This window comes from Enoplosus armatus, chromosome 13 (assembly GCF_043641665.1).
Source record: "Enoplosus armatus isolate fEnoArm2 chromosome 13, fEnoArm2.hap1, whole genome shotgun sequence".
In the NCBI taxonomy this organism is placed as follows: Eukaryota; Metazoa; Chordata; class Actinopteri; order Centrarchiformes; family Enoplosidae; genus Enoplosus; species Enoplosus armatus.
The window spans coordinates 10,142,177-10,250,157 of NC_092192.1; the positions used below are offsets into that span (position 1 = coordinate 10,142,177).

General features: G+C 41.7%; 6 protein-coding genes across 16 annotated transcripts in view; 5 read left to right on the top strand and 1 right to left on the bottom strand.

The window, feature by feature from the left end:
• The first annotated feature begins 11,198 nt into the window (after nt 1-11,198).
• LOC139295227 (beta-2 adrenergic receptor-like) lies at nt 11,199-13,672 on the top strand. The gene is made up of 3 exons (XM_070917370.1): nt 11,199-11,358; nt 11,502-11,793; nt 12,631-13,672. Exons 1-3 carry the CDS (start codon nt 11,199-11,201, stop codon nt 13,670-13,672), a joined length of 1,494 nt encoding a protein of 497 aa, XP_070773471.1.
• Nucleotides 13,673-29,144: 15,472 nt separating this feature from the next.
• On the top strand, nt 29,145-39,019 carry ubtd2 (ubiquitin domain containing 2). Of its 2 annotated transcripts, none has more exons than XM_070917429.1 (3): nt 29,145-29,219; nt 31,696-31,932; nt 37,653-39,019. In XM_070917429.1, exons 1-3 carry the CDS (start codon nt 29,150-29,152, stop codon nt 38,141-38,143), a joined length of 798 nt encoding a protein of 265 aa, XP_070773530.1. In that variant the 5' UTR covers nt 29,145-29,149; the 3' UTR covers nt 38,144-39,019. The 2 variants fall into 2 exon arrangements, with proteins under 2 accessions (XP_070773530.1, XP_070773531.1); XM_070917430.1 differs by lacking the exon at nt 29,145-29,219 and adding an exon at nt 29,924-29,944.
• Nucleotides 39,020-41,930: 2,911 nt separating this feature from the next.
• On the top strand, nt 41,931-45,837 carry il12bb (interleukin 12B, b). Its single transcript, XM_070917872.1, has 9 exons — nt 41,931-41,987; nt 42,870-42,963; nt 43,101-43,199; nt 43,384-43,560; nt 44,530-44,635; nt 44,730-44,899; nt 45,150-45,310; nt 45,424-45,542; nt 45,664-45,837. The coding sequence occupies exons 1-9, from the start codon at nt 41,931-41,933 to the stop codon at nt 45,689-45,691; spliced, it is 1,011 nt and encodes a 336-aa protein (XP_070773973.1). The 3' UTR covers nt 45,692-45,837.
• A 1,756-nt stretch (nt 45,838-47,593) lies between these two features.
• On the bottom strand, nt 47,594-51,304 carry ublcp1 (ubiquitin-like domain containing CTD phosphatase 1). Its single transcript, XM_070917631.1, has 11 exons — nt 51,292-51,304; nt 50,669-50,954; nt 50,192-50,283; nt 49,768-49,853; nt 49,537-49,652; nt 49,079-49,177; nt 48,827-48,864; nt 48,534-48,632; nt 48,034-48,150; nt 47,750-47,877; nt 47,594-47,624 (listed from the first exon to the last, which is right to left on the bottom strand). The coding sequence occupies exons 2-11, from the start codon at nt 50,940-50,942 to the stop codon at nt 47,594-47,596; spliced, it is 1,080 nt and encodes a 359-aa protein (XP_070773732.1). The 5' UTR covers nt 50,943-50,954; nt 51,292-51,304.
• A 4,990-nt stretch (nt 51,305-56,294) lies between these two features.
• On the top strand, nt 56,295-64,853 carry LOC139295371 (RING finger protein 145-like). Its single transcript, XM_070917558.1, has 11 exons — nt 56,295-56,478; nt 60,056-60,164; nt 60,516-60,607; nt 61,605-61,840; nt 61,995-62,170; nt 62,470-62,610; nt 62,713-62,895; nt 63,133-63,280; nt 63,458-63,580; nt 63,679-63,912; nt 64,107-64,853. Exons 1-11 carry the CDS (start codon nt 56,295-56,297, stop codon nt 64,797-64,799), a joined length of 2,319 nt encoding a protein of 772 aa, XP_070773659.1. The 3' UTR covers nt 64,800-64,853.
• A 6,722-nt stretch (nt 64,854-71,575) lies between these two features.
• LOC139295718 (transcription factor COE1-A) overlaps nt 71,576-107,981 on the top strand; it is a 79,969-nt gene continuing 43,563 nt past the window's right edge. For all 10 annotated transcript variants that reach the window (XM_070917961.1, XM_070917962.1, XM_070917967.1 and 7 more), the window contains exons 1-6: nt 71,576-71,875; nt 72,667-72,823; nt 73,568-73,631; nt 74,786-74,841; nt 82,467-82,540; nt 86,797-86,865. In XM_070917961.1, the coding sequence (XP_070774062.1) occupies nt 71,745-71,875; nt 72,667-72,823; nt 73,568-73,631; nt 74,786-74,841; nt 82,467-82,540; nt 86,797-86,865 (551 nt within the window). In that variant the 5' untranslated portion in view covers nt 71,576-71,744. The remainder of the gene's footprint in view (nt 71,876-72,666; nt 72,824-73,567; nt 73,632-74,785; nt 74,842-82,466; nt 82,541-86,796; nt 86,866-107,981) is intronic.

Genomic DNA, 107,981 nt, shown 5'->3' on the forward strand with positions numbered 1-107,981 from the left:
CTTCACAGGAAATGTGGCATAATGTGGCCAGCCCTATTAATACCACTGCTGTGAGATCGACCAGTCGCCTTGACTATGGTTTTATTTGTTAACTGTAATTATAAAACGGTGTCACAGTTTAATTAACAATAAATAATGCATTAATTTGCCAAATTGGGGCAGTGGAAACAAGCTGTAAGCTCAATACTGATATATTATCACATTAGAAAATAGCTTTTTTACACATCCAGTAGTTACGGAGCAACATCATTCATTTAGAGTCATGTTTCATGTCCAAGTCCAATATTCACTCTCTTTTAGCTCTGTTTTTGGTCTCCACTGACTCAGTGAAATATGTGGCACTTTATCTGCTAAATGCTCCACTATATTCACCATCCCTAACTTTGACTGTGTCGTTTGTTGCTGGACAGGTAGTGTACAGCAGATTTTTACAGCGTTTGCTGAAACAAGGCAGGTGAGATTGCTGAAAGTGAACCAAAACAGTGAAGTTTTGGGCAAGAAAACCAAAACAGTGAGTTAAAAAACATTAAAAGTCTCTGTGGAGCTGAGGAGAACTGCAGTTCTGTGTTAGTTTGTCATTATGAGCAACTCCTTTCACATTACACATGGTTATTTGATCCATTGTTGATGTGAAATGATCAATTAGAGCAGCGTTAATATATTGATGGCTAAATACACCTTTAACCTTCTAGAAATCTACATTTAGTGAAAAACTAATTCATCGCTCCTCAGGCTTTAATTTAAATAAAGATTGCACCATCTTTTGTTGCACAGCGTGAGTGCTGACATTTTGCAAGTACTTCACAATAAGACTGGATATTACCCGTGTGTGTGTGTGTGTGTGTTTGTGAGTATGTCTTTATGTATTTATCACATTGTGGAGACACAAGTCTGTACATACAGTCACATTGAGGAGACTGTCCTCCCATTTGGAGACAAAAGTTTGGTCCTGGTTTAAGTAACAAAGGTGCTGGTACACGCGTGTGTTTGTTAGTCAGGAAATGGGACAAGGTGAAGGTGAGGTCACTGTCATTGTGAGTGTGTGTGTGTGTGTGTGTGTGCACGCACGCGCGTGTGTGTGTGTGTGTGTGTGTGTGTGAGAGAGAGAGAGAGAGAGAGTATAATCACTTATCTACCTCCACCTCCATCCAACCAATCATTAAAGGGTCATTAGTGGCTCTTTATATGTCAGGGTCCCGTTCTTTACTGTGAGATTTATTGTTGATAAATCAGAATCTGGAGGTCAAAGGTCACACTACACACCCCAAAAACTTTAGATTTATAGCTGCAGGAGATGAAAGCACGGCTGATAAATCAAAACAGATTCATGTTCTTTCTTTAAATAAAAGATAAACCACACCTGATGTCCACAGGTCTTCAATTTACGACACATTTCCTTTGACTTTGTCCCAAAATATATCACATGAAAAGACATTCCTGCACTGGTGTTTTGTAGTTTCGTGTCTCCCACGGAGCGTCATGGTAAAATCACCTCAGGGCTTTCTCTTCTCTCTTAGTGTTTGTTTTTCATTATGTCAGATGGTGATTATCATAACCATCTTTTAGCCAAGATACATGTCGTTGTGTGTTATTCCACTGTGCCGTGGGTGTCATCTTTCTCATGGAGGACATAAAATGACCTCAGTCAGCCATTTTTGACTGTGATAACAATGTGAAGACTACATTCTGCAAAGACACAGGAGACAAATAATTCAACCCAGGAAAGCTGAGAGTCGTGTTTGCAACTATTCATGTGTTGAGACACATGAGCATTATGGCTCTGAAGTTTGCTGTTAGACGCATAAACCTCAACATCTCTCTTGGCAGGCTGCTGCTTCTCTCTCACATCCTTCAAACCTGGGTGTGGATCCAGTTTTTCACAGCTTTGGTTCTCATCCAAAGTTGTCGGAGCAGCTGTGTTTGGATTCTCCGAGCCTTCAGGGTCCAGTAAAATAGCAGAGCAGTACTGTAAATGACGTCTCTCTGTCCAATTTTCAGCATAAAGTGACCTTGGTTAAATGGTACTTGACATTGTGTTTGTTAGGTGCCATCAGTTGAGTTTACAGTCAAATTAAATTCTTCCAAATTGAAGCTGCAAAGGCTAAACCAAACTATGAAAGTAAATACTATCTGAACCACGTTTTAACCAGACTTAACACCATAATGAGACACACTTCAATCTTTTAAGTAAATCAGATTTAAGGAATAGTAAAAATGTAAAAGATTTAGCTTTTTGGCAGTTTTAGAGCTGAAACAATTGGTCGATTCATCGACCGATAAAGAAGTAATTGTCAATTCATCGTTTAAGTCCAAACACCAAAACACACTTGAGAGGATTTGCTACTTTTCTCTGACTCTGACTCTAATTGTAAAGGCAAATAACTAAAAAATGAGACAATAACAACTTTTAGTTGCTAATAAGAAAAAAATATTTTACAAGCTGTGTGCAAAAAAAAGGGGGCACTACACCAATTTTACCCTCTTTTTTTTGTATGTTGCTGTATGGCAGGTCAGTTGCATAATGCCCTTTGCAGCTCTGGAGGAGCTTTGGCAAGTCTAATAAAATAACCTCTGATTATGTCATCAGGGGTATCTCAGTTTAGGCTTGGAGACAATTTTGTTAATGGAAAACCTGCATTACAAACTGGGAGCGACGAGTTATATAGACGTGAGCATTTACCGGGCAGGGAGCACCTAAGGAAAGACAAGAAATGTAGGATTGACTCATACTAGGGACAAAAAGGCAGGAAATCTCATCTCTGCTCCGACCACTCTGTTGTAATCTGTCTCTTGTGAGAGGGTACGTTCCACAGCAAAGGAACATGATGAGTGCATTTTCTCACCTGAAATCCTTGCTTACATAAAGCTACATCAGCTATAAGTTAATGATCGTTGTCTTTAAATCTATGAAGCTGCAGGCTGTCATGAAAAAACTATATGAAAATCCACAGAACGAATTAATCTTGGGGTGAAACAGTCACTTTCAAAGCTGTTGAAATGCTTAATGGTGTAATTCAAGAACACTTGAGGCGTCTGCTGATCCTGAAGAGGTAAGAACAGCTGAGGATTGTTTGCAAATGGTACTTCGAAGGGGATGACAAATGGCACAAGTTGGGGAAAAAGGGATGCGGGTAAAAGCACAGGGCGAGGGAGGAAAATGAGGGCAGATGAAAGATGAGCAGCAGAGTACGAGAGTTAGACAAGGGGGAGACAGCGAAAGAAAGGAAACAGAGAGAGAGCGATGAGAGAGGAGGCAGAGGGCGAGTTATGAACGAGAGGAGAGAGTGATGAGGGAGAGCAACGATGATGGGAGGGAGAGAAAAACGGAGAGCGGAGGGAAGGAAAGGTGCTGACTGGCAGAAAGAGTGTTTATCTTTCTGCTCACATGCCTCATTCCTGATCTGTAAGAAGTAAACCTTTCATCTCGCCTCTCTTACCTGTCAACACACACAAACACCCTCGTATGGGAACTCACCCACAGACGGTATCAGTGGTGGTAGAAAGGAAGTAAAACACTCAAAATCTTATTTACTTATAAAAGTACTATTTGCTAAATGTACTATCTATGTCCCCTTCATCATTAACTGATGGTCCCACACCAAAAAGATTATGAACAACAGCATTAATCTATAACAATGCATTGTGTTTTATAAGCTTATCATATGTTTTTTATCTGAAAAGTAGCTGGTAACTAAAGCTGTCAAATAAATATAGTGGAGTATTTTGAAAAGTAGTGGAGTAGAAGTATAAAGCATAAAATGGAATGACTCGAGGAATGTACAAGTACCCCAAAATTGTATTTAAGTACAGTACTTAGGTACTTTCCACCACTGGATAGTATATATAACTTTGCATATACGAAAGGAACACTTGCATAACTGAAAAGTGATCCAAATAAAGTAATTTTCTCTATCAAATGTACTCAAATGCATTCGTTCTGCTGAATTTTTCTCGCCACCTTGTTTGACCCGTCCAATCGTCACATCTGTCAAAACAGTTGTCTCAGCCAGGCAGAGGTGACGCTGGGGCTGTGAAAGTATATAAACATGGTATAGGAGGAGGACGGGAGAATGAAACGAGACCAAGGGACTCTGTGACCGAGCAGGAGGTGATGTATGTGATGGTTTTATCCTGCGGGAAACAATATTTTGATGGATTACTTCTAGAACCGTTCCACTCGTACTCCCTTTTATGTGCTACAGTACGACGCCTGATCCATGACTGAAGACAGCTCCTCTACATCACATCACATCCTTCAGTATTTCAGCTACATGTATACTTTTCACAGCTGTACATCTGTGTATCAGTTTAATTGACTATGATCTTATTTAGGTCAAGTTAGTCACAAAATGCTTTTCTTGTTCTGCTAATCCTGCTCATATCACGTGTATCACAGTACATGTAGCCATTGTCAGATCTTGGTACAGGAAAGGTAAGGTCTCACAGTCCAGACTAGTTAGCAGCAGGAAACAGTACAGTACAGTCTCAGTGGTCCAGATGCACATTATGTACAGGATATACCGTGCAGAGCGGGCCTCTCTTGGAAGAACAAATAAGCTACACCAAAAGCGCAGCTGAGGCGGGGAATGTGTTTTTTTTCCTTATGGACATATTAATTACTGTGGCATTATTCCGCTACATGCATTTCTTTGCACAGTATGCGTCAAATGTTTTCAACCAACGCAACGTGACAAATTGTGTAAGATAAAACAAATGTGGCTTTCCAGACAGTTCGTTCTGCTCTGTAACATGTTCTGGCGATGGCAACATCTCGTGTGTGAAAATCTGTAATGCTGCAGCTGGAAAATCCATCTTATCGTGCTGCTTATCAGTGCATTTCAGCAACTCGATACTTTTGTGAATCGTTCAACACAGTCGGCAGCGTTATAGATTGGTCCCACCACAGAGGCAGGTAATCTGTTCTTTCTGAAGAAATTTCAAAGCTGTTCCATTTTGCTGGATATTGGATTCAGTGGAACATAACAGAGAAGATTAGAGGAGGAAATCCACAAAAAAAGACCTTGAGACAGACTCAAACTGGCAAACTGGGAGTATGCATCATGCATATTGGCCTACCAAACCTCATTGTCATCTCACAGTCATTTTCCTTGACTGATGATCAAACGCTTCGCCCGGAAACATACTGTAGCTTGGCTCGTGTCATATCATCCCTTCAAGTGGAACTCATGAGGTCGTATTTTAAGTGGTTCAAGTCAAGTTTAAGTGCAATGTAAGAACACAGTTGCTAGGTGACCGACAACAAAAGACAATGTTGCCCTGTTCTCTTTTCAAGAATTTTGTATTTTTTAATTTAAAAAATAAGTCATTTTTAGTAACATGACAAGTACACAAAAAGAAAATGTAAAACCCTGTCTCCAAGAAATGACATTTCTATTCTGCTGATTTGTTGTTTGCCAGCTTTATTTTGACAGAAACATAATTGCTGTCAGGGTTATGGTCAGTGGGATTTGACACTTATATTAAAGATATACTAATAAGATGATAATAATAATCAAGACCAGGATCTTTCATAATCATGACAATGTTTATCACGCTTTAGCTGCTGTGATCAGATTTTGTATAGGACTGATATTATACGGAAAACAAATGAAAGACATTGTCAATTAATGTTTTGCAGACACATTCAGTATGAACATTTTGCTTGGACGATATACTTTCAAGTTGAGATGAAATGAAAAATTCCCTTTCAACCCTTTTAGATCACAGCCCTGGTCATATTGTGCACCTATTGAACAACATATGCAAAAAATAAATACAAAAAATCTATTTCTTTGTATTCTTATATCAAAATCCAATCATGTTTTCTTCCTGTAAAACAAAATATGACGTGTGCTTACATAAACTTGAACCGACAAGCACCCATCAATCAATCTTCAGCTTTTAGCGGTACAGAGCTAAGATTAATAAGTTAGCTAGCTAGCAACAGCATGGTACGTCGGTTATGACACGCCCACTTTTCAACAATTAAATCAAATTCCTCCCGACGTTATGTCCCGCCTTCTTATCCTGGTTCACTTGGAAATCTCGACTTTAAAAACATTTCTTTTACTATATTATGTTGATCTAGATGTAATTCGGGCAGCATTACGTTTTTATTCTCTGGTGTTCAAAACTTTCTACATATAATGAACACCACATCGGTGGGTCACTCAAATGGCCCGAGGATGTAAGGAGCGACTTTGAGACAGCAGAGCAGAGGAAAACGTTATAGACAACAATCAGCTCGGTATATGTAGAGCTATGATATCAAGGGACAGATAGTTTAGGAGTTTGAAGGTGTGGCAGGGAGAGGAGGATGTGGATAGGACAAGGACAGGAAGAGGTGCGGAGAGGAATGTGTTGGGGCTAGACAGACAGGAGGATATGTCTATACTCTCTTTTCCCATAGGAAGGCATGTTATGGTGTGAACAAGACATCTGGAGTAGAGAGAGATTAGATCATAACATGTTTGCTTGTGTTGTCATGCCACCACTTGTTGTTGTTGTTGTTGTTGTTCTACGTGGTACCAGCAATGGTTTCCTCTGCAAGCGTGAAGCCCCTTCGAATAACCTTGCACGTACACCAGCAGAGCGACTGCCCACCCACCAGAGTAATGACGGCAGATCAGCTTGGTGGTGGAAATATAATTGACTCAGGCAGTGAAAATGAATGACGGTTTTCGTATGGTCACAAAGAGCGTTATCAGTAATCAGTCCCTTTGGCCTCATAGATGTTGCTCTGGGCTCCTTGACAAACATGCCCAGAAAAGACGTCATGAAAAAGAAAGAAATAAAGAATGACATTGAGAGAAAGAGAAAAGAGAGACAGAGTGAAACTCTCACGGTGGTTGAAGTGTTTCCTGTTTCACATGGCAGAAGAAAGAACAAAGTGTCACTGGGTTGATATCAACAAAATAACAAAACTATTGCCTTGAAAACATGAAAAAAACATTTGTGGTTAATACGAATACTCACTAAAACAATTCAGCCTGACAGTAACATTTCACATCAACGGCAGGATGTACTGCATCCTGTGGAAATACACCATCTCTCCTCTAACATTACTTTCAGAAAGTTGTGCTTGTTCTCGTTTGTGAACTTATGTTCAAACTTAAACAAACATATTTGACATGATTGATGCAGAAGAATATTGGTGAGGCAGCATGGATGAATGCTTTGTTATGGGTTGTTCAGGTGCTTCAGGTAAACTGCTGGCATGCTGCTCACATCTCGGGTCAGAGTGTTGTAGCAACAGGGACAAGAATAGCTGGTTGTCAGCAGGAGGCCCAGAACTGATCCTTGTGGAACCCGTGTTGTGGTCAGATGGTTCATTGCGTTGATCTGGTGGTTCTGCATGTTGAACACATCGGCTGTATTCGAACCGCTTAGCCGCTTACTACATACTACCGACATATGCAGTATGTAGTACATGTAGTAGTACATACTTCATACTTCAAATGGTTTCTCTCAAACCATTTATTTCTTTTTAATGCTTTAATAATTCTGACACATGTTAAGGTTGAAGATGGTTGTTGTCATGTTTTAAACTGATCCACAGCAGCAGTGCAGCTACCCAGCAGCCAAAACCAGGAGTCTGTTTAATGAAGCAGCTCCCATGTGTGAATGTGAAGCAGGGTGTGAAAAAGAGCTCAGAAAACCTTCCCTGAATAAATAATGGTTAAAAAACTAGTGTTTCCCCGAGGGCACTGGGTGCTGTCGAGCTGTCAGTACACTGCAGACATGCAATATACACTAAAAGCAATTCCTTGTCCTCTGATAGGCTACTGCCCGCTGTGATGTCATGAGGGCTTGCTTATAAAAAGGGTGACGGGCTCAGCTGCTTCAAAAGGGCAAGTGTGGTTGAGGGCTGAAAGAGTGTGTTTATACTTGAGCGTGTACTGGAAAGAGAGAGCGAGGCAGAGTGTGTGTGTGCGTGTGTGTGTGTGTGTGTATGTGTGTGTGTGTCACACATAAAACTAGACTTTCATAACTCAGCAGAAGAGGAAGACACACAAAAATCTGCTGACAAACACATTATAATGATACTTTGTGTTGTGGGTTTAAAAGCGTCTGGATTATCAAATTACTGGATTGTAAAGCAGAGGACGGCGCCTGGAGGTAAGAGAAACTAACAGCAATTTTAAGCCGCACATATGCTTAATGCATACACTGTGTTCTAGTTAGTGCATGCATATATATATATATACATATATATATGTAACAAAAACACCACCTACTTGAGATGACACCATGGCTATTTTAAGAGCCAGTGTCTTCTGGTTCACACATTAGAATTATTAGAGCAGAATTATTAAAGCATTTTAGTGTTAAATTAAATGGTTAGAGATCAGCTCAATGCCATTACATATATACATATATACACATAGAGTTACTAAACCATTTCATATAGTTTTTACACACTAAAAGGCTCAGAGTTTCATTAATTTTAACAATGTGTTATGGTAGTTAAAGAATGAAGTTATAACGGAGGTCTAATAACAAAAGTGGAGCTTTTTTCCATATGATCAGAGTTGATTTTGCAAATACATTTACCGCTAGTCTGAAATATTTAAAAAGCATCCTTCTGATTCTCTTTTCTTTATTGTAACACACTAATAAGACCTCTGACCAAACCTAATTTAGCCAAAATAAGTATAAGTCAGAGTGTGTTTCTCAAATTGAGTGAATCCAAACTAGCTTTCATCTTTAACACATATAGTTTATTTTATCTGGACAGCAAAATGTTTTATGACTCAGTTGTTATTAGAGCATGTGTGCTTTTCACAAAGTGTACAAAGACATCTTTCTTCCCTGCACAGTTTGGTCTACTATCATCAGTTTATTCTACTAAACACTGCATAAGTTGGGCGTTCTGTGTGCATGTGCATTTTTGTGTTTGCAGGCGCACTTGTGCCTGTGTGTTTGTGCACGTACTACTGTGCACGTTTTTTGTGTGTTTAAGTGCTAAGTATAATTACCACCACTAAGATATCTCTGCCTAAATATTGAGATATTTATGTCTCAGTAAATCATTTGTGTTTGGTTATTGGCCTCAGAGAGCTGGTCAAGTTTCTTTGTGTGTGTGTAACTGTTTAAACAGCTCGGGCGAGGGGAAGAGCAGTGCCTCTTTCGCAAGATTGACTGTGTATAAGCGCAGGTGACCGCCTATTGATCTGATCAATGGGGGCAGTGAACAGTCACAAGGCACCATTAAAGGGTCATCAGTGAGAAGAAAATAAGTGCACCGGACATCTTACAAACATGAATAGAAGTTATATATAGCCTAATATTGGATTGTGTTCGATGTATTATCATCTCTCACTTCATTCATTACAATTGAAACACACTTCTAAGCATCAGTAATGAAAGATTGATTTTTAAAATGAGTCTGCAGGTCACTTTCCAGCAGATCCATCATTTGCTGCACACTGTGGCGCCTCTTTCTCTCTACATGTAAATGTGTTGAGTTGGACACGTTTCAGGAATGGTGACACATTTTCACACAAACTCGCTGCTGTGGACCGCAGACAGTGTGATTGACAGCACATTAATATGCGTTGTATTACTACTCTAATGCAATGACACTGTAAGGCAGCAATTTTTTCCACTTGTGAAATGATTGTCATATAAAAATAATCTTGTCATGGTCCAGCCTGGCATTTTGAAATGCATCCCAATGTTCAACACTTTGCTCATTGACCACGGGAGAACTGGGTAAACACTTGTGAATCAATGCACCTCTTTACAGCTGGCACTAACATGTGTTGTGAGTGTTTGGATTGTGTTGGAATAACGCCAACATACATATTAATCCAAGTGCACACGCACACAGAAGATCCAGTTAAGCAAACAACCTCTGCAGGTAGTCAAAGGTGCATTAAAAAACACAAACTGTTCCCTTTTAAGTGTACATAGAAGAGCAACGCAAAAATAAATACACCGCCACTTATGAAGCAAAGAGGTGGAATGCAGCTCTGACAATTAGTAGCTACTGTAGCAAGACTTATTTATTATCCTAAACCTGTGCTTACTTCACAGTACTTAAAGTAACATCCCCCGACTGTCGGAAACGACCAGAATAGTAAACAAGGATCACCAGGTGTCGGCTGTTATTTGGGCCCTTCATGCTCAGCTAAACTTCCCTGTATATATAAAAGTGAAATACATTTTACCATACCATTTCCTGTAATGACTAAAAAAACATTTTGTAATAAAAAAACGCATGTTATCGAAAGTTAACTTTGTGGCGAGACGCTTGTGATCCAGTCCAGGCAGTCAATACAATATATGTATGTATTCTTCTCACTGCAACATATGTCCAATGCATCCATAGCGATAAGTTGCATTGAGACAGTCTATGCAGTCTATGCACTGCTGCTCTTTTACAAAACACCACTTCATACACTGCTGTGGCTCATATAGCATTTCCCAAGCCCCAACACTTCCATCTTCCTATGCATACCCCTATATGCTTGCAGCGCGTGATTATGTCAGAGCCTAGAAGCCAAATATAAACTCTGTACAAACTATGTATATATATAATAACTCGTTTGGTGTGTCCTGTTGGCCCTCCTCTCTCCCTCCCCTCATTTCCAGTCACTCTGTTATCCATTGTCATAAAAAAAATGCAAAAATATCCTAAAAATACTAATATAGGATAATATAGGACGCAGTGCTGCTTTCACATATATGTTAGCAATAGGGGAGAAAAACTCAAAGGCATGCAGACCGCTGAATTTGATGAACTCATGATAACACTACCGTACAGATAACGTCTTCTGTGAAATACCACACTTTTACCACATAACTCTAAAAATAAACTCTCACCAGCTGACATCTGATCTGAAAGGCTTTTTTTTTTTATCTGAAAATACAATTTAGATGCAAGCAGAACGAATCTTGATATCTCTATTTAGATCCATATCACATATACTTTTATTTAAAGGGACACATTGCAATGTTTCAACGGTATGTTATGGACACACTTGTAGCGCAGAGGACTCATTACAAATCAACCAGTAAGACACCTCCCAGTACTAGAAAGGTGTTTTGTCTGATCACATCTAAAAGCTGTAGCTCATCCTGATTAAAACTGAGGGAGTAAAGAAAGACTCGAAGCCTGAACTGGTTCTTACACTTGAGCTCTCCTGATGTCTTTATCCATTATGAACAAATCTGTGTTGTTCTGATTGTAGATCATGGAACATGTGAGTGCTGTCTCAGCACTGGCTAACCAATCAGAGCACAGCAACACCTCCCTGGTCTCTGATTGGTCGGCGAGATCTTTGGAGTACAGTGATGCAGAGCTCGTGCTGTTGGGTGTTGTAATGGCTATTCTGGTTCTGGCCATAGTTTTTGGTAAGTTGTGAAACATTTCAATTAGCTGATGTTTCGCTCACCAGGATCAAAACTAAAATTTTATTTTGTACAACTAATTACTAACGACATTGAAATGTCTCTTTTAGTTATATTACTCTTACTGTATCTCTTCTTCTGTCCAGGTAACGTGCTGGTGATCACAGCCATCCTGCGGTTCCAGCGGCTCCAGACAGTCACCAACCTTTTCATTGCCTCGCTGGCGATTGCTGACCTCATTATGGGTTTGGTTGTGGTCCCCTTTGGCTCCAGCTACATCCTGCTGGGAGCCTGGCAGTTTGGAAACTTCATGTGTGAATTCTGGACAGCAACCGACGTGCTGTGTGTGACGGCCAGTATCGAAACCCTGTGTGTGATTGCTCTGGACCGCTACCTCGCCATCACCTCGCCACTCCGCTATCCGACACTACTCACCAGGTATGACTAGACATTCTGGTCTGGCTGTGTGGGGGATGAAGTAGAATAATTATTTAAGTTTAGAAACGTCCAGTCAAAAGTTAGTCTTACTTAATATGTAATCACACAAAATCACATAGCTTCACAATTTCAGTCCTGGGTTGGCAAATGAATTCAACCTTTAATGGGTAAATCTGTAATGAGTCACAAAAGGAGGAATACTGCCGCTGCACCACTCTCTAAATTGTTTTCCATCCACTGTCAGAGCCAAACCTGTTGTGACATCACTTTTCGGGGTGTGGCCGGTAGTGCAACATGCTGGAAAATTTGAATCCATATAGATGCGCAACAGTAACTTTCCACCCCATTTCTCAACTTGGTCCTAAAATATTGGTCCCAAATTAGCATCAATGTATTTTTCTCTGTAAAGTAGCTTTTAAGCATTTTGGAAAGGCCCTGTTTCAGTAGAAGCTCAACTCTATCAAATATACAACTGGAAACTCCGATTTTACACTTGGGGAGTACGGCTGCATATGTTAAAAAATAAGATTTATAAAGCCTTCTGTGGCTCCAGACTGAGCAGCGCAACATATGATAACTTCGAATGATGTCACTTGAGTCAGCGTCGGTTGGGGATAGAAAGATAGAAAGAAGTGAGCTTACCAGACCTCTGTAGCCCACTCCTCATCTCTGCATGAGGCCAGTGGCTCGAGGCTACATTAGCTGCTACTAGCATAAAGCCTGAGCCTCCTACTGAACTGTTGCTGGATGTGTAGCTCTCAACTCTCTGTGTTTCCACTCGCCTGTTTACAATATTCGTCTCCTGTGTGCACTCTCTTGTCTCCTGCTGCTGACCAGGGGTCGGGCCTTTGCAGTGGTCCTCGGGGTTTGGGCAGTGGCCTCCCTCATCTCCTTCCTGCCCATCCATCTGAAGTTGTGGGTGTCACAAGATAGGGAGGCTTACCGGTGCTTGGCCGACGAGCACTGCTGTGATTTCAACACCAATGCAGCGTACGCAGTGTCTTCCTCAATTGTGTCATTCTACCTGCCGCTGGTGGTAATGATTTTCCTGTACACCCGGGTCTTTCAGGAGGCTCAGAAACAGCTGGAGAAGATCAGAGGGAGGGAGAGGCACTTCTATAACTTGCATTACACGACACAGCTGACTGATCCCGATGATAGTCCTGCAATGAATAAACTCAGGGCAGGAACTAAGGTGGGAGATCCAGCAGGGGAGGACAGACTAAACATGCAGAAAACAGGAGACACTGCTAAGAAGGAAAAGTCAGGAGCGAGCAGAGCACGGACAGAAAAAGGGGAAGGAAAACACTCTGCTACAAAGCGTCTTAAGTTCTGTCTTAAGGAGCACAAGGCTGTGAAAACTCTGGGGATCATCATGGGAACCTTCACGTTGTGTTGGCTACCCTTCTTCATCCTCAACATCCTCATGACCTTCCTCAACTTGGGTGACATTAGCCTGCTCTTCAGACTCCTCAACTGGCTAGGATACTCCAACTCAGCCTTCAACCCGCTCATCTACTGCCGCAGCCCCGACTTCAGGCACGCCTTTCAGGAGATACTCTGCTTGAGGGGCAAAGGGGGGAGCTGGGGAGGGAGGAGAGGATGGGGATGGTGCAGGGAGAGAGATTGTCACACCAAGCCCCCTGGTAGGACGAATGGGAACTCAGACCTGAATGGTGTAAGGGGGCTGGACGTTCAGCAGAGGTCAGAGTGGAAGGGCAGTTTGGAGAGCTCTATTCAAGACAGCTCACTCACTCTGGCTCCTCCAACTGCTTGCTGTGAGCAGGTTTTAGAAGTAGCCCCTGGTTCCCTCGCAAACTGGCAGGCGAACAGTTCTGCTAATGGGAGCTGTAAGGAAAATCTGGCTTCTATTGCTTGACCAAATTAGAATATTAGACTTTACATTCTGTGTGCAGAGCCGTGCAGTAAACATCAGTTTGATGAAGCTCAAAATGTTTGTTTTTGGTTGGGAATGACTCAACTTTTTTGTCTTTTTTTGAGGCTGTAGCTCGTTAGCTAATTTTCCGTGAGGTGTGTTTCAGTCGATGTTACTGAGGTTTTACTTGTGATCACTGTTACTCTTTGCTGCTGCAGTTTTCCTAATAACAGTGTAAATCACAACTACAAAGGCAGCTTTACAAGTAAACCATGTTCAGCAGTTTGTGTCAGCTTTAAAAGAGGTCTGACTTAAACCTTTAAGTGTATTTTCAAGGCATCGTAACACAACGTATTGAGGCACAATAAAGCTGAATTACTGCTGCATTACTCACAACAACACAATGCAAGAGCCTATAGCCTAAAAACTAATGATAATCAGACGCCACACAGAAAAACTGCATTAGCAAACTGAAACCAAGGGTTAGGGTTACGAGATTCACCAAACTGGTACCTACATCAGGGCTGTTACTGGAAGATGTCTCAGAAAGGTGATGTTATAATGGATTGCATATGAATTACTTGCTACTGAAATAGGAGTAAATTATTTAAGGACAGTTCTGCTGTCACATGTATCACAGTAAATAAGTGAAACGTTTTTAATGACTGCTCGATAATAAAATATCATGCTCATGCATTCCAAAATGCTCCTTTATCGAATGCAGTCAAAAAGGAAAATCTAAAAGTTTATGTTGCTTTGAAGCATAGAAAAATGAGCTATTGGCCAGAAGGTTGCTGGTTCAAATTCCTGCACACTGTCAGGTTTGGAAGAGCGTGCCATAACGCACAGATATCGCAGCACTGCGTATCACCAATGGCAGAAGATTTAGACTGTACTGAACAATGTGTACTGAATGTGAATGTGTAGCCGTGTACTGATCATGAAGGGTATTTCACAGTTGGAACAGTAATGTTTAAAACAGTGTTGTGTTTTAATAATTGTGTATTCACTCATAGTAAGAAGCTGAAAAGGTTTTCAGGGCCTTAAGGTGAGTTTTAATGAGCATTTAGATATACACCTGCTGAAGGACATTTCATCAAGATATCGACCACTACGGCCAAGCCGCCACATTACTGAAGCCTCTGAAGTCCACTGGTGCCGTATGATTTGCATCACAACAAGCTAGTTATTATTTTATTATTTTCTACATAAACCCACAAGAACTGAAGCACAAGCAGGAATTTAGCACCACGTTTTCAGTGCTAATAACCTCGTCTGCCAGCAACAACAGTGCACATCCACACAAAACCTCCGTGAAGCAGAGATTAAACATTTTGTTTGCCCTGTGGCTAAAAGTCTTATTTGAAACAGAGGGTCTTGAGGCTCATTTATAATAACCTCTGCAGATTATCAACAGTCCGCCTGTTCTTCATTCCTTCCTGATAAACCTCATAGCTGGTCCAAAGTGATTTAACTGCCGTATATTTGTGTGTCAGACCCAAACTTGTGACTGTCATAACTGTTCGCTTTCTTTCATCGCGTATTTCCTGGAACTATTTTCCCTCTCTCTCCAAACATCAGCATCTACCCACTCTTTCCTTTCATCCCGTCTGCTTTAGCTCTGTTATCTCAAGAACACTGTAATCTGTCAGACAGAGCTGGGGAGATAATTTTCATGCAGTGGGATCTTTTTCCATAACATTGTCTGTTACACTCACTGTAAAAATATAGCAGTCAGATTACACATTTTAACATTTAATCACATTTAATTTTAAGTGCTTGCTTTTTACATCATTTAGAAACTTGGTTGCAGGGAAAGTGTTTGGATTGTTTTCCAAATTCAAAGTGATGATGATAAAGTAGTCCACATACAGTATATAAATATAAAACGGCCTAGAGTCAGATTACATTATACAGGAGTGGACAAATTACATTTTGAAAATAATCTCTCCAGCTTCTATATGTATAGATAATTATTTAATTTGTGTAACACCTGAACAGGGTACTGAGGATTAATAATTGGCATTGTATTGTAAATATGGTCTCACGTGTGTGTGTGTCTCTCTATCTGTATGTTTGTTTTGTGTACGTGTGATGTGATTGTTAGCTATTTGTGCATTTTAAAGCTTGAAACGTGCCAATGAATATGTGTAATTTACTGTAATGTGTATGAGACTTGGACTAACTAACAGTTGGAAAATACTGTAGTGTTTTTTTAATTTCAAATTCAATAATTTATCTGGTTCTCACAAAAAGAACAGATGCTAAGAGTTGTTTTAATGTGCGTTTGTATCATGTCTGTTAACACATGTGGACACACCGGATCACAGAGTTCAAGCAGCACTGAAACACGAGTCTACACTCAAAAGAAGAGATTTGTAGATTATATAATATATCTGTGTGTCTATCTTGGGACACTGAGATGAAATCTGAATCTTGCTTTATTGAAACTAACAGTTTTCAAATGTGTATCTTGTCAGCAGAGGAACGGATTCTATTTTCTACCTCCATCAGAGTCACGTGAATGTCATCTCATCTCTGTAAATATTTATTCATGAGCTATTGTATATTTTTGTGAGTAAAAAGGATAAGGTTTTAAATTGTGTTGTTTGAATCTCTTGCTTAGCTGTGTGTATGTTTGGTAGGTGTTTGATCACAAGAGACTGGCCGCCAGAAAGAAAGAGAAAAGAGCTCAAAATTAGTTATCTAGTATTCACAACTTGGGGGGATACAATACTCTTTCTCAGTTCCAAATTACCAGTTAATCCAAGTGTTTTTGGTGCCACTAACAGACGTCCTCATTGTGAACAACAGCAGTGCAGACACAGTTTGGATGCTCATGTAATCCTTCCTTTAAACGGTGCCAACTACTGTATTGCAAAGCTTTCATTTTAGCATCGGCACTCGCTGACAATCCATGATGGAAATAGTGATTTGTCAAGCGGCCAGTCAGGCTAAAAAAAATTAGTCTGACAGACTACGAGCTGCATGCTGTTGACCGAGCAGAGCAACCATCAAAAAATCTAACTACAAAGACTTGAGCCTTAGTTTCTCATATGACCCCAAAAGAAGAAGAAAAACAGAAGAAGAAGATACTCTATGTGCATGTGTGTGTACATGCTCGCACACCTTACCAACTTAGCTAGTAGCCAGCCTCCATACCACTAGCTGTTGTCCTGAGGTCTCTGTCTCTCTTTGGTTATCCGCTATGTTGCAAGTCACATAGTCAGAACCCTGACTGAAGTATTGAGATCAGACAAAATGGTCAGGTGAAAATTCGGTTACAGCAAGTGAAATGTAAACACTAGGGGGGGGAAATTACAAATAGGAGCTAGTACAGACACAGCCTCCCAGATGAGCAACACTGACCATTAGCCATTACTGCTTTATTTTAATGTGTTGATGGCAGCCCCCCCCCCCTTCCATAACTCTGGAAAATTTTCCTCAAAAGGCTCTCTGTCAACAAATAAAATGAGATGGGGAATGTGATTCTCCTCACACTGTAACTTTAACCCATGGGACAGAGGCTTTTTGTGCTTGTTCAGTCATCCAAGTTATTCATGAAGACTCAGCTTGTCTGTTTGCATTAAAGTGTACGTGTGTGTGTGTGTGTGTGTGTGTGTGTGTGTGTATGTGTGTGTGTGAGTCATAACGTACAGTGACAGGTGCAGGCAGTCACAGCAGCTACAGTATCAGCTGCTGTAGAGAAAATACAATCAGCTATACTGCCTCAATATACACACACACACACACCCCCCCACACACACACACACACACACACACACACACTCAGTTTCACAGTTCAACATGAAAACTCACATGTGACCTGTTTCCATGGAACAAGTTTCCAATTTAGGTATTATAAGGTTACATATACGCCTTTTTGTTGTGCCCTACTGTATATGTTAGCCCTATCTATTAGTGTCTTGGTTTTTAGTATTAAAATCGATCGTCCTCTGAATGTTTGCAAATAAAATAAAATAGTTAATTCTTTGTATCTAATCCTTTAATTTGACAGAACATATCCTCTGAATAAAGATTAATACCATAATGGACCCTTTTATTGAATCACATGGGTAATGTTCTAATGTTTTATTTGAGTTTTATAGGCTTGATTAGGCAGATTTTATCACATGGATATTAGTAGCAGTTGCCATCTTTTCTACTGTTTCACTTCACACATCTTTTCTCTGTGTGTCTATCCTTTTAGCTTGACCTTTACCCTAATTTAAGCTCACGATGTGCATTATGAAACCGATAGAGGCATGCTTTAAATGTTTTACATCCTCAAGTTTCTTCACCACATGTGAGTATCTGCCCTCACTTCCCTGTCAAACATTTGTCTGGGCGTGTCTCTGTTTTATCCTGTTACAAGGTGTTAACTGACATTATAGAGCTGACAACGGGCAATCACATATATCCTGTGTGATCACTCACCCACAGACACAAGCATTTACATGCACGGCTACAGACACATACACGCACACACACCCCTGTTGACAGGCAGATGCAGTTTAATCCCTGTAGCTCAAAACAGAGACTCTCTGAGCTGTGCATCAGGCCTTTGTACATAGTACACAGGGCTGGGGGGTATGCCCTCTAGATAAACACACACTCCCTCTCTCTCTCTCTCTCTCTCTCTCTCTCTCTCTCTCTCTCTCTCTCTCTCTCTCTCTCTCTCAAATATATGTACCTTTAAAAAGGCACAGACATGCAGTTATACCGCACATCCACAAATACATGCATGTGCATAAGTGTAAGCATGCACAGATGCTCACTCATGTAACATGTGCAAACACATGCAAGCACACATCACCACACACACTGGCTAAGCAGAATATGCAGAATATACATGCACAGATACACAATGTCCTGAATGTGTGTGCGCGTGTTACAGAGAGAGAGAGATGTGCCAAGTGTATCTTATGATCACAGAGAGTTTATAGACGGTGAGTTTGTGTTGCTGCCTGAACTGAAGCCGACCCAACATCTCCTGCCAAAAAAGCAGGAAAGACAGTGAGAACAGACAGATATTCTGTCTGTGTGTTTGTCCGTCTGTTTGTGTCACACACGTACAAACACACCACATTTCTCCAAAATCTAAAGGTGCAGTATATGATGTGGGGTTTCGCAACGCCTAAACACAGCGATCCTTCCTCCCAAATGTCGACAACCTGCACAGTATCTCTACTTGCAACAGATACATGTCTAAATATTAATTTTCTTCATTCGGTTCGTCAGTTTTGCACCTTTCAGTCAAACAGAGGAGTTGCAGATAGATGTAAACAGACAGGCCAAAGCGATTGTAAAGTACAAGCTCATGTGGCTATCTAGCACTAGAGTTTCATTGACACTAAATATAGGAGGGTACAAACATTTTTAAGGCGGCTCTCCACCTTTTTCCTCCTTTTAAAGAGTGTATGCAAGGGGGTCTATATGCATCTGTTGTGTGTGTGTGTGTGTGTGTGTGTGTGTGTGTGTGCGTGTCTGTGTGTCCGTACACGTGTGGCCCGGGTGACTGCTCTTCTACAGTGGACTCCTGTTTGCGTAGAGACATTACATAATGTTTGTCTGTCCTTGGATGTTTGGGTGGAGGCATCTGAGAGTCACTTGACACATGTGTCCTCCTTGAACTGAGGCAAAAAACCAAGAGAGGGAGAACGAAGGAAGGAGAGTGAAAGAGAGACTCAAGCAAACAGACACACACACACAAAGCATCAGAGAAATATGAACAAACAAAGTGAATTTCTAGTCAAAACTGATTGATTTACCGTTTAACCTGTAACAAATGTGTCTTTATCTTTGGGCCACAGGGTTTCTATGACATCCCTCACACTTCAAATCCATAGTTTCAGTAATAATTCAGCAATGTTTTGGTAGTTAATTTCAGCACTTCAGTTTTAACCTGAGAATGAATGAATGAAAATGTAATGAATAAACTAATAATACCGAGACACACAGACTCAAACACAGAGCATCACATTTGAAATTTGGCTTATTCATATCGTTCACCCGGCATATGGGCGGCAGGTGATTAATGTTACAGTAAAATGACCACACACGTTAGTTATGGGAACAAACACAACACTGTGTCCAACCACAACATGACTCAACACTACACTGATCAGTTCTGGTAGCTTTGGTCTATAAATAAGGCCTCTCTATCTTGCTCACACGTCATTCTGCGGTGGCACTGGCCAAGTAACTGACTGTAAATGAGACCCTTGATCCGGTTTTGGATCGCGGCCTTGATCACTCTTGCAAGGGTTTTTGTAGAAGCAGGGGAGCAAATAAATTAATTTGATACTTACCATTAGATTTTGTGAAAAAAACATACATTTTCAGCCTCAAATGGTGTTTACATGTATTTTACACTTTGGTTTTTATTCACATTTAACAAATGAGATAGAACATGTTAATGAATTCTCTTTAGAGGAGCTGGTAGGTGGATTCTTTTTTTTTTTTACCTTCGAAGGGACCCAGACTTGCCAGCCTGGCTGTAACTGCTCACCCAACCCCCAGCAAAATAAGTGAGTAAGTGTAGAACCATTCTAAGACAGACAGGATCGATGACAAACATGGAGAAGGTGAAGCATGTCAAGAGACACTTGTGCTGGGCTGCACCGTATCTTACTCAAGTTTGGTGCTTCTCCAGGTTGTTCGAGAACAAGCTGTGAAGCACTCCAGCTGTCATATACTGAACCAACACAGACAGAACCTGCAGATGCTTGCAGCTGTTCAGAAGTAGAGATGAAACCCCTTCGTACTACACAAAACCCTGACATCAACCATCAAACTAAGAGGAGCCCCACTCATCCTGCGGATGGTATTTGGGGCCTTGGTGGTGTTCTGGAAGTTGGAAGTCAAACAGTCCTCAGCTCAGGGTGTTGAGCTTCCTTGACCCTCTGTATAGATTTACTTGACAGATCCATATGTTACTGAGGCGGGCGGGCAGCTCCAACCGGCTTTACCAGCTTAGTGAGGGAATTTTAAACAAAACTTTGTGACAGTATTTTGATTACATGTTATTGTATTATGTTATTTCTTATATGTGTTTTTTTGCAGTACTGCAACGAAAATATTCCCCTTCAGCCGGTATCCAGTTCTCATAATACATCCACGGGAAAGCCACACCGGTGTTTTTAGCCAAACAAGCAGTCTTGCTCCAGGGATGCCAATGTCTGTCTGTCGGTCAATCCACCACTTTGGTCCAGACTGAAATATCTCAACAACTGCTTTGAAATTTTGTACAGACATTCATGTTCCCGAGAAGATGATAGTAGCATTTAACTCAGAAGCATCACTGTGCCTAAGAATAACATCACAGAGCTGCGTGGCTGGAGAATCATATTCTTGTCAGTTGTGTGTGTGTGTGTGTGTGTGTGTGTGTGTTAATTTGTACTTCCCTATTGATGAAACAAGACCTGGGTATTTCCTGAGTGTGCCCGTGGATCCTAACAGGTTTGTAGCTCACCGACTGAACACTTGTGGTGCTGCCAACGCTGCAACATATGGCGTCACACTAGCAGACTTGGCAGCTTTGGCAACAGGCTGCATGTGTGTACGTGTGAGTCCATGTATATACATGCATATCATTGTGTGCAAACATTCTGAGTGTGTGCATTCTTGTAGCCTGTTACTATGAATGTGTCTGTGTAACCCATGTAGCCAGAGTGTGTGTCTATGGTACGGTTCCAGGGGAGCACAGGAAGTTAAATATTCCTGATTGTCCTGCTGTCGGTCTGCAGCCCATTTGGCAAGCACTGTTGGCCGTGTGTGTCGTCCACTATCCAGCAGAGATCTGACCTGCAGGCAAAGGATGAACTTCATTCAGAGTTTAAATATGTCTAATCTAAGAATCTGTTATTTAATGTTTACAATGCATGTATGACATGACACCAGCACTGAAGGGAGGCTCTCTTTGAGAAGAAAATGAGGGCTACCATGTTGAGCAGTTTTCTCACACTGAAGACATCAACACCAAACTGTTGCTTCCATTGGACAATATTCTTGTCTAATGTCAAAACAACAGAAGTGCCTCTGGTGTTTACAAGTCAGAAGTCTGCTGTCGCCATTCTAAGAAATCCAATCACTGCACATTAACAGCATCGGATTAAATCACATCAGGCTTGATTAGATGTAATTAGATTAGGATTAGATCATCACTTAGACACCTTCTTAGCCAGGCAGACAGAGCACCACGCCGACAAAGAGAGGAGAGACTCAGCCACTTTAATTCACGTTGGCTGTCTGAGGCTGTCGTTACTCCTGTCGTTTCATTGTGACTTTTATTATCCAATCATGCCAGGACGCATTAGGAGACAACTCTGTTACAAAAATCTAATTTGACTCACACTGCTACCGAATAATCCACACAAGACATGGAGGTGTCTCAGTCTCACTTAGAGATCACATTTCTGTGTTGCCTGGAGCCAATCCAGCTGTGACGCACACAATGGCAATGTAAACATACACAGGGAGAGAAATAATGCAGATACATAAGTAAGGAGGACACATGGTATTGTTGCCTTGCATGCATCACAGGCCTTGTGTGAACCAATCTCAGAAAAGGTACAATGGAATTGAAAAGACAAGACCTCCATCTTCAGAGGTTTTGCACCAAGCTGCCAGTTGGTAACATACCTATTTAATCCTGCCCTTGTCAAACAGGAGACTCTGTTGGTTTATTTCATTACGTTGCTAATTGCCCTTAAAGCTCTGCCAAAGCCTGCTGGATTCTTCCACAATCAAACTGCATTGCTTATTACAGAGGACACTTGTGGAGACAGAGTACAAACAAGTCAGTAGAAATGTTGTGATGTTGTTCTCAAGGACGGAAAATGCAGAATGACGATTACATTTTGACCTCTGACTTTTCATGAAAAAATGTACCTAAACAAAAGATTATTTTTCACCGCTGACTACATTTGTTATAAATGCCCTATACTGTATTCACGAATGCACTGAGTGTTATCTCCACTCTAATTTCCTGGCTTTTCATTTGATAATCCAGCTACTGCAGAACAAAATTTATGAAATGTTTGAGGGCGCACAAAAGATATGCAATATTACTGTTTACGTTCCGTTTAATACTATATGAAAATATACAAGCGTCTCTCTGGTGGTGCAACGAAAAGTCAGGGGATCACCAAAGTCAGCAGACTTCATCATCTGGGGACCATGATTGTTTCATGGCAATCCATCATCTAATTGATGTGATATTACAGTCTTTGCCAAAGTGGTGGACAGACGGACACCTATACAAGCATGGCTAAAAACAGTGTATTTGTTGGTGTCACTAAAATTGAGTCCAAACTTTTATGTCAGTTTTGAACACTTTTGAGTCTTTGTTTGGCTTTTTGTTTAGGTCCCTTTTTGGTCACAAACGTTGTGGAAGAAAACAAGGATCAAACACGCATATTCACAGCCTCGGTTAGTACTTCATTCTTTAGTTCATTCCTTGAAATACTCCCCTGTCCTAAATCACAAGCCAGAATGGTGAAGTTATGTAACAAGATTGGTCTTGGACATATATGAACCACAGGTTGTGAAGATGCATGTACAGTAGTGTAATGTATTGAGTTTAAAGGTTTACATCAAGGGAGAATATAGCTGTGTGTTTAGGGCAAATGGAGCATATATATAGGAGGTGGTGTGAGACACTGGAGATAAATCTCCATATAACTTTAGAGCTTTACCATAACAAGTCAGGTCTGTGTGTGGGCTTTGCTTTGTGACACACACACACACACACACACACACACAGACACCAAGAGAGAGCGAGACAGACTCTGGAATGATAAGATATACGAAGCCACCGTACCGCAGCAGTCATGCCCAAAATTAGTAAAGAGGAGGTCAGCTCTACCATCTCCCACCATGTCCCTTTCTCTCTCTCTCTCAAAACTGAAGTCAAACACACCCCTTTTCAGCTGTAGTAATTATGGTCATTTTACAGTTTAATTACGGTTGTGTTGACGTATTAATACTCAGGTTCTCCAAACTGGATGTCTGTTATGGTCTCATGACTATGGGCTACTGTCTTTGTTGATATTAATAAGGAGTAATATATAGAGCAAGAGTCTAATAAAGCATCCATTACATTACATTACATTACACCATCTACAAAACGAATACAGTGAACCTTTGAGTTCATTTTGTGGTGCTGCAGCCTGAGTTCAAAGCGGATTCATGTTTAGATCTCTGACAGCACTTCACACAAAGAAACATTGATTACAAATCTAAAATGTCTTCTTATAAATCTCCTTTAAACAAATAACAACTGAGTTGTGTAAATACAGCTTTGATTTATCTGTGTCAGATCAGGACACTCTTTATTACACTTTGTTCCTTACAGATTTGTCCCAGTTTGGTCAAAATTTAAAGGGGAGTGTCCATGAACAGCTCATCGTCTCAGTCCATAGATTTTTAAAGGGATTCAAGTCTGGGCTTGGACTCAGGGACTTTAACGTTCTTGTTCAGAAGCCAGTCCAGCACTGAATTAGTTGGATGCTACGGTCATTGTCCTGTTAGAACATACATTTTTGGGTCTTTGTTAATCATAAGCAAGTCATGCAAGTGTCCTGCATTTGGCTTCAGTCATTGTCCCCCTGAAAGCTGTAACATTCCCCTTGTCTCTGCAGCTGAAAAGCACACCACCATGCCCTGATGCTGCTCCCATGCTTCACAGAAAGGATGGTGTCAGATGATAATTTGGGCCTTATGTACTGTAGCACTTTGTTTTGCTGAGGAGTTCAGTTTTTAACTATCTAGTCTCCTCTCAGGCCAAGGTCATTCTTGCCCAAACCAGCTTTAAACCTTGGTAGGTCTGTATTTTTTTTCATCTTCTAACAGTGCAGCCACCTGTGCTCTAGTTAAATATTGATTCATATTCATATTGATATTTCCCAAAACAAAACAACGTGTGCCAGAAAATAAAACAGAGGACTTAATGAATCTGCACAGATGCTAGGAATTAGCGAGGAATGGGCCTTGAGCACAGGAGGTGAGTTGGGATCACTCTCCACGGTTTTTCTTGTCCCTCCACACCAACATAAAATCTAGCATGTTGGGCTCGACGCTGGTGCGACCCTGTTCGCTCCACACTTTCACCAGTTTTCACAGGGGGGGATACATTTAATTTAGTATAGTTTGATCAAGGAAAAACTAGCCAATTTTCTTACTGCTTCTTCTAAGTGGTCTTTCCTGTAACCTACTTGAGAATGTGGCGTTGTGAATGTTGTTTGTGTTTGTGAAAAAGTGGATACAAAAGGACAGTTTTACATGTCCGTGTAGGCAGGAACATTCAACTTTGCAAAAAACAATAACATGTGTTTGTTATAAAACCTTTCACAAATATGGCGGAAGCACATCTGCTTACCAATAAGAGGCCAGTTTTTGTTCTCACCAGACTCTCATAGAATTTCCTCATATTTCACATACTTTGTTCCTCAAAACAATGAATTGTGTAATGTTGTCAGTGGAGCATGTTCCTGTTTTCAGACATCTGCTCAAGTATAAAATACTAAATTAAGGATTGCAGCACTGCAGGATTTAACGTTACTGTTTAATAGGTAGCACAATTACTACAGATGAACAGATGTCTAGGGTTAAATTTTTTTACAAGACCAAAAAAAAAGAAGAGGCCAAGCGATGTTCCCAGTGTTTGGAGCATCTTTTGCTAAATGCCACTTTATCCTCAGGGTCAACTTGACAACCTGGCTGTCTTGTATTTACTTGCTCATTCTGATTTCCAGTCTTCATCCTTTTCATCTTTTAATTCCCTCTTTCACTCTGTCCCGTCTCCATCTCTCTTTTTGCTATCAGGGAAGTGTGGCACAGTGGAGAATCAGTGGGGGGTGATGGTTGGCTCCGACAAAGCAGGTAATAGTAAATCAATAAAAGGACAATCAACTGTGTGCTGTCTGTCAGCCTCCTTCACACACAGCTGGATGTAAATGATCTTAAAAGTTCCAAACAGCCCAGTCTCTCTAGCCATGATCAAATACGTGTGGATAAACCCCCCGGACTGGGGGGTGGCGCTTTACACATAACAGTAAATCAATGGATCAACTAGCAGTCCTATCTTCAACACAGATGGGGCAGTTGAACATCTTCAAATGGCCAGACAGCTGGAACCGCAGCATCAGATAGATAATAGGGCAGATGCAAGGCTGCAGACATTGGGCCAGTGCAAGAGCCAGGCAGTTAAAGAATAAATCAATGACAAGCCCATTGACCTCTGTGTCAGCTGTTCTGTTCTGGCTGGATGAAAGACATGGAAGGAAGAGGCTGCTGAAGAGGAAGATGAATGGGAGAAGACAGGGTGAAGATAGTGAAAGAAGCAGCAGAGATAGAGATTAGAGAGAAATGTCAGATGAAGAGTCAGCTTCAGAAGTTTGAAAAGCACAGACTAAAGGTTTAGGCTAAAGGTTATTTTGTTTTTTATATTCTATACTTTTTTTTCCAAATGAAGCCTTGTTGTTTGTCTCCAGAGGAGACAGACAGCTGAGCAATTACAACCAGTGTGGCTACTTTCTAAGTGGCAAATTTTCTGCTCTCTTGTTTTGCAGCCCACATGCCATGTTTTCCATCAGATGCATCATATCAAATTTTTTTTTTTGCTTAAGCCAAATACATCAACAGAAATGTTGCAGTAGATGTCCAACATCAGACATGATGTCTAACAAAGAGGTGCTGATTGGGCCAGAAGCCTTAATGTACTGCACTGTAGCAGGTGTGTGTGTTTTATTCACTTTCAAAAACTGCAAGAACATAAAAATGGGTCTTTAAATACTGTTGGAGAAATTCACAAAGGAGTGTTAAAGTTATGCAATGACATGATTATCAGATTTGTGTAGAAATAATATAAAATTTGTATTCAAGTAAGCACAACTGAGGCTCATCAAGTTTATTTCTTCAATGCATCAAAGTGAAGATTGACCAGAAATACAAATTTTCACTATAATGTTTAGAACATGGATGCTCCTGACATTTTAGCCTCCATCACACACTAAAATAAAAGTCAGTCCCTCTCTCTCTCTCTCTCTCTCTCACACACACACACACACACACACACACTTGGTCTCAGCAGGGTACCTCAGTCTGCAGCTCAAACTCTCCAGCTCCATCTACTGACTGAGCCATGTAAAAGCAGAAGGCTGTACATATATTATTTTGTATTGCTGTAAACATCAGTCAATCAACGACAATGAAAATTGGTCATATTCCTGTTCATAACATACAAGGAAATCTGCAAGAATCCATGCAATCATCAATCAAGGAAAAACTGTCCATGAAATCTGAACTGCTTAGTTAGATATGGTATTTACTGTAGCAGGTTGCATGCACACAGATGGATCTGATGTTTTCAACCAGCCTGTAAGTCTAATTTGAACACAAATGTGTTTTTGTAGCTATCCAAGATATTGTCTTTAACTGCCAACTAAATTCTACTGTTGGATAAAGTCACTAGAGGTCACTATAGTTCTCAGAAATTAACTTGTCACACTTTCCATGTCTGTTTAGTCAACAGCCTATTCTTGCCTGAACAGTGTGGGTAATATTTCACAGCTTACTGTGGCGTCTAACAATGCAGCAGTGAACAAACAGCACTAAGTCTGGGATTTTAATTGGAACCATAAACCCACATGCTGCGGAGTTTTTACACGTTTACAGTTTCCTTTAACCTTTTTAGGACGTGTCCTTAACAATGTGGGTCTGAGATTCTGTAGTGTGAAAGCCTCAGTAATCTCTCAGTCCTTTGTCACTGAAAGAGCAACATTCCCAACTGAAATCACTTTCCTCAGGCGACACACATCAGCAGCTCCTGAACAAAACATCCTGATATAAAAGGTGATGTTCAATCATTTGCGTCATCAAAGTCAGAAGACTCATGCTGAATCTCCTGCTGTGACCTTAATGACGGAGTATGCAGCGACATGTCAAGTGTATCGTCAGTAACTTGTTACATCACATTACGTCATGCAGACAGTCAGAGAAGGGTTTCCAAGTAAGCTGTCTTTTGCATAAACATGACTTCTTTCAGTTTCTAGCAATGGGAAATACTTGTAATTCCAGACAGCTTTGTTGTAAAATTACCCTCCCTATCCCGTTGCTATTGTGTGTGTGTGTGTGTGTGTGTGTGTGTGTGTGTGTGTGTGTGTACATGAACGTGTGAGTGACTGTGTGTGTGCTTTCCAGTGTGTCAAATTACACCCAAGTCAAGTCTCTTTAGGACAGTCCTAAAGATAGTGACCAGGCAGGAGTGTGTTTATGTGGTGTGACATGGCAGCATTTGGATGCAGAAATAGAGTGAGTAGAAGAGAGGAGAAATAAAAAGGAGAGAATAGAATAGAACAATAACTTCATTTCACTGTTTGCTGCACAGTAAATTATATGAGTTTACTGTTGAAAATCTGATTCATCTATACAACAAATGTGTGTGTTGAAACCTAAAAATTACTGATAGTATAACAAAAAAAGCCCTGTGCAATAAAGACTAAAAGAGAATCCACAATAACTATTTTTGCATTGTAAAGTCTGATTTTTATTCGCAAAAAAGAATTAAATTAATCTAACTTGTGTTTGCTTGAATCAACAACCTACATAGTCTAACCACTAAAACTCTACTATGCATGAGACGTGTGTGTTGAAACTTAAAAACTAATAATAGTATAATTTAAAAAAAAAACCCTGTTAAATAAAGACTAAAATAGAATAGAATAGAAAACTGAAATATGAAATTCTAAAAATCTGCAAATAAATAAATCTAAACTGTGTGCTTGTTTGTATCAACAACCTACATAGTGTAACCACTGAAACCCCTGAACACCCTACTATGCAAGAGAGAATATAATAGAACAGAGTAGAGCAGAATAGATCACCCAGCCGACTGGTTAACATGGACTTCAATCACTGAGGCCAGCAGTGGCAGCAGGGGGGCCTCCTTGACATTCAAGAATACAAGGATAAGTGGTTTGATGTGTCTTCTTCGGGACAGCAAACAGCTTCTCTGGAAACAAAACATAACAACACATGTGCCAAAATCCATTATCATCAACAGAGGAGGCTAAAACAAACATATGCTGCCCCAAAGAGTATGTACAGTGCCCCTCTCCTTTGTTCTCTCTCTTCATTCATCTCTCGGTCACCTTGTAACGATGTGAGCCTCTCTGTCTGTCTGTCTGTCTGTCTGTCCTTCTTTCTTTCTTTCTTTCTTTCTTCCTCCGCCTTCCCCACAGATGATGATGAAGAAGAAGATGCCCGCTGCGCCCCGCCAATGCTGAGAGGAAGAGGGGAGGGAGGAAGGAAGGAAGGAAGGAGGAAAGGCAGGACGAGAGGAAACGAGGAGAAAGGAAAGGACGGGAGGGAAGGGGAGGGGGGAAGAGAGAAAATCGAGAGAGGGGGGCTAGTGGATGTAGCTCTAGCTGTGGGCCGGGGGGTGAGCTACCTAGCCCGGGCTGCTCTGCCGAAACATCCATGGGTGGCTGTGTCGGGAGCCACCACGACTCCTCGGGCAGCTTAAACGAGAACTCGGACGGCACTGGAGGTAACTTATAAAGCGTATCGACGTGTTTTAGTGCATACAAGCTTGGCTTTTTAGAGGGGGGCTTCCTCTAGGCTTTTTTTTTGCATGTTATCCTGGCTGGAGGTCTCCTTCCCTTCCTTTATACCCGAGCCAGACAGAGCCGGAGACAGACACGGCAGCCCTCCCGGTTATCTCCGTCCACGCAGCGGGCCTTGAAGCGAGAAATGACGCCTCGTCGCTACTTTGCAAACTGGGAAATATTTACTGTGCGACGCTGCCTCCCTTTGTTCCTTGGTGTTGACTGAGCTAGCCGGCTAAAACGTAGCCTAGTTAGCTTGCTAGCTTTTCTGCATAACAAATATGGGTCACAGACGGCAATGGTATGCAAGGAAACGCACTGGAGTGATACAGCCTGATTTGAATTGTGTCCTGACTATCTGGCTGCTTATAAGCTCCTTCTAGCTTAATGCAAGCTGCACTTATGAGTATTGCCAGGTATTTGCTTTTATTGACTGTTTTGCAAAGGCGAGGTGTTAAAGCATGTGTTAGTGCCTGAAAGTGTTGGGGGAGAACTGAAGAGGAGGTGTCAAAACTTAAAGGGTGCTTCACCCTCATGATAAAGGAAGTGTGTATTTAACAGTGTAACTGTAGACTGCGATTATTATGAACAAGGCCTGAGAGAAGTAAGCAGCAAGCTGTCCAGCGACTGAACCAGAATCAGACTACAGAAGACTGCAACAGATGAGGTTTATTATATTTATCGAGCAATAAACAGAATTGCATGCAACGCCTGGGGTTATGTGGCATGATAACCCAAGCAGTGCTATTTTAAGCATGGCTTTGTGATTAAAATATGATACTAAAAAGTTATTTTCTGGTGATACTACAACTTGCATGACTGGTTAAAACCATAAAGCAGTGTTGCATGAAATCTGGTGGGTGTAGGCTGGTACAAAACCTGGCGTAGTGTTGCCTTCATTAGTTAGTTTACAGGGGAGGTTTACTGACTGTGTGCATGGCGGAAAGAGAGATGGCTGTAACATGCATCCCTGGCTGGAAATGAACCGGGGATGTTGCATTTAGATAGACCCCCCCCCCTTTTTTTTGTAGAGATCTTTATCAAGCTGAGGTGCTGTAGAAAACTTTGAACTGTAGTTTCCTGGTTGTCTGGTCCTAGGAAGGGTCCCGCTGCCGTCCTGTGAGTTATTTTAATCACAGATTGGGAGATAGAGCTGTGTTGGGGGGAGGGGACTTAGAGATGCTGAGATATAGCCTGGTTTCCTTAATGTCTTCCTTTTTGCCCCTTCATCGTCTTGATGATTTGTTTGACTACCTCCCAGACTTCCTACCTGTCTAGATTTCACATAAACAGGTTTCAGCCAGAGATTTTATTTTTATCTGTGAGGAAGTGTGTGTGTGTGTGTGTGTGTGTGGTAACAAGGAACTATGTAGTGTTAAAACAGATGCAGACAAGCAGATGTTATTTGACACCTTGCTGGATGATGAGATACAAAGCAATTAGACTGGAACACATGTAAATATATCTGTTTTCACTAGAGCAGGTGTTATAACTAAGTTTCAAGCATCTTTTACACATACTGGCCTACATACATTTCTAAGGATTTCTGGAAATCACTGAAAGTCAGGCAAGTAGGCTAGTGTTTAATGGCAAACTAGTAAATTAGCAAAGTAAGTGTAAACAGTCTGTCTTATTTACTACAGTCAGATGAAGGGTTGGTGTTGTTGGACTGTGCCATGTGATCATCGGAGAACATGTGTACCGGCAGCAGGTGTAACTCAACACCTTGATTCGCCATCCTCCTCTGTCTCTGTGTTGCACACACACACACACACACACACACACACACACAAACACAAACACACACACACACACACACACAGATTGTCCTGTACCTGTCATCCCCTTCGGTGTTGATCCAGATGGTGTTATTCATCAGCCATTCTGCTGCAGATGGAGCACTGTTAGATGCTTTAAACCCTAACCTTTTAACTGGGTTTAGTAACATAACACTTTTAGTTCTCATCGTAAATCTGTCATCCCAGTTTAGTTGTGTATTTGATTAATCTTACAAGATGCTTTGTTTCAGATGAAGCTTAACTCTTCTTATTCCCCCTTTCTCCTTTACTCTCCATCCCTACTTCTCATTTTTTGTCCTTTGTGTATTCCCCCACCTTCTCTCTTTCTGACTCTCATCTTCCCCTCAACGTCTGTCTGCTTTCTCTTCCCAATTTGTTTCTGTTTTTTCTTTATCTTGGTTATCCCTCCCTCGCCTTCTTCCCCCCTCTCTATTGGTTTGTCTATCCCCGTTTCTCTTTCTTTCCTCACATCCTTCCTTTTACTCCACCCTCGCTCTCATTCTCTGTGTGCCTTTTTTCTGTATTTCCCCTCTGGTTCCTCTCCTTCATCTCCCCTCTCCCACCCTCCTGTCTTTCTCTATCTTTCTTTTCTCTCCATCTCCCCTGTCCTCCCTCCCAGTGGCTCTAGGGCGTAACCAGCCCCTGAAGAGAGAGCGGCCTAAATGGAAAAGTGACTACCCGATGACTGAAGGCCAGCTGCGCAGCAAGAGAGATGAGTTCTGGGATACAGCGCCAGCATTCGAGGGCCGGAAGGAGATCTGGGATGCGCTGCGAGCTGCGGCCAGCGCCTTTGAGAGTAATGACCACCTGCTGGCTCAGGCCATCCTCGATGGGGCCAGCATCACACTGCCGCATGGTAACACACATTTCCACAGTGGTAGACGTAGCATATTCCTCATAGTGTTTGTTTTACTCTCCATGAAATACCACTGGGCAGTAGGATGTCCTGAAGTAGGATATTGTAGTTGATCATTACCACCGCAAGAATTTCAACTTCCTCTTCCCTGAGTTCTCTAGAGCAACCAAAACTCAGGAACTCGGCTGTAGTAAATTTCTTTGCAGATTGAAGTTCTACTAAAGGCTGCAGATCTTGTTTTCAGTTCTAGTTTTTATGAGTAAGAACATTTATTTTGGAATTTGGATTGAAGAAAAGAAAAGAAGCATTTTTTGAGAGACCAAGCAAGGGGCTGAAACTTAAGACAAGTGAAGGCAATTATAAACAGGTTTGAGTGTTTCCCAGTAAAAAGTGACAAAACAGTCAGTATGCATATTAGAAATTAATTAACAATGCATAAGAATAATTATTTTAGTAGTTTTTGCCAAACATTTGCTGGTTCTAGCTTCTTAGACTTTCTTTGTCATACATGATAATAAATTAAATATCTTTGGGTTTTGGATTGTTGGTTGGACAGAACAAGACATCTGAAGACGTCACCATGGGCTGTGCGAAATTAAACAGGAATATTTTACTTTTTTTCTGGCCTTTTATAGACAAAACTATTAATCGACCAGGCCGTGACATACATTTCTGCCACCAGACAGCCGTCCTTAACACTGGGGGACTACTGAATATCAGCTCTCGGTTATTAATAGGCCAAAGAGTTTGAGTTGAGAAGGGAAAGGATGTAGTAAAGCTTCCCCAGGAAGTCTCTTATACATCCTTCAAATGTCATCTCATGTTGTCAAGTTTCATAAACAGGAAGTAAACTTACATGTCATACATGAGTATTCATTTCTGTTTGGGTGAGGGGTGCCTCTGTGCTATAGTCTTTGCTAACTTACACAATAATTGAGTGTTTAGTGAATATGGACCTGATTCCAAGCATTGACAAGCATTTACAGTATTGAGCCTGCAGTTCAATGGAGTTACAGATGCTGAACCTCTTAAGTGTATCTCAATGACAGCATTTTAAAGCTTAGACTTCATCAATGAATAATAAATGAAAAGGGGCGTGTCCTTGGGCTTCTGAAAGACAGATTTAATGAAGTAATCACTCACGTAAGTATACCAAAGATAGTGCATCTTCTAAAACACACTGGAGAGCCTCCATATAGAACAAATCAATAAGATTGACATGGCTCGGATTCAGGAAGCCCAACAACTCCACACAGTAATCATCAGCTGCTTGAGCTGGCTTTCTATTTGTGGATGTGCGTCATTCTCTCAATTCCTAATTCCTATAAACTTGGAGTCATATTACCTCAACTGAGGGAAAGGAAAGGTTATCCATTTCTTGTTAAATGTCGTCGTGGTGAGTTTTGGACGGTGACGTCCTTTGTTTCCGATTGTGGCATTTGTGGCATTCTTTGTTTCACCTGTCCCTCCAGACTTTCATACAAGAGTCCAGAAGTGTGTCATTCTCATTATGTCAAAACAAGCTGAGATTAATGGCTTGCTCTGATGTAAAACATATTCATGTCCATGTAAGGACCTCATACCTGTTATCCTTTACCACACTGGCACAGTATCATGGGTATTGTGTATTTGAAATAAGTACATAACATGGTAAGCAGAACCTTTCCCTGTTTGTCAGAGGCAGTTTATTTTTTAGGGGTTAGCTGGTAACCTGCACTTTTCTCATACATTTTTCATAGGTGGACTCCTCTGCAGGAAAGCAGAGGTGGGCAGAATTATTCTGTTAGTAGGCCAACAGGAACACTAAATCTCATGGTTTCAAAGATGGAAAAACAGCTCTACCTGAATACGATTTGGGCATAGCGGTTACCAACAGACAGGCTGTGCATGTTATCGTAGTCGGTGTCTTGTCCTGCTCCATTCCTTTTAGTAGTTTGTCCAGGTCAGATCAGATCCTGCTGGGCTGCAGCTGTGGATTCCCCAGGCCTGACATCACATTTCACTCATCCAGCACTCCGGTACAAAGAGCAGCCAGATCACTTAAATATTTTTACCACTCACAACTTTATGCCTTTCTATTGCTCTTTTTTTGCTTTCCTCATTCCAGTTTCAGTTGATTGTTTGACAATGCACTCTTGGCCTTGTTCCACCAACTTAACCAACAGACAAAAAAGATGTAAGCAGCTCATAGTAACTGTCAGATTAATCAGATGCCAGCTTTGCAGATCATTCAGCACTTATCAGTTACATTTAAATGTTAATACACTATAATAAGGCTATTATTAAGGGTTGGATTCCATTCTGTGTTAAAGCGTGTGGATTACAGTGGAGGAAACGTGGTCAATCTAGTGAGACAGACCTTATCTAGAAAGTCATGCCACCCATATAGGTGTGCAGCACAAGAAATCAAATAGGCCTCAACGTCTACAGTCACGCTAGCAGCTCTGTGGGGCTGCACTTAGGCACGGTGGTGCTTTGAGCTAAATGCTAACATCAGCATGCAAACATACTCACAATGACGGGGCTAACGTGCTGATGTTGGGCAGGTATAATTTTTGCCATGTTCAACATCTTAGTCAAGTGTGTTAGCATGCAGTTAGCATTAAACACAACATACTGAGCTGAGTCTGATGGGAATGCCATTAGTTATGCAGATATTTGTTTATAAACTAAAGTATTTGACAAATCATAATTTTGACTTGATGGTGCTAGAGGGAAAAGTCAAGGTATCACCCAAGTGATTACAATTCATCCTGAGGGGGACATGAATGTGTGAAATTTCCAAATGTGAGAGCCACGCTGCTAGCATAGCGAACAATGTTGGGTCACTGTGGGAGTTGTTTTTTAGAAGCAGTCAATGATCCTCCAAAATCTTTTTAAAGCTTGAATTACCTCCATTACTATACTAAAACATGTTATATATAGTGCAGACTTTGTTGTTGGCATTCAGGAAATGGAACTGCGTATTTAAGGTTTCTTAAAACTCCCACCCCATTCATAATGAAGACTTTTAACTCACTAGAGATGTATCAATTGATGCTCATTGTTCACTGTATATAATTAGATTGGAGACCAACTTGATCTGCTGTCATCAAAAGTGACTCTGAAGCTGTCGGTCAACATGTTGGCTTCCATCCAACCTGCTACAAATGAAACTGTTATGTTCACAGATTCACATCATTACATGCCTTTTATGTTTTCAGCCATAACAAATCAAACTACTTTTTGGGGGGCCATGCAAAAACAGTACTGCAGCAACATGTAAATAAATGTTTTCTTGCTTTGATCATAACATTTCATCTCTTTGGTACAAGGCTTTAATGAAATCCCACAACCAAAGCCATTAGCACCACCTGGAAACTATTAGCATTCTGCAGCTGAAGGATAAACACTACGGAGCCAAAGGGAGTAGAAAAAAAGCAAGTGAGATATACAAACATAGAGATTTGAATCCAAATCATGTTTATACATTGCCAGTGAAGCATGTCTTGTATTTATATTAGCCTTTTGTGACATTGGCTTCCACATATTTAGCTGTCTCAGCAGCAGCAGCAGCATACACATCTGCTCTGTGAATCATGTGTCCTGTGATCAGAAACCAAAGGGGCTTTTTGTTGGTGCCCCCTAGTTTTGCATGAATTAGACAGAATACCATTCGGGAATCCATCTACATAGATGGAGAACTTATTTTGATACAGCCAATCGAATCTTGCATAAAGCAGTAATGTCAGCATTCAGAGCAGACGGTCACACTGAGCCAGACAGCAGCCTGCTTCACAACACAAGAGCCACAGACTGAGCAACAACCACGTTAGCGTTCCTGCTAAAGTCTCCTTATCTAACTTACAAACATGAACACATGCAGCTGTAGGAGAAGCTGGTGAATTTGAATCCTTGGATTTATTTGCACATGTTGACATTTCAGTTATGTTGCTGACAAAGCGGAGATTTTTAATACTTTAAAGACATGCTTATCCAACACGTCACTATGTTGGTATGCCAGCAAATCATTTGGTTGCCAAAGCTGAAAGAGTTAGCCTACATATTATGAAAAGGTTTTTCACAGTAGGGAATGAAGAATGTTGAAATAACTTCTGTAGTTAATTTCCCACCAAGTGGTTTTTGGTGAGTATCATTGTCATAAGGTGCTGTGCACTTGTTATCCGCATTACTACATATTTTAGTTACAAAGTAAGTCAGCCTCTCAGTCTCTCGTTCTCACTTACACTCTGGTGGGCCGTGTCCTGAAGCGAGGCATTGCCTTAATGTTGACCACAGCAGCCGTCATCTACAGAGTAGAGAGCAACATCCTGTGGGCTTCTGCTGACTCATCTCAGTCTCTATTACCACAAAACTCATTGTCTCTCTCACATGGCTCAACTTAAGTCATAAAACAACACTGCGCTGAAGTGACCTTTTTCAACGTTTCAAAGACTGTGGAGCAGTGTTTTTGATTTTTGTGGGGAGAGTTTTCGCCCTGGTCTTTAATTATTTCATTTCCATTTTAAAAATGTCTGAAGGGCAACATCATTACCATCTTATCAAAGCTTGTGTTCAAAACACCCATTTCCGCAATAAAATAACTTCTTCAGGTATGAACAGTAGTGACATAAAACTACTGTGTACGAGGACCTGTCTGAAACCCCCTTGAGGATCATTGGGGTCTCCCCCTGTGAATACCACTGTATTAAGTTTCTGTTTGAGGTATAATATGACCTCTTCACTGCATTTCACCCCCCCCCCCAAATCTTTACTCTATGTCTGAATCACAATTGATCAGCAGTGACATAATTTATTTTAATGTAGTACTCCAAAAAACACGTCATTCCCTTTTCTACTGTTTTCACTCTCATCTTTCCTACTATGTTTTTCAATTCAGTCTGACTCTCATTTCTCCATTTCATCTTAAAATAGCGAAACGTGAATTTTAGGTCAGGTTTTGGCTTTGTCAGTTGTGAAAATGATGTGGGCCTTTTGACTCTTATTTTATGAATGCAATAATGAAACTATACAAAAGAACACATTTATTTAAATCCAATATAAAAGTGCCAAGTTGTAAAGCTCAGGCGTTTCATCATTTTTACCCAAAAATGTTACTTATCCAGACCATTCATTTGAAAGCGAGAAATGAAGGGAAAAGTTGAGGGATTGCCCAAAATGTTGACTTAAGTTGTTGATTGTATTGGAACTTCCCTGTTAATCATTTACCTAGTGTCCCAAACATATGCATGCGCACAGTTTTGTTGATATTGGTGGGTTACAGTAAGCTGTAACCTGCTGCAGATAATGGTTTATAGCTTCCAGTACGTATAGAAAGAGCTTTCCTTTTCAGTAGCTAAGGTAAGCACAGTAGATCATTACAGCAAGTTAAATGTAAATGGTAAATGGAGTGCATTTACATAGCGCGTTTCTACCTTAACGGATAAAGCACTTTACAGTTTTGCCTCTCACCCATTCTCTCACACACTCACACACCGAGTTGCCATGCCAGGCGTTCCCACCTGGGGCAACTAAGGGTTCAGTGTCTTGCTTGCTCTACCTCCACATTGTGTAGTCATGTGGTTTACATTAATGGGTTAAAATAGACTTTTTTAAATCTCTCAAAGGCAAATGTTCTGTGGCCCACCAGACTCTCAATGAAAGATTATATCATAACTGATAGAAATGATGGCCAGTGTTGACACTTATATATATAATATTTTTCTTTTCCACTCTTCCAGGAGCTCTGACCGAATGTTATGATGAACTGGGGAATCGATACCAGCTGCCAGTCTACTGCCTCTCTCCTCCCGTCAACATGATTGAAGAGCGCTCTGAAGAGCCTGACGGTTCAGATCCAGACTCCGGGGCTGCAGACCCGTCCACAGGCAGCGCCAGCGACCCCGGCTCAGGAGGGGAGTGCCAGCTTCGGCTCCGGCTCTCCACGGGTCGCGACCTCCGGTTGGCGGTCCGCTCTTCGGACACAGTGGGCATGATGAAACGCCGTCTACAAAGTCACGAGGGCGTGCCTGCCGCAACCCAACGCTGGTTTTTCTCAGGTCGGCCACTGACGGACAGGCTGCGCTTGGACCAACTCAACATCTCCAGGGACTATGTAGTGCAGGTCATCCTCAGCCAGCCGCCACCACCAGAGCCAGTATCAACACCAGGACACACACCGGAGGCCTCTGGGCCGGTGGCAGTGGAAGAGCCCACGCCGGTGGAGAATTAACTCCCCCCAAATCTTGCAGCCTGGAGGTGGGCGTACCAGCAGGCTGGAGGATAACAAGGGAGAAAAAAGAATGAACGTCTCTTCTCTTCTCTTCTCTTCTCTTCTCTTCTCTTCTCTTCGGGCTTTGTTTGGGCAGAGGTTGGCGGAGCAAAAGGACTCTTGAATTGAGAAAAGACTCTTCCTTTTGGTTTTACATGTTGAAATTTTGACCTTTTTGAAGTCTTTTTAACTGTTCCTATGGAAACCAAACAACAAAAAGAGAACTTTGTCAGATGGCTTAAAGGGTTTTCTTAGCAACACTGATGTTCAAATGTTTCTGTGTTTCAGTTTCCATTCAGTCAGCAGAAATCTGTTCATGAGGCTACAGGGTTATACATACATTATCATTACATAGTTTCAACACAAGCAGTTTAGAAAGAGAGGAATACAGATTAACAATCACAACACGTATTTAGGCAATTATTCTTAATTATATGTGAATCAAGTCAAGAACATTTCCTCACTTGGGCACTAAGTCAGTATGCTAAGAGCCGTAAAGAAAGGTTTGTATTGCTAGTTCGTAAAAAGAGGTGTCCTCCCTCTTGTCCACAGGTCTCAGTCATGGGGCGTGACTTGTTTTTGTTGCATCAAGCTGCCGCTGGATTAGATGCTTTATTTCACTCTGCTTCACAGAACAATCAGAGCAATCATTTAATAAACATTAAGTAGTCAGCGTGTGCGTGCGTGCGTGCGTGCGTGCGTGCGTGCGTGGATGTCCATATATGTTCAGGACACAACCACACTTATTCATGTGGCAAAAGGATGGAACAGAAACACAATTGCATATTTTGATTAAAAATAGAATGTTTTTAATTAAAATTGATCATTGTTTCTATGTCTCGGTCTCTGTCTCATTGTTTGCTTTCAGTATGTGCATGTTTTGATGTAGAGGTGAGACACAAATGATGGCAGTATGTTCTCTTGCAATAACATTGCGATTTACATTTTTTTATGGCTAATAATCATTGTTAAAAGTATGCAGTTTCTTTCACATTTTATTTCAGTTCTATAAAGGGACCATTATGCAACATGTAATTAATTCCACCAATAGAAACATTATTGACCTTTTTTAGGACATATTTACCTTTTCCTTCACAAATATCTGGATGTATTTAAAGTGCTTTTCTTGCAATATACTGCATCACACATTGCCAAATCACCTTTTTCATGATACTGTTGTCATATTGTGATTCATACTATAATTCCCATCCATATTGCGGGCAGGATCAAACCACAGGAGAGAGGTTATCTCTAACTAGAGCCCATTACTGAGGCAGATGTAAATATTTGAGAATTTAAAGGAATAGTTTGAAAATACACTTTCTTTCCAAGAGTTAGATTAGGAGATGGATGCCATTCTCATGTCTGTATGCTAAATATGAAGCTGTAGCCAGATAGCTTAGCTTAGCATAAAGCCTAGCTCTGTTCATAGTCCTACCAGCACCTCCAACACTCAGTAATTAACACGCTATGTCTTGTTTGTTTAGTTCATGTTGTGGAAACTAGCAGAAACTCACTGGCCTGGTAAATAAATTGCTTCAACACATAACAGTTAGTTTTAAAGGTGCTAGTAGGTGGATTTTTTAACATTTGGACAGAGCCAGGCTAGCTGTTTCCCCTTGCTTCCAGTCTTTATGCTAAGCTAAGGTAATCATAAAAAGTAGCATCAATATCCTCCTCTCACTGCAAGAAAGCAAGTAAGTGGATTTCCCAAAATGTCGAACTATTCCTCCAAAAATCTGGCGTCGATATATTGGCCTATACCAATGCCTAAACCAATATATCCATGATTGATTGGTTATTAATATCAATTTAGAAGCTCTCTTTTTTTAAACAATAGTAATTAATAGCACAGCAGTTTCCCTTTTCCTTTGATTTCCTCCCTTCTTTATTTCAACCTCCTCATTCCAGCCAGACAGAACATTGAAAATTCCTTGTAAAAACACTGTGATGCAAAGAGGCCCTAAAGATAGCAGAAGCCACCGTAAACATTGTGTTTGATAGAAGTGCCGCCAACTGGCATTCCCAGCTTGAGAACAAATAAGCAAATGTCATTCAGCCAAAGATGAAATGAGGAAGGACCTAAACTGTTTACCTACTAACAAGTAATCTGTCCATCACGTAAACTTGTGTAAACTAAGGTCTCGTGTGTTAGTAAAGAGGAAGAAGGACAGTTAATGACCCACTTTAATGCTATTGAATGTAAAAGGTCACGTGGTACATGAGTGACAGAGGGGAAGTGGATACAATATAAGGTCAGTGTGGCTTTAAATCTCCGGTCCTCGTAATAGCGCTTACAATCTGAAACGAGTTGGTTTAGTATGACAGATGTGTTTTCAGTGGTGGAAGAAGTATTCAGATCCTTAAGCAAAAGTAGCAAAAACATGTCACTACAAGTACAAGTATTACCAAAAAGATAAATTTAAAATATTACAAATAAAAGTACTTATTATGCAGAAAAATGGTCCTGACAAAAGTCGTCAGACAAATGTAGTGGAGTAAAAAGTACAATATTTCCCTCTGAAATGTAGTAGAGATGAAGTATAAAGTTGTATATAATGGAAATGGAACGTGCAGTACTTGAGTGAATGTACTTAGTTGCATTCCTCCACTGAGTATGTTAGGGGAGGTGTGTTAACAGTTTGGCACAAGTGTATGGTATCAAAGTAGGTGCAAAGAACTTCCTTTCCGAGCAACACACTATGATTCAATACAATGGTGATTTTGTTTGTAAACCACAACAACCATCAACCTTGAACAATAGTCATCTATCACCTTTTTTCATAAGCACATAGCAATGTTAAATCAAAAGAAACCTCTAACTATAATTAGGTTAGAGGTTCTTACAGGAAACGGCCTACTGGCTATCATTACAGACAGACCTACACTGGCATAGTTAAACGTTAGTGGTTGTAATTGGAGCATAATGAATAATGGAAACTCCTCAATAAATCACAATTATAGCACAGGCAACTTCCCAATGTTATTTACACATTTGGATTTTCTACATGGCCAAAGAACATTGTGTTCACAAAACTAATTCAAGGAGCCCTCCGTGTGATTTTCTTCAGTTATAAAAGCTTTTCTCTTTTATTTCATCCCAGTGACTCTATTCTCTTTTTCACTTCAATGGAGGTGTCATCACTAACTCTTTTGCTTTCTTGTTCTTGTTCCTGAGAACTCTCATGACCATTTTCTAGGGTACCTGTTTGATGGTCAGTGATACTCCACCACACACCATCCCACACCGTCATGTGCAAACACTTGAGCTTTTCCAGTTCCCTTTCCCAGAAGTTTCTGTCTCTTTTGTTGTTCCTGATTTCCTCCACAGTGGTCAGTGTGGTTATTGTACACACAATTTTACAATGGAATATGGTATATTATGAATTGTACTTTTGTCCTTTGAGCTGAAACAAAGGATGATTGAGTGTCAGATGGAATCTATGTGATGGGTGAAGAAATAACGTTGATCTGTTGTTCTTATAGTTCATTGTAATTTTCCTTTGGTGTTTCCAACTGATGGACTAGATCATGATCTTATGTCATCAAACTGTCAGGTAGTAATTTACACACATACTGATCCTTAGCTCTCTCTCCCTCACACACACACACACACACACACACACGGCAATTCCACTTCATGTTGGGGGTTTTTCAACCTTCTGCTTCTGCCATATATAAATACAGCTGCAGCATGCTGAGCCCATACAGACAAACTGAACCCACACTCACATCTCACCTCTCTTTTATGCTTATTAGATCAGCTTTCAGTTGTGAAAGATTTGGATCAAGTCCAGTTGTCAAGGTAAGATCTACGATACTCACTCATTTTCTGTTATCTCTCCTGTTTTTTTTCCTCCAGCACTTTATTCAGTAGATATGTTATTCTAACATATTAAGGTGAACACCTGTTTCTAACATTAGCCTTTTCTAAGTTGAAATTTCGTTGAAAGAAATTCACAGATTGTTGGTATGACATTCTCAATAATCCAGGTGATATCTACAAGTAGTAGTAGTGAACGCATCTGAATTTGATGATTGTCTCGCTCAGTAGAAACACATTTCCTTACAGCATCGTCAGAACTAATTTTACTCAAGTACTGAAATGTCTTAAATACACTTAAGATGTGCTGGTATTCTTTACTTCTGTAAAGGTTCCCGAGACGGGGTTGAAAGATAAATCTCAGGGGGTCGGGGGATTCTTACGAGGAGAGGAAAGCAGATAAAACATCTTTCTGCTACATAAAAATCTGCTTTCTGTTGACTGTTTTGTGGCTTTTTTGTTGTAAATTACTGGCTAATTGTACCTCTTTGGCATCCTAAAAAAGAAATTCAAAGAAAACAAAAAAATACATATTCAAGGGGTCACTACTTAAAAAGGTTGGGAACCACAGCTTGACTTTTGGGAGACTTTATACTAATCCTCGACTACATTTCAGAGGAAACCCCACCACATTTAATTTAGGATTGTGTTACTTTTCAAATTAAGACTTTACTCTTTAGAATGTAAACATTTCAGAAACTATGAAAAATACCATTGTTATAGCTGAAAAATCAGCAGAGCAGTCAGTGTTTAAGTAAATATACCGTCCTCTGTTTATGTAGCAATGCATGCCTGGTTTGAAATGAATTATACAAGTTTGGCTCCCGTCCCTGTATAATACTAATTTATTGTCCTTTTTTCCAGATGCGTGCATTGTTCCTTATGGTCCTGTATTCTGTACTGTGCTGCGCCAGCTCAGACAGCAGCCAATACAACATAGAGACTCTAATGGAAAATGGTTAGTAACATTTCCTGTCTCTGCTAAATATTCCTCTTCCTTTCCATTTGTCTCTTCACCTCACATACATTAAATGTTGATTCAAGCCAGTCTGTGTGTTTATGTGTGTGTGTGCTTCTTGTGTATGATTAAACTAGTTCTGGTCCTGAGGCATAATGGTCGGAACATCAGGAAGAATGTTGCTCTGACCTGTGGAGAAGCTTATCAAGACCAGCCGGTGATTTGGAAGAAAAACGGTAATACAACTACTACTATTGATAATACTTCTACTACCGCTAGTACTTCTAATAGTACCTGTGCCAATTTTCTAGGTACAACACAATACTAATAAAAATTTAAAAAACAAATGACATTTTTAAAAAAAAAGTAAACTTTTCATCAGTCAGAGTTGTTGTCACATTGACCCATGGCCTGTCTCAGGCGTGTCTCAGCCAGCTCTGCAGGGGAACCAGGTCAATGTCCTGGTGGAGGAGATGGATGGAGGAAACTACACTTGTCACCTCGGCCAAGGCGAAGAATACCTCAACCACACCGTGATCATGATCCAACTAGACAACTCGACACAGGTCATACTGGAAGAAAACCACCCTAACGAAGGTAAGATAAGAAAGATGGAGGGAGTGAGTGAGGAAGGAGGGAAAGAACAAAGAAGAAAGGAAGAAAAAAGACAAATAAGAGCGATAAAGATTTGTTGTGTAATTGGACCTGGCAAAAAGCATTTCACTGGAAGAGACAGGATGGATGTCACTGAATAGCAGAGATAAGAAATATGGTGGGAGAGGGAAATGAGATGGGGGATGAGACAGAGGAAGAAGGCTGTGGCCCAAAAGCTGACAGCATTCAAAAGATAAGATGAACGGCGGGGGACATGTGAAAAGAAATTGGATAAAAGGAGGACCAGAGTAATGATGGGAAGGGAAGACGCAACTCGACAGAAAGAGGGAAAAAGAAGCGAGACAACATAACGTTTGCAAGAAAGAACATTGAAAAAGGAAAGAAAGTAAGACAGCACAGTGTCTTTGTTAAATTCATGGTGATACTTTGATATAACTGCTGTAGCATAAACAAACCACACCAAGGTCAACACAATGGGCAGGCTTTATGTCACACCATTTATCATCACATTGTTACTAATTGCAAACTTGTTGCTTCTAGTCCCCTAAAAGTATTTTCTTTTCTAGATCAAAGCCTTTTCTCTTTTGCTTTACTGAAGAAATTAAACATTTTTTTTTGCCACCTTTCACAAATTGCAAGAACCTGTGAAAGCTCTGAAAGCTTTAGCACTGTTTGTACTGAAAAAATATCATATTTTCTATGGTTTTGTGCCATAAGGCTGTTGTTTCTTTTGTGCCCGATTTGATGGAACAAAATGTTAAATTTAGTGAAGAGGCTCGTATGAAGCTGGCAATCTTTTCTCCTTAATTATTGTCCTGAAATGAATTGATCGATGTTTAAATGCTGGGGCTCTGAAACACAAAAGAGAGAGATATAAATTGTTCTCAAGAGCATTAAAAACACAAAGAAAGTGAGAGACTCAGAGTGCTGACAGTGTTTCTGTTCCTCCAGGTCACATCCACTGTTCAGCACCTAACTATAAAGGCTCCTTCCACTGTTCCTGGACAAGAGCAAAGTACAGATCCAACGCTGCTGTGCTCCTGGTGAAGGCTGAGCGGTGAGGACAAAATATAGTTCACACACACTCTAGATCATGCATTCTGCATCCTGTTCTAGATCGTATCGTGCCAACCTGTTTGTCTTCGATCTAGTTATTTGGAAAAGATCCCTTGTGAGCTGGATGCTGATGGATCAGGGATTCGCTGCCAGGATGCCAACTGCCCATACAAGGAGGAGCAGCACCGCATCTCCCTCACCATTTACATACATAGCTTATCTCGTCTTGAGGTCTACACAAAGGCTTTCTACCTGAGAGAGATTGGTAAGTCATTGTATTTTGTGTCAAAAGGAGTTTACCAATATGTTCTGTGGTTTGTTTTTGAGTACTAAGGGATATGATGGGTGGGACGATAAATACTTATGGGTAGTTACGGTTATGTTCCATCTTTTCATCCATCCACTCTTATTCCCTTCTGTATTGTCTTGCCTACAATTGCAATCCTGCCACATCCTCCTCGCTGTACTGTTTCCCACCCTTCTCCACCTCATTCCTCTCTCCTCATCCAATTTAGTGAAGCCAGAAAAACTGCCTAACCTGCACGCCAGTGATGGGAAGGTGTTCAGCTGGAACTACCCTGACTCCTGGGAGAAGCCCTGCACCTTCTTTGGCCTCCAGTTCGAGGTGAAGGTGGTCAAAGACAACCATTCCTGTAACAGTGAGGAGGAAATAATGGTAAGCAATGCATGCGTGATGTAGTTACACGTAGCTGCTGTAAAATGCATTTTCTGACTTCCAGTTTAACCACATTTCTTTGTCTTTAATGTGTCGCCTCTTCTCCTGCGCAGAGAGACATCACTGATGAAACAAAGTATGAGGTCAATGTCGTACCCAAAAAGTACGTTTTCTGTGTGCGAGCTCGGGACAAGCACACCAGCGGGCCATTTGGCCACTGGAGCCAATGCAGGTGAGTATTTTACTTGGATTACCAAAGATGTAATTTGTGTGAGAGTTTAGGATTGATCCAAGTCATGCCACCTACATTGATCTGATCCATATTGTTTCACTCCAACCTCTCCTGTCTCCAGAGTGAATAAACATGGCATGATCTGCTAGATTCTTTCACTGGACTGCAGCCATAAAGGAAAGAAGAACACAAGGATGGAAGAATTTTTTTTAAAGCAATGCACAAAAAGTGGTGCTGTACTTTGGGAGTGAATGTATACCTGTACAGTATTTATTGATCACAGATTTAAGTTGTCTCCTTGGAACTACAATATAATGTTATATGATTGAATTCCATAACTCATTCCTTTGTAACTCTTATTTATAACTATCCTTGCAGAATTGTTGATGAAATGTTTAACATTTCATGACACATTTATTGATTAAATGCTGTAAAAGGTGTAAATATTCTGTTACTGCTCATTTTAAATGAAAATACAGGCAGTTTAGGTACAAAAAAAAGTTTATTGTCATATTTACAGCCAGGATGTCAGGGATGTGACGAGGACAACACAAAAAGGTAGATCTCAAGAAACCCTCTCAAGAAATGAAAAGGAGTTGAATGTCAAAAAGAGCTGTAAACCTGACAAAATCTGAAAAATCACATCCCTGTTTATATGGTAGGGAGACACCTTCCCCTTCCCCAGACACTTCCCCTTCTTCATCATCCATAACTTAAAATAAACATTGACAATAAGTGCAGACACATTAATTTCATTAATGGAGAAAAGTTACCAAAAGAAAAACTAAGTGTAAAATGCGCGTTTTGTGCTGTCAGTTTCTTGCATTCCCATCATCTTCTCCTTCATCCTCACTTTGTTCATTATCACAAATGTTCAAAAAAAAAACTCTTATCAAAACACAGGCTAATGAATGTGGCATTTAAAAGAAAACCGTATCTGAGTGTGTGCGTCCAGCAATGTAACAGAGCTGACATGTAACAATGGAAATGCACAGAAAAACTAAAAACAAATACATTTTTTGGGGCAAATATGCACACATACACCCATCCAGCCATGGAAACAAGACACGTCTGTGTCCACAGTGTGCATGTATACAGTATACATGGACGACATCCTCCAACCCACAGGCCTGTGTCCAGTGACCCCTGCATACAAGTAACAACAGATGACAGAAGTTTTCCATCAAAACATGCACGACAGTTAATTGTTTTGATGAAAGTGTTTTTGCTACGACCAGTCTCGATGTCACAGTAGCTTTGAGGATTATTGCATATGATTGCATGTCAGATTGTGTAGGTTGCAGGCATCCGTTTGATGCTCAAGGACTTGAATGTATCTTTTTCTATTTTGACCATTACGCTCTGCTAAATTTCCACTTAAATTCTTCACTACAATTTCCACAGAGGGGACCTGCAGAGGTCCTGCAGAAAAAGTTATATTCGTAAAATCGTGAATATATCCTCAGTTCTTGAACACATTTTTAGATACTTGTTATATAACTTGCTCTTACTAATTATTTCCTGTTAAATTTCACATCTAATTATTTTCAATCCCTCTTTCTCATCTCATTCTCTCATTCTAACCCTCTTTTAATCTCAATCACAGAATATACAACAGGTAACATCTCAACTTCGTACAGGGGTGGAGGACACCGCTTGTTGACCTTAACCATGGTGAAATGATATTTGTATCTGTTTTTTCTTGCTTGGTATGTACGAGTAGTTTTTTAACCGGCAAAGGTGTATTTTACGATTACCACATCGGCTGGTAGTAACCGCAATTATTATTGTAATAAATGCAAACAATATTTGGAAACAAAATGTGTGAGATTTGGGAGAGACAGAGAACATGCAAATATATAAATTGGGAAGCCCATCTCCTGCCCAGTCCTGAGCTTTTGAGTGTTGGTAGCTGCAGGGTTAGTGTAGGATCTGTCCTAAGGTTTGAAATCAAGGACTTGTAATATTCAAGTTTGTGTGAATGTGTGTGAGAACTGGATGATGGGATGGTAGCATCCAGCCCAAGTCTTTGCAGAGGATGTGGTCCCTCCTCAGTGATGCTGCTGCCTCTTAGATAGGTACCTACACACACACACACACACACACACACACACACACACACACACACATACATATTCAGCACATATAATATTGATGTACATATTTGTTTTGCACAAGGAATTTCTGTTTAGCATGTGTGTGCCTGCCTCTCCCAATGCTTGTGGTTGAGTCCACTGAAGTCATCAAGCTTGGCGATTTCTTTGAGGTACTGAGCCAGTTTATACAGCTCTCTGTCCTTCTCCCTGTTAAGATGGGCCTTCATGAAAGGCCGGATCTAACACACACAGACACACACACACACACACACACACACACACACACACACACACACACACACACAAAATAAGTTTCAGCAAAATGTGTGCAAAATGCTGACAATGACGAGGAAGAAATATAGAGGGTCAAAATAATGATGATGATGCTGGACTACCTTTAGTCCATTCTGTGGGTTCATGAGGAAGTTTCGCCCAATGTCGTCAAACATAATGGTGTTCTTCCTGTTGTAAAGTTCTCCGTACTTCCCCCATATCACACCCAGGGGCTTCACCTGGATACGTGCATGCCATGAAACACACTACATCAGTGCTCTCACCCCTCACCCCAGCCAAAAACTCCATGAAGAGACATGTTATTTCTGTATGTGTAAATAAAAAGTGATACTTTCCACTTCTTTTGTTTTATCCTGACTACACATCCAGAGATTTTGTCACAAGGCACAGCAAAAAGGCAGCATAAAATGTTGCATAAATAAAAGGCACAAACGCATGATCTAAAGCTAAACAAAAGAAAAAAAGCCCCATCATACTAAAGACAACTAAATCTAAACATAAATGCTTTCTTCTGCTGTGAAAGATTTGTTTACATCAGTAATATGTGTGACAGTGAAACAGGCCAATATTTTCATGTATGATCAGATGTGTGTGTACTGACCTCCACAACCCCTCTCTTTGGGGTATGTACTGTGATCATTGCTGCACTGTCCAACATGAATGTGATCTTGTAGTTAGGGTTGTCTGTCACTCCCAGCTCCTACACACACAGAGACACAGACACACAGACAGTAGTGTTATCTATCTAGTCTTATCACTGTTAAATTGATTAACACTGCCACCTTTTGGCAATAAAGGGTACAGTACAGTCATGTTAACAGTCCAGCGACACCAGGTGATAATTTGATTTTTGAAGACAACACAAAAACAAAACACAACAAATAGAAGACTTACTTTCATTTTGGCATCAATCCACTTCATACTTGTAGCAGCTAAGGAGAGAAAGCACATGTGTGAGACTGAAACAGAGGAAATCAAAAACAACAAATGGTCAGAAGATATATACTGAAAAAACAACTGTTGTACTGAGGGCGTCCAGTGGCCTTGTAAATAAGACACACTGTACACTGAAAGTTGTCCCACAAATAAAACAGTTGTACAGTAAATGTACAACAGAGAAAAGAGAAGAGAAGAGAGGTCACATACACCAGATGACAATGTCGTAGTCCTCGTAGGCTGATGTCAGAAACTCGTGAAGGTATGGTCTCATCAGCTCCTGACCCGTTTCTGCACACGACTTGTGATCTAAACACACATAGGATGCAAACATCAATGCCTAGTGTCATGGATTAGACTCACTACTGATAGGCTGACAAACAGTTATTGATTTCTACTTTGACAGACTAACATTGCAGAAGGAGTCAGCAAAATACAGATTTTGTGTCAATCTGTCAAAATGTTATGTTTGTTCGTAAAAGTGTCAACCTTATGAACGTCTCTCATAACGTGTGTATGCACAGATGAAGAGACGAAACAGTGGAGACACTGTATTTGTATGTAAATGTAATGTACAGTGCTTACTATTAGCATGCTATGACTTAACAAGTCAGTGGTTTCCCAGTCATATTCTTAATGAGACAAATGTTGGTGTCACTGTAACTCACCGAACAGTGTGTAGTCCACATCCAGCACCAGAAGTCTCTTGCCTTCTCTGGGTTGGTTCAGCTCCTCAACCTTATAGTCTTTCACTCTCCGGGCTATTTTAGCCAGGTTCTCCTCTCTAGAGACATACAACAACCTTTGTTTCTCAGACTCACACAGATATATTTCCCCCACGCCCTCTCACACATTTCATCTTGCGTCTATACAGCCACAGACACATAAAAATATCTAACCTGTTCTCCACTTCAATGACCTCCTCCTCAATGTCAAAATCATTGACCACGTCATCGTTTTCTGGGGGAGGGGCTAAAACCTCTTCCTTCACAAAACAAAACACATGCACAGTTAAAAGGTGTGCCAGTCAGCCAAGAGGAATCTTTGACGCAACACAGTAAATAAGGCCAATTAGGCAACACGTGAGCCCACGAAAATGACAACACTGTCGTCAACAGCTAGCAGGATCATCATCTAACCAACCACTTATTGACCAGTTGATATAACAAGTATGAAAACATGCTCTTTCAATAACTATCATGTTTGGTAAAACTGCAAATTAGCCAGTGACTCAAGCACATAGCCAGTTAACTAAGCAGCTAGTCCTTTAGTCACAGTCTGGACCAGATATATTTGGAGTCAGTTTATCACCCCACCACTTACCAGGCTCTCCTCTCTGGTACCCATCATCATGATCTTAGTGTTAGGCTTCAGCTTCAGAGAGCCCAGCTTCACCTCATCCTCTGCAGGTTTACCTGGAGAATGAGAGAGAGAAGGAAGGAGAAGAACCCCACAATAAAGAAATACATGAAATAAAAATAATTTATAGATTACAGACAGGTGGAGAAAATTGACACTCAAGCAGGTAACAGGCTGAGAAATGGACATGTTTGTACAAAAAACATCAGCTAATTATGAATGTGGATTAACATAGCCAAAGCCTGGGGACATGTAGGGGTGGATTTTGATCACGTTTATTTCATTCTGGAGAGAAGTTGCACACATATTGTTAACAATAATACAAGGCACAAAGGTAAATGAAGTCCTGATATCTCGTCCACCCGGTTTGGATATCATATGGCATTATTTACACTAGCTCCCCCAGGTATAATGCACTTGTGATCACTGATGCCCTCTCACCTTTGACCTTGAGTCCCAGTAGTTTCTGTCTCTCTGGCAGCACCCCAGTCAAGGTCTTAATGGACTGTTTCAGGTCCATCACTGTGTCCTCCTCAGACAGAGAACTGATGGAGTACTCCTGACCTCCCCACTTTATGATCACTGATACTGACATGGCACACACGGACTCTTCACACACATACACACACACGGCTGCAGCTGGAGTTACGTATGCACGCGCACAGACAAGTGCACACACTTTCAAGCAAATCTTTCCAGCTACAGTAACAAACATGCACACGTACACCTTGCAAAGAGAGGGGGGATAGGCAAAGTAACAGGAGAGGTGTCAGGATACCACATTGTAACTGGCTGTAGCTTGAGCAAAACATAGAAAGTAGCTCATAATGAAACACAGAGAACAAAACATGGCATCACTATTGTTAAGCACGTGTTGTTTTGGCTGGCTAATTCAAGACACAGCGGCAAAATACCACGTAATCAGAGCAGACACTGCCAGTCCCTGATGTTGATATTTTTAGCATGAGATGGCTAACATTGACTAGCAGCAATGTAAACACGCGAGGTAACCCGCCAACTAGCTAACATTAGCTGACCAAGCTACACAGTTTGGGTATCCTTACCTGGTACAGCAAGCTAACATATAATGTTTGGCAAACACTGTCAAATTTCGTCGGAAAGTTGAATGAATGAATGAAGTTTGCCGTTCGGTTTCATTCATCGACAGGCGCACACTCTGTTCTTCCTGGCGTCCCGGATCCTGCCGGTAGTGACGTAGGGAAAAAAAGCTTCGTTACCATAGTGACCATATCTCAATAGATTAACATAAACTCGTTTGATACTAGCAAAGGTGCTAATAACCGTCTCTGATACTAGTTTTCACTTCATCTGTAAATGTTATCTAATAAAGACAAGGCAAGACAACAAAGTAAAAGAAAACTTATTCTTTAGACCACTAAAAACAACATTAAGAGCGGAATATTTTATGCCTTAGACATTTTCTCTGATGACAAATGTGTTACATGAGAGAGTTTTTGTGTTTGCAATTTCCACCTGCACATGGATCCTGTAGCCTGTAGTTCAAAATGCGGACTTTCTATTCACTCTGACAGACTGTGCAGAGTGTTACTAATGTTTGATATGTTTTATTGTTTGGCTTTGATATATATATATATATGTTTTAAAAAAATGTTTTACAGTACATACAGTAATCCCAATTGTAAACCTGATCACATTCACAATTCATAGAGGCGAAGACTATGTAAATATCCAGGCATAGTAAAGACAATAATTCCCCTTAAAGTACATTAGATTAACAAACTAGCTTCCCTTTCCAGTATTGGTATAACAAGTGCGGGGCCAAAAGATTTAATGGGACAGGCTAGATTTGCGCATGCGCAGAACATCCTCCCCGATACTTTGGGGTAATGGCTGCTAGGTGAGATGAGCGGATCGGCCGCATCCTTTGAGTGTGAGGCGCTTCCATCAAGAGGACCGTTAACTCGGGCGGTGCCGAGTTAAAATGGTCGATATCCGACCCGAAAAGCACCCCGAAACCGTTGTACATATTGCGAACATCGTCCTTCAAATGTAAGTTCTCTTTTTTTCTTTTTAGTCTTGGCTGGACGCCATAGCTAACTAGCTCAGGATGTCTACCAGTGTGCTTGCTAGCTAGGCTACAGTTGGACTTAGTGGCTAGGGGGAAACAGTTTGTGCTAATCTTCAAATGGTTTAGGCTAACGCTATCTGCTGTTACGTGAATATGTGTGGACGCTGGTGTCTACAGTGGTGGCATTAGAAACAAGCTAACGCGTCGGGTATGTTTTTATTTCCCGTTGTGTTGAAGTGAGCTTTGGTTGTTGACAGCAGCTAACTGACAGCGATGCTAGCTGACTAGCGACGTTAGCTTGAATTGTTGGCTCTGTGCCTGCTGCTTGCTCGATGCAGCTCATCATCTCTACACAGCACGTACACCGTCATAACTATAACACCAACTTAACAAATCACACCTGGAGAAACCGAAGTCGTTTATTTGGCTTGTCTGTCCTATATTGTACTCCAACTTACAAACCAGTCTAGTTGGCAAATTGTTGCAGTCTTTTGCGGCGTAACGTAACGTTTTTTCTTCCGCCGAGACAGAGGGGTTACTAGAGTTCATGGCGTACCACAATCGTTGCAGCACTCACTCATCCATAACGTTTGTTGTGCTGGTGTTTCAGTTAAGCGAGTAATGGTATAAATACACCCATTTAGACTAAGTCCAACCACACCATGCCCTGTAGCTGTTAATGGATTACGACAGATAAAAATACAGTGGTTGACGGCCCCGTTATATAAGCACGGATTCTACGAAGTGATCTCTCTCTGACCAGTGATAGTCGTGGTGAATTCAGAGTTATGCAAGTTATCAAGGTCCTGTCCTGTGCTGCAGGGATATTAATGGATGGAAACTCTGCTATTGGCAACTTTTAAGTAAAGTGATTGGAAACTGGTCTTTATAGTGCCACATTAGAAGCCTGAGGTGGAATGATCAAACTTTCTGATGCTGTGAAACAACGCGTGTTGAGCAACTAAGAATAGTTTCAATGTTTTTTATTTTGAAAGGAGCATCCCGAGTGAGATTTTCCATAAAATATGCTTCAAACAAGACTCACTTGTGACATGGCCGTTTGCAGTACCTAAATTGCAGGTTTGTAATCAAATACCTGAAAAGATTGCAGGAGCTCCTTTGTTTGGAGTCAGAGTTCCTTCACCGTTAGCATTAAGAAAAAATGCCCCTCAGGTTTACATTTGTGGTACTGTGAATTTAAAACAAGCTCTTATGCTACTTGTCAAGAGACTGGTTAACAATGATTGGTTTATTGGATGTCCTTAAGTCTTCTAAAAGAGAACAAAGCAGGTTTGTCTTAGACAGTTTTAACATGGAAGCTGAAGCAGGCTCACTTAACCTGACAGAAAGATGTACCCAGATTCCCTTGGAGTAACTGTAGATCACCATGAGAGGTTTTTCATCACTTTCAGGGTTAAGTTAGATTAAGACACCTTGATTATATCAGGTGTGTTTGCTTTACATGAGGTTTGAATCAATCAGTTTATTGATTAGTTGTTTTGATGCTTGATTTAGGAGTAGGGGAAAGGAAATAAGATATAAATGCAATCTTAAATATAAGAATAAGCATACAATATCAAAATTATTGTGCAGTTGGAAGTGACGTGAGTTCACATACTGGTGGCACTCTTTCTTTCTTAAACTTTGATTGATAAATATGGAACATGTCACTATATGTATAGTCAGGTGTATGTAAGTCAATAACATAAATTAAAATAAATATATGCTCTTTGAGAACATGCATGTATAAAAAGCGTTGCACTTTGGTGAGATAGAAAGTTAGATAGATACTTAATTTATTCCAGGGGGTAAATCCACATGTCACAACTGCAGTACACGAATGAACCACATGGTACAAAGAATAGTGCTAAAACAAATGTCAAATGCAAGTACTAAAATAAAAGCATGCCCTTTTAAACACAGGCATACAGGTGTGCAAATTGCAGCAAGGTGTGAAAATGAATGTAATTATACGTTTTAAGTTAAAAAGATGTATTGCACTGTGCCAAGTTAAGGAAAATGTTATTGTAGTCCAGTTAGTCAAGTGAGAACCTCAGCAGCCTTCCGGTCCACCAATGTCCGTACTGCGACAATGTGTACAGTGACATGACAGAAATTTTAGCCATCAGAGATTTTCCCATACGATTTACATACCAAGGTATGTACCGCTTTAATGTCTGATTGTATTAAGCCATTGCAGCAGGGCAGTGTTGCAAATCAATGAGCAGGACAGTTTTATGGCAATATTGGATTTGCAAGATTTTTGCATCAATATAATGAAGTACCTCAGTACAGATTCTTTTTAGATATTTGATTCACAGACATCCCCATCTGTTCTGTAGATAAATGTTTTCTTAATTAAATCCATGAAAATGTACTTGTATATTAATATTGTGGTATACAATCTCACATACTGCGATATAAAATTGTACCCCACATGGCCTACCACTAAACAGTGTTGTAAAAAAGGAAATAGATATAGTACTAAATGTATGCTGTAAATATAAACAGAACAGTGTGAAAAACTGAGGAAATGCATGAATAAGCAGATTTTGCAAGTATGCCTAATTTGTCAAGCCTGACATTGAGTTGCACCTGTATTAAAACACCTGAAAGTGTTACTACATAGTTTGTTTTCATAGTTGCTTGTGCAGTGCTCATCTTAAGGCCTCTGTTGTTGGTCAGTGTGTGGAAGCAAACAGAAAGGCCTGGATTCATTTGCATGTACTCAAGTGTAGATTGATTATTGACTGATAGATTTGATGATGCAAATCATAGTTGTGGGAGAAGAAGTTCGTCACGTAGACACTTGTCATGCGAACAAGCCTTTGTTTAATGTACTGTACTGTTTATAATCTCACTTTTGGAAAAGGGACAACCTTACGGTATTCCTGTGGAATCTCTGCTGTTTTCCCAGGATTGTGTTTCCACTGCTGAATGAGCAGCAGAGAGAAACATGACGCAAATAAGTGAGGGGAGGAAGACAGTCAACAAACACGAGTTGACTGCCCCACCTGACTGATCCACCCTGCAAAACACACAAAAACACTGGGGAAGCCGCAAGGCACCACTTTGTGAATTTGTTGCAGGTTGTCGTTTCAACAGCATACTTAGAATCATAAGTTAGATTTCAGCTCTAACTTGCAAAGCCTACAAGTTGTTTGCAAAACCTCATATCTGACATGAGGGGATTAGTTTCAGCAGTTTAGATGAGTGTTCCCAGTCATGTGTAGTAATGTTGTGGACGTCTTTTCATTCTTTATAAAGCTGTTTCTCACAGTGTTGAATCAAGTATTTGATATTTGAGTGTTCTGACAATGTGAATATGGGATATTAATTTTAAAGCCTCCAATGTACTGGCTCTCTCATACTATGATAACATGTATCCATGACTTCATTGAATGTTTAAACTGTCTGCCAAATAAGTGTAATTTGTATAAGTTATAGTGTATATTTTTCAGTGATTCTGCAAGTAGATATATGCATTTGTTTAGCTTCAAGTTCAGTAGGCTCATTAAATGTTATGCGTGATGGTTATAGATAAATAGATTGTTATAAGGGTGGTCATTTAACAACAACCACCTGCAGGAAAACGTTGGCTGTTGCTGGGTAGTTTATCTATACTGCCAGCCACAACAACATTTTACTATTAAAATAGTTGGTGTGTTTTATATGCAATTCTCACAGTAGCCTGTGGATGGAAAAAACCCATTTGCTAATTGTGATTGCAAAATTATATTTTTCTTTTTTGAGTGTTTATCTCTGTGCTTCCCTCTGCACTTCCTTAATCTGTCTCTCTCTACTTTCCTATGATCTCCTTTCACTCCCTACCTCATTCCTCCTTTGCTGCTATTTGGCTTTCATCTTTTTCGTAAGTTCTTGCTCTCATTCTATGTGATTGCTTCCTATCTCCCCGGCATTCAATTTCCATCTTATTTTGTCTCTGCAGTGCACCCACTGTTAACATCCCGTCTTAGTGGTCAGTTCTGCCTGCCGATCAGAGGTTAAGCTGAGGCCATGGCAGTGAAGGACCGCGTAGAGGCGGTGCTCAATGTGGGTCTGCGTGTTCCCAGCATCATGCTGCTGGATGTCCTGTACCGCTGGGATGTCAGCTCCTTCTTCCAGAAGATCCAGCGCTCCAGCCTCTCCAACAACCCCCTGTTCCAGTACAAATACCTGGCACTCTACCTGCACTACGTAGGTCAGTGTTTGTGTCACACACACACACACACACACACACACACACACACACACATTCTGTTCATATACAATACATTCCCTCTGTGTTAACACTTCTTAGAGGATTAGTGTAAAACAAAGACATTATACAAATGCTTTGAGCTGTCTGGACTGCATAGAAGTTTACACAATTAATAATATACAGTGCATCCAGAAAGTATTCACGGCGCTTCACTTTTTCCACATTTTGTTATGTTACACCCTTATTCCAAAATGGATTAAATAAATTTTTTTCATCAAAATTCTACACACAACACCCAATAATGACAATGTGAAAAAAGTTTTTTTGAAATTTTTGCAAATTTATTAAAAATAAAAAACTAAGAAATCACATGTACATAAGTATTCACAGCCTTTGCCATGAAGCTCAAAATTGAGCTCAGGTGCATCCTGTTTCCACTGATCATCCTTGAGATGTTTCTGCAGCTTAATTGGAGTCCACCTGTGGTAAATTCAGTTGATTGGACATGATTTGGAAAGGCACACACCTGTCTATATAAGGTCCCACAGTTGACAGTGCATGTCAGAGCACAAACCAAGCATGAAGTCAAAGGAATTGTCTGTAGACCTCCGAGACAGGATTGTCTCGAGGCACAAATCTGGGGAAGGTTACAGAAAAATTTCTGCTGCTTTGAAGGTCCCAATGAGCACAGTGGCCTCCATCATCCGTAAGTGGAAGAAGTTCGGAACCACCAGGACTCTTCCTAGAGCTGGCCGGCCATCTAAACTGAGTAATCGGGGGAGAAGGGCCTTAGTCAGGGAGGTGACCAAGAACCCGATGGTCACTCTGTCAGAGCTCCAGAGTTCCTCTGTGGAGAGAGGAGAACCTTCCAGAAGGACAACCATCTCTGCAGCAATCCACCAATCAGGCCTGTATGGTAGAGTGGCCAGACGGAAGCCACTCCTTAGTAAAAGGCACATAGCAGCCCGCCTGGAGTTTGCCAAAAGGCACCTGAAGGACTCTCAGACCATGAGAAACAAAATTCTCTGGTCTGATGAGACAAAGATTGAACTCTTTGGTGTGAATGCCAGGCGTCACGTTTGGAGGAAACCAGGCACCGCTCATCACCAGGCCAATACCATCCCTACAGTGAAGCATGGTGGTGGCAGCATCATGCTGTGGGGATGTTTTTCAGCGGCAGGAACTGGGAGACTAGTCAGGATAGAGGGAAAGATGAATGCAGCAAAGTACAGAGACATCCTGGATGAAAACCTGCTCCAGAGCGCTCTTGACCTCAGACTGGGGCGACGGTTTATCTTTCAGCAGGACAACGACCCTAAGCACACAGCCAAAATATCAAAGGAGTGGCTTCAGGACAACTCTGTGAATGTCCTTGAGTGGCCCAGCCAGAGCCCAGACTTGAATCCGATTGAACATCTCTGGAGAGATCTGAAAATGGCTGTGCACCGACGCTTCCCATCCAACCTGATGGAGCTTGAGAGGTGCTGCAAAGAGGAATGGGTGAAACTGCCCAAAGATAGGTGTGCCAAGCTTGTGGCATCATATTCAAAAAGACTTGAGGCTGTAATTGCTGCCAAAGGTGCATCAACAAAGTATTGAGCAAAGGCTGTGAATACTTATGTACATGTGATTTCTCAGGTTTTTTATTTTTAATAAATTTGCAAAAATCTCAAATAAACTTTTTTCACGTTGTCATTATGGGGTGTTGTGTGTAGAATTTTGAGGAAAAAAATGAATTTAATCCATTTTGGTATAAGGCTGCAACATAACAAAATGTGGAAAAAGTGAAGCGCTGTGAATACTTTCCGGATGCACTGTAACACATGTATAAAGAGCTGTTGGTATGTCAATGATATCGGTTAGGTTATCATGACCTGCGGTAGGCATTTTTGTTTGGACTATTTGACTAGCTAAAGTGGCTCCTGTTCTGCTGGCTTTATCAGTACAATTTTTACCTCTCTTGGTTGGATTTGCATGATTTTTCCGTTCAGCAATGTCAGCCCTCTGTACCCAACTCTGTCAGCTTCAAAATGCTCACACATGGTGGTAGGCAGTAAGCCACGAGGCTGTGCTTTGTAGTGATTTCAGGACAGTCTGGAGGGATTGTTGGGCATGACGGCAAGTGGAGTTTGACCAAAACTATCCGATTTACCCGATGGTAAAACAACAAACGCTGCCTGAAACCAGTTTTCCTCCTCCAGCTGTGCGGCAGTGGCATTCTGGGAGTGTGAGTCAGCTTTGCCAGCCAGAGTTAATGTGAGACCAGTGTGTAGGTAGCTCTCTCAAACAGAAGTAAAATTTTTAGTTGGAGTAAGAAAACAGGACAAATAACAAACAAAAAGGCTTTCTGAGAATGCCAACCTTCATCAACACTGATCCTGTTATCCAACTTTTTCTCAACATTGGGTTGACCAATTCCCCATGCACTGAAGTTTATTTTCACCTGCCAGCGAAAAGTGATTTCTAAAATAATGACTGGAATCAGGTCTGTATCTTTTAGCAGTACAGTTAAGCTAAAATACACAAGTCTTGTAATGGTGGCAATCCCACTTTGGGTTCACCAGCACAATTCTTGTTCTCTGTGTGAGTGTATTCATTCACCAGATTTCACAGAAATCCATAACTGACACATTCTGCTGACAAACAAGCTGGCCAAAACATAACCTCAGTGGTGAAGGTAGTAAAGTGAAGAAATCTACAACATTCCCCCAGTGAGGCGAAACGTGGCTTTAAAAGCACTCATCCTAGCTGTGTCCCTGGATTGAACTTTAACTGGATGGTTGTCAGTTTTGTGATAAGTCATTTCCACTTAAATGTGGATTAGCGAATATGTTTACAAGTGTTTTGTTAGTCTTTCTCAGCTGCGGTTAATCACGTGATCCAACGCACCCAAGGACAACAACCTCCTTTTGAGATGGACTACCATCCCAGAACACACTACTTGGAAAAGATCCTTGAGTCAGATTGCCACAGAGCCGATCATGAAGCACTGAAAGACAGTAACACTGATATTAGGGTGGAGTTGACAAAGTCATTCTGTGATTTTAGCTAGCTAAAAGAAAACTGCTAGCAAAAAGAAAGCAACTAGCTCATATCCCAGACAAACACAGTGTTGAGATTTCTGTATGTGTTTTAATATGTCTGTGTTTGTGTGTGTGTGCTGTCAGACTTGGCTGCAGTTGGTTAATGAGCCAATAGGCTTGGTATGTGCTGATGAGTGCTGTGGGTGGACACACAGAATAAAAGGGGTCAGAGGCAGTAAAACTGTAAAAAAGTAACTGTTGCTATGCACTGTAGAGTTTTTTGGACTGGTTTTTAGGTTGTAGACTGCTCTACGATAAGCCTGTTGGCAGCAGTGACCATTTGATTGACTGTCAAAAATAGCTGCCTGCAATTACAGAAGAAACATCTGTCACACATACACATTAAGTATATCACTTTTGTGATTGAAAACACAGTATGGTCTGCAAACAGGAAGCAATAGAGATGCCTTTTATAATGAATGTATTGTCACTTTTTACTTTGTGCTGTTTTTGTTGATTGTCTCATATCGATTATGTGTGCGACTACCTCACAGGTTACATCCTGAGCTTGGTGCTCCTGACTCTGCCTCGTCAGCACCTGGTTAAACTCTACCTGTATGTCCTTACGGCCCTGCTGCTGTTCGCTGGTCACCAAGTCTCAAGGTACACACAGACCTCAATCCACTAGTAGACATGATAAGATGCGGCTATCCCATGTTCTGTTACTCTGGTGAATGTTCTGAATGATAGAGAATGTTTGTTATGGCATCTGGTGCCCATATTATTTCTGAATCTGATGTAGACTTGTAACAGCGACATTTCAAGTATGGGTGGTTATATTCTGTCAGATATACAAAATGAATTCATGCCATACTGACCGATGCCATAACAAACATTCTCTATCATCCTATCAGATGAAGGACTGGAAATCTTTGTGTTGAGCTATAGGTCAGTGATATATATTACGTCAGCAGATTTCACTTTAACTTGAGCATTTTGATCTCTCTTTGTCAGGGATTATGTCCGCAGTGAACTGGAGTCTGGCCACGAAGGACCTGTCTACCTAGAACCTCTCTCCATGAACAGATTCACCACTGCACTCATAGGTATGATATTACACATGAATGCATGAGGACACACCTGTACAGTACACAGGACCAGACATGAATGCATTATGCTCAAACTCAAACATAGGCAGGTGGATGCAGTTCAGCAGCTCCTCTCTGAGCTCACTCTTCCTCTATTTCAATTTGATCTCTCTCTTCCCCTCTCCTTCTGGAAAGTCTATATTGCAGTGACTGCAAATGATGATCTATGTAATTCTTTTTTCATTCTTTTATAGTGAGTGAAGGAATTTCATGTCAACTCAAGTCTTTGTGACAGGGTGAATCTATCCTCCTTAAGGAAGTCACTGAACTCTTATCTGAGTTGCAGCTCTGTAACTTGTCTGGGCCTCAATCTGTCTGTAGAGGGTGCGGTATAAAAAAAAAAAGTCATCTTTATAGTTTTAGTACAGAATTTCTAAAAATGACATGGCTATATTAAAAAGCTTCCCTTAAGGTCATATCACCTGGCCACTCCTGGTATAAATCTTACTGATCACTGACTACTACCCCTGTGAAAGCTGGTCCATGTTGAAAATGTTACAAGTTGCTATGTTCCTGGGACCTGGTATCATCTTACTGGAGAGTAGATATGGAGTCTCCTGTGCTATAAATAAACCATACTGAGTGCTGATTTCAGCGCACAGTTAAAGCCTGAGAAAGCGAAAATAACATGGTTACAGTGACAAAGATAGAAGGGGGACAGGAAGGGTAGCTACTAAATATGAAAGTGGCCTCACAAAATTATTATTTTTTCGTTTTGAATGTGTTTGGCTTTTGTAGCTGATATATTGTCACGACTTTGGAACAGATCTTAATATTTTTGTTTTGTTTTCTTGAGCTCTGAACTAGACAAACAATTACAATGCATCAGCTGTTCCAAAATCACAAAATTCATTTCCAACAGTGTGCACATTCATGTGTGCATGTCTGTGTTTGTGTATGTGTGTACGTGCATCGTCTTTCAGCTTCATCTTCTCTTCTCTTCATCTTCTTTCAGGTCAGCTGGTGGTGTGTACACTATGTTCCTGTGTGATGCAGACCAAGAGGATTTGGCTTTTCTCTGCTCACCTCCTCCCTCTGGTGGCCAGACTGTGTCTGGTCCCACTTGAGACCATCGTCTTCATCAATAAGTTCTCCATGATCTTCACAGGCCTGGAGGTCATTTACTTCCTGGCTTCTAACTTGTTGGTACCTTACAACCTGGCCAAGACTGCCTACAGGGAGCTGGCTCAGGTAATAAACTAGTTATGTGGCAAGCTTTTCAGTTTCCATTACAGGATTTCGGCTATAGTAGTCCTGAGAGATTTCCTCACATGTAATATTAATGTTATTCTGTCTTTGTCCCAATTACCGCCATCTCTATATCGTTATCTCGCTCTCTCCCCAGGTGGTGGAAGTGTATGGGCTGCTAGCGCTGGGTATGTCTCTATGGAACCAGCTGGTCCTTCCAGTTCTCTTCATGTGTTTCTGGCTGCTGCTGTTCGCTTTGCAGATCTACTCCTACTTCAGCACCAGAGACCAGCCTACCTCAAGGGAGAGGCTCCTTTTCCTCTTTCTTACCAGGTTAGACCATAGCACTGGTCAGACTGCGTGGGACACCATAGATTGTACATCACAGACTCTCTACTGTGTGTTTTGTATATTTATTGCGTCATATATACATACATTTGTGTGACATGAGCACTGTACAAAACACACAAGTATCAACATCACGTACTACACTACCATGTACCAAATAATAGTATGTGACACAAAACTGGGGTATAGAAAACAAGTTAACAATTTGGTCAAAACATTTGTGTAACTTGTAACCTTTTCTTTCTCTTCATCTCCCATGCTCTCTCCTCCCTCCCTGTCCTCAGTATTGCAGAATGTTGTAGTACACCGTACTCCCTGCTGGGTCTGGTTTTCACCGTCTCCTTCATTGCTCTGGGAGTCCTCACACTCTGCAAGTTCTACCTGCAGGGTTACAGAGCCTTTATGAATGACAACACCATGCACAGGTCAGTCAGTGCGTATGGCTGTGTGGGTCCGTTAAGGGTGTTTGTTGGTATAGTAGGTATAGTTTTAATAATGTTACATGTTTGTTTCTGGTCTGTCTGCAGGGGGATGACAGAAGGCATCACCCTGCTGATCCTCGCTGTCCAGACTGGCCTCATCGAGCTTCAGGTCATCCACCGAGCCTTCCTCCTCTCCATCATCCTCTTCATTGTTGTTGCTTCCATTCTGCAGTCCATGCTGGAGATAGCTGACCCCATAGTCCTGGCTCTGGGAGCATCCAGAGACAAGTAAGATCAATTTTTCTTTTACAGATCATAATCCTCAATATTAAACAAATGGAGTGCGACATGTCTATGAAAAATTGATTTCTGCTGAGAAAAATGCCAAGTGCCAACTCTGTGTGTCTTGGCACTTTGGCAACACAGTTTAAGTTCAAAACTAGTTGACATATTACCTCAAAAGGCAGGCAATGCTTTGGAAGGTGATCGCTGTCTCTTTTGCTCCCTCCTCTGTCTGTCCTTTAGGAGTTTGTGGAAGCACTTCAGAGCAGTCTCTCTGTGTCTGTTCCTGCTGATCTTTCCAGCCTACATGGCCTATATGATCTGTCAGTTCTTCCACATGGACTTCTGGCTTCTCATCATCATCTCCTCCTCCATCCTCACCTCACTGCAGGTAACACACTGCAGATAAGAGCTCACGCACACACAGAGCATAAACATACAGCACCTTTAAAGACAAACACTCCTGTTTTATCCATTGTGCCTGAGGATCCTTAAGCATCTATACTTTGATTAATTATTGAATTGAATTACATCAAAATGCTAAGATGCTCTCTTCCGTCACCTCCAGGTTCTCGGCACTCTGCTGATCTACGTTCTCTTCATGGTGGAGGAGTTTCGTAAGGCTCCAGTAGAGAACATGGATGAAGTTATCTACTGTGTCAACGGGACTTACAGATTGCTGGAGTTCCTGGTGAGTGTCACACTTGCACACACAGTATATAGTATCATGAGTCATACAATATTTCATCTATGGCATTGAGGACTGTCGCTAATTTCCTCCCCTGCCAGGTTGCAGTGTGTGTGGTGTGCTATGGCGTGTCAGAGACGGTATTTGGGGAGTGGAGTGTGATGGGCAGCACCATCATCCTGGTCCACTCGTACTATAACGTCTGGCTCAGAGCCCAGCTGGGCTGGCAGAGCTTCCTGCTCAGGAGAGACGCTGTAAACAAGATCAAAAGCCTCCCCACGGCTAGCAACGCACAGCTGGAACAGTACAACGACATCTGTGCTATCTGCTACCAGGTATGTGCTGCTTTTGTGTGTTTATTTATCTAAAGAGAGTAAGAGAGTTAATTTCAGGCCTCAAGTTAAAGCTAGGCTAATATTAAATTTGACTTCATACATGTTTACATATATCTAAGTGGTTTTGAAACAAATGAAATGTCAAAGGACACATAATGACACTGCTTGTGTGTTTTTGTGTTCATTCCTTCCAGGACATGAACAGTGCTGTGATCACTCCGTGCAGTCATTTCTTCCACGCTGGCTGTCTGAAGAAATGGCTTTATGTCCAGGAGACATGCCCCCTCTGTCACTCGCAACTCAAGAGCCAATCACCATCCACCACTGTCCCTAACCAAGACACCCCTGCGGCCAATCAAAGCCCTGCAGGGCAGGAAGAAGCCACAGCTAATAAGAACCAGAAAGATGGTGCACTTCCAGATGATGGGAAGGAGGAGGGAACAGGAGAGCAGGAGGGAAATAATGGACCTGCCATGTCAGCTGGAGAATCCTCCTCCTCCTCCTCCTCTGGTGAGCCCTCTGCTCCCCAGCACCTTGTCAAGACTTCATCATGTTCCTCTTCTTCTTCTTCCCCACTTGTGACTGAATCTAAGAACCAGTCGCACACAGATCATCCCTCCTCGTCTTCCTCCTCTTCCTCTGACACATTGGACATGCCTCCCTTTCCTGCATCTCTCTTCCACTCCTCCAGGCCCTCCAACTCTCACCACTCGTTCTCACGTCCACTGGGCCAGGCAGAGATGACCCCTGCTGAACCTGAACCCGCCCCTCAGCTAAACCCAGGCTTCCTACTGGACAGCCAGGAGTCATCTACTGGTCCATCATCACAGCCTGACCAGCCCACTTCCCCTTCTGAGGAACAGTCTCCTCCTCCATACAGCCTCTGAGTCCCATCGTAAAACACACGACATACATGCATGCACATATAAACACACAATCTAAATACTCCATTTGCCAATATTCAGCCTATATTCTTGTCCAGCAGTTGGCTATCCCATCATGTCAGAAATTCAACTCCAAACCCTCCATATCCTAATCCAAAATCCAAAACAATCTCTAAGCAGATATTCCTCACTCAGCACTAAAATGCCATTTTTTTAGGCAGTTGTCTTGGAACAGTTCATCTGAATGTGTTTCCATGATGAGTTTAACTTTCATGCCAGCAATGATTTCATTAGGGTGGCCATAACTTTTTCCATGTGTTCTTTCTTTTTTTGGGGGAAAGGGGAAAAGCAGTAATCTCATCTCAAACATAATTGGTACTTCCATGAAATGTGAAATCTCGACTGAAACTGAAGTATCACGTCACTCCTTTTTGTTGTTTCCTAGATTTTTACATTGATATCAGAGCAAAAGTGACATTTCTAAAATCATGCTTATTTCCTTCTCATTTCAGTCCCAGACATTTCATGCAATGGTTGCTCCCATCCTGCCTTTTGTTTGTGCAGCTTCACTCTCATTGCTGTACATTTCATAGTATTTGGGTTTTCTCTGTAGTCCTGTATGTGCCATGAGGAATGGGTCAGAGGTTTAGAGAGCCTTGATAGACCTGCGGTAACTGATGGTTGCATTTCAAACCGTGGCAAAGTCTTAACGTTTCATAAAGTCTACAAATTTCTCCATCAGTTTTGATAAAGATGTTTGGTTTTCACTGTTGGATGACAGAAGTTACGTGTATTAGTGAATCCACTAAAGCATTAACAGAGACTGAATGTTGTTTCTTGAGACCATCACATGACCTGAAGCCTGGTGCTAAGCAGAGGATACATGGTGTGGTCCAGTTAAGTGTTGCAGTGTGAACAAATCAATGGTTCATATGGAGTAACCCGAATTCATTTCATGTGTCAAGCTTTCTCTATTATACCACTTCAATATTTGAATCAAACTTGTTTGGCTGGTCCCAGCAAAAACAGTTCTACTCCTCATCGCCAAACTTTTGTATTACTGTTAAGAGAGATGTTATTTTTAAGATCATTTTTACATTGCTGCTTTATTGGACAGCACGCAGTGCAGATGGACTGAAAACAAGGGAGGGAAAGAGAGAAGAGGGAGATAACATGCAACAAAGACCACAGTTTGTGTTTGAATGTTGAGCATTGTGAGAATGTAGAGTGTAAATTAGCCCACAGAGCTGGCAAGGAGCCCAAAGTTTGTTGTTGTTAGCTTTACTTCACGGTACCCATCTGCACTCATCTTCCCGAAGTCAGCTGATTCACAAATGCATTGAACAAGTCACACTGAACCAGTCCCAAGTTTGTCGTTGATCCAGCAGTTGTTGAGACTCTTTAATGGCAGGAGCCAATCACCTGGCTCCATCCAGCTCCTTTATAAACCAATCACATCAAAGCACCCTGTGTTTTCGTAGCCCATCGTTATCCTCCTGCTGTTAAGTCACTTCACTCCATGAAATGTTACTACCAGCAAATTGAGCTGTTTGATAGGAAAGCATTTTTTTCCCACACACATGCTAGCTCGCCCACACACACACTCAGTCAGCTCCTGTGCTTAGTAAATGGGGCAGGATGGGGAGAAATGTGTGTGTGTTGAAAAGAGTGTTTAATTGAAAGACTTGAGAATGCTGAGTCCTGATGCACGCTTACATGTAGAGCTTGCACGCTACCACTGTTACCATAGCATTTATTTGTTTGTCCCCAGTGTGCATTTTTCTTTCTTTTTATTTAATTTTTTGGGTTGCATTTGCACTAATGTCATTTATACTAGCAACGCTCCAAAGCCGTTCTGTGGCTGTCAGCAACCAAATACCCTCTGATGTGTTTGTGTATGAGGAAACAGCCCAATCTGTGTGTAATGTATATAAATGTTGCTCTGTATGGCATCTATATTAAACCAGAGGAGTGTTGATATATAAATAAGATCAGGGCTTGCTTTCTCTAAAGCTTCCTAGTGGTTCGATTGTTCTTTGTTACTTTACATGCCTGCCTGTGAACGAAACTCTTGGCTAAGAAGCTTTCGGGAAACCAAGCCTTCTGATCTGTGAGACCAGCCAGTGTTACTGCGTCTCCAGTCTGCATGACGCGTCCTCAAGCTGGTGTGATCACTCTGGTGCCCTCTACTGTTAGGAGTGGGATCAGCACGGCGCAGACGGACAGGAGACGCACTAGTTAACCCTCAACAGTATTACTTACTACCACTATTACTAAAGGTCTTATTACTATGAATGACTTTATTGTTGACATTGGAAAGCGTTGGCTGCAGGGATGAGAATGAATACATAATCAATGTAGGATCCACCCTGGCCAGCGCTGTTTAACTGTTTGTGTTTTTTTTTTTTTTAAGAGACGAAATGTAGAGTTTGATGTATTTTGCACATGTTCCTCTGAAAGGTGAACATAAGGACTTTCTGTATTCTTGAACGACTCCTCATTTTATTATCAGCTCCATTCCTTAGACTTTGATTTAAAACGAAGCACTTGAAATGGTTACAAACATTTAAACAACTTCATACACACTTGTTTTTCATTGTGGAGCATTTGAACTGAGTCACGCAGAGAGATCACCTGCACGATAAGATGTCACATGCTCCACAAGGTGACAACTGTCATTGGCAACTGCATATGAATTTGCGTTGCAGTATTCAGTGATAAATAACTGGCAGAGAAGCCTGTCAGCTGTTGATTCCAGATGTATTTGCCCTGTTTATACTCCATGTTGGAGAAATTGCAGTTGTTGCAGTCACTCTCCAGGCTATGAACTGTGACATGTTTTTTCATACTGTCTGGGACAGTTTAACATCAAATGTTTTAAGGCAATCTAAGCTCAACATTTCATATTTGACTAGATAACCTATTCATCTGATAACTGTAGAAAGCTTATGGACATTACATATTTTAAAACTAAGCTTTTCTATCTTTAAATGCATTATTTGCATTCTGATGCATCTCTTCAGCTGTGGGATTGACTTCATGTAAAATGCATCAGTGACGTTTTAGGGCTGCTGCTCCTCCTGTCAGGAGCTTTAGTGTGCGTTAAGATTGTAAAACATTACGTTTTGCCATCAATCCATTCATTGTACATGTTAGTCAACATCATACTTAATTGTATTACTGCTCTTCATTGACTTGCTGGTACAATAACACTGAAATCATCCCAATATTAGTGTGTTTTCTTGTACTGAAATAGTTAAATACTACTACTAAGTATATTGCCTCCATTGAATTTGATGGAGTGACAAGGAGGAATGTGAACGCCTATGGCCAGTATGATAGCTGAAGTCCCTGAAGTCAATGTCCCATCTGAAATCCAGATGTTTCTGAGACTCATTTTATCACAATACTTTTATCAAAATAATTTCTCTATAACATTGAAAATGTAAGCAAATATGATAATGGAATCTATAGCTGCCACGGAGCACTCTGACCACATATTTCTTTTCTGAATGCATTTTTAATGAGCATTTTGGAAAATAACACAGCACTGCTGTCCAATACGATTGCCTCTGACTAACAGATCATAGCTTATGTTCAGGGCTGCTCTGACTGAGACTCCCTACATAGTTTAGTTTCATTTTATTCTTCTTTTGTCTGATTAGTTTGTCCACACACACACATTTAGGGCCTGCTCTGTAAAACCTGACTCTGAATGCCAGTTGTATTCTGTTAAAATGCTCCACGGTTGGTTTTTACTTTATGCCTGGCATCGCCTTGGTTATCTTACAAAAATTGAATGTCAGAAATAAAACGAACCATCCACTCTGGACACAGCCTTTATTTTGTTTTTAATGCCTGGATCAGTATCTAATTGTATGTGGATGCAATAGTGCAGTAACGTTATGTGAAGTGGTAATCAGTATCATTATTATTGGTAGTAGCAGTAGGTTTAGTATTTAAATTTGAACTTGTAAATTGTTACAGTAAAATATGTCAAAAATTATGGATCATACTAGTTAGAAGCATTAAAATAATACTTAGCATGTTTACACCATATTGGAGGGATAACTTAGTGCAGACATGGTTTATCATCACAATCTCGTAAAATGAAAATAACTTAACTTAATAAGGTATCAGCGCCTTCGTTTCATTCAGAAGAATTGATTTTTATTAGTTTTGCATCAGGTTGTGGTCTGGCGGTGCATCGGTGCTTGTGTAGTTGGACGGATCGGACACATGATGGCGCTGTTGCGTTGTTTTTAGACTCAGTGGGACCTAATCCAGGAGACAAACCGCCGCTGGAGACACACACACACACACACACACACACGGAGGACTATTTCTGTCACTACTGTTGGGAGTCACTGTGCACAGCAGTGAATTTATACTGGCTTTATATCCGACTCGATATTTTTTATACTTTCTCTTTAATCTGCCATGTTGTTGCTGCTCTTTGCTGGGCTCATCTTTCTGCATTATTAGATAATTATGTTTCACTTTCTTATCATTATTTCTTATGCTTTAATGTCGCTTTTGAAATTTCCAGTATAACACTTCAATATTCATGTAGATTAGAGGATATCTATGACGTTCAATTCAACTTCAAAGTTACCTTTTTACGCTGATGATATTTGTCCATTTGAGTGTTCTGACAGCCTCTTGTGATTTATCTGAGATACACCTTTAGTGTTCAGTGCCGAGTCTGACCTGATTGGACTTAAAATAATAAATCTTTCAGTGCGTTCATAAATCGATAATATCTCTTTAACAGTTGAGTGTTTCTAAAATTGTAGGCTTTTATTTTTGCAAGATAATTCATTGACACTGTGCATTTTCATTTCATTAGATTACATCCGAAGCATTACATTTTACACGTCATTTAACTGGACACGAGCTGACGTGCAGAGATAAAAATCTTCTTGAACATTTTAACTGATGCACGTGCTGTTATCCGATCGATCCAGACGCCAGAGCCTCGCAACACTCCCCCATTCACATGTATTTCCCCCCTCAGCTGTGAACCCGTTTAAATCCTATATGGGCTGATCCGCCACTGTCTCTCTCTCCCTCTATAAGCAGGAAACTGGAGCATAAAAGACTCTTATTCTCCATAATCAAGGTCAAGAGCGTTTTTCAATAACCTTTGGGAATTAAACCCTGGAACGGCGCCAGTTCGCCCTGCCAATCATTCTCACAGCCAGCTGAATAATACAGAAGTTGTTGACCTTTTGCACCTCCGCGGATCAATACGCGGTAGCTTTATTTTATTAAAAGGAGCTCACGGAATTATCTATTAATATTTGTGTTTTGTTTTGGATTCCCTCTCGGCGGCGTGATAAATAGTTTCAAATAACAGATGGTGCTGGAGGGAGAGACAAAGCGGGGGGAATCTGGTAGCAATTATCCTCAATTACGTTCATTGTTATTTTGAGCTAATTATTGTTATTGTCACTTTTGTTTGCGAGTCTTGCGGCGCTGTAGCCTGCAATAAGCGGGCCTACGGAAGACAATGGGGAACAGGGGTATGTTGTGACGCTGAGATATGGCTTTTATAATTGAGCCTAACCAGTTGGTCTAAATAAAACTGAGATCTAAATGTGCAGGCTGGAGTTTCATATCAGATTCACCGAATGTGAAACGAGTCTGATAGTGGCCCCGGACTGTTTGGTAGAAATATATCAGTTTTTCACTTCTTTAAATTGCATTAAAGTTTTTAGAGGCAGTAAAACCTTCATTATGCGGCACTGAGACCAAGAATTAATTCGGTTAATTTGACAGATTTATTTTTTTGCTGTGAGAAAGCTTCGTTTACGAATGAAAACTAGAAATAATCAAATCATATATTTTTGTCTTAAAAGTTCCAATCAAAGGCTAGAAAATTCAAAAGTGTCTATTTCTGTTTTCTTATTCAGTATTTCCATGATACTCTTGATACGCTGCGATGGCGCTCGGGTCGTGCGTAAAAGTCGATTTTCAAGATTAAGTCGCGATTGTCCCGCAGCCTGCAGCTCTGCTCCGCATGGCCAGAGAGAAACTTTCCCTCTCGGCTCTCAGTGTTGTGGTGCGACACAAGAATTAATCTGCGCGTTTTCGGAAAAGAGACGTTCTTGCAAAAGGACAGAGGGGGTACCCGGACCGGGCAGCGGAGGATAGAGGGACCGAGAAGAGCAGCTCCGTGGCGGCTGCATGGAGCGGACCTGACTCCACTCTCGCCTTTGTTTGGGGGCGTCTCCTCTCCTCTCCTCTCCTCCCGTCCCCTCCCCTCCGGTCCCCTCCCTTCCCATCCTAGCTCCCTCTCTCTCCCCCCGGGGCGGGAGAAGCCCGTGTTTGGTTCTCAGAGAGAGTCCTTTGGGAAGAGTCACAAAGCGTTTTCCTCAGAGAGGGAGCGGAGTGGCGAGAGCTCGGGAGTCATCCGCAGGAAGCAGCGCTGCTTCGGACACCACAGACCCCCAGCACGTCCCGGACCACTGGGTTGAGGGAGAAGAAGAGAGAGCAAAGAGCGAATAGAGGAAGAAAGAAGTGTCAGACAGTGATGACATCTGATCTGGGTGAGAGTTGATCTCTCTTTTCTGTCTGACAGCTTGAACTGTGGATCTCCAAGCGCACCAGGAGTGACTTTTTTAACACCGTTCCACACCCGCGTCCCGCCGTCCTTCTGGCGATTTGAATCCGCCTTTTAAGTGTTTGGACTTTTGGATCCTACTCTTCCGATATGATTTTTTTCTCCGTTTTAGCGCACACACTCTCTCCTCAGGACTAGAATTAGAGAAATAAACACTCAGCTGCTTGATTCCCAGCGAAGCGCACGCAGCAGCCGCAGCGAGGAGCGCACCCACGTTGCTCCCCTTAAATCACAGTGAGGGATCTACAGGAGAACAAGTGCACAGCCCGGCGGGGAGAGACCGAGAAACGGAAGGACAGGCACCGAGCTACGGAGGTTTGTTCATGTTTGGGATCCAGGAGAGCATCCAGAGAAGCGGCAGCAGCTTGAAAGAGGAGCCGCTGGGAGGCATGAACGCTGTCCGGAGCTGGATGCAGGGGGGCGGCGTGCTGGACGCCAACACGGCCGCCCAAAGGTGAGCTTTGCTCGGGTGGCGGAGACACGCCACCACCCTCCTTCATTTACACGGAAACAACGTGGGTTTTTTCCTGCCAGGACCCTGCTAAAGCCCGAGCAGGACACGAGGCTGTGCTGATGGGGAGAAGCAGACGGAGCTGCTGTCCGGAGGAAGAGATTTGGATTTAACTGTTGCTAAGATAATTTGGGAAATTAAGATTCTTAAACAGGATATCAAATTCCAAAACCACATTGAATACCCTGTATAGTTTTAAGACAACGTACTAAAGAGTTATTGGCAACACGTGTTTGTGCTACAGATTTTTACGCACATGCAACGTGCGCCTTCTGTCCAGAGTTGGCTGAGGTTTAATGAGCATTAAGCCAAAAGGACAAATAAATAAATAAATAAATAAATGTAGGCCGGTGCTTGGGGTTTAAAAAGAGTAAGAAATGTTATCTCTTTTCTAAATATACTCATGGTTGCATTCAAGGCAACAAACAAAATTCCCCACTTGGCCCAGAGTCAGAGATGTAAAGGTGGATAAATCATGACCTCAAACAGCCTCCAACATAAACACATTTGATTATATTTTCAGAAAAATATGGATTTCAAACTAGACTTATCTTGAAAATCACAGTTTCATAAGAACGATCAGCATTAGTCAAATCAGGAAAATAAAAAATGTGCACAGACTGGATTTACTCTCGCTTCTTAGGTCCTCATATTACTTTTTATTTTTAAATTTCCTTTACAAAGTCAAACTTTACAGCATTCTAACACCGACTCACCCACGCCTGTGTCCGCAGTGGAGTGGGTCTGGCCCGGGCTCACTTTGAGAAGCAGCCGCCCTCCAACCTGCGAAAGTCCAACTTCTTCCACTTCGTCCTGGCTCTGTACGACCGGCAGGGCCAGCCGGTGGAGATCGAGAGGACCAACTTCGTGGACTTCATCGAGAAAGAGAAGGTCGGTGCACAAACGCACGGTGATCTGATTACTTTCTAGATTTAATCTGCTGAAAGGCAATTTACCATTTTGATTCTCTAAAGGCCTGATTATATACCAGTAGACTATTACTGATGTTACATTTTAAACCTTCACAGACTCATCAATAAAATATTTGCTGCCTTTATGCTGTAATAGTATTATGATTATTATTATTAGGCGATTTTCTGGATAACATTGTAGACTCTAATATTATTCATATTATTCTTATTTTTATTATTATTCTTATTATTATTATATACACATACTGTAATTCAAAACTTCCTTTGACAAATACGTTTAAATAGTTTTAATTTACAGCTGGATTCAACACAACCACTTGTTCTATACAAACAGCGGCGGGGCAGCCGGTCTCCTCATCAATTATGACGCCGTTTAAATGAGATGAAATGTAGCGGGAGAATTTAGTGTTGGATTTGTTTGCCCTCCAAACATAACCAGTAATTACAGAGGAATTAAAAAGCCACAATAACACCGTGATTACAAGTGGAGAAATTACAGGGCTGCCCTGCTTTAATATGAACATAAATCACACGTTTATTTAATGTGTGGCCGGTGTGAAGAATTCAATAACTTGGATATATATATATATTTATATATATAGGCAATATATATATGCAATATATATATAGGCATGTGCAGAGAGGTGCTTTTTAATTTGTCCTAAAAATTTCAATAAACGGAGTGTTTGCTGTGTGTGTAAAGGAGACGAGCGGAGAGAAGACCAATAACGGGATTCATTACCGGCTGCAGCTTCTTTACAGTAACGGTGAGTGAGGAGCCTGACACACACACACACACACACGCACACACACACACACACATACACACACACACTTAATCATAATACATTTGACCAAATCATCTTGATTGCCTGTTGTCTCCTGTAATAATAAGAATATGCACACAGGAAACAGATGACTTTTTTTTTTTTTTGACTTAATGTGGAAAAATGCGCAGCAGAGGGCCAACAGGCTGCCAGAGTGTGTTTATGTCACATAAACTGCAGCGTGGAGTTTCACAATTGTGTAATTTGACCAATTTCTGGATAAATGTCACCATTTGAGAGCAGCTGTTGAGGTGGATTTATACCAGCTTTATGGCTTCATCACTGTCACTGTCCCTAAATTAGTTTGTCCAGTCTGAAGGGGGCTGTGTGACAGTCTGAGCTGCTGGTTGAATGTTGTTGTGGTAGCTGTGGATTGTGGTGTTGAGGCCTATCAGCTCAGTCTACAGCTGGGAGGGAAACAACATAAACTGGCAGGAATATCACAGCTCATCTGTGATGGAGACATGCAGTTATAATAGCTACAATTTGTGAACTGTGATTATTGATTTTAATATAATTTTCGTGTGGAAATGGACACACTAAACTATTTATCAGTGATATTGACTGTAAGGTGTAGACATTTAACATTACTATGATCCATTAATGTGCGCCAAATGGTTTCTGGGTGTTTGAATCATAGTTCCCCAAGCAGAGGGTGGAGGATGTCAGATGTTGTACAAATCGCAAAGGCCAATTTGTGATTTTGGGATAAAATTGACATGCTGAGAAACATTTATTTACACTGTGTGAACTGGTGATCTTTATTACACACACACAAGCTTCTCCAGTGGTTCCCAATCTTTTTTAAATGAAGCTATGTCAGGTTGCAGATTGTACCCCCTCGGGTTGTTTTACTTGTTTTTTGAAGCCTAAAGAGATGAAATTATACACAAGATTTCACAATCTTGATTTTGTGTATCAGAAATATCTTTTTAATCTAAAATTTTGGGGAACTTCCTGTTGTGTATGGCAGGAGTCTGTCACTTTTTTATGTTTACTTAATTTGACATATTTTCTAATGCAGTTTTGTATGTTGTTCTGTCTGTCAAAATCTATGTTAAGTTTATGATTTTTCTCTTTCTGCGTCCCAACAGGCATCAGAACAGAGCAGGACTTTTATGTTCGACTCATAGACTCCATGACTAAACAGGTAAACACGCATTTTAACGCACACACACAAACACACACTCTCTCTCAGAGGTCTGTCACCTCTCCTGTTACGTCTCTGACAATGAGCTGCTCCACTGATCCGCCTGTACTCCGCCGCCCTCCTCTATCTGCATGCACTTGCACACACACAAAAACGCGCGTTTATGTGTGTGTGATTCTGTGGGTGGGTGTTTCCACTATGTGTGTGTGTGTGTGTGGGTGGGTGGGGGCACATACACACACCACATGGCTCCAGGCGTTTTTGCCTGTACTTCTCTCACTGTGATTAGAGCGAGGAGGCAGCGAGCGGGTGTTGAGGAACAGGGGCGTAATTCTGCTGCTCACAGTAGGAAGTGGAAAGATATAACAGCACCTCTGGGATTTGGTCTGCCGAGCAGCAAGCATTTTCTGATCAGATCCAATTTTGCTGTTAATGTTTGTGTTTTTGTTTATATGTACCTTTATGAGAGAGAGAGAGCGAGAGATAGAGAGAGCATCAGAGTTAGAAGAGGCAGACTGAACAACGGATAGAAGACAGACAGACACTTCTAGTGTTTGTGCTCAATGTTCCTCAGGTAAACAGTTAGAGTGAAGACTGATTTTTATGTTTTTGCACAAGAAACAGAGTTTTCTATCTGATGTAATGCAGTGTGTGTGTGTGTGTGTGTGGGGCAAGGTATGAGGAGCCAAGAAGTCATGCTATGCACTGAATACTTGCTAATGTGACTCCAGGCTCTGATAGAGTCTCACGTTGCTGCTGCCACGCTGCATCACATACTGGGTGTGTGTTTGTGTGTGTTTGTGTGTGTGTGTGTGTGTGTGTGTCTGGCAGGCCTAAGGGACCACACTGTTCCCTAATAACACTGTTTAGCTTGAGCTTGGTGGGGTGACAGCCAGCTACAAACACACACACACGCACACACACACACACACACACACACACACACACACACACACACACACACACACACAGTTAGTCGGCCCTTGCAGAGGAAGTCCAGAGAAGAGAGAGGGGAGTGTTGACCTCACACACACACACACACAGAAATATACACTTTCATGCTCGGCGTTGTCTGAAAAATTAAATGGCTGCTTTCTTTTTTGCCTACATAAAGAGATTAAGTTTGAAAAGGAAAAGTCATTTTTCCTCAAGACGCTGATGCAGGTGTGTGCTGCACCTGTGTGCATCTGCCCGTGTGTGTGAAGTCTGTGTGGTAGTGGAGGGTTTATATGTAAGTGAGAGGGAGAGAGAGATGAGCAAATGGGAAACATTGCAGGTATTTAGTGCTTTATGTATATGTATAGGCACTTAGGCAAAACTGCACATGGAGCAATAAAGCATGCTCAACTGTGTGTATGTGTGTGTGTGTGTGTGTGTGATTCCCAGCGGTAGAGGAATGGAACACTAACAGGTGGTCAAACCAAAACAGCCGTGTGGTTGGCTTAGTTGGTCAGTGATGTCATGGCCACTGTCTCTCTAACCACACACACACATACAGACACACACACACACACACACACTCCTGGTCTGCCACTGTTGCTCTTAGTCACCGTTGTCTTACTAAACAGGAAAACTGAAGCTACTCAGCAGCAGAGTTTAATGTTACTTTACCGTGAAAGACACACTGTGATCTAAAACAAAAACCTAAGTGGCGCTCCACCAAAACTCACAAAAGACAAGACTGGAATCTTGTATCATTACTAAACTGATTGACATGCATTTTAATACACAGCCAACAACCAAGCTATTCATGTTTCCAGATGCTGTGAAAGATTTCTTTTGAAGTGAAAGAGGTCTATAGAGAGACATCATCTTCTGATCCAGACGTAAAAGAAAAACACGTCATACAAAATCACATTTACAGTTGTAATCATGATTGTTTATATATATATTAATATATTTAATATTTCTGGTGTTAGCATGCCTTTAACAAACTCCATTTCCCACAAGCCCGATGCTGTTTTCTAAAAGACCAATCAATGAAAGAAACCCTCAATTAGAGATTGCATTGAGTCACAGAAGCTAATGGAACAACAGCTTGTTTTTGTTGTTGTTTTTCTTGCATTTTATATGGTCAAAAATTACAGATGGGACCTTTAAAGTGCAGACCTTCAGCTTTGGTTAATCAATCATGAAAATGCATGTTGTTATTTTTTGTATTGTGTTGAGTATATATTACTGGGTGCTGCTCTGTTAGGTTCATATCATAGATTCTGTTTATTTCACAGTTCTGACTGTCATTTTTCTGACAGGAAAGTAAAGCCTTCTCCGATGTTTGGCACCTAAAGCTGGCAGTTCTTTCTGTCGTTCTGCTATTTCTGTATGTCTACCTATTTTGTGTGTGGGCGCTGAGAGGGCCAGCACTGATTGTGTTAAATGGAGGGGGAGAGCGCCTCCTATAGTCTTCAGAAGCAGAGCGCAATGCCGGTTTATCACGACTCCGTCCTGGAAGAATAAAGTGTCTGTCATTGCGGCCCCCGTCGGATCACTAGCTTGCTAGTCGACCTGACACTAACGCGGGAGGAAGTGTGTTCCCCTGCTTAACGGCTCCTTGTTTACACGCCGCGCATGTCACACTACTTCAAAGGTGGAGGAGAGAGCGGCAGAGATGCTGCATGAAAGGCCTGGTGAGGCGGAGAGAGGGAGGAGACAGAGGAGGGAAAAAGGCAGATGAAAGACAAGAGCAGAGCAAGCGAGGTGACAGTGCGATGAAGACGCTGAGACAAACGTGGGCCGGGAAGGTAGAAGAAGTTACACACTCACACAAGAGCCTGTCGGAGACGGAGGAGAAAATATTATTTTCAAATCATTCTTTGTGTTGTAGATTTTATTCCTGATTGCAACTACAGATGTTTCACAGTGGACAAGCAGGACAGACCAAGTGAAACTTTTGGACCTCAGTTTAGCACCATTCATCTGTGATTGGCAACTTTTTATGATCCACAGTATTTGAAGCATCATGATGAAGGGCACCCCTCTTCAAGTCCAAACAGAGTTAAAACAGGGCAAAGATTGTTAGATTTTGACCCAAGTTTGGCACAGAGGGAGATGAGTCAAAGCATGGAGTCTGCTGGGAAAGAATTAATATCACCTAACTGTATAATTGCAAAGTGAAAAGGTGACCTGCTTAGTTTATCACTTATCTGTAAAGAAAATGATATGCTGGTCAAATTAATTTTGGAGCTGCTTTGCTAGCTTCAGAGGTAGAAATCTGACACGATCAGTCTTACTTTTCACTCTTCAGGTTGAACAACTCTTGCTGCTTACACACATCTGTCCTCTATCCTGCTAACGTTATGGTCAACTAGGATGAAGAAAATCTGGGTAATGTGTGTTGTCATCATATAACTATGAATGTTATATTTTGTGTTTTCACTCAGCGTCTGTGGCAGAGGTGATAGATTTAAGAAACTTTTTAAGAAACTCAAGGTATATAAGGATTTACTGACCTCTTCTGTGATTTTGGAGGAAAGCTCGGTTACATCAGACCTAATTCTGTTCATAAAGATAAATGCATTCACCTGGCCCGAGGTGTGAATGTGTGTGTGAAAGAGAGAGAGAGAGAGAACAAAAGAGCAAGAGTGCAAAAAAAGAGAGAATACGTGAGAGGTTGACATTGATGCATGTTTGTCCAGGGTAGGAAACAAGTTCAGAGGAAGTTGCCTGACCCACTCTTTTCCCATGGCAAAATGAGCAGGTCTAATCATAGACAGAACTAGATGGCTTAAAAGTACATTTCATCTTCAAATTCTGTCTGTTCTGTCTTTTCCTGCCGTTCCCACACTCAGATTTGCTTTCATTCAGTCACGATCGAAGGAAAATATTACAGCTAGAGAAACAGTTTCAGATGTCGTGGCTGTTGGATTGTGTTAACAGGAGCTTCTTTGCTTTGGCCGCAGTCAGTTGAAATGTTTTCAGTGTGGACGCGTGTTTATTTTGCTCTCTTGGATAGATAAATTAGCACATCAGCTTCTACTCTGCCATCATGTCTGTCACCGTGTACTCTGAAATGTTAGCTTAGCTCTTGTCTACCTGTAGCGGGGTTAGGGTTAGCTTCCTTCTTTGAGATTACATTATTTTTGTTTCATATTGTGCAACTCGTGCCTGCAGTGACTGGGCGTACACGGCCCCGGAGTCCTGGACCTGCCCTTCAGGCTCCAGGTTCATGCGTCGATACATTTTCTGCAGAGGTTTTTCAACTGGAATATATGCACATGCACGGAAAATTATAACTGACAGGGGCCCCGGGCCCTGAAACAAAGGGGGGCTCCAATTCCAGAAAACACAGAGGGTCCTGGAGACAACTAGCTATTAGTATGAAACGCTTTAGGCTACAACAATATTGTAATGGGGCCCTCAGACTGTACAGCCGCTATCACTGTTCTGCATTAATGCCGCAAAGCTCCGAGCTAGTTTCTGAGGACCATGTAGGGCTGTAGTTTCTACAAATGAGGGGCTCAGTCGACAGTCTCTGCTCAAGCTGGGGCCCCATATGGAACTTGCTCGCCCTGGGGCCCCTGGTGAGACAGTCCAAGCTCACACATAGGCAGGATTTTTTTTACAATATTAGTCTTTTAAAGGCCTCTCCTTAGTGTTCCCATCTACTTCTTCACACAACCTCATCATCTATCAGTTCTAACCCTAACCCTTTTTTACAAATGTCAATCTTCTTCTATATTGAGTCTAAATAAATGGCACCAGAAATATATAACCTCCAACTTTGCTTTTTTAGTGTGAGTTTCTGTTTGACACTCCATGGCCATCACAGGTCAGTTAGACACGTTTTCCCACGTTTAGCATCAGCACAAGTTGTTGCATGTTGTTTAGAGTTGTTTCACTCAGCTAAATGACCTTCAACTCAAACTCTTCAAGTTCACTTGATGCCAGCAGGTAGTCTGAAACCCCCGGCTGAAGACTATTAGACAGGACAGTGAAACTTCTTCACCGCTCCCGGAGAAAAGTGAGCTTGTCACTCGGTGAGACTTGCCAGAGTTTTGGAACGACAGATCAAACAGACTGGAATAGACCAAAGACAGACGGAGCGTGTGTATTGATTGATAGATAGCTTAGTGGTGTGTGACTTGTGCTTTTTGCTTTATTCTGAGCTTCCTTACCAGAACCAGGAATATTGTAGAGTGGAAGCAGGTAAAGCCTCAGCTGAAATGCCTTTTGAGGAGCAGGCTTTGGCCACTGCTCTGTGAGTGCACAACTTGATTCTTTTTAGCATTAGACGACAGATCCACCTGATCAGCATGTGAGCAGATGAGATGTGGTTGTTATTTTCTGACTTGATTTATCTAAAACAACGTGTGTGAACAAGGTGTGTGTGTGGGGGTGGCAGAGACAATGGGTGTGAGTGTATGTGTGTGTATGGGAAGGAGAGGTGTTACTGCTGAACTATGTGTTGTTTGAGGTGAAGTGAGAACTAACCTCTTACCTCAACAACACTCTGCCAGTGTTAGTGCCAATACCTGATGGATGAAAATACACCACAGCTACAGTATGACATCGTCGTTGTGTTTTCCCGACAGTGCAAAATATAGTCGTCTCCTCCCACCAGTTTGGTAGATGTAGAGTGCAGTGGTCTGAAAACATGCAAATATGTTTTCATGCATCCATGCTCTGATGCAGACAATGACTGACATCTATCTGAGGGTCTGATTGGCTGCTTTGTTGCCTCTAACAAGATTATGAACAACCTGCTCATGTCTGAATTTAAAACATGATATGAAATTAGATATTACATAATATGACAGCTAATTTCTGGAAATTTTCCTGTAATTGAAGGATAACAGTGTTTTTCTCATTGTCAACAAATTCCATGAAAAGCCCAAAGCCGACAATGAATTGATCCTACTGAGTATTTCCTGTGTTTCCTCAGCGCCATCGACCTCCATTGTTCTGCTAAATCTAACACATCAATGAGCCACACTGTTGCCCTGGGTGACAAGTTCCTTCATCATGATGAGCACAGGCACTGTAGTTTATTTTGAGTTAATTCCACTTACACAACGTCCCTGTGCCATAAATACTCACTTAGAGTGCCAAAATGCAGTAAAAACGACAGCTCCTAACTATTTTAGGAAGTTACTTTTTTTTTTTAAACAAAACTATATGGGTCACCAGTTTTCAAAAATGTACATCTTCACAGGGTTGTCCCGGTCCCGGAGAAAAAAAGGTTTTGCTTTTTTGATTTTTTTATGATAATTTAAGTATTGTGGTTTAAAGAAACATGTTGCAACAATTTTTTTTTCAAAAATATTGTTTATTGATTTTTTATTGACTGTCCCTTGTAGTGGACATCGGGACTTGCTTCATACAGAATGTAATGATGTAATTCTATGATACTGAATTCATTTTTGAGTGGATTTCTTTTAAAAATTATTTTCATGTCGTGAACATTAAAGTAAATGAAATTCTGACATTCAAACTCTTCAATCTACCAAACAGGGTTAGCTAAACATGATGCTAAAACAAAAATATATTTGGCTAAGTGCAAGTAGTTACTGGAATATCCTTACTGGTGCTTCGCACAATAAACATTTGAACACAAATCTAACCCTAACCCTAACCCTCTTCGACAACAGGGTTGAAACTTAAGTGATAAAGAAAGGAGAGGTATAAATTTAATGCACTTTTAGCAGATGTATTATTAAATATGTAAATCAACAGGGTCAATAATTTTCCAAGTCAAGTTTTTAACTGATTGTGTACTGTGTGTGTGTGTGTGTGTGTGTGTGTGTGTGTGGTGTGTGTGTGTGTGTGTGTGTGATCAACAGTGTGACCTAAAACTTCTCTCATTTCCCTTTCTACACACTGTAATAGCAATAAACTTCAAAACCCTAGCTTACACATTGCTCCTGATCCATAACACACAATGTGTATCATCACTTTTCCCTGGCTTGGGCTCAGGCTCCTCAACAGCTGCAGTATCCTCCTCTGAGCTTTCATCTTCCTCCTCTCTCTGGCCCTCCTTTACCTCATCTTTAGGCAGCTCTAAATCAGAATCTCCTTCCACAATTCTTAACAAAATCCTCTCTACCTCACTTTGCCCTCTGCTCCTTGATGTATTACAAATGGAGGTTAGTAAGTCCTGATGTCCTCTACAAAGGACATTGAATAAAAGTTGTGTTATGAAAGGGTTAAAATTACTGTGACTTTTTAAAAATCTTACTAAATGGAAGCCAAGACTTTTATTTTTAAGAAACAACTTGATTTTTAGCAACAGAAACATGATATCTGGAAAAAATTGATGATTTACCTCTCTTGTTGGCATAAAATGTGGAAGTTGAAATTCCTGCCATTTTGAAAAGACAGTGCATGTGCTGTGTTGGCCCCACCCCCACAACTGGGCCATCAAATGAGAGCCCATAGTGTCCTCTTAAAAGGGACAGTATGATTCAGATAGATTCTATAAATTATGCTTGACTTAGAGGTCTCAGAGTCATGTCCCCTACAGAGGACAAAAATGAATTGCCGGGTCTTAGGAGGATATAAGGCTGGTTTAATGAAAATACCAGCCTTCTGCTTGAATGGAGTAGACTATTTGCTGGATTTGAGCTCTGTGTGCTGTCTTTGAGCTAACAATGTACTTTCTCTCTACGTCTCTCTGTCTCTCTTTCCAGGCGATTATTTATGAAGGCCAAGACAAGAACCCAGAGATGTGCAGAGTGCTGCTGACACATGAGATCATGTGCAGGTACTGAGAATGGGTGCATCAAATCTATTTCTTCTACCTTTCCTTCCATCCCTTCTCCTCTCATACTGCAACATACTTTGTTCGTCTGCAAAAAGTTCTCACCAATCACGTCTCTGTACTCAATGCATTCCTTATTTTGTCACCCTCATTAACCCCCCTACACATACACACCCAGACGCTTACTTACGCATACACATGAAGCCATATCTGTTGAGGAAGATGAGTTTTAGCTATCAGAGTCGTTGCTTTAATTATAATCTAAAGATGAATTTCTTCGGAAGTAGGTTGGGAGGAGAGAGTTCTATTTATAGAGGCATTTTACCAACCCATCCTATACAATAGAAAATGTGTGTGTGTGTAGATGCATGCGTGGTGTGTGTGTGTGTGTATCTGTGATGCCTGGTTAATTAGGACACAGAGAAACTCATTAGTCAATCTGAACCCTCCTGTTGTTTCATGGCTAACAAATGGGCCTTCCTCCACAATCTGACTATAAAATATAGGCAGGGTCTCTCTCTCTCTCTCTCTCTCTCTCTCTCTCTCTCTCTCTCTCTCTCTCTCTCGCTCTCTCACACACACACACACACACACACACACACACACACACACACACACACACACAAAGAAGTATGTATATGCACGCTTGCTCGCGCACACCACAGTTATAAAAATTCAAATTTAGCACATGAATTAAGTTGTTCTTATTCCCTGACCTTGTCACTGAACAACTTTAACTGTAACAATATAAATTGGGGTTCATCTATATGCACAAGCAGGGATTTTAGCCGTGAAATCAGGCACACTAATATTTTATTCTATAGCTCACTGAATAATCCTCAGCCAGTTCAGGTTTATGGCACAACCCATTGAAATTCTGATGTGATTTACAAGGAATTTATAAATAAATTGAATTTGGCAACAGATTTTATCGTAACTTATTGTTGTTTATTATGCGGGGGAATGCATTGTGGACATATATACAAACATTTCCTCTGTGGGAGCAACAGTGCAGCAGCGGTGCAGAAAGTGTGACTTCTGCAACGAGTGTAAACACACGCTTGTCTGCAACAGCGCCTCAGGTCAAAGTTACTGCTGTTGCCTCATGTTCTCACATGCTGATTCTGCAGCGGGGGCCTCACACACAACACACAGCGTAGAACACACACACACACAGCGTAGAACACACACACACACACACACACACACACACACAAAGAGCTCAGGGCGTCCATTAATCAGTGTGGCTCATTGTCATGGTGGTGCTATTAGCCATATGCTCCCAGCCAATCTGCCACCACACAGACCTGCGATGCAAACCACGAACACATGAAAGGTTTACTCTAGAACGGATGATAGAGGCTACTGAACTGTTTCTATCATGTGTTTAGCACAAATGTTGCCTTAAATTAATCTCTCTGTATTTAACAAACAGTAAAGTAGCTTTAAGGTTGAAAAAATTGTATTCCATTGTGTCAGATGATAGTTTCTTTATCAGCTTGTTCCACTTCTTTATTGAAGCTACATGATGTTTACACTGAGTGAAATATTAAAATAAGAAGACATTTCATGTCATTGTAAACAATTCAGCCTGACATATTTGGTTTCTTTGAATCTCCAAGAGAATTTTAAATTGAAGTTCTGTGAGTTTGAACAATGTTTGGCTGAGAAATGTTGGCAAATATTTCACTTGTAGTAATTGCTTCTTGAAAATTAGGACTACTTTCATATTGAAATGCTGGATATCTCATTAGGGAATGTTTCTCGAATAAAGATGAATCAAATAGAGACTCATTTATTGTTGTATTTTTAATGAAGTGACAACAAAGAAAACAGCAAACAATTATAAACAAATGCAGATGAAAATTTAGATTGGCTCAAAGAAGGAAACCTTTCCTGGTCTTGACCGAGCGTGTGCACATCAGTCAAACATCCATTCAAGACAGCCAGATGTTTATCTTTTTCATATAGAAGGTTTTTAGTTACCAGTGATAATGATGAGCGAGTGGAGAGATGTTAGATAGAGGTTGTGTTTTTCAGTTAGAAATACAGCATATTGTATGAAATAATGGGATAAGATGCCTGATGTATCGGATTAAAGTATCCACCATTATCAATTAATCTGTCTATTATTTCTATGATTAATCGATTAACAATGTGGTCCATAAAATATCAGAAAATCATTCCCAGAGCCCAAAAGTGACGTCCTCAAATTGCTTGTTTTGATCCAAACAAAATATATTTATTTTAAAATGACACAAAACATACAAAAGCAGCAAATCCTCACATTTGAGAAGCTGGAACCGGCAAATGTTTGATTTTTTTCCCCTTGATGAATGATGTAAATGTTTAATCAATTATCAAAATTGTTCACAATGAATTTCTGTTTCAGTTGGCTTCCCTTAACGAAAGCATAGATACAAGCAAACATTTATTTTCACATAGAGAACAGGTGAAAATGGCATCTCAAATTCATGCAATTGAGACTCTATTGTGTGTGTGTGTGTGTGTGTGTGTGTGTGTGTGTGTGTGTGTGTGTGTGTGTGTGTGTGTGGTGGGAGGAGGGGAGAGCAGATGATTAGATCACCAGGATCCACAGCAATAAGTGCTACATTACCCCCATCCCGCCCCTCGTTTTCCTTCCCACTACCCCTCCATTTATAACATCTTCTCCTCTTCCCCGACTGTCTTCCCTTAATCTCCCCTCCCCATCTACCCCCCCCCCCCAACACACACACACACACACACACCCTCACCCATCCTTCCCTCCCTCCTCAGACTCATAGCTTTCCTCTTTTCCCGTGCTTCCCATTTTTTCCCACTCCTTTATCTTTCCATTTCCTCCTCTCTAACCTCTCGCTGGTGCTGCTCTTGTTCTCCGACGGGGGCCATGAAGTGACCCAGTTCATAGAGCAGCAGAAAGGAAATGACAGAGGCAGCAGAGACAGACAGAGAGAGAGGCAGAGCAGCAGATAGTGGAGACAATGTGTAAGGTGTAACGTATCAGCCTCTTTCTTTCCACCTCTGCCATCTGTGACGGTGGGAAACCTGAGACGTCTCCCCTTCCTCTTCTTCCCACTCTCTTGTTTTAGCTTTCCCTCCCACGCTCACCCTTTCACTCCTCCCTACCGCTCCCCCCCTGGCTTTATCCTTCCCCTCCTGCTTACACCTTTATTCATAATTGATGCACACAAGAAAGCTTTGACAGACTCGTACTACATATGTGTGAATTTTGGTGCGCATGCCAGTTTTTTCTTCCTCCGCACACCCACTCCTCCTTTGAGCCTCAGGCCTCTTCAGTCCTCTCCACCCTCCTCCTCACCTGTTCATCAGTACAATTAGGACGAAGTGGCAGTCATCATATGGTGTTTTAAAAGACGTGCAAGTCTCCAACTAGCCTCTTGATTAAAAAAATAACCAATAAGTGAGTCTTTAGGGGCTCAAAACTTTAGAGTGTGTTGCTCCAGATCTAAAACAAGAACACACAGTTTCCAGGAGATTATCCTGTTGGTCGTCTTATGCATAAGGCAATAAGAACATAAACGTCAAAAATATCTCTGTGTCTGTTTTTCACTGACTGCACAAGCGACACCTTGATTGATGATTGGTTGGGGCATCTGGGCAAAGGATGGTTGGGATCTGGGGTGCACCTTATGCTGGCAAACCGTCGTAGTTAGCGGGGACAAGCATTGAAACGCAGTGCAGCAGGAACTATTCACTGAAACTGGAAACCTTTTTTAAAAGAAGATCCACTGACAAGAGCTACAAAGTACACATTATCTATAACAGACTCCATAGTAATCGTGGGATCAGGGAGATGAAGGTGGAGGTCTTAATCCACTTGTGTCTTTGGTGATGTGTCTGTTTTAAAACTTCTACTAACAGTCAGTCAACTCAACGCATAGGTTGTATCATGTACTAAGGTGTAGCAGGCTCACCAGCTGGCTAGTCCCCTAAAAACAATTTCTTTCAGATCCTGCTTTACACTCACTCTCCGTGTCATATAAGTCTATTTTTATCCGTGCTGTCAGTGTAGACCAGCTCGGCACGGCAGACTCTTCCTGTTGGCCTTGTTTTATACAGATTTGATGATTTTCTGTGAATTCAGTGTTAAGTTCAGCACAGGCAAAGCACATAATATGCTGTAACACTCCCATTTAAACTTCTAAATTTGAACTCCCATGTAATGTAATGTAGTGTATGTCTGACTCTTTTTCTAACTTCTTCTTCTACTGTCCTCTTTTCTTCTCTTCTTGTAGTCGGTGCTGTGACAAGAAGAGCTGCGGAAACCGTAATGAGACGCCCTCGGACCCTGTTATCATCGACAGGTACTGCCTACACTCTCCTACACACACACACGCACACACACACACGCTGGATGAGAGGCTGTGTTGACCAGTTTGAATGCGTGACGGGATGCTTGTGTGTTTAGATGATCTGCTGTCACTCCTGAAATAGACGCTCCTTAGACAGAATCGATGGCACCTGATGGAAGACGGAGTGAAACATTTGAGGCTGAAGTTTTTGCATTCATGAGTCAAGCAGCAGGACTCATCAGTGGCCGTGAATTGCTGAAAGTCGCAGGAATTAAAGCTCCACCCATACGTTTCATTTACATGTGCACTTCAGTAATGTAGTCATTGACCTGTGCAGAGGGGACATAAATGCACATCAGAAGCTCAGTTACTACCTCATATCTGGCAAATTCAGGCACACACACACACACACACACACACACACACACACACACACACACACACACACACACTCATGCACATCTTCAGACTTGAGTGAACAAACAGTGCTCAGATGAGTTTCCTCTACGTAATGCAAAATACAGAGCTGTTTACTAGCAGAAGCTGTCTGTCGTTTTTTTACTGCCACTTTTTTTCCCGACCTGTCTGTCTGTTTCTTTCTTTCTTCCTGTCTGTCTGTCGAGGTGGAGGACTGAAGTTATCCCTCCCTTTACCCCCCCCCCCCCCCTTCCTCTCTGTCTCTCCCGCAGCAGCACAGAAAAATGGGTCATGAGCAAAGAAAAAAGTGACAGAGAAAAACTGAAATGAGATCCAGCCTCATTTTAATCTGATTTCTTCTTGGCAGTTGTTTTAACCCTCTGTGAGCAGAGATTTTCTGCGTGCACGTCTGCATGTGTTTGGGAGAATAATTCACAGGGAGAAGAGTGAAGGAGTGCTGATCTTCATCACTCTCACCACATTATCAAAGAACCCACTAATCATCTTTTTTCCAAACCAGCGGACGGTAAAACCCACCTTAACTCCTGATACAAAATACAGAATTGAACATTTTTATTGAGACGGAAGTCATTTATAGTAACAACAAACCTGCTCATTTTAAGTTGACTGTCATGGCTATCAGTGCGAGCCTTATCATAACTAGTTTTGAGGATACGCGTAACACGTTTAGGGCTATGAGTAAAGGCAGTTCTCTGACGTCTTACAAACCCCATTTGACAAACTCAAGTTAAATTGTTATCCTTTCATTAAGCCTTTTATCGGTGTCTGATTCTTGGCATTTTGGACGGGAGGTACAAGGTTTTAACCCCAAAGCAATTATTTAGGACAGTTGTGACAGTTGAGTCAGTAGTATTGTTCACACCAAAGACCACCAAGGAAACACATGGTAAGGTAATGTTTCTTGTACTTTCTTCTAGGGTCAAATATACATGAACTGATGTTTCATGTCATTTCCTTTATCAAGTCAAATCAAATGAAATCAAATCAAATGTTTCCAAGATAGATACCACAGTAGTTCTGGTTCTATTCTAGGTGTATTTATTGCTGTCAATGTGTATTTGTATATATCTTAATTTTGAGCCCACTGTTAAAAATATTATGTTACATCTTTGCCCCCATGGCAATACATTCCTATCATTGTCATATATGTTGACATGTGAACAGGAGTTTCATTCTGCTCTTCTCTCCCAAGTCAAACTCCTTAATTCACACTTTTGGCTTTAAGGAGTCTACTCTCCTTTCTCTCCCCTCCCCCACTTATTTTTGTGTTTGGAGAAATCTTATGAAGTGGATAAACACTTGTGTCTCAAAGTGAGCTTTGATGGAGCTGTTTCAAAGAGCACACATCTCAGTTTGGGTGTGTGTGTGTGTGTGTGTGTCCTATGTAAGACACAAAGTGCAAAAGGCTTCATGATCGACAGCTACACATAATTGTGTCATTTATATCTGTGTGTGTGTGTGTGTGTGTGTGTGTGTGTGTGTGTGCAGGACATTATAGTATCTTTACACCACAGCCACATTCTTCTGTTTTTGTCGGCTATCTCAGACATCTCAGCTTACACCCCATTATATATCCGCCTGGAAGGTGTGTGTGTATATCTGAGTGTGTGTGTGTGTGTGGGTGGTTGGTTGTCACTTGGGTTGGGCCACTGAAAGAATAGGTGATATATTAGACACAAACTGACAAAATAATAGATGTATAATCATAATGTGTGTGTTACTGGACTGTTTGGAGCATCGATGTTTGGTGACTAATAGTGTGTGTGTGTGTGTGTGTGTGTGTTTAATGGCTGGAGGAGAGGAGCAGAGTGAATTGTGGGAGATGTCAGGGAACTTGGTCAGGATGGAATGTCAAGGTTACCGTGGATACCGTGGGATACTTCCTGTAGCCCCCTCCACTTCGCAGTGGTTCACAGCCTCTCAGTTTAACATCTGGAACTCTGCTGTCCGACCCAAACATGTGGAGAGAGAGAGAGAGTCAAAATAAGAGCTCATAAGTGTGTCACTGCTTGTAAACAGGCCAACTGAAGTCACATGTAGTCCTCAAAATGTTTTTGAAAAGTATTGTTAATAGCAGTAACACTGGACGTCTATCAGCGTCTGGATTAAAAGAAGCTAGCATTCAACACCAGAGAGCATCGCATCAGTAAACAGAAACAAGTTGCACTGCACTGCATCGCGTTTCCATCGCTCTTCTCTATTTCCATTACAGTTAGATCATTTTGAGACAAGACTCGGTTTGTGAAGTTTGTAGCCTGCTGTGCTGTTTTCTTGCGATGCTCTGTGTGCAATGACGCAGCTAAAAAAAAAGGGCAACGACTGACTGACTGACTCCGCGGCGTCTCGACTGATCAACGTTTATGGGGCAGCCCTTGTAGCCAGTAATAAAGGATTGCATTTATCTCAGTGATATTGTTTGTGATCTCACAGGGTGAGTTTTAAGTCAAGCTAAAACGAAATCTCACTTTTTCAACCTTTCAGCTGTTTTTCCATCCATCCGTTTAACTTAGCTCACAGAAAACATATATCACTGTTGATTCACGGAGCGAACAACAGTTGAAAACCTCAGGTGCTTTGGTGGTGCAGAGGAACAGTTCAGGTTCAGGTTGTTTGACTGTCGGTGTACTAGGGGGGGAAGCCAGTGAGGGATTGTGTTGACTCCCATTGGCTGGCACCTGGACAGAGTGGGATCCAGGACACCTTCATATGTGTTGTTTTTCTTTAAAGAATGCTGCCCTTCCCATCAGCATACCCTCTCCTACATCCTGTTTCAACAGGAAATAAAATGAAATTAAGAAAATAAGATGACGTCAAAATGCCATTTTATTGTGACATTATATAAAAAGTTATGCTCCCAGTGTTTATTGCACTTTAACAAATTCAAACTACCCCATTTATTTGTGGGCACAAACAGGCGAAAGAAGAGTATTTGCATGTGATTGACAGCTCATTGCATGGTGTCAGCGAGGATATCAGTCCTTGTGTGCATTTGTGTGTGTATGTGTGTGACTGACAGCTAGCTCGTCGAGCCAGTGTGTGAGTGTGTGTGTGTGTGTGTGGCCCAGTTAATCCATGTTGTAGCGCAGTGAGTGTCCCGCTGCCTCTCAGGGTTAATATAGGGTTAACGACATGCAATGATATCCTATCATACGCCTGCTTGACTCCTAAAGAGCCACATCCACTCTTGTGTGTGTGTGTGTGTGTGTGTGTTGCTGCCACTCAGTTTCTCCTCCTTGTATCTCCTACTGTCTTTTCTCAATCACTCAACATCCTTTTTTTCTGTTTCTTTCTCCTCCCACACTTCCACGTCCCCTCTTCCTCATCTCTCTCTTTCCTCCTCTTTCTTGCCCTTCCTCCACCTCTCACTCTCTCACCTCCATCTCCCTCCTTCCCTCCCTCCCTCTCGTTCTGTCTTTCTCTGTTTCCTTCTTTGACTCTGTTTTACTCTCTCTGTGGCCCTGAGGGGTTACCTACCTCACTGCTCAGTTAGCTGCCTGTTTAGACTTCTACGATTGTCTTAATAGGCTCAGGCTGTTTGTATGTGTGTGTGTGTGTAGTTTTGGGGGGTTATAGTCCCAGGCAGTGTGTGATCAGTGTCAAGACTTGAGGAAGGAGGTTTGAGAGTGTGTGATACTGTTTGTGTGTGTGTAGGAGGGTTATGAGTACCAGTGTGTGTCCTCTTAAAGTCTAAAGGGGCCCACATAAGCCTGAGGGGTTTAAGGGGTTCCCTGTCTGTGTGTGTGTGTGTGTGTGTGTGTGTGTGTGTGTGTGTGTGTGTGTATGTAATCTATAGGGTTAAGAGGGGTCACAGCTTGGGGAAGAGCTGATGGGAAAGAGAGGAAGGAGGAAGGAATGGGAAAAACGATAGAAGGAGGTGAACATGATAAGAAAGCATTTCCAGGGAGTACAAGGAAGAAAGGAAGAGCAAGAGAAGGAGGAGGAGGGTGAGGAGTAGAGAGGGAGGTAGGGAGGAGGCTTGTCTAGGCAGAAAGAGGAGAGAAAGGAGGTGAGGAGGAGCAGAGCAGGGTTTGTTTCAGGGGACAAGAGCTCCAGTCTGGGGAGTCCTGTCAATCAAAGAGCGCTGGGTGGGGGAGGAGGGGGCGCTGTCAATCAGCAGGAGGAGGAGGGAGGAGGGGGAGGAGGGGGAGAAGGTGAAGAAAGGCAATGAAGGGAGCGAGGGGGATCTTCTAAACGATCTCTTCATCTTTTCTGCCTTTGTCTTCCTCACTACCTCTCTCTGTCTCTCTCTCTCTTTCTCTCTCTTGTCCTAGTTACCAAAATATCTCTGCCAACCTGGTATGTCACTGTTCGCTCAACTGTCACTGTCTGACGCACACCCGCACACACACACACACACACACACATATCTAAAATAGATGGTGCGATGTTATGCCTTCTCCTTTCCTGACCCGTCCTCATCTTTCCTTTCCTTCTTTGCCCTCCTTTCTATCAGATCTTCTCCTCCTCTCAAATTTTAATTTGCTTTATTGGCATGGTCGTAATGAGGTTCATTGATTTACAATGTAAGAATAATAATTCAGTATGTAAGAAATAAAATCACAGCAAATGGTTAGCACATTGCGCCACTAAATACACTAAACACCACACCAGTTTGTGCCTCATGTATAAGTACAAAGTACTGCAGTCTTTGAAAAACCGAGAAGGCCGTTAAACAGCAAATACAAATTACGTACACATTTTTGACCGTATTTCCAGAATCCACAAATTCTCCTCTGCTGCCGTTGTTTGTTGTGTTTGTGAGGATGCGGATGTTCTTAAATTTGCAGGGTGTCACCTGGGTGTTTATAATGTTTCTCACAGTCTCGGTTTGTCAAGAGGTCCCACACTTTATGACCATGTAATAAAATAAGATTTGAATACCAAGTTCAGGTTGGTATAGTGTGCGTTCATTAAAGACAGTCAATGCAATTACTCTTATACTCTCTCTCGCTCTCGTGTTGCAGTATCACTTCCTGTGTTAAAGGTCACAGTTGCTTGGAGATGAGGACTATTGGGAATTATTCATACCATCGACTTAATGTCAGCGTTCACTTCTCTCACTGTGTTTGTGTGTGTGTGTTTGTGTGACTGTGTATATGAGTGGGTGAGAGACATAGAGAGAGAGAGAGAGAGAGAGAGAGAGAGTATGTTTTATTCATTTCTCCCATTTAGTGTCTCAGCCTGCACCTGTCCTAGCATTTAGAAGCTCGGCATTCACATTACTTGCTGATTTAGTTTAACTGCCCACTTTAATGGACTCACACACACACACACACACACACACACACACACACACACACACACACACACACCACACCATATTTTGTCGACTAAGTGTCTAAACTAACTGTACTTGGCTCGTTCAGGGTCAGAGCTGGAGGTTGTGTTGGGAGCACTGGTGCGTTTTTTAGTGTTTCCTCTCTGTTTTTATTGATCTTATTTCCCATTTTTCTGACTGTTTGTCTCCATGTATTAGACGAGAAGTATTTGTCTTTAATTCTCTGTTCCTCTCCATCTCTCAGCAAATATCTAAGGGCCAAGGCTGCCGGCTGAGGATAGATTGCAGAAATATGTTTTTTGTTTGTTTGTTTGTTTGTTTTTGGTAATTTTTGGTGGAGAAGGAGATACAGAGTTGTGGATAGAAAAAGATTTTCATCCTCCTTTGCTTTCTCTTTCTCCATCCATCTTGCTGTCTGTATGACAGGGGAGTGGGGCTGTGAGTATTAGTAAGAAAACTGAACAGCCACGGGCTATGACTGAAGTGGAGTCCACGCAGATGTGTAATGTGTGTAACATACACACACACACACACAGACACACACACACACACACGCCCTTTTCCTCTTTCTGTCCTCCCCCTTTCCTCCTCTTTCACCTCCCTCATCCTCCCTTTCCTCCCTCAGGCAGGGATCACGTTACCCTAAAAGCTACAAACACAGACATGATGGCCTCAAACACACACACACACATACACACACACACACACACACACACACACACACACACATTTTCCCATCTGTTCCTGTCGAAGCTGTTATGATGCCTCGTTTACTCTAAGAGGCTGCTTGTTGTCAAAAACTACAATTACTTTTATATAGAGTGTGAGAGGTTGAATGGATTCAGAATAACTGAAAGTACACAACATTTACATTTACATTTCACTCCACTTGTGTTGTGTTTGTAATTCAATTTCATTAGGAAAAGTATTGGAACACATTTATTCGTACATTATTTTTAAAGAGAGAATACATAAAAATGATGCTTTCGCATGTATTTCAATCACCCAAACATACAAACATTCAGCTACTAAACAAACTACAATTGTTTGCAAGAAAAAGACGATTTAAACTTCAACTGTGTTGTAACATGATGAAGAGGAGGGCCATCAGTGAAATCTGTTGATCTCTGTTAGTTTGGCAGCTTAACAATGCTCGGGAAATCAACTGTGGAGGCCTGATCGTGGTATATTAGTGTATCAAATGTTTATTGTCTTATTGTGGCATCAGACATAACCACAAACCTACCACAAATTGACATCAATCAATATGATTAGTTTTTTATTAGCTTCCCTAAAGGCATGGCTCTAGAGATGCCAGTCAGTCCACCACTTTGGACCAGATTTAAATATCTCAACTAGCTATTGGATGGATTGCCATTAAGTTCATTCATGGTCCTCAGAGGATGAAGCCCAGTGGCTTTGGTGATCCCCTGACTTTACCTCTAGCACCACCAGCTGGTAGGCATTTTTGGCTTTTAGTGAATTGTCTTGACAACAATTGGACGGATTGCCATGAAATCTGGTACAGGTTCTGGTTCATGTTCCCCTCAGGATGAATTATAATGACTTGATGCTATTAACTTTTTCTCTAGTGGCACCATGAGGTCAACATCTAAATTTGTTTATGACCAAATACCTGCAAAAATTTCATTTCTGTTGACTTACAACAACTTTTATAGCTGCATCAATCTCATCCACACTTGTCACCATTTTTGTTTAAAAAGTCTTTTGTGTTTGGCACAAGATGATGGCGTGCCCATTCTTAATCCTGCCTACAAACCTCTGATTGGCTCAGTTGTTCTCTCAACCAGGGAAGCAGCCATCAATGAGCCCAAAGCCAGACCTATTTGAATTGAAAAAAATCATATATGTGGGCAGTGATTCAGAGGTCTGGAACCAGGCTATGGTACAGTACTCCAGGGATTTATAGACCTGACACAGTGTATCAGAAATCATTTCAAGCCACAAGCATTACAGTTTCCTGGATATTGTATTATGTAGGGAAAAACTAAGCGTGTGTCAGCAATGTGTCAGCAATGTCTATATCAATCATTTCCATTTAGTTAACTGACTAATTAGCTGACTGACTAATTAACCTACTGACTGACGGATTTACTGACTTGGCTGATTGATCAACAAACTTACTGACTGATTGACTCAGTAAGTGATTATGTAACCCACTATTGGACTGGATGACTTCTTCACTGGCTCTCTGACAATCTAACAAAAAAACCTAGCTGACGTGTGTGTGTGTGTGTGTGTGTGTGTGTGTGTGTGTGTGTATTCGTGAGGTATGTGGATAACCTCCTGGTAGGCGATGAGACTGTGGTTAGATGCCTCTGGGTACCTACACACTGAGATCTCTCTCACCGTACACCCATTACTGGACAGCCATTAGTCTCTCTTACACACACACACTCACACACACACACACACATACGCTATCAAGGGCTAAAGTACAGAGTGGCTCATTCACGATAGGTGGTTGGTGAGTGTGTGTGCGCATGTGTGTGTGAATATCTTAAGCTCTGTCATTAAAAAGCAAACACATTTAGTTGATCTGGAAAGTCCCTGCAGACTACACACACAAACACACACACACACACGTTAACAGACACACTGATGGGAGTGGGAATTTTCCCCTTACCACAAAATGAACTGGTGGTTGAGGTGTTTTGGGAGGCCGAGCAAGAGTGTGTTTACTTACTGTATGAGAGTTTGTACAACTGTAAAAAGGAATTTGGAGGGGAGAGGAGAGAGGGGGAGAGGGGGGGAGAGAGGGGGAGAGGAGAGTCTAAATGTGCCAGCCATGCATCATTTCATTATTAATAGCCGTGTCGGGATAAAAATGCTAACCTTGTCTGATCTAACGGACAGCTGAGTCTGCAAGCACTACACTCCTGTATGTGTGTGTGGTGGGGGGACACTAGTCCCCAATGAGGTCTTGTTTCCCTTTGTTAGGGCTGTGCAGGGCAAGCTGGTGAAGTAATTGTAACCAACACAGGTATAAATATCTGTGTGTGTGTGTGTAGGGGCGGTGTTTCCCGTGCAGAGCAGGCCAGGAAGAGAGCACCAGTGTCCTGCCGAGAGGGGCATTGTTATCTACCTCCTAACACACAGACACACACACCTTCACACAAACACACACACACACATACAAATGCATCACCACTCCCAGACTCAGCTGCCTGATCTGCGCACCGTCTGTGTAGCCACGGCAACACGTAGCACACGCCCAAACAACAACAAACACTGTGCATTGCACCGCCACAGACAAAAAAACATCCCGCCACACAACACAATTACATATATACAGTAATGTAACCTGCGTGTTCATGTGTGGGGTGCTTTGAGGCATGTTGCTGTTATTTTCTGTTCTGTTGTGGAGCTAGAAAGTGAAAAGCCAAGCCACACACAAACACTTGCACACACACACAGAGGCAGGCGAATGCAGTCCTATGGAACTGCGGAGGTGTAATCTGTCAGACAGGAAGCTGGCGGGGTCAGAGGTCACCAAGCTCTAATCGATTAGCCGTCAGTTAGTGCCGTGCTCGAGAGGAGAGCACAGCTGAGGCCAGCTCTTCCACAGTGTGTGCGTGTGTGTGTTTCATGCTGAAGTGTTAAGGTTTCTGAGCCTGTATGTGCCTATTAGGAATGTGTATTTGTGACAGAACTGCGTGGGTGCATGTGTTTCTTGGACGTATTGATCACAGAGAATTTCAACTGAATTTTTGGTCTGACCCTCCGAGGTTAAATGCTGCTCTATCCGTCTTCCTCCCATTATTTCTCTCCCTCTCTTTCCCCCTCTCGCTCTCTGTATCTTTCTCCGAGCGTAGAAAGAGAGATAGAAACACTTGAGCTCGGGTCACGCTGCGTAGGTGTTAACCAGCTCAAGTGTCAAACCCCACCGCTATCATCTGGGTGTTTATTTAAAATGAAAGACAGTTTCTGTAAATCTGCATTTCTTCTCCGTGACCTGTGGCTTCGGCATGAATATATCTGGTCTTCTAGGAGTATTTATAATGTGCGCTTTTATGAGAAACTGCCCTGAAAGCCAAAAGGTGACAGCAACTTAGTGTTTTTGTTGCTGGTACAGACAGACAGAGAGAAGAAGACAGTCAGATAATAATTATAATAATAATTTCCTTTACCTTTAAAGTTATCTAGCCATATAGCACAATAGTTTTTGGTTTTATCCAGGTTTTGAGATGACCCAAACTCTCTGCCTCTACTTCAATACAGTGGAAGTGTTGCTCACAGCACTGAACAATTACATTTCAAGAAAAAGTTTAAAATTTTGGGAAATACGCTTGAAAGTTAGGTGAGAAGATTGATGCCACTCTCATATCTGTCCGTTAAATATAAGACTACAGCCAGCATCCAATTAGCTTAACTTGGCATAAAGACTGGAAACAGGAGGAAACGCTCACCATTTTAACACGTTATGTCTCATTTGTTTTGTCCATACAAAAGCCGAACTATAAAAATGACAATTTTACAGGGTGTTACTGTATCTGTTGGACTATTTATTGGCTTTGAGCAGTTGCCAGGCAATGTCTAACCATTCCTTTAGAAAAATAAACAGCAGCATCTCTTTCTAGAAACAATGTCCTGGTTACTGTGCATGATCCCTAAACCTCACTGTCAACAATTTTCTCTGGAACTTCTTTCCACAGAAGAACAGCCACCATGTTGGGCGAACCAATCCCTTAAAAATAGCACTGTACCTACAAAACTGTATTTACTATGTATACTGGGCATCTTTAGCGCATACATTTCAGTTGGGATGAATAAAGTTCCATATTATCTTCTGTTATCTTAAGCATTTGGATTGCCATGCATGTTGCAGTCCTCTCCAGATGAACACAAAAGATATGGTTTTATTTGGGTTATGTGTTTTGAAGTACTGATGAATATCACATAGTATTTTTCCCTTCATGTGGCGTTTATTAGCCCTTTTTCCAGACAGAGACACACAGTTGTTGTGATTGTGATGTCATATCCTGGATTCATTGATAACTGTCTAACTATGGACCATATTCTCCATTCAGATAGGTTGTGTGAGTGTCTGTCTCCCATGTCTGTGTCCCCGTGTCTAATTATGAGTCCCTCACAGTCAGCGGGTCTCATGGGAGGCTGCTAGGTGAGAGTGAGAAAGAGACATCAGGGGATTAGTTTTTATAAGGTTTAGAAGGTGACCACCTCATTATAAGACTACATGTTATAATGATTTGTGTGTGTCTGTGCGTGTGTGTGTGTTTTATAATGATGCTCAGAGTCTCTTCCTTTGGGAGCAGGGGTGTTTGTTGTCTTTCTCCAGGGACGCGAGCTTCTGACCTTTCACCTTCCTAACTACACCCAAACCGAAGTACCTAAGATTCCCCTGCTTTGAGTTACCAGTGGCCTTTCCCCAACACACACACACACACACACACACACACACACACACACAGAAAAATAAATATTCCCTTTCATGACTTGGGAGTGATTTTGGAACAATTGCAGGTTCTAACTGCTGCTGAGAGTCAGATTTATCTCCTTCAGTGACTGTATGTTCATTTAGTGTGTGTGTGTGTGTGTGTGTGTGGCGGCTGTTAAGCAGTAACAGATAGCCTGAGCACGCTGCGTGGCGATGCTGTCATTACCGTTGTGCTTCTCCGCTGATGTGTCACGGCTGATGTCACACGCTCAATTGGCCCCGCCGACAGCCGCCATCAGTCAGACTGTTTACTACACTTTTACTACAGTTATCACTCACTCGCTGTCGCCGCCACCGCCGCTGTGACGACTAGACGCCCCGTGCTGCTGCCGAAACCATGCGCTGAGATAACACCAGAGGCGTACAAGCATTCACACACACACACACACACACACACACAGTGGTTTCTGCTTGTGCTCTTTGTCTTGCCCATCAACACGCGGAAACACTCATTTAGGCAGGAGTGTGTGTGTGTGTTTGAGTGTGTGTTTGGAGGAGTTTAAGGAAGAGGGGGAAGGTGAGGGAGGGGCTTAAAACAAAACATCTGTGGTTAGAATCAGCGTTGCATTGTTTTTAATTTTGTGATTACTTTATCTTGTTTGTGCTTGTTTATATAGTAAATTGTTAATGTGTCTTTGCATGTGTACTCGGTGTGTATTCAAGTACACAACTGCATGTACCTGTATCAATGTGTGTGTGTGTGTGTGTGTGTGTGTGTGTGTGTGTGTGAGAATCTAGGTTATGCTTCTTACTCCCACATGATTAACTAACTACGTCTCGAGACTGTTTCCTCCACCTCGGCCCGTGCCTACCCATAAGGCCGCGTGTCAGTGGGGAGCGCTTGATTTATGCCGGCTGAATATGTAACGAGACGTTGTAAATTCACCGGCCGGGGCTACATGCATCACTATTCTGCACTGTCGTAATTTAGGTGCCACCCGCATATCTGAGATGCTAATGGGTTAAATTACTGGGTTAGTTCTGGAGATTTATACCCGGCTAACGAGAGTTGGTGCGATGGGAGAGCAATGGAGGGGAGGAATAACTATGGGTGGAGATGGGGGTGGGGGAGACAGGTCGGAAGAGCAGGGGAGGGTTGAAAAAGAAGGCTTTAATAAAGAGTCGAGGGGGAGGAGAGGAGAGGAGGAGCGCGATGGTGCAGAGGTGGAGGGATAGCAGGGAGAGGGGAGACAACTACAGAAGATGTTTGGACTTAAGGAGAGCACCAGAGCCCACAAATAGAACCTAACTTCATTTTATCCATCTTTTAAGATATTTGGTTACCTTTATCTATACAGAAACTCGATCTTCTTCCTGCCACAAGCTCATACAGTCAGCCTCAAAACTGACCTTTGCCACAGCAGACATTTTGACTTGTCATAGCAGGAAAAGCACAGGCGCTACCAATAACGATTCTATTTAAGTGTCCCAGTAAGCCACAATAGCATGGCAGGACCCTGAAGCTAAAAGGAATTTAGCCATCATTGATGTATAACTCACACCTGCGTTTCTTTCCGACTGTGACTTGTTCGTTTTTGAGGCAAACAGTTACCTATTTACAGAACCAGCAGATACAGAGCAACATTAGCATTCATTTTGAGTCATGATTCTGGACACCTTATGAATGTAAGCCCCATATTCACTCTCCTTTTAGCTTTTGTTTTGGTTTCCATCAACTCCTGAGGGAGATATCTGCTAAATCCTCCGCTATGTTCACCAACTAGTCACCAACTGTGTCTGTCTGCTGCTTGGAGCTGAGGAGGTTTGTCATGTTCAGTTTGTAATGTTTTGACTGTTCTTTTGTCTGCTGCAGCGTAGATGGTAATTATTGATGCAAATTAGCTGATGTACACAAACCAACACACAACAATATATATATTTTCGTTCCCTCCCTGCGTGCTCCTTCTCCACCTCTCTCTCTCTCTCTCCACCATCTGTCTGCACTCAGTGCCAGCCGGTAATTAGTCCTTGTAAAGTCAGTGTAGTGAGGAGTCCCTGTGTTTGGATACTGCTGTCTAGTCAAACACTGGGGAAGGGGGGGGGGGGGGGGTGCTAACGGCCCATGTTTTATCTGTCAAGTTTGCTGTTGTTATGCAACACACTTCAGGGTTAAGGTTAAATCTCAGGAGATGCAGCCAGAGTGTTGTGACTTTATTTACCAGTTAAATGAGTTTGTTTGCCTCAGTGCTCAGGCAGGGACACATGAATGGTGGAGGTTTTTTTCATTTGTGTGTTTTATTTCATGTTAATTCTAGTCTTTGAACATCTTGTCCATGTGGAGTGTCTGTTTATTTACACGCTTTTTTGATTCTGTGTAAATTAGTCAGTAAATTTTTTTAAACATACCTGCTTCATGTGGTTTTAGGGCCACTTAATACGTAAGACAGCTGGTCCCGAGCAGGTTCACACAAGGCTGATGGGACATTACACGCAACTCTGCATCACGCACTGATTTTGTTTTCACTACAGCTTATTAGAAATAGATCACAAAATACATTACACATGTAGTTTGAATACATTACTACAGAATGAATGGTGCAAAATGATCTGTGAAGGTTTTCTTTCCGTTTGTTTTTGTTTTGATAGAGGCGCAAAGGTCATGTTGATACATAAGTATGTACATTTCAGTCAATTCAAATGTATTTTAACAATACATTTATGTAAACATTACTTACTACTACCATGCATTTTGCAATTTACTCAAGCAATTGTAGATTGTAGCAAGAAGTGTAGTCCTGTTTCCTTCTGTACTGCCACTCACTTCAGACCTGTGATGTTAAAAAGGAGTGCGGTCTAGACCTGCTCTATATGAAAAGTGTCCTGGGATAACTTCTGTTATGATTTGGCACTACGTTGAATGTTGGACATGATGGCCCAAAACACTACTTCCTCTTGTAATTATCTCATGATACTCGTTTTGCCTCGGAAACTAGACATAGTTTGTTTTTGGCAGCTTTATTTTAATTAGTCTTTTAATTAGTGTCACAGGAAAACTTTTCATTTTGATCCTTATTTTCATAGTTTTGGCAACATTACTTTTCAACTTTTAGTTATGAAAGCCTTTCTGATATGACAGATCAGGGGATGGTGGGCAACCCCGTTATTAATCAGGCAGGGTCCACATTTTAAGTCCACATTTTATTATAGAAATGAAAGTAAAGGTTGAAAATTAAAGTTAATACCAAAATCTATTTGCGACTATGTGATGTTATTTTGACCTACTGTAATTATGGTAATGCATGCACACAGTTTTAAAAAACAACAGGCAAGTGTGTTCACTGTCATTTTCTCTTCCAAATAAGTGATTTTGATCTTTTCTTTTTTTTTTTTTAGACTGAGGTCTTGTTAACTTGCTTTCTGGTTGTCTGATCATTTGTGTTGCCACCCCGACGTGACTCCAGCATAGATGCTGTCTCCCCTGAACAGTAATGTGTATAAATGTGATAATTTATAAGAATTATGCTCAAAACATATAAAAACTCAATTTTATTTTCCTTTAAATCAAATCCAAGGTTGGAATAAAGCCTTAAAAAGTCAGAAATTCTTGATAATCCTGAAACAGACAGATAAGAGGGTTGTGACGTGGTGACTGTATGACTTACTGTCCAAGTGTATGATTCGAACTCCGAGGCCTTTCACTTGATACCACAGAGTAAGAATAACATTTATTAATAGGACTGTTGTTATTGGTTTATGGAAAGAGCACAAACACACACACACACACACACAAAGAAAAAGCCCCCTAAGCAGAGCTGGGCTGAGAACAAAGAGTTTGTATTTACTGTAGGCTCAGGTGACAATACATGACAAACTGAAATAGACTGGGTGGTGGTCTGCGCTGTGTGAGTGTGTGTGTGTTTATTCTTCCATATATTTGGGCTCCAGTTTGAGTGCATTTGCGTGTGTTTGTGTGTGGTAACACCCTGGGCAGCTCGCCCCGCAGATGAGATTTCCATCCGAACAGGAACTGGATTGCTGCCACTTCCTGTGCAGAACACAGCCAGTCCATGAATACTGTTTCATCACACACACACACACACATGTGCGGAGGCGAAATGGTTGATGGGATTATTCTTTCAGATTTATATCTTAAAACTTGCACCTTTTATGTCTGTGTTTACTCTGCATGTGTAAATGCAACGTGACATTTCCTGACTTCCGAGACACTCGGACAATAGGAGGCAAGTCCAGACTGATGTTAGTGCCTTTTCACTGTCTGGCCGCTTGCCTCTCTCTCTCCTCTCTGTTCTGTCTGCTCTCCATCTCTTCTGCTGTTTGTGGAGAGAAATCTAGGCACAACTGAGCTCTTGCATTTCATTTACATATTAAAACAGCTTCATATTTCATCCATTGGACATAAGAAGAGTTTGTGAGTTGTGTTCAGTGTGAACTCGCAGGGCCCAATTTGAATCAGCATCTTGTGTGACTGAAATAGACAAAACCACAGATATGTAAGGGTTTACTGTAGATAAACAGACAGACAGATGCAGTACAGGACAGACAGACAGACAGACAGACTGACGGCAGACAGGGTTTGTGAGTTACTGTTGTTGCTTTATATAATTAGTTCAGGAAGCTTCGACAATCGTCTGTCAGTAAAGAGAGGCGGTATCAATCTCCGTCTGACAATAGCAGGAAAGACAAACGCACACACACACACACACACACACACACACATATACAGCGCTGCGTTCCACCACATTTCACCCCTGTATGTGTGTCTGTGTGTGTGTGTGTGTGTGTGTGTGTGTGTGTGTGTGAGAGAGAGAGAGAGAGAGAGAGAGAGAGAGAGTACAGTATAGGCCGGCGTTCACTTGTGTATCTTGTGTACAGTTTACCTACATTGAGGAGACTCATGCTTCTGCAAGGACCGAAGTGCCTCTGAACAGAAAAGGTTGTAATCTTTCTTTTTGAGATCAAACTAAATTTGAATGATGCCCATAGAAAAACTCTGTCACTGCAACAGCAAACAGGAAGGGAACACAGAATGCACACTAGTATAAAGCGTCCTAAAGGGAAACATAAACATATGCAGCCCACATTCAGTAAGCATGATGTTTTGGCAACACGTACGGTTATAGAATAGGAAGAATAAGAACAGTAGAGTGTGTTAAGGCAAACTAGTTTGATTAGTGAATGTTTATGACACAAAAGCTGTTGAAACTTGACTCACAAAAGATGCAGACGCCGAACGAGACTCATCATCCCTCCAGGTTTCATCAAAGACATCAGACATAATATGCTGAAGTTAAAGAAATCTGACATTTAATGCCACAGCAGGACATTCAACTTCAAGAATCCTATGAAGATGCATCATCAAGTATCTGATACCAAGTTAGACAGATGGGCCAAGATTGTATGAATGAGGAAATAGATTAAACCAGTATGAAAGCATTGATATAGTATGGATGATTTATCAGCATGGAGATCTAAAACAGCCACTAATTGATTAAAAAAAAAAATATATATATAATATATATCATATATATATTATATATATTTTCAGTAAAAGGGTATCACAGAAAGACTTCAGGCGGGTGCTGTAAAAACCTGTTCATGTAACCAAGGTAGATAATGAATGGATAGAATCTGCTCCATCGCGTCTTTTCTCCCCATGCCTCCCAGTTTCTCTCCCCCTCCGGGCCAGAGCTCCTGCATTTAGTCAGTCAGTAAACTGCGAAAGTGTTTTTTAGGAACTGTTTAACGGCGATCCCACGCTGTGTTTACGACTCCTCTCGCCCAAGAGGAGAAAGGCCGAGCCGGGAGCCGCTGAGGCCGCGAACACGATCCAGGACGCTGATGAGCTCACACGAAACCAGCTGAACCTGGCCGGGCTTCTCCTCCTTCCTTCTCACCATTTTTCTCCTTACTCCCTCTCACTCCACCCCTTGCCTCCTAGTTTTCCTACTCCTCCTCCTATCCCTTTATCATCTCCTCATCCCAACCATTTTCGTCTTCAATCGTCCTCTTCTACCTCCCACCGTTCACATTGTTTCTTACCTCCCTCTCCTCTCCTTCTTCCTTCATTTGTCTCCCAGCTCTTCCTGTCCTCCTTTCTCACCCCTAGTTTGCTTCTCCCTCCCTCTTCCTCCACCCCTCACCTCCTCATTTTCTTTTCCTCCTATCCCTCACTGCTCCTCCAGCCATTTCCATACATATTCCCCTTATTTTTCCAGAAACAGGTATACATATACAGTATGTGTGTGTATGTGTATGCTTGTATGCGCTTGTCCTTGTGTATGGGCGGTTGTAGGAGTGTGTGTGTGGGTGTGTGTGTGTAAAGGTGCTCATCTCATCTCTACAGGGAGTTCAGCATCCTCAGCTTCTCCTGAACACAGAAGGACGGAGAAGAGGGAGGAGGAGGAGGAGGGAAGGCAGATAGAGGCATTTTCTTTGGTCTATCCAGACAGCTCCGAGCCCTCCTCCTCCTCCTCCCTCCATCTCTCTTTCTCACCCGCCACCTCCCGCTCCCTCACATTAATTCAGCGAGGTACTAAATATTTCTTTTAGTAGAAAAAGCGATTTCTCTCCGCGGCTCGCTGGGGCTGCCGCTGCGCTCGCCAGCGCTTTCACCCTCTTCGCACACCTCACCCCTCACCCCTGCACACATGGGAAGTGCTTTTTTTATGGACTAGCCAGAATTATAAATGTTCAGCTGTGTTTATGGCTTATTAGGCAGTTACAGGAAGGAGGGGAGCATGTGTTTTATTGGCTTAATTGGGAAAGAACAGCTTCCTTGCTGCATTAGCACTATTTTCCTCTCATCAACGGCCTTGGCTGGCGATGCCGGCGCTCTGTGCAGTCAGAGGTGCCCTCGCTGTGCCATTCTTTCTGCTGAGGACGAGGAAAGGGCTTCTGTGCACGTGTGTGTATCTGCGTGTTTGCCTTTGCAATGCGACTGTGTGTGTGTGTGTCTGTGTGTTGCAGAAAAAGAAAGGTGTGAGTTTGAGCTGAACGTGCACCGACACATTGGTGGTAAACAACTGAATCAAATCTTTTCTGTCATGTGAACGTGAGGTAAATGTGTGTGTGGCTGTTGTCTAAAGGCATTTGTGTGTGTGTGTGTTTGCAAGCAGGCATGCGTCCTGGTACTCGACTGTGAAGCTGCTCCTTTCATTAGTCAAGAGGAGAGACGATCCTGGATACTCCTTTGAGTCTGACAACACAGAGCGATCTTGTAATGTGTTTTATCTCTTCCTCCATCCCTCCTCCCACCACTCCATCCCTCCCCAATCCCTTTAAATGCCCCTCTCTCACCTCCCTCCCTCTCCGGCGCGTGTTGCGCTCTGTCGCTCCCCCAGCGTCTGAGGTGGAGCCGAGTTATTTATTGTGATGTTTTTGTGGCCGCCTGGTTTAAATAACAGTTTGGTCTCTCTGCAATCCTCCCTCTCATCTCCCTGCCTTTATTCTCTCTCTCTCTCTCTCTCTCTCTCTCTTTTTCTTGCTCTCTCCTTCTCTTTCTCCCCCCTCCACACACACACACCCCTCCTCCCATCATGCTCTGGATAATGGTACATTGTTAACGGGCTGTCTATTGTTTGGGTTGTGTTCTTGGCTAAGTGGAGGGTGAATAGTTTTTAGATGACAAACATGTAAGCTCGCTGCCAGCCATTCTGATCTGCTGGGCTGGAGCTGGTTATACACAGAGCCGTCTGAAGGCCTCTTACCCTCAATCAGTGGAGATTTACAGTGTACAATAGTGTCAAAGCAAGAGCTGTGCGGGTGCACATGTGCACGTGCACATGTACACGTGTGTGTGTGTGTGTGTGTGTGTGTCTGTGTACAACTTTGTGTGTTGGTGCATTTTTGTGACACCGTTAAGCCCGCAAGTTTGAAATACAGACTTGGCTTCACTGATTGGCATTTAAAAGTTGTTGTGCCAAACTGACAGAGTTGTTTAGATTCTCGGTTTGCAGATGAACATAACTCTCATCACTCTCCAGGGACAGACAGCAGCATTAACCCAGTGTAATTCAGTTTACCCACCTCTTAAGGACGACACAGCTCCATAATATAAATCATAATAGCAGTCATCTGTAAGTCTTTATGCAAAGATTCAGTGTTGATGATTAAAGGTGATTAATAAGCTTTTTCTTTATCATTTTTTGAGATTTATTCTCCACTCACCTGTTTTCAACACCTACACAACATAACGTCTCCAAGGTGCCTTCAATCAGGCGCTATCCATAAAAGCATTTGACTTAATGATAGAAAACAGGCCTTATGTTCGCTTGTTAACTGATACTAATTGAAATCAAAGCCCTGTTTTACTGATATTATTACAAACACTTCTGATAATGTATCTTTAACAACACGGGACATCCTGAATTTGGATCATGGACTGAGCCTTAATGTCATCTTTTACATGGTGCTAATGTAATACTGACCAATAGTTATTAAGCTGCAGTAAAAAAAAAAACACTTCAGTGCATTTGGTTTAGGCTTGAAACTACTTTTGAGATATTCCTATAAAAACAAAAAACAAAATGGATTTGAACTTGGATTGAAAATATGACATAATCCCAACAGTGTATAGGACACTGAGGCTGCTCTTACCATTTACACACACACACACACACACACACACATATATAAATATATATACACTGACCTACAACAAACCCCCAGAAACACATCTTCTGTCTCTCTCTAGGCTTTTTAGACCTAAATCTATCATAGCTGAGTGATGCATGTTTGAATGTGTGTGTCTACACACACACACTCACACACACACACACACACACACACACACACACACACAGCATTTATGGCAGCAGCTCCATCGTGGACGTGATGGAGAGTGTGAAGCTGCATTTTAATGGATGATTATGTTTTATGTTTTCTCTACAATGACCTGCACTGGCAGACCAATAATGTTCCCCTCACACACACACACACACACACACACACACACACACACACACACACACACACACACACACAACCATACAAACATTTCCACCACTATGACTATCCCCCTCTGTAATATCCGTCCACCATATGCCCCTCACCCCAACCACCCTCACACACACACACACACACACACACACACACACACACACACATATATATAGACACACAGTGCTTCCATTCACCTCCCCGGCCTCCTCCCCTCTCACCCGGGGCTGTGTTGGGGTGACACCAGGTGCTCTCCTCTCTCTTTGGGGTAGAGAGGAGCGTGACTTAACATCAAGCCTTTATAGTAAAGGACATTCTCCTCTCTATTACCTACTTATGGAAAGGTCAACCAGCATGAATAGAAAGGTTGGAACCACTCATAATGTAAAACGCATGCTCCTCTCTTTTCTCCCCTCCTCTCACCTCCTCTCCTCTCCTCTCTACATGCCCTGTCAGCACTCTCCACTCCTTACCTTCCTTAATCTGACACACAGAATAAGTGTGATAGAAAGACAGACCGAAAGACTGACAGGACTCAAAACCACGTTCTGTCAGTGTGTAGGGAGAGGAGGAGGCGGAGGAGGAGAGAGAGAGATACCACTCCTCTATCAGTGCTGAGTGGCAGAGCGGGACAAAGAAGAAATGATTTTGAATTCTGAGGACCATTAGCATGACTATAGATGCATTAAAATGCTAGATAGTGGGAGCAGAGAGGGGAGGTGGGTGAGGATGAGGAGAGTGCATGGAAGAGGGAAAGTGGAGGGAGGAGCAGGGTGTATGAGTGACTGTATCAGAGTAACTTGACTCCATCCTTGGATGCTTACTCAGTCTAGTCCACATTTAAGGCAGTTGGATCATATGTGGCGATGCAAAAATGCGGAAGGGGAATCATTTTGAGAGGAATTTGATCAAATCGTTTTGATCGCTAAAATGTGGGCATGACTTCACAAGCATTGTGCAACTGTGGAGCTGAGGGGGACTGTTGTCCTTCACCCACACCTCAATCACCAAGATTTTAAATAACAGTATTACCAG

Excerpts from the sequence above, each read along its gene's own strand:
- ublcp1 (XM_070917631.1), bottom strand. The coding sequence starts at position 50,942 with ATGTTTGTTACTGTAGCTGGAAAGATTTGCTTGAAAGTGTGTGCACTT. Across the intron at positions 48,865-49,078 it reads CTACGACATTGTCATCTGGT|CTGCTACAAGTATGAAGTGG; the intron begins GTATGTGACCTC and ends TTCTCTCCTTAG. Across the intron at positions 47,878-48,033 it reads ACCCACAGAATGGACTAAAG|ATCCGGCCTTTCATGAAGGC; the intron begins GTAGTCCAGCAT and ends TGTGTGTGTTAG.
- LOC139295227 (XM_070917370.1), top strand. The coding sequence starts at position 11,199 with ATGGAACATGTGAGTGCTGTCTCAGCACTGGCTAACCAATCAGAGCAC. Across the intron at positions 11,359-11,501 it reads GGTTCTGGCCATAGTTTTTG|GTAACGTGCTGGTGATCACA; the intron begins GTAAGTTGTGAA and ends TCTTCTGTCCAG. Across the intron at positions 11,794-12,630 it reads TATCCGACACTACTCACCAG|GGGTCGGGCCTTTGCAGTGG; the intron begins GTATGACTAGAC and ends GCTGCTGACCAG.
- il12bb (XM_070917872.1), top strand. The coding sequence starts at position 41,931 with ATGCTTATTAGATCAGCTTTCAGTTGTGAAAGATTTGGATCAAGTCCA. Across the intron at positions 43,561-44,529 it reads AGAAAACCACCCTAACGAAG|GTCACATCCACTGTTCAGCA; the intron begins GTAAGATAAGAA and ends CTGTTCCTCCAG. Across the intron at positions 44,900-45,149 it reads TTTCTACCTGAGAGAGATTG|TGAAGCCAGAAAAACTGCCT; the intron begins GTAAGTCATTGT and ends CATCCAATTTAG.
- ubtd2 (XM_070917429.1), top strand. The coding sequence starts at position 29,150 with ATGGGTGGCTGTGTCGGGAGCCACCACGACTCCTCGGGCAGCTTAAAC. Across the intron at positions 29,220-31,695 it reads GAACTCGGACGGCACTGGAG|TGGCTCTAGGGCGTAACCAG; the intron begins GTAACTTATAAA and ends CCTCCCTCCCAG. Across the intron at positions 31,933-37,652 it reads CAGCATCACACTGCCGCATG|GAGCTCTGACCGAATGTTAT; the intron begins GTAACACACATT and ends CCACTCTTCCAG.
- LOC139295371 (XM_070917558.1), top strand. The coding sequence starts at position 56,295 with ATGGCAGTGAAGGACCGCGTAGAGGCGGTGCTCAATGTGGGTCTGCGT. Across the intron at positions 60,608-61,604 it reads ATTCACCACTGCACTCATAG|GTCAGCTGGTGGTGTGTACA; the intron begins GTATGATATTAC and ends ATCTTCTTTCAG. Across the intron at positions 63,581-63,678 it reads ACAGATTGCTGGAGTTCCTG|GTTGCAGTGTGTGTGGTGTG; the intron begins GTGAGTGTCACA and ends CTCCCCTGCCAG.